Genomic DNA, 121,144 nt, shown 5'->3' on the forward strand with positions numbered 1-121,144 from the left:
AAAAATGTGAGAGAAACAACCCTGCTGACACCAAGGTCAGACAAGGAGGAAGGGGAAGACTGGGGTATAAGAGTTTTGCTACAATGTACAGGCGGCTCTTTTCTCTTAATCAAATGTCTTGTCTTCCCAATCATGCCGAAGTTTGCCTCCATCCACCCATCACACTGGTGATGACATAGTATGCAATGGGTTTGTGACAAAACGGGAAAAAGGACTTCACTGAGAGGTTCAAATTAACAATTTATTTGGACTTCACTCACAGGTCCAATACGTCACTATTGCAAGTTCTATATGTACAATGGCGATTACACTATTGCAATTTAAAAGAAATTTGTGGAATACACTATTGCAACCTACAAGTGATCCAGAAAAGTAACAACACAAACCACAAGCGCGCTAGATATTAATACCTTAAAAGAGTGCACAAATCACGATCTTAATAGCATGCCTTATACCATACGTATGTTTCTTTATCACTTACCCTCTCTCAGGTAAGGTCGCTCAATCCCTGGGAAGTTACCCTGTACAGTGTCCTGGACAAGGGGGGGATGAATCTCCTACAGGCCAGCTGTATCGTCGGAAGATTACCCCCATTTTCCTCCTCAAACCTTGCGGTTTATATTTCCTGATTCTGTGGGGATGCAGGATTATGCCTGAGTGAATTACACTGTCTGGGATATTTACCTCTGGTGGTGTGATGGCCAAGTCTCTGTTGCCAATTTTGTGATGTCTAGCACTCAAAGTCATGGGACTAGTGGTGGGATGGGACTCGGGGCATTTTATTCATTAAGAGAGTTAAGGCTCCATTTGGTTTCGGTTCTTATTGTGAAGCAATCTTGAGACAACCCTGGGCTGAACCGTTTTTGCAGCTCCCTCTCAAGTTATCTCTGCATAGACAAGGCAAGGTGGAGATGAAGCTGAGTCAGATGACAACTCCCTGCATCTCACCTATTGTGCTCTGAAACCGGTTTGGCTGGGTGCTCCTGTACAGATTAAAACCACTCTGCATTTGATAAACTCCTTTCAATGTTTAAATCTGTTCTTGGACCAACCTTATGCCTGATGCACCAGAAGGGAACACATCCATTGGACACCAGCATCCCATCGGGCAGGCTTCTTGCTGCCCCACTCCAGAGGATGAACACATTGGAAAATAAGGATGCATTGGGCTGGAGATTTCAACTGGACATATACTTACACTGAATAAAGCCTAAGTTGAGGGCACCTAAAGTGAACCAACTCTGTACCAGCCTACTTTCTGAACAGTTCCCCTCCATGTATGTAACAGCCACTTTTGATCTTCTGAAAAGTTCTTAACTGTTCTGCTCTGTCACTCTTCCTACTCACACATCTCTCCTGTTCCAGCACGGGTCCTCTCCATGGTTATAGTCTTTCAGGATAACCCTGCTCCACTATGGGCTCTCCATGGACCTCAGCTCCTTCAGGGAATATCCACCTGTTCCAGAGTTGGGTTTTCCATGGGACGCAGTGTGATGTCTCCAGAGACTGCAGGAAAATACCTGCTCCATCACGGATTCTTCCAAACTTTCCATGGGCTGCAGAGGAGTCTCTGCTCTGGAGCCGACAACCCTCTTCTCACAGAGGCCACCCCTGCAGCCTCCCCGCCTCCAGCTACCAAAACTTTGCCATGTAAACCCAGTATCATTTCTAACTGGGATTTGACCATTTTGACATAACAGCTCTGAATGCTTTTCAGAACAAACACTTCAGAGACTGAAAAAAAGTTTTATTCTCCCCTCAGCCTGCCAAAGTTTAACCAACAGGTGTGAAAACAGGAAATAAAATGAAAAGAAAGTGCAGATTATTCGGAGATATCTTTACATACAATTTATTATAAAGGTTTTGTGTATCACAGCATTGTAGGGGTTAGACGGGACCTTTGGAGATCATCTAGTCCAACCTCCCTGCAAAAGCAGGTGCACCCAGAGCAGGCTAGACAGGGATGGCTCCAGGTAGGTTTTGAATATCTCCAGAGAAGGAGACTCCACCACCTCTCTGGGCAGCCTGTTCCACGGCTCTGGCACCCTCAAAGTAAAGAAGTTTTTCCTCATGTTTAGATTGGAACGTCCTATGTTCCATTTTGTGCCTGTTACCTCTTGTCCTGTCACTGGGCAGACTCTTAAAAGAGTCTGGCCCCATCCTCTGGACACCCACCCTTAAGATATTTATAAGCATTGATAAGATCCCCTCTCAGTCTTCTCTTCTCCAGGCTGAACAGCCCCAGGGCTCTCAGCCTTTCCTCATCAGACAGATGCTCCACATCCCTTGGTCATCTTCATAGACCTGTGCCCTTGTGGAGAGGAGCCCATGCTGGAGCATGTCTTCTGGCAGGATCTGTGGCCTCATGGAAAGGACACACACTGGAACAGTTCATGAATAACTGTAGACCATAGGAAGGACTCACATTGAAGAAGTCCAGGAAGGACTCACATTGAAGAAGTCCTTGAAGGACTGTTTCCAATGGGAGGGAGCCCATGGTGGAGCCAGGAGGAATGCAAGAAGGAAGGTGCAGCAGAGACAATGCATTAAGAATTGACCACAAATCCCATTCCTTGTCCCACTGCTCAGGGGGAGGAGGTGGAAGAGTCAGGGGTGAAGTTGAGCCCAGGAAGAAGGGAAGGGTAGGGGGAAGGTGTTCTCTAATTCTAATCTGAATTGATTGGCAATAAATTGAATTAATTTCCCTAATTTGAGTCTTTTTTGCCTATGACAGTAATTGCTAAGTGATCTTCCTGTCCTTATCTCAACCCACAAGCCTATTGTCAAACTTTCCCCTTCTATCCTGTTGAGGAGGGAGATGATAGAACAGCCTGTTGGGCACCAGGTGGCCAGCCAAGGTCAACTCACCACCCTGCCTACACATGAGCATGAGTTTTTTTCTCCAGTTCCAAGTAGTAGAGAACAGGATGTCATTCACTTGCCTGAAGACAGACATCTATTGCCAATTGAGATGCCATGTCACATCTTCCCTCATCTTCAGCTGCTGCTTTAGGAGGGTCTGAGAATAATCCCAGAAATCCCATGCTCTGATAGCCCTGTGGGAGCTCAAACTGCATTAGGCTTCCACATTTGGGCAGCTGAATCTAACTCTTGACTCCCATTCCTTAAGTTAAACTAACTCAACCATCTGCTTACATATAAGGAATTGTTCCTGAGTTTTATGTGATCAGTGGAGCTCACCCTTCTCTCTTAACATCTCTAATAGCAGATCTCCAAAAAGGCTACTTGCATTTCATAGTTCACAATGTGATTGCTATTAATAGTTTTCTGACTTCGTATAAAAATTGAAATTTGTGTTTGTACTCTTCCTGTTAAATCATTCTGATGGGTTTATTATTTAAAAAATGAATACAAAACAAGTGCAACAAAACCTGAAATAAATCCATGTTTGTTTAGTCCAGGTAGAATGGATTAAAATTGCAACATTTAACAGATCTGGGTTAAATTAGTTCCTTAGTACAAGATGAATCTCTAAGAAGTACTTCAGAGACTATTTTCTTCTTGAACATGGTTTTAAAAGCTGATATTAGGTTTTTTCCTTCCTCTCTTTCACATCCTCTGCAATTCACTACATTATTAATTTATTAATCTCCTCCTCGCCCTGGGGAAGGATGTCACAGAGAGGGTAATCTGTTTTAAGTGTATACAGGGCGTACTCCCAACCATTTGCCATCAGAGCCTGGACTGAAGAACGGGTACAGATTCCCAGAAAGCTCCAAAGGGAGAGACTTAAGAAGGCACTTTTCTTCAACATCAAAAAATGAAAGCATGCCAAATTCAAAATCCAGGAAAACACCTACCACACTGCAGGGCTTGCAATTTCTTACATCGATCCCACCAGTTAAGGTGTATTCTCCCTGAGAAAACCGCAGACTGAGTAAATTCCCCTTTGGGAAAGTATTCCTTGTGCTACTACTCAGTGTATTTCTAATTTCCTCACACACCACACCCAGCTCCCACTCTGATTTGTCTCCCACCTCCACTTCCCAGTAATGTTTCTTTTCTGAAAACCCTTCCATAGCTACCACCATTCCTTTGGGGAGGATCTCTTTCTGGGTGGAGGACATCACTCTGTTTTTATCCTTAATGATGAGGCTGGGATGTTTGCACTTCTCATCCAGAGTGATATTAACTTGAGAAAGGAAGGAAAAAAAAAAAAAAAAAGAGTACAAAGCACCAAATTATTTCTGATTTTCAGGAGAACAAACAGTAATCTCAAAGGAAGTGAATAAAGGAGAGAAATGGTAAAATAACAAAAAAAAAAAAATTACACCAAAAAATCAACCCAACAACTAAATACCCCAGGAATATACAGTGTGCTTTTGTCAGACAAAAACTCAATAGCAGAAATAATATCCAGCAGGACACGCCTCTTCTCTGGCTTCACTGTGCCTTTACTAATTGATCTTTGCTCTGACTGAGGGGATCCAAGCTCTCTGGTCAGACCAATCTGGCAGAGGGATTTTTTGAAATAAAACACAAAGCTGAATGTCTCAAAGACAGATAGCACGTAAAAAGGTCCTAATTGGTACAGAAACAATTCACCCCAACTTGTGACACTAAGAAGTGTGTAGACAGAAGATGCATAAGAAAACCTACTTCCCTCTTGCAAGCAATGGGCTTCAAAATCTCCCCAAATCCTGACAGCCTGTGAGTTTTTCATGACACAAGGAATAGACTCTGGAATGTGCATGAAAGAATATGAGGTTAATGGAAGGTGAGACTTGACTTACCTGCATTGCTTTGAGCTCTTCTGAAATCTGCAAGAAAAGATATGATTAATTAAAATTAGTGCAGGATGTTAATATACCGTATTTTACTACAATATAGGGTCAGCAGGGTGCAGATTTGATAAAAAGTTTTCAGCTTTCAACTCACCTAGTTCATTCTGGACATTTTCTGAAAAGGACATAAAGTTATGTTATCCTCATGCATGGCAAGGCTCTTCAAGAGGGTGTCTGTGAGTATTTCTGACACTACTTTACTTAAGTAGTAAGTACTTAAGGCCTATCTGGCCTAGGATTTGGGAAACGATGCTAGCTTAGCCTTGAAGGGCTAGAGGTTACCTAAACCCAAGCTACTCAGCTGGGCTCTGTGTAGAGTCAGGAGAAAGAATGGAACAACAGAAACTGTTTCTTTGCTGTTTCAACCATCATCTGAAACCACTCTTTGATGCCTTCATCTCTCTCTGAGGGAGCCAAGAATACTGCATTAGCCTTGATACCCAAAATGTAGGTAACTAGTTAGGCGAGCTGAATCACCTGCAGGTACATAGAACCACAGAATATTAGGGGTTGGAAGGGACCTTTGGAGATCATCTAGTCCGACCTCCCTGCAAAAGCAGGTGCACCCAGAGCAGGCTAGACAGGGATGGCTCCAGGTAGGTTTTGAATATCTCCAGAGAAGGAAACTCCACCACCTCTCTGGGCAGCCTGTTCCACGGCTCTGGCACCCTCAAAGTAAAGAAGTTTTTCCTCATGTTTAGATTGGAACGTCCTATGTTCCATTTTGTGCCTGTTACCTCTTGTCCTGTCACTGGGCAGACTCTTAAAAGAGTCTGGCCCCATCCTCTGGACACCCACCCTTAAGATATTTATAAGCATTGATAAGATCCCCTCTCAGTCTTCTCTTCTCCAGGCTGAACAGCCCCAGGGCTCTCAGCCTTTCCTCATCAGACAGATGCTCCACATCCCTTGGTCATCTTCATAGCCCTCTACTGCATTCTCTCCAGTCCCTGTCTTTCGTGACCTGGGGAGCCCAGAACTGGACACAGCGCTCCCAACATGGCCTCACCAGGGCAGAGGAGAAGGACAGGATGACCTCCCTTGACCTGCTAGCCACAATCTTTTCAATGCACCCCAGGAGACCATCAGCCTTCTTGGCCACAAGGGTACATTACTGCTTCCTGGTCAACTGGTTGTTGACCAGGACTCCCATGTCTCTCTGGGCAGAGCTGCTTTCCAGCAGGTGAACCCCTATCCTGTACTGGTGCAGGGCGTTATTCCTCCCTAGTGGCAGGGTTGAATACATACAGGACCCATGGCCATGCTTCCAGACCCTGTCAGATGACAAGCAGGAGTTTGATATGGCCAACATGACAAAATGTATATAAATTTTTTTTTTTTTTTACTTCCTTTCAAAAATAGGAATAGGAAAATCTGTTTTCTACTCAACTACAGCAAAAATTAAACCCTTAAAGGTCTGAAAAGATGTTCCCTTGTTATGGAAACAGGTGTTTTGGAGTCCCCAATTGTGTCAGATAAACACTGGATTTTAGTGGCAACTAAGTCTGAGTGTGGAAGAGAACTAAGTGCTGCAATAGCCCTCAAACAGTGGCACAGTTCAGTTCCAAAATGGTATTTCTGATCTCAAATAATTTAAATAATTTTTAAGGACTAAAATTAACTTAATATCCTTACCAATTCTGGCCAACATATCTTGATTTTCTACAAAGAAACAAAATTAAAAGTTAGGATGATTAAATCAGGGAAATTATGGTACACTCAATATGCATTTTGGAATCCTAATATATAGGTTATGCACATATATAGGATTACTCTCCTTATATGTCTGTTTTTATATATATTAATATATATAGGATTAATCTGTTTATCTTTGCAGAAGAATAGGCATGACATATAAGTTTTTCTATGGTATTAAATAATGTATCGCACAAATATTTCAATATTCCTGCACACAAGGTATGACAGAATAAACAAAGGAAAATATTAGATGCAATTGGGGAGTGATTCAGAACAAATAGTTCCCAAGGCTATTTACAGTTCATAGAGGACCATACGAATAGGAGAGTGAAACCTCTCTCAATACCACAAAGGTTGAGAATACATTTGTTTCTTGTACACAAATAAAACCCAATGTCACCATTTTATTGTTCTTAGCTTCACCTGTGGACAGAGCTCTTCACAGTTGCTTTTTGAGAACTCTCTTATTCTCAGTGTTCAACAGGAATTGCACTGGGATTTTTCCCATTATATTCTTTTTAATGCTGAGATCAGATGCTTTAGTCATTACTTTGTGCTGAGACACAATCAATAAAATGTTCCACTTAGCTATTTTTATATATATAAAATTTTTTTCCACTGCTAGAAAATATTTATATATACTCTCCATTTATAGATACATAGATAAACACCTATAGATAAAAAGGGAGAGACTGTGTGTACACATACACAGCTTTTCAATGATCTTTTTGCGATAGGGGAGTTAATCTTCGCAAATGTGAAGTTCTGAGAGCATTTTCCAGCTCTAGTACTCAAAATTGTATAAGACACCACTGTTTTCTTAGAACAGTCACCTGCAAAGCATCTTTCAGGGTATGGTTAAAAGAATAGTGTATGGGACTAAATGCAAAGTAGAAAAAAAAATGTTATTTTACCCTTCTGAAATCTGTCCTCCTCCTCATCTGAAAAACAAAGCAACAAACACAGAAACAGCAGAGAATGTTACATTTTTCAAGAGAAAAAAAACACAAAATGTGAGTGAGAATTTCAGTGTTAAAGAATGTTTTCATTTAGGAAACTAAGGCTTGGCATTAAATGAAAAATATAAATTCAAAATAGGTGGGGGATGAATTGTCCTCTGAAGATTCTCATCCCATAGAAGGAAACCTAGATTATCAGGTATAGATATAAATATATATATATGTGTGTGTATATATATATATATATATATAGATATATATATATATATCTATATCATATATATATGATATAGATATCATATTAGCTTAGACTAGGTATGTAAATTTCATTGGCTAAAATCAGGTGACATTGAAGATAGTAATACCAGACATTATTAATTTAATTGAAAACCCCAGCTTTAGAATAGAATGACATTTCCAGTATGGGTCCTCTTTCATGATATTATGTTTTTAAATATAGAGGATTATTCTAACCAAAGGACACTCAAAACTGACATAAAGTCAAAACACGTTCTTACCCAGTTCCTCTTTGAGATCATCTATCTCTGCAAAAGATTATGTTTAAATATTAAAACACCTTTTCCTTTCTGTTTTTAAAAAACAAAAAAAATACAAAAAACAAACAAACAAACAAACAAACAAAACCCACCCACACAAAAAAAAATCCCAAACACAAATACGTTGAATTTTCTATATGTTCCACTGCGTTCTGTATAGCAAGAGAAAATGAAACCGAGCTTCATAAAGATGACCGGATGCTCCCCAGCTATAAGGCAGCCAGAGTTATTGTCTTCAATACGCTGGTACCTTCCCTTAAGGTGGGAACAAAAGAACAGGTGAAGAAATTCCCCTTCAGTAGAATGAAGTACTTCACGTGACTGAACTAAGGGGAAAAACCCAAACTGATATTTTAATGAGGGTGTGATTGAAGGGCCTTAGCACACCCACGTGCGGACGGCTCTTAGTACTTACCTTGAAACAACCGAACCATGTCCAGATAATATTAAACATGGCTTTATAAAAGCTGTAATGGCTGTTTCTCCATGGTACCATAAAGACTACTGCAAGTTTCAAAATAGTTTACTGGATACTGTAAACTGTATGCTCTGGCATACCCAGCTCACTTGCTCCTCACAGTAAAAGCAATCTTCTTGTTCTACTTTTGTACAATGCAGTCCTAACCAGCCTTTATAAAAAGATCAGAAAACTATTTTTTATTTTATTTTTCAGACACTAGAGCTTAATTCTTTCATTACAGACTGAAATTCAGCATGAACCACGATCCCAAAGTAAGAACACATTAACTCATCCAAATTAACTAACAGAACAATTTGCAAGCTCAAATACTGAGCAGAAAAATATCAGCCCATAGACCAAACTTCTCCATGGAATTAGTTCTCTTCTTCGAAGTAGGTATCGATTATCTTTAAATGTTCAATATAAAAGCAATGATTTTTTTTTTCATTTTATTTTATAAAAGCAAAACATTCATTAATATTTCCTGAGATTTTATGTGGTTCTGAAGGATCAGAGAGATTCATAGATAGAAATCACTGACAAAAATAGATAGAAATCACTTACCTTTTTGTAATTCCTCTTGTGCATTTTCTGTGAACAGAGAAATATTTTAATGTCCTAAACATAACTCCTCAAGCACTTAACATTCAGTTTTAAAGACTACACAGAAGTGATGAAGCCACAATTTGTATAGACTCATAGAATCATTTAGTTTGGAAAAGACCATTAAGATCGAGTCCAACTGTTAACATTGCCAAGGCCACGTCCCTAAACCATGTCCCTCAGCACTATGTGTACAAATCTTTTAAACACCTCCAGGGATGGTCACTCCACCACTTCACTGGGCAGTCTGTTCCAATGCTTAATAACCCTTTCTGTGAAGAAATTTTTCCTAATACCCAATTTAAACCTCCCCTGGCACAACTTGAGGCCGTTTCCTCTTGTCCTATTGCCTGATCCTTGGGAGAAGAGACTAACACCCCCCACCACCACCACCACTCCACCCTCCTTTCAGGGAGTTGTAGAGAGCGAGGTCTCCCCTCAGCCTCCTTTTCTCCAGGCTGAACACCCCCAGATCCCTCAGCCTCTCCTCACAAGACTTGTGCTCCAGACCCCTCACCAGCTCCGTTGATATTCTCTGGACACACTCCAGTGCCTCAACGTTTTCTTGCAGTGAGGGGCCCAAAACTGGACGCGGCATTCAAGGCGCACTGTCACCAGGGCCAAGTACAGGGGGATGATCACTGCTCTGGTCTTTCTGGCCACACTATTTCTCATAAAAGCCAGGATGCTATTTGCCTATATATATATATATAAATATATGTATACACATATATATATATAGTTGTATGTATGCACTTGAATGTATAACAAGGTTGTGTGTGGTTACCACCTTGGACATGTGAATGAAGAATTTGAGCTTGTCGGAGATGTTATAGCCAAGCTGATTAACCTGTACAGTCAAGGCAAAATCAAGCCCAAAACAGACTCTGTATGGCCCTTTGATCAGGTGGCAGATGCCATGAGGCAGATGCAAGAGAAGAAGAATGTTGGAAAAGTCATCCTGGTTCCTGAAGTACCCAAGGAAGAATCCAAAATAGAAGAAAACTAAGGAGATGTGTGCAGATTGTGAATTCATCATTTGATTCCCATTTAATACACATAAATTATTGGTTTTATTTGAATACTAGGTAAAAACTAGACTTCAAAAGTAAACTATTTTTTGTAGACTTAGTTTAAACAAGTGTGGTATAGGCATTGACCAAAACAAAAATAAACCCCTTTTCTCTCAAGTTAAGCCATTTTGTTGCAACATTAGAAACAAACATACTAGAGATTAAGCACAAAACACCCTGTGACATCCAGCCTTGTTTTCTCTGCTGTTACAAACTCTCAGCCATTTAGGGACCATCAACTAAGATCACATTTTACAGAGTCACAGAAGAGTTGAGGTTGGAAGGGGGCTTCTTGAGATCCATCTAGTCCACCCACCCTCCTCAAGCAGGGTTGGCCCAGGGCTGTGTCCAGTTGGGTTTTGAATGTCTCCAAGGATGGAGGCTTCGCAACCTCTCCAGGGAAGCCTGTGCCGGTATTCAAACATCTTCACAGCAAAAAGCCTTTTTTCTGTTCTCTGATAATTTAGTACATACTCAGTTTTACTTCAAAAGTCATACTGATATCATCTGACGGGTGGCAAGGTCTGAGAACTGGATGAGAAGTGTTTCAGGGATGCCTGGATGCAAATTTTAATAAAAGTATCCATAGGTGTGTTCGCACATACACTGTGGGTTTTTTTGTTTGTTGGTTTTTTTTTTTTAATTCTAAAATATATTTTTTTATATGCAATTTTCTGAGTTCAGTTTCTGGGCAGCAGTGCACTCTCTCAATTATGGCAAAGGGACTTTTCTTTACTTTAAAGTTACCATGAGTATAAAACAGCCACTAGATATGTTTTTCTTATACAAGTTAGAATTCCTTAAAAAAAAAAAAAAAGCTTCATCTCGAATATAAAACTGTTCAGAAATTCATGTAAATATTCAGACAAACAATCATGTTTTCATTTTTAAAAATGAAAATAACTTCCTAGTCTGTGGTATTTTTCAAGCAGAATATGTTGGATTCTCCAGAAGTTTACAAAGGCTACCTTTAGCTCAGGAAACTTCTTTTTTTTTTTAAATTGTTTCTATAGTCATCAGAGATCAAAAAACCTCCTTGCACAGTTGAGAGGAATAAGCTGAGTTCCTCCTCTGAACTGCATCCTGATTTTCTTCATTGCTGGTGAGACATGAAAGATGCAAGCTATCTAAAAGAAGCTATATAGCTTTGTTTTACATAGGACTTTTTTTTTTTTTTAAATACAACAAAAAATTCTAGAAAAAAAGTGTTTTATAAGTACCTCCAATTTTCACATGAAACAAAATTTTGTATTGAATATTTTGCATTGAAACTTTTGCCTCTACTGAAAGGTGGAGTGGGTCTTGGCAGGAAAAAAACTGTTCTGTGGACACGCTGAACAGGCTGCCACTTCTACGCCCTGCTCAATCACATCTCTGTGGCATCTTTAACTGAAATCCAACATGGTATTTGGGATGTTCTAAGACTCTTTCTATCACGCTTTCACATAAGGGCACTAGAAATTCTTGTACTGCTATAAGGAGACTGGACATGACACCTTGGGGACTGTCAAAAACTCATTTTTCTGGAAATAAAAAAGTTTTAGATAGACAGGTTAGGGGCAAGAAAAGGTGAAGGTTTTTGCACAAAAGGTGACCCATACCAAAAGCTTATTACCATTTTTTTTTTTTTTTCCAACATCTGCAGGCAGAAAAGCCAAGGTTAAATGGGATGCAAGAATTCCTTCATTTCTCATCAGGAGCAGGAGTCAGCATTAGGACAGTCTTTCTGTGTTGGCTGAACATAAGGTGACTTTCTCCCAAAGACACCCTCGCTGGAGCCTACAGGTAGATAAGGTCAAAGTCCCAATCTCTTGAAGTCTGTCATAAAACCACCTTAGGAATACAACTATTTATGCCCATGGTTTCTGTCACTGGTCAACATTTCTAGTGTTGCACATGTCTTTCAAGACGTTCATGATGAAATACAGTATTAATATGACTTTTAAATACAGTAATAATATGACTTACTTTCACGAGTAGTCATCTTGCTGTTCTCTGAGAAAGAGAGAGGAGAGGCAGAGAGAAGGAAAATGTTACAATACTTCTTGCTTGTCGGTTTTCAAATGAAACTTCATATTTCATATTTTATTTTTAAAATATGTTGATTTGCATTGACTTGTATCTTTCATTAAAATACTGAGAAATCATACAGAACTTAATGAATAAAACTAGTAATACTGAAAGCAGAAAAAAATGCAGACTTGACATGCTGTCTTGGCAACAGATTTGTGTTGTAGACCCATCTTAGTTAGAAAATAGCTTATAAATCAATAAAATGACTTACAAATAAATTAAGCCAGTGGGTATATTTGGGTACATGAACATACTTCAGTTACTTGCAAGAATTGCTTATTTCAATAAGGAGGTTAACTTGCAACAATAATTTCGCTACAGCAGTATGTCAGTTCATTTTGGCAAATGTGATTGTACAGGTTTATGCCCCAAAATATTGGAGTAATTAAGAGATGCTTAAAAATGAATATATAAAGAAAGCAAAAATACAGTAAAAATCCATGGTTGGAGAAACACAAAGATGATTGTTCATTATCCTGTACCCTTCTCCCCAGACAATTCTGGACATGGCGATGTTGCCTTTCAACTTGATTGTATGAAGCATTCGTCACTTCAGCATTGAGTGGAACTTACTTCTGAGTTTATAAATTGCAGCAATAACCAGGAATACGCCCAAGAGCAGGATCACGATAAAAGCCGCCAGCCAAGGGGAGGTGGCAGGAAAGAAGGCATCTGCAAATTATTTCAGATGATCGGTTATAAACTTCCATGAATAATAAACTTTATACTTTGATTACATGGCTAAAGTGAAATAAAACTAACTTGGACCTAAATTTCATGCCTAAACACCTGCCAGAGCAGGTGACTTTTACATCCCTCGACTATTTCACAAAGTGCCAGTGATTTGTGTAAACCGCCGTGTTAGAACAGAATAGAATATTAGATGTTATAGTAGTAGAAATAGAAAGTGGAAGAAAATGAGAGAAAGAGAGAGAAATGGAACAATGCAATCTCCTTGCAATTGAGAACAAGCACCATTGATAACAAGATTTCATTTCCCCCAGATGGTATTACCCCCATGGAAGTGAATTTTTACTATTTATATTTTGTCAACATTTGGGAGTTGCCCCTGGAAACTAGTGGTGGTTCAGTGTAAAGATCAAGATATATCACAGAAGAAAACTTCTGTGAAAACTGATTATTCTGTTCCCCAAGAAATTTGTGTTCCTGAGGCAATCTGCCCTGTATGCAGCAGCTCACTGTTTCTCCCATGACACAAGGACACAAGCTCATACTCACTCGCAATGACAACTGAAGATTCTGTTGACGTTTTCAGCAGTTTATCAATTATTTTGCAGGACATGGAGTTTCCAGATCCTGGTTTCAGAATGATGGAGCTGCTGGCATTAGCAGTGGTGATGTCGGTGGTGAGAGGAGTCCCAGTGAGATTATCTCCTCTACCATCTGTCCACAACACCTGAACTTCAGAAAACAACCTCACAGAGAAACATTTGAGTCTAATACCATCATCCTCATAACCATCCAAGACAAGCAATGGATCATGGCCATCACCTACAGAAGAGAGAGACAAACAGGTGAACTGTGGTCAGCAATCACAGTGGTGGAAGGGGGAAAAATCTGTGAGAAGTTCTGCATGTATGATGCTCTGTAAGTGCTTTCCTCACTGAAATTGCAGCCCTTGTCCCACGGCATTTGCACGTCCTCCCACAGCTGTGATCAGTAGCAGCAGCTGCAAATTTGAGGATGAAGAAAAGGAAGAAAAGCACATAGATGCATTTGAAACACAAGTCATTAAAAGCCTTCCCTATTTCAAATGATCGGCATCCAACACATCATACAAGTCAAAATTACTACCAATTCCCTTTGTAATGTTGACAACATTAGGTTATCTAGATATGTTCATCTCACCAGACTTTAACCACCTACAAGATAAGTATCTCATTGGGCCAATCATCTTGTAGAGAAATTGTGGAGCAACTGCATTCCCTACAGAGCGGTTCATTCTCTGGGAAGATGGGAATCTGGGATACATCAGTTATGTTATGCTTTGGGAGGGCCTGTCTTCTCCTACTGACTTCACAGATACCTTAGATAGATAGCTCTCAGGTAGGTGCTCAGTTTTAATGCCTGAAGTTGAGCACACTAAATCCCAGAACATGCATCTGTGTTCACATGAAATCCAAAGAAATCATCTAAATCTGGACTTCCTTCAGTGGAGAAGAAAGTCATAAGGGCCATCAGTTCAGAACTATTCATGGTCTCTAAAATGGATTAAGTACAGAGTGAAATTAATCCTTTACAGAACAAAGTTACCTGCAGTGAGATGGTGTGTAGATACCAATACGAAGATGAAGATGACTGCTGCCAGCTTTCCCATATCTACATGAAGACAAAAGTCTATGTTTGAATGCAAAATAAATGACATGGGGTCCTGCACAGTTGAGTTACATCATACCCAGGTTCACTCTAGCATCTCATTGCCTGCTTATGTGCGCTACCCACGTTCCTAGTGCTCCCCAGATGAACTTGGGGAGTGATCCAGCAGCCAGAGAAGTCCTATGACTGTTCTTATGGTCTGTAAAGAGAACCTCCAACACTAGTTACTGGTATGAAGCTCAAATCCTCAACTGGGCACACGTGTCTCATTAGTAGCACCAGTTGCAGACTTGAGATGGCTCCTTGGAATTAAAAGGCAAAGACAACACAAGGTAGAAAAGCCCAGAACATAAATTCTGCCTTAAAAAAAACCAAACCAAACCAAAAAACCACCAACCAAAAAACCCATCACCAACACAAACCCAACGAAAAAAAAGGACACATTGGTATTTTGGAAATAACCATTTTTTTTCCTCAAATATTTGCAATGAAAATAGAAAGAAAATTTTCTAAATTAGCCAGGATTTTAAAGCAGAAGTTTCCAAGATTTATGTAACTAAAACCACCCTTTCTCTCTCTTTATATATGTAGATATAAAATGATATATAAATATAATTCAAATACAAATGTTTCACTTTGGCAATAGTAAAAATTAATTTTTTAAAAACCACAATTAAAAAAAAGGAAAAGAATTTCCTTTGACCTAGCAAACACAATAAGCTCTGCACCACGTGTCCAGGTAGGTCGTGGATTTGCTTCTCTCCTCCCCACCACACACACTCCTCTTTTTTTGCAATACAAAATGGAACCTCTCATTAGTTAGGGCCCATCCAAACTTCCTGAAGGATTTACTGAGTTTTCACTGGTCATAATAACTAAGACGACTAAAAATTCTCAACACATACTTTCACGGGAGGAGAAAATGTATCATGATCCAGAGGTGGCTGTTTTAACTCACTTCTGATAAAGGGAGACCAGGAAACGAAATTATGTTAGAAGCCTAACACTTAGCTAGCTAATGATGCATAGTATGAGCCCTACTTCTTTTCTCTTTTTGAGACACAATATAGTCCATTCCTATAGCCATTAAAAATGTGAGATTTCAACATATTATTTGTTCTCATAATTTCCTCTTTTTTGAGCCTTCACACACCATCTTCAGGTCTTCCTCTGCTGCCGGGATAACTAGAGAAATTGTTCCACTTTGATTTTGTATCACAGCTGAGTCATAGAGCTCCAAGAACTGAGATGCTTGGGATTCAAGGAAATAGGAAAGGAAAAATAGAATAGAATAAGCACAACATACCGTGAAACACATAGGAAAGAAACCATGAAAACAAGAGGAAAACAAGAAGAAACTTCTTTACGGTGAGGGTGACAGAGCACTGGAACAGGCTGCCCAGGGAGGGTGTGGAATCCCCTTCTTCGGAGATTTTCAAGACCCACCTGGATGCACTCCTGAGTAACATGCTCTGACATGCTCTGGGCAATCCTGCTTCGGCAGGGGAGTTGGACTAGATGATCTTTATGGTCCCTTCCAACTCTAAAAATTCAGTGAAATTCAGTGAAACAGCAAGGCTTAAAGCGCCTGCCAGGTGCTCTGTTAGGACTGCAATGCCAACACTGTAGTAAATGCAAAGACTGCAACAAACCCCCTGAATGGGAAAAAAAAACGCTGCACACTGAGCACAGCAGCTACAAGCAGGGGCAAAGAAAAGGATGAACAGCAAAAATGAAAGTAATACATTATACCATAGGAAAAAAAAAAAAAATAAATGGAGAGGTGGAGATAGAGATCTGTGGCCATTACATGATACCGATGCTCGTTTGGGGCTTTCCAAAGGGTCTGTACATCCACATCTCACTGTCAGAGCATGGATTTCTCTCCACTAAATCCAACCCTCCTCAGCCCCAAAGCCAAATCTAACACTATCCGTGGCTTCAGGGTAGACAGATATAAAGGCATCTGTGGGTTTTTTCTCTCTGTCTCAAGCAGCACTTCACCATGCAAAAATACACACACAGCAGAGCTCAGCAAAGATAATTCCCAGATCTTTCAGGACAACACCCAAACCAACACAACATAAAGCCTTCCAGCAAACAGAGGGCTAAGAAAACATTCAGAGCTCTTCCCTACGGAAGCAGCCAAATAAAGCACTGCTTTGACAGAGAGAAACACAAACCTGGATTTCCAGAAACGCAGATGCTCCTTGAAGAAGTCCACATGCAGGCGCTTACATCTGTTGGCGATGCTCAGAAGGCTGCTGGTACCTTTGGACCCTCTCAGCCACTGCAATCCTGACTGTAAAACTATCCCTTTTATTTCCAAAGGTTAGCTATTAACCTTTGCAATGTAGTACAGTGAGAGTGAAAGAAAATAAAAGTGGGTGGGGCTGGGGATTTATACTATCTGTGGTGAATTATTCTATGATAATTTAAAAGAAGTGTAAAGAGACCTTAGAAAATATCAGACTGTGGAAGCTTTCTATAATGCTGTGGAAAATGGACCCCAAGATATTGGTAGGGCTGACCAATAAATTAGAGTTAATCTAAAAGCAGAATAATTACTAGAAAAAAGAATGACTGCTATTGACTGTGCTGTAAAAAACACGTTGTTTTACCGTTGCAGTAGTTACCTGATGTTTTGCCATGCCCCAAAGTGCTTGTGCAGGAACAGGTTTAAAAGACCTGGAGGTAAAGCAGTGGGGTGGACTGTCTCCCATCTCGAACTACTTTTAATACAAGGACAAAACATGGTGAGGAACGAGGAGAAAAGGGGGCAGGGGAATATTAGGTTTTGCTAGGTGACAAGGGTTGCTTCACATTGGATGTTGTTGTGGTTTGGGCCGCATTGGACAATGACAAGACAACGGATGCTCTACCCCACCTTCCACTCTGAGGAGAGGAAGAAGAGAGATGAAGAGATTTATGAGTTTAGAAAAAACTAAACTAATGAAATATTTGTAATAAAATAGAAAGAAAAAAAATAATTAAATAGACACAATTTATACAAATATACACAAAACAGTATCAGGCTCCCAGGGAGATGTCACTGGCAGGCACTGGGGAAGTTCCAGACTGGACTCTGTGACGGATGGGAACTGGATTCCGGATCTTGACTCAGAAACACACAGGTCAGGATCAAAGGCAGGCGAGCAGACAGGATCCTCCTCAGATGTCAGTCATTGAAGAAAAAGAGCCAACCTGACTCCACTGTCCCCTCTCCCGCTCAGCTTTTACACTGAGCATGGCAGATGGGATGGAATCACCTATTGGTCAGTTTAGGACACCTGACCTGTCCACCCCTTCCCACAGGTGACACCCCTCCATAGGGTAAACAACCAACTCCGCTGACCCTGGCTGCCACAGCAACAAGGATAAGCAAGAGCTTCTCTCACTGAGCAGAAAGTTGGTTCTGCTCCACCTCAAACGAGGACAGATGTGCTGGAGGAGGTCTCTTGCTAGGGAGAATAAAGGCCTTCCTACTTGCATTCTGGTATCTATGGGCTCACTTGTCTTGATATTAGAAGATAAAATACATGCCCTCCCCAAACTGAGAGCATTGTTTGTGCATAAATCAATGTTAAATATTTTGCATAAAACCTCCCCCTCCGGAAATCTTGCATTCTTCTGAAGCTATTTCTATGAACAAAAAAAAAAAAAAAAAAAAAAAATTTAAAAAATCTCTCAATGAAAACATGCACACACTGCAGTGGGGGAGTTTTACCAAGTGAAAGGGCAGGGGGAACGGATGTCAAACAAAAACTCGTGCTGATGTGTCTGACGAAATACTCCATGAAAAGACAGCATCATCCCACCAGAGGGAGTTGCGACTTCAGCCGAGCTACATCGTTTGGTGTGAGCCAAAAAGCAAGCCCTACTTCTGCCAATGCTTTTGATTTTAATGGATCTGGAAACCAAGAAGAGCCTCCTTTTCCTTCTACAGGTCATGGGAAGCTTTTGGATGTCTCTGGCAAATGACATGTTTTCCCTAGAGATGTGCAGTTCCCTTTATGAACTGTTCAATTCCATCCCCCAGTCACTACAACTGCACGTCCCCAATGACAATAACAGTAAATATTATTTTCTATAAAGCATGAACTTTGTATAGTGTCTATTGTTCCATGATCAAATGTGCTTTTGGAATTCTGTTACCTGCTCCAATAAAGCCCTTAGTACCAAAGATTATGACAATAATTTTTGTGTCTCACCATTATTATTATTATTATTTTTAATGCTACAAAACACATACACATGTAAATATGCTGACAAGGGAAGTTGGAAAAATGAGCTGTATCTGGGCATGGACCTGTTGGAGCAGGTCCAGAGGAGGACCATGAAGATACTCAGAGGGCTGGAGCACCTCTCCTATGAAGGCAGATAAGAGACAGTTGGGGTTGTTCAGCCTGGAGAAGAGAAGGTTGTGGGGAGACCTCATAGCAGCCTTCCAGTATGTAAAGGGGGCTGCAGAAGAGATGGGGAGGGACTTTATACAAGGGCATGTAGTGATAGGACAAGGGGTAATGGCTTCAAACTGGAAGAGATTTAGATTACATATCCTGAAGAAATTTTTCACTAATAGTGTGGTGGGACACTGGAACAGGTTGCCCAGAGAAGCTGTGCCTGCCCCATCCATGGGAGTGTTCAAGACCAGGCTGGATGGGGCTTTGAGCAACCTGGTCTAGTGGGAGGTGTCCCTGCCCAGGGCAGGAGGTCTGGAACTAGGTGATCTTTAAGGTCCCTTCTGACCTAAACCTTTCTATGATTCTACGATCTGAGGAGCTTCTTGCTCTTCAGCTGGAAAAAATACTTAGGCTTCTTTCCAGCGTGCAAAACCTTATTGTGAAGGACTGCATTCATTTTGCATGCAATACAGCCTAATAGAAGATTCCCATTAACATAGAAAAGCATCAGTCAAGACACAGGGACCTCCTAGAAAGTCTCTGCAGCCTTGGGAAAGCTCATCTCATCCATGACCAGGCTACATATGCCTGCCAAAAAGCTTGCCTTTGGGTGATGCATCAGCCAAGAGCTGGAGCACTCCATTTCCACTACCGTACAACATAACCACTTGTGTGCCTGCTGTGACCCCCTCCCATGACTGTTTTTGGATGTCACTCAGAGAAGAGAGGGATTACAAGTTGATGTAGAAAAAGAGGCAGAGACCTACTAATGGAGTCTGGGAATTAATGAGTTGGTGGACAACAAAAGCACACTGTTGAAGTGATGGATGGTCTAGACACATCCCAGCCAAACATTATCCCTCACTATTTGTCCAGGGCCTTTCTTCAGTGCTGGCTAAATGTTTTACCACACCCCAGTACCCATGTACCTTCCGGGTATCATCTTCATCATAGATTGAGAATGGGCTGTTGTTTGCAGAGAGATATTTCTAAAGGTTTGGCAAGAGCTTAACAGATGTCTCCTCCCCCCTCCCTTTTCCATCTTGCAGATCTCACAGGTGAGTTCTCACTGTCTCCGTCAGAGGAGACATGTGACATGTCATCCATGAGACATTACATGATGTAACAGCTACAATACAGAGCTTCTCGTTGCTGGACTAGTGCCGGACAATAGAGATGGGAGTGACACCATGCTGGTCAGGATGGCCCTGCAGGTGCTCAGAGGAAAAAAAAATCAGATTTCATAGGTACAGTTATGTCCTTGAACTGTTCCTTACTGGCAACTTTCTGCTTCTTTAGGTTTGGCCCCTATTTGCTATCACCCAAACACAACCCCAGGAAGAAGCTGACTATGACTCCACAGTAGCTATTCCTTTGAGGATTAAACTTCTCTGAGCAAAAGGGGAGAGGAGTTTTGCTGTCACTGCTGGAGGTCTATGCAACAGAAGCCCCAGAGCCTCACCCAAAGCAAGGTGCTCTTGGAAAAAGATGTGGCACTGTTGATTTCTTCCAAGATACGCTTCACAAATGAGAAACCCACCTTGTTTCTGTAGAGCTGGTCTGTACTTGACAAAGATTTGCTTTGCTTTAGTCCTTAGTTGGAAGGTTTCCAGGAGCTGTAATGAATAACGACAGGTCTATCTTCCAACAGAGAAAGCCTGAGGCACCTCACCAGACTGATGCTGGGAGAACAGGGAGGAATTCACACGCCGTTCACCTTGGCACAAAAACATGTCTTTCTTTGAGCACCTGAAATGATACTCTCTACTGCAGTTCTACTCTCGAGAACTTAAGGCAGCAGGAAGACACCTCAAGCATATCAAGAGGAGGAAATGCTGTCTCATCTGAGAAAATGATGAGCTTCTGGGTAAATGTGTGAATATTTCTTTAAAGAGAACGTGGGTGTGGTAGAGACATTTGAAGCAAATTCAGCAGCGGGACTAGTGGGAAAATGAGTTTCAAGTAAAAGAAGAAACTAAGAGGTGTTAATGCTTCAAGAACTGGCAGTAACAGTTGAAGAGATTAAAAGTTATGTATTTGAAGTGAGAACTAAAGTTATTAATTGAAATAACTTACACTAGAGACCTTTTTCAAAAAGATGAGCAATTTATTCAGTAAGTAACTTCCTCAAGTGGAAGAAAAGATCAAATATTAAGATAATAGTATTTGCCTGCATAGTAATCTATTGCATTATTTTGTATGTAAGAAGATGACTGCACTTGAACTTAGAAGAAAGATGTCAGTCAACAAAACCTGGCCACAAATATCACTGAACAAATGTTTACAACTGAAAAAGCAAATGAACTTTACAGCCCTAAAAAAAACCCCACCCATAATTATTGATACCAAACTTAAACAACTCGCAAGAGTTGGGCCATTGTTAGCCATTGGCAAAGTTGTACTGTTGTCTTATCTCAGGCAGCAATTAAACTGCCTCATCAAAATCTAGTCATTAGCAAACAGCACATACCTCTAACAGTTGTAGATTTGGTGATCAGTTCCTGTGCCTTTCATCACCCTTACAAACTGATGTTTATAGAGAAAATCCTTTCCTACTTTGCCTGAGGGATATAAGAAGTCTTCAATGACTGATGCCAAACAAAAACGTGTGTGCATTAGAACATGGTGGTTCTGTATGAAGGATCAAGCATTTTGCACTAATCAAACTTCTCTCTGGGCAAAGAACAGATTTGTAAACAAATTAATGTCTACTTAAAGCTATTTTTGCAATTACATGGTAGAACTTAACTCTTTCATGTGCTATTTAATGCCTCAAACTGCCAAAGTTGCAGAACAAGTAAAAGTCTTAACTATTACACAGCGTGCCCAATTTAAGGTAGCTAAAGCCTTCAATGAAATAAATTTACAGGTATTTGTCCCTAATGAAAATGTTTTCTAGAATTTTTTGGGATTTGGTTTTTTTTAAACTGTCGCAGAAGCTGCCATGATTTTTCCATGCAAGGCTTCAGTTTGATGCGGGTCAAATATCGCCAATGCTAACACCTTGCTACTACATACAAGAGAAAAATATTGCCCTTGGTAGACAGCAGGATTTTGGTGCACCGCAGCGGTGTGACTGGCTCTCTTGCATGCGAGCATCGCTGAGCTGCCTGGCAGCTCATAAGCAAAAGCCAAGCAAGAGAAGAAGAGGTTGGAAGAGACCCTTAAGATCATTGAGTCCAATTATTAACCTAACACTGCCAAGTTACCACTACACCACGTCCCTCAACACCATGTCTACACACATCTTTTAAATACCTCCAGTGATGGTGACTCAAGAAATTCCCTGGGCAGCCTGTTCCAATGCTTGATAATCTGTGTTAGCTATCAGAAGTAGTCAACATGGATTTACCAAGCGGAAATCACGTCTGACTAATCTGAAAGCCTTCTACAATGGCATGACTGGATGGATAGATGAGGGGAGGGCGGTGGAAGTTGTCTACCTTGACTCAGCAAGGGTTTCGACACCATCTCCCACAGCATCCTCATAGGTAAGCTTAGGATGATTGACATGGACAGTGAGGTGGATTGAAAGCTGACTGAAAGACAGGGCTCAGAGGGTGGTGATTAGTGGCACAGAGTCCAGTTGGATGTCCCTAACACGTGGTGTTCTGCAGGGGTCAGTACTGGGTCCAGTCCTCTTTATTTTTTTTATCAATGACCTGGCTGAAGGGATGGAGTGTACCCTCAGCAAATTTGCTGGTGACACAAAACTGGGAGGGGTGGCTGACACACCGGAAGGCTGTGCTGCCATACAGTGAGACCTGGACAGGCTGGAGAGTTGGGTAGAGAGGAACCTGATAAAATTCAACAAGGGCAAATGTAGGGTGCTGCACCTGGGGAGAAATAACCCCCTGCACCAGTACTGGTTGGGGGCTGACCTGCTAGTGAGCAGCTCTGCGGAATAAGACCTGGGAGTCCTGGTGGACAACACGATGACCATGAGCCAACAATGTACCCTTGAGGCCAAGAAGGCCAATGGCATCCTGGGGTGCATCAGGAAGAGTGTGGCCAGCAGGTCAATGGAGGTCATCTTTCTCCTCTACTCTGCCCTGGTGAGGCCAAATCTGGAGCACTGTGTCCAGTTCTGGGCTCCCCAGTTCAAGAAGGACAGGGAACTGCTGGAGAGGGTACAGCAGAGGGCTACAGAGATGATGAGGGGACTAGAACATCTCTCTTATGAGGAAAGGCTGAGAGAATTGGGTGGTTTTAGTCTGGAGAAGAGAAGGCTGAGGGGAGGTCTGATCAATGCTTATAAATGTTTAAAGGGTGGGTGTCAGGAGGTCTTTTTTCAGTGGTGCCCAGGGATAGGACAAGAGGTAACGGGCACAAACTTGAACATAGGAAGTTCCATCTAAACATGAGGAGGAACTTCTTTCCTGTGAAGGTGGCAGAGCCTTGGAACAGGCTGCCCAGAGAGGTGATGGAGTCTCTGTCTCTGGAGACATTCAGTACTCACCTGGACACGGCCCTGTGCAACCTGCTCTGGGTGGACCTGCTCTGGCAGGGGCTTTGGATTAGATGATCTCCAGAGTTCCCTTCCAGCCCCATATCATTCTGTGATTCTGTGATAACCCTTTCTGTGAAGAAATTTTTCCTAATATCCAATCTAAACCTCCCCTGGCACAACTCGAGGCTGTTTCCTCTTGTCCTATTGCCTGATCCTTGGGAGAAGAGGCTGACCCCCTCCCCCCCGGCCCCCACTCCACCCTCCTTTCAGGGAGTTGTAGAGAGCGAGGTCTCCCCTCAGCCTCCTTTTCTCCAGGCTGAACACCCCCAGATCCCTCAGCCTCTCCTCATAAGACTTGTTCTTCAGACCCCTCACCAGCTCCATTGCCCTTCTCTGGACACGCTCCAGAATCTCAGTGTCTTTCTTGTAGGTAGGGACCTAAAACAGGACACAGTACTTGCGGTGGGGCCTCACCAGTGCTGACTACAGAGGGGTGGTCACTGCCCCAGTCCTTCTGGCCACACTATTCCTGGTACAGGCCAGGATACTGTTGGCTTTCTTGGCCACCTGGGCACACTGCTGGCTCATATTCAACCAGCTGTCAACTAACACCCCTAAGTCCTTTTCTGCTGAGCACCTTTCCAGCCACTCTTCTCCAAGCCTGTAGTATTCATGGGGTGTTCTGATCCAAGGGCAGGACCCAGCTATTGGCCTTGTTGAACCTCAAACCATTGGCCTTGGCCCAGCCATCCAGCCTGTCCAGATCCCTCTGTAGAGCCTTCCTACCCTCAAGCAAGTCGACACTCCTTCCCCACTTGGTGATTTCTGCAAACTGACTGAGGGTGCACTCAATCCACTCATCCATGTCATTGATAAATCTATTAAAATATATTATTAATTATATTTTAAAATGTTATTATAAAGATATGTTTCCAGTCTCCATGCGGCAGATGCTGAGCTCCTTACAAAGCCTTCACACGTGGGTGAACCAGTGAGGGCAGGCAGGCTGAGCCCTGGCTACCACAGTGTCCAAATGACAAACGTCCCTGTCAGCCTGTGACCATAAAGCTATGCATTAAATCAGCAAAATCCACAAGGAGACTGAATTTATACAAACAAATAAGTATTTCAGTGAAAGGTCAGGATGACCTCAGCAAGAGAATAGTAGACTAAGCCAAGCCTCAGCAGCCACCTCAAATTTGGCTGAAAAGTTGGGAAACAAAAGGCAGAAGAAGCAACCCAACACAGAAAAGCTGAGGAAAAGTAACACCTGCCCTGAAAGTTTCAGATTCCAAAGGAGCCAGCAGGGACAGTTGAAAAGGGTGGGCAGAGGTTTCTGAATGCTGAAAAGGTGGGCAGAGGTTTCTGAATGCTCCAGTCACCCTGAGCTGTGCCACAAATAGCTGTGCATGGAGGGACACTCCAGGAGCTTGCCTGGCTGGAGGGGTTTAGAATAGAGGCAGACGAGATCTCAGGCAGCCTTGACAGCACTCCCAGGTTGGAGCAAGGGAGCCCAGACCACCAGAACAAGCAGAAGAGATCATGGACCTGTAGGAACAGCAGTCGTCAGAGAAGCTCCTTACAGATTCCACGAAAGAAGACAACAGCAGATAGGATAGCTCAGACAATAAAAATCAATGGTGCAAAACCTCCCTAAGGTTAAGTGCCTAGGTGTCTTTAGTTTTTATAAAAATAAAAAAGAGGTGTTCTCTCCTTTGATACTAGAATATCCTCTCCACTTCCCGAGGCAAGAATGGGAACTCTTCAAATGCACAGGACCTATCCAAGACCGACATGCATGGTCAGCTCCAGGGCCAGGGGTGCTGTACAAGCATTTAGGAAAGGGTATGCAGCGTCCCATTGCGCCTTTCTTGATGCAGCCTGATAGAGCTGAAACCAGGTGATGGGTTTCAATGAAGCAAGGCCATTTGTGCAAGACACGGTGGGATTTAGAAGCACAGCCTTGTCCTAGTGTTGAGGTGTAGTGCAGGATGGCATCTCCCAGGTGACCGCTGCCAAAAGCATTACAGGTAATCAGACTTCTACCAGATTTAGATGATTATCCCCACAGAGTGGCTTTGAGGAATTAAGAAGGTAAAGGACCTTTGTGGACTTTGGCCAAGAGATGGCTCTGTGGTTTGTGTACCCCTGAGCCTCCCACAGAGCCCGCAGGGAAGCCCAACTCCTTGCAGTGATGCAGGTGCCAAAGTACTGCTTGTAATTAATGACAGCTTTATTTCCTGATAGAGACAGCCAGAGACACCAGAGGAGGCTCCAGGTTTGGAAAGGCGTTGTCCAGAAAAGGAAAGTTGTCCTGGGGCAGGCAGCAATGCCTTCCCTCCTTGTCAGTGAGGCTGTCGCATCCGTGTTGAAGTTTTGAACAATGTCACAGCCAGAAGATGACCTGACTTAAAGAAAGCCTTCTAGCCTTATTGGCAGTGAAGTCCAGGCACCTTTATTGCGCATCGACTCACGGCCAACACATTCTGCCCAACAACCACCAGGTCAGGAGCTAAGACATAATGAGAGAGATATAAAATTGCAAGGTAAAACCACTAAAATCAGAACAATTTTTTTTTTCTTTTATTGTCAGGATGCTGAATACCTTAATAGGCCTTAATTACCGTGAGCCTGGAGCCTACACGTGCACCCACATCCTCTGACCAGGGGCTCCATTTAAGCTCAGGGTTGGAAATTCGATCCTTACTTGATCTTTGTTGTAATTGTGCCTGTTCCCAGCCTTGTTGCTGAGTTTTTGCTTGGAGTTCCTGGTCTGACCTTGGTACTGGCTCATTATCTTTTCTTCACCTGATGATTGTTGTACTGTTGGTAGGTCCCATTGCTATCGTTATCCTGCTCTGCTCTTCTGGTGCTGTGGGACTGTTCCCTGTGTGTGAGGTCATTGGTTTGCCTGTGTGGAGGCTGCCCTCAGCTCCGGTCTTTTCTTTCTATAGAGAGCAGCTCTGTTCTTACATACTATAGTCAAATGCCTTCACTCATGTGCTGTGCTCCAAATGTCCGTGTGCTCTATTCAAACACTTCCATTCAAGCTGCATGTGGCTCATCCTACACCCAGCACAGTTTTGCTTTTCTTTCCACTCTGTTAATGGGGCAGATTTACGTCAATGCTGCACCATGGCTTTGCTTGAACAAATTGTATTACATGCTCCTAAGAGGAAGGAAAGAACAATACAGCAGACTCCCCTCCTCCAAATACAAGGAGGGGAAATAAGCCAGGCAGGATGCTTTCAAAAGCAAAGGGAGATGCAGAAACAGAAGAATGCAGAGCTGCTCCACTACTTGGCCAAAGACCTATTGTTTCCAGTAAGTGGGGACAAAGAAGATATATAGGGTTATATTAAAGGTCAATAGGAATAGGATTGAAGGGTAAACAAGGAACTACAAAGCCAATTGAAGGTGAAGTAAATTGTAAATAGCAGGCTCAGACTGCAAGCTGAAGAAACAACGCCTGCTTGAGAAAGACATATCTTGATTGAAAATGTGAAATACTAAGGCACAGCAGGGAGACTAATTGGCACCTCTGACAAAGATCTGGGAACAGAGGACTCAGTGGAAGGTGTTGCTGACATTTTACCCACAGAAGTTAAGGTTTGTTCATTGCTACTCTGATATTTCATGGGATCCCTCCTCTTGGCTTATGGTCTCTGTCCCTTTTACAGCCTACTCTGTTCCAAGCCTTTCTTTCCAGTTACCAGCTCATCTGTTCAATTTTCTTCACGGCATGTGATTCAGTAAGATCTACTTCTTGCTACTTTTCCTGTGCAAATATGACTCAAAATGTGCTTCCTCTTCTATCTAGGAATATTCCATACCCCCATAGTGCAGAGAGGGGAGAAAAAATAGGAAAGACCAAATAAATTGAACCACTTGAATATCTGCTATTATCCAAAGAGTTTCTGCATTCAGTCTTGGTCTGTGCCATGGTTTGGCTCAAAGGTAGGAACTACCAAGATGGCCAGGGACCTAGAGCACATGACCAATAAGGAGAAGTCAAGCAAATTGGATTTATTTCCTCTGAAGAAGGGAAAGCAAAATATGATGAAATAGCAGCTTAGGAACACTTGAAGTTCCTGAAATGTTCACCTGAAGTCCCCTGGAAGTGTTCAAGACCAGGATGGATGGAGCTTTGAGCAATCTGGTAGTTGGGTGGTCTAGTGGGAGGTGTCGCTGCCCATGGCAGGGCGGGTTGGAACTTGATGATCTTTAAGGTCCCTTCCGACTCTAACCATTCTATGATTCTACGATTCTAAGATGAAGAGTAAAGATGGCATATTAATAAAGCTTCTTGACAGGGACAGGATAGATAACAAGAAAATCAGACAGGTCCTGGACCTTATATTGCTCTTCATGCTTTCAAATGTCCATCTTGGACATCTTCTAGAGTCAAGGCCAATCATACCATCACAGATGCCCAAAAATTCATCCATAATATCTGTTAATGAAAACAACTGGTCCGAGGCATCAAAAGCATCTTCACCAGGCTGAATCTGAACTGGTGACTGTGAGCTTGGCCCTGTAGGTCTCAGAAAGTTTGCTTTTCCTCAGGAGTGCACCAGTGAAAAACACTTCCCTAAGGAAAAACTTAGTCCTGAAAATAAACGAACTGCAGGCTAACTTAAAGTTTTTCTGAAAGCAAATATTATTTTAATCATCAGTATTAAATACCAAGAACGTAGGTTTACTAGTGTTATTTATCCAAGCTGATATTAAGCAGACTCCCTGCAAGCTGTATCTCTCCAGAGGCCGTGTCACTGTCCTGGGACAACGTCTCACATTGTACTCTTTGATCCTGGAGTTCTCAATATTGCAAGTGGTTTACAGCGACTTCATGAGTGTGGCCCCAGCCAGTTCCTAAGAGACCCTTCCCCACCACCACTCAATGGAAACTGCGTTTCACTGTCCCCCAGTTCAGGCAGGAGTTAATCCAAAGAGTTGCTGAGGTGGGAAGGGATCTCTTCTTCCTCATCTATTCCAACCCCTACTCAAGCAGGGTCAGCTAGAGCAAGTTGTCAAGGACAATATCAAGTCAGGCTTTGGATATCTCCAAGGATGGAGACTCTACAACCTCTATGGGCAGCCTGTTCCTGTGTTTGACCACCCCCACAGTAAAAAAAAAAAAAAAAAAAAAAAAAGTATTTTTTTGTTTTCCATATGCTGTTCCTAGACAGCATTTAAGAGTCAGAGGAACGGGCAGACACAGAGATCATTCCTGCCTTCTCCAACAAGTCTTCCTAGGGCACTGCCTGTTCACGAGCTAGTCCTGCCAGGAGAATGGCAGTTTTAGAAGTGCTAGAAACAGTTTGCCTTTTTCCAAAACAACAGAGGAGAAAAGATTCTGTGCTTTCTAGCAGGGGTTATTTTCCCTTAGTATGTTGATGAACAGAAGAGCATGGGAGGAGGGAAGTAGCATAGGGAGATGTAGGGAACTGGATGGCGCTGGCACTGAGGGGTGTAGGGGGAGAGGCCAATTAAGGGGAGGAGTCAGGGCAAGGAATATTTGGCATCTACTTCCTTTCTTGGTCCTTAGTGGCTTCTCTCCTGACTCCCCAGCCAGCCACTGACTCTGTCTCGCCTACAAGGACAATCTTCCTGCACTACCCTGCCAACCAGGCCTTCAGGAACTGGATTGTGTAAGATCTCTGCTGCTACCATGGGACCACCAGGAAATCCTCTCCCACCCAGGGATAACCGCAGTGGGAGCCTGACTGCCTTTGCTGGAACCAGGATGGAAACTGTGGTCTTCCTTTTGGCCTGTCTTTGGGGTAAGTTTTCTCCTTTACTCCTGGAGAATGGGGCTCTAGATACAGCCTGATAATAGGACTCATGGTGGATTGACCCCTCTCATATCTCCAGCCTTGGCAAGGAAATGGGTTTTGTGTCTGGAATAAAGGACTGAAGATCTGGGAAGCTTGGGTTTTAACTCCTGGCACTGGAAAAGGGCTTGACGTTTCTGAGATAAGAGAAGACAGTAGTAGAGATGATCAGTTGGCTTCTGAAGGTCACCTAGAGATTTAGAGGCATTAACAATGCAAACATACAGAGACAAAGCCTGGGAACAAACAAATGCAAGCATAAAGAGAGAGCTTCCTTTGACTGATCTGTGTAATCCGGAACATAGTCCTGTTTTTTTCTCCCACCCTACGAGTCACAGTCTGTGTTGGAGCCAGGACCCGTGTTGGAGAATAAGCATAGCAGACCTTCGTTGCCTCCCTGTCAGAGTCAGTGCTTAGTGCAGCTGCATTTATATCCTGCAAATCAGCATAATCCAATAATTTAAACCAAAAAGTAATAAAATACTTGGATAAGGATTATCCTGAGATGGTGATGTTGGATTTTAACAAAACGTGGTACTAGTTGAGCCTGTTTCAGGGGATATGATGAAGTAAAGGCTGTGCCAGATCTGCAAATGATCAAGGGGGATTATCTGGAAATTTAAAGTTTGTTAGAAAAATATCTGTGCTTTCCAACAGCATAGAATAGTGGACCTGGCAAGCCGTAGGTGGCAACCCTTGCTGTAAAGCCTCTGATAGAAGTGTAAAAAGGCCATGGGGAGCAGCGCTCAGGACCAAAGATGTAAACACAGGTTAAGCATCTGACAGGGCCTTTCTGAATAAGGAGAGATCTTAGGCATCTTCTGCCAGGTTTTGATCCCAACAGTAGGCTAGAGAAAGAGGCCCTTCTCTACCTCAAGTCTTCCTCCCTTATGGATGGATGTTGACTGGAAATACCTTCTTTTCTGCATTGTGTGGGAGTCCAGTTTAGCATGGACAATGCTGTAACTGTCAGCAGCTGGGAGGTGAATCCTACCCTCTGGACTCCAGGCAGTTGCCCTAAGATAGGTGCCTAGAGCCATTTGACTTGCCCTAGTTTCTCAATCCTGGACTCCATCTACTGCTTTGGAGGATGCAGGTCTACAAACGGCACTAGAAACCTTCGTTTAGGTGAACAAACTCTGCTGTACACGGCACCAAGTGAGCGAGATCCAGTTGGCATAGTTCTGACAAGCATTTTGGATAAGCATGTGTATATCCTGGTTTGTACCCAGGGAAGTGACCTGAAAACTTCCTTCTATAACTTGCACAACACAGGGAGAGTGACAGACCTCAGAAGGAACATTCACAATCTCGCGCATGGAGCAGGGAGCTGCACAACAAGGGTGGGGAGGGATGATCTGAGACCCATGGTGCTACAGCAGCTCAGGTTGGGCAGTTACTCTGGGAAGTCCATCTTCCTAAAACCATAATCTAAGGTTTTCATTTTGTCTTCCTGACTGTGTTCAGGGTACAGTCCAGGGTTTCTGTGTTGTGGAGTTGTCACATACCATGTTGGAGGGTGTGCTGGGACTGTTCCATGGCTGGAAATTATTGGTTCTCATCCAACGTTTTGAATATCTGACGTGTCTGGGTGGGACATGTTAGTAGGAATCCCATTATCAGAACTGCCCTAGATGACTAAGATCTTGCAGCTGCTTATAGAGATGCAGAGATGTGTTAGAGGTCCTAACACTGTCTCTGCAAGAATGTACACCACTAATTAGCCAGCAAGCTTTTCTTATAATGTTCCTGCTGGGAAAAAAAGTGGTGAGCATTTTGGAAATTCTTTCCCAGACAGAACAAAATGCAATTTCTGCAAGAGCAAGATGTTAACATTCTCCACTATCAGCCAGAACCTGGCTCATGCCCATTTTCCACCTTGGCTTGTTTTGGGATTCAGGTATTGCCAACTCGGCTCCCATCAGACTTGTGAGCGGCCCCAGCCGCTGCGTGGGGCGGCTCGAGGTGCTTTGGAAACAGCAGTGGGGAACCGTGTGTGATGATAGCTGGGATCTATCCGATGCCATGGTCGTATGCAGGCAGCTGGACTGTGGGGAAGCACTGTCAGCCCCTGGCTCAGCTCACTTTGGTCAAGGAACTGGTCATATCTGGCTGGATGACATGAACTGCACCGGTACAGAAGCTGACCTTTCTGCCTGCAGGACCAGACCCTGGGGAGAACATAACTGCAATCATGAAGAAGATGCAGGCGTTGTGTGCTCAGGTAACTCACTTTACACCCCTCCCTGTGTGACCCCAGGAGGCTGTGCCGTGTAGAAGGAGGTTTTTAAGCCTGTTTGCAAAATTTTATTTCTCCATCAGTGCTACCCTTAGGGCTCAGAATGGGGATGGCTGCTTCAAGCACTGGGGTCAGTCTCTTCTCCCAGGTAACCGGCAAGAGGACAAGAGGAAATGGCCACAAATTGAACTAGGGGAGGTTTACATTGAATATTAGGAAAAGTTTCTTCACTTAAAGGTTTATCAAACACTGGAACATGCTGTCCAGGGAAGTGGTGGAGTTACCATCCCTGGAGGTATTTAAAAGATGGGCAGATGTGCAGCTGACGGACATGGTATAGTGATGGGTTGATGATTGGACTTGATGATCTTAAAGGTCCCTTCCAACCTAGACAATTCTATGGTTCTATGCCAGTGACAATGTTACCCAGCTCAGTTCTACCAGTTAAACCATGTGTGGGGTGTTGTTTGTGCTCGCTTTATTAGTGGGGCAGAACAAAGATCACAGGGGTTTTTTTTCCCTGTTCCACACTATTCTTGCTTCTTATGCCACCACCATGAAGTGAATGGGCAGGGAGAATGGAGGATCCCCCCCTGGATGCACATGCTTTCCATGCACATATTTCATGGGTGAAATACGCCAGGGAAGTTGAGCATTTACATGGCTTCTTTCCTTTTGTATTTTGTGACATTACTCTCTCCTGGTGGATGTGTTTATTCTCCACACTGAGACTGGTATGAAAAATTCAATTGTGGGTCACATGTGTGGGAGCCAGTCCTAATGTGGGTGTCGCAGCATGATGCTAATGAATTCTGAGCTCCAGGAACTGGGTGGGGAAGGCTTGAAGGTGTATCCTACCCCTCTACATCATGGTTAAGTGGGGAGTAAAACTTAATCAAGCAGGCCACGGACCCCAAGTTGTGGAAAGGGGATTGGGAGGCTGACAGGCCTTCAGGTCAGTATTTCCCAAACGCTGGTCCACTCAGCACTGAATAACAAACCAGATTTCCAAACTTACTTTCCCATAGTTTGATCTGGAAGGGGATTTGGGGCCATATTAAGACACAGACATATATATGTCTAAATGCAGGTGTTACCACTAGGACTGGATGTCTCCTGTTGCAAGCAATGGAAATCTAGGGTGGAGTCAGTTCCTTACACAGAGTTGCCAAGTGCAATTAGAGATGCCAGCAGGTCCAGGGAGATGATTCTGTCCCTCTACTCTGCTCTGGTGAGACCCCATCTGGAGTACTGCATCCAGCTTTGGAGTCCTCAGCACAGGAATGACATTGACCTGTTGGAACGGGTCCAGCAGAGGGCCACAAAGATGATCAGAGGACTGGAGCAGCTCTCCTCTGAGGATAGGCTGAGAGAGTTGGGGTTGTTCAGCCTGGAAAATAGAAGGCTCTTGGGAGACCTTATAACAGCCCTAAAAGGGGCTTCAGGAAAGCTGGGGAGGGACTCTTGATCAGGGAATGTAGTGATAGGACGAGGGGTAATGGTTTTAAATTGAAAGAGGGGAGATTTAAATTAGATACCAGGAAGAAATTCTTCACTGTGATGGTGGTGAGACACTGGAACAGATTGCCTAGAGAAGCTGTGGATGCCCCATCCCTGGAAGTGTTCAAGGCCAGGTTGGATGGGACTTTGAGAAACCTGGTGTGGTGGGAGGTGTCCCTGCCAACCCAGGGGCGTTGGAACTCAATGATCTTTAAGGTCCATTCCAACCCAAACCATTCTAGTATTCTATGATTCTATGCCCTGGGGTGATATACCTGGCAGGTGAGATACCAGCCCTAAGGGACACCCTAAGAGGGAATACCTATGGCATTGAAAATGCTGATGAATGCTGAGTTGGGCAACTGAATCCAATGCCAATATTTGGTCAGCTGAGCAGCTCCACAGATGTCATTGACTAACTAGGATTTCAACATCCATCTCACATGAAGACACCAACAGGTCTATAAGTCTTGATGTGTAGCAAGTCCCCACCCCTGGAGTAACATCACAGTGGGAATTGCAGAGTCCTCTTTCATAAGGGATTCCCAATCTATGCTATTTCTATCTCTAATTTTGAGCTCTGAAACCACAGAGGAAGATACAGAACTTGATCCTCATCAGCCTTCACCTTGTCAAGTCCTGGGCAGTGCCAGCAGAGATATTTCCTTGCCTTTGATCTCTAGGTGGTCTTTGCATGTGCAATACCTGATCCTGGTTTTATTGTTGCTTTTTTTTTGCTTTTTTTTTAATGCAGAAATTAAAAAACCAATTAAGCTGCAGTTAGTAAATGGTTCAAGTCGCTGTGCTGGGAGAGTGGAGGTGCTTTATGGCCACCAATGGGGAACTGTCTGTGATGACCATTGGGATATAGTCAATGCTGAAGTTGTATGCCGTCAGCTGGGCTGCGGGACCGCTTTGTCTGCTCCTTCCTCAGCTTACTTTGGGAGAGGGCCTGACCCCATTTGGCTCGATGATGTGACCTGCAAAGGAACCGAAGCTGCCCTTTCTGAATGCAGTGCAAAACCTTGGGGAAGCCATAACTGTGTGCACGGAGAAGATGTTGGTGTTGTATGCTCAGGTAAATCTCATTCTGTGTGACACGACTGGGTTTTGTGGGGTGTGGAGAGATTCTGGAGGTGCTGTAGGAGGCCCTGTTCCATTTGGAGCAGCACTGACCCCAACATCCAAGAGAACTGTAAGATAAAAAGTGATTCATACTGTTAAGCCATAGAGTTGTCTTGCCTCTTCTCCTAAATTAAAATCCACCATCATGTGAGCCACCGGTAAAAGACAGTGGTGCTGCAGGACTTATTTGTAGGGCTCCTCATGCTCATGGTCTTGGTAGAGCATCCTTTCTCACTGCAGGGAGCAGTGGCTCTGGCAGCCCCTCGACCTCATCCTCATGCCAGTAGACATAGTTCCTTCTGGAGTTCCCCAAAAGCTCTTGCGTTGAGTGAGGTTCTTCCCATTGTCAGCATTGTCCCTCCCAGTGTATTAGTATCAGGTCCTCCCATGTAACTGCAGCCCCAAGGCTAAACCAGGGATTTGCTGCTGGGCTAGTTATTATGAATATGCTGATTGCTTGGACAACACTGGAAGGAGAAGAGTTGGTTTCTGCCTGCGTTTCCTGTGACAAGGTGTTAATTAGTGCTTTTCCTCTGTAATCGTGTACAGAGTTTTGCCAAGTTTTTAGGGTCTTAATATATTGAGAAATCCACATTTTGTTCATTGACTTGTGGGCAAAAACAGCATTAACATGAGGTTGAGAGGTGGATAGAAATAGATAGTATGACAGTGATTCTGGCACCTCTAGGTATCTAGACCTTCTGGTGCATGTTAAGGGACATGGGACATCTATAAAGGCCTGGCAGCAAGACACAGAGCTGACCTGAAACCTCTTGCAATGGCAGACAGAGGACCGAGCATCTTAAAAGCGCAAGACATCCATATTGAAACAAGACTGGGGCTTGTTCTCTGTCATCCCAAGTATATGTTACTTTGTAAAATACATTGCTGAGCAGTTCATGCTGTGGTCATGGAGGAAGTGCTTGTGTTGCCTCTTTATGCAATGTTTTCCCATGCAAAACTGTGAGAGATGCTACGTTCCTTTCCAGGTGGAGGACGGATACACAAGACTCTCTACCAGATACTTTCCTGATTTTTTTTTTTCATTTTTTTTTCCTTCTAGGCTTTGCAGAACCTGCCCCACTTCGATTAGTGGATGGATTGACCCACTGCTCTGGGAGAGTTGAGGTGTTTTATGGCCAGCACTGGGGAACTGTGTGTGATGACAACTGGGACTTGGTCGAGGCAGAAGTGGTGTGCAGGCAGCTGGGCTGTGGGGAGGCCTTGTTGGCTCCCCATGGGGCTTACTTTGGGCAAGGATCTGGCCCCATTTGGCTTGACAATATCAGGTGCACAGGGACAGAAGCTGCTCTCTCCCAATGCAGAGCGACTCCTTGGGGAAGCCATAACTGCGGGCACGGAGAAGATGCTGGCGTGGTTTGTACAGGTACCCATTATTCATGGCATGTCATGGGGGAAGCTGTTTGTGGGTGACCCTTTCAGACAGATCCTGCAGGACCTCTCCTTCAGCACAAACAGGTCTTCCAAAGAAAGTGATACAGAATGCTTCAAAAGTGGGTTGACTTCACATCTGTGAAGGAAATAGGAAGCTTCAGTCAGATTTGTCCGGCCTGTCTCACAGTCCCCAGCACCAGATACCTGATGTTTACCAACACCAGAGCTAGAAAACTTCGACATCATATTAGCAGTCATCAGTCAACTCTTTCTGCTTTACCAAAATTCTGATCCCAGATACTAAGACTCCTTGACACAGGAATTGCCATAAGGCCACCTGGTGCTCCCGGACCAGTATTAGTCCACAGGTCCCTGTCCCTTCCCAGCTCAGCTGGCCAGTGCAGTGCGACGCCCCCTAGTCTGCTCCACCACAATAACAGGCTGCAGGCGTAGCTGTCGTGTTCTGATGAGATAAAGGTTCAAACAAAGCTGGCTGATTTCAGTAGGGACTAGTCAACAGGAGAAGTCAGCTGGAGACCATCACTCTAAGAAACTGAAATTACTGCAAGGGTCTGCTGAGCTGGTAGGAAAAAAGGAGCAAAGCCTATGCCAGACTGATGCAATCCAGGAGCGAGGAGCACAGTGCTCTACCCTGTCAGCATAGAACAAAATACAATAGAAATTGAGATCTTCATTATTTCTCAAAACAGGATTTGCTGAGCTGCTTCCAGTCCGGCTGGTGAACGGTTTCAGCAACTGCTCTGGGAGAGTTGAGGTGTTTCATGAGCAGCAGTGGGGAACCGTCTGCGATGACAGCTGGGATTTAACAGATGCTCAAGTGGTGTGCAGGCAGCTGGGCTGTGGGACAGCTATATCAGCCCCTGGCTCTGCTCAGTTTGGACAAGGAACCAGACAAATTTGGCTAGATGATGTGAACTGTGCAGGGCCTGAAACCACCCTCATGGAGTGCCGGGCCAGGCCTTGGGGAGATCACAACTGTAACCATGAAGAAGACGCTGGTGTGGAGTGCTCAGGTACTACCAATGCATGTCATGAAATGTGGGGTACTAGGGACTGCCTGTATTTGTAGGAAGGTTGCAAGTGGCCCTGGACCTCTCGTGGGGACTAGGGTGTTGGCAACTTTGTTGGCCAGTCCTGATGGCCATGCTTGTAGAGGCTTGTGAGTGGGGACTCAGCACTCTCAAATGCACTGTTCCCTCCTCCCCATTTCAGTGCTCTGCTGTTCGGGAAGTAACCTGGGTGCTCATCTATGACCACTCTGCAGGTGACTTATTGCAAAAGCTCCAGCCAAGGATGCAAGATCAAGCTGTGAGGCCATAGGCATCTACTGCCACTTGGCACATCATGGACTCAAGCCCTGTTGGCTTCCAGACCTCTCCAAGGAGGGTTTTTTTGCCTTCTCTGCTCAGAGGCATGCAAAGCTCCTCAAACACTTTGTAACTGTGTTTTGATCCAGGTATTGTGGAACCAGCTCCCGTCCGGCTCGTGAATGGTCCAAATCGTTGCGCTGGGAGAGTCGAGGTGTTCCATGACCAGCAGTGGGGAACCATTTGTGATGATGGCTGGGATACAGCTGAAGCCAGCGTGGTGTGCAGGCAGCTGGGCTGCGGGGCAGCACTGTCAGCCCCTGGTTCAGCTCATTTTGGTCATGGGCCTGACCCCATCTGGCTGGATGATGTGAATTGCTCAGGGAATGAGGCTGCTCTCTCTGAGTGTAGGGCCCAGTCTTGGGGGTCCCATAACTGCAAGCATGGAGAAGATGCTGGTGTGGTGTGCTCAGGTAACTCCTCTGTGTCCGTCTATATGATGGGGAAGATTTTCTATCCATGTGGGGTATTCATGCACCATGTCAGCAGCAGGATCTGTCTTGAAGTGTCCTGAATCTGGATTGTGAGCTCTCTTTCATCATAGTGGAGACCTGTCAAAAATTCCTCCCTTTTTTTTTTTTTTTTAGCCTGCGTGTAGCTGTTTCTGTAAACAGAAGCTGTGTGCTATCCTTGGCTTGGATTTCTGACATATTTTGCAGAACACAGTACGCTGTCTGTTGTTCACTTATCTCTGAATGCAAGAACTGGGGAAGATATCCCAACATTAATGCAACTCAATAAATGCATCCTGGATGTCATTAGGCTCACATACATTTTATTTCATTTTTAATCAAATGGCAGCTTAATGTATATCTCTGCCTTTTTTTCCTTCAGATATACCAAGAGTAGCTCCACTGCGGTTAGTGAATGGACCACATCGTTGCAGTGGGAGAGTTGAAGTTTTTTATGGCCAGCAGTGGGGAACAGTATGTGACGACAGCTGGGATATAAGTGATGCTGACATTGTTTGCCGACAGCTGGGCTGTGGGAGAGCACTGTCCACTCCAGTCTCTGCTTATTTTGGAGAAGGATCTGGCCCTATCTGGTTGGATGATGTGAACTGCACAGGGACTGAAACTGCCCTCTCCAAATGTGAAACCTCTCTATGGGGAGTCCATAACTGTAGCCATGGGGAAGATGCTGGTGTTGTGTGCTTGGGTAAGTCTCGTGTGTCACCAGCTTTAGGGTATGTGGAGGGATGTTTGAAATGCCATAGGGTACCCTTTTCTCATCTTATGATGCTAAAACTGTACAGACAAAATGCTTGAAACAGGGATGTGGGTAAATCATCTGTGTTCCTCTATCCTTCCCATTCAAAAGCTAATCATGACACAGTGGTGCTACAGTCCAGCCTGCTGCTGGCTCTGCAGAGAATTTCAATTTGGGACTTTTTCGCATGTGAGTTACCAGTAAACCCCGTGGGATTGCAGAACTGGTGTGATTCCCCCTGCTACAGAGGGTGTAGAGCCATTTGGACTCTTTTACTGCTGCGAGTGACAACCCAAATGAATTTTTCACACTTGAAAAATCAAGATACACTGCTCATTTTTCTATCTCTTGCCACTTCCAGACAAGATTATGAAAAACTCTTTCAGAACTGCACTTAATCTCTCCTCCCTCACTTGCTAGAGCCACCTTATGAGACGATTTTTCACCACTGTTTTTCCAGTGTCTGAAACCTCCACAGGTGGAACAAATTTCCTCGAAGTGTTGCAGCATTGCACTTTGTTGCCACTAGAAGGAAGCCCTGAGCTCCCTATCATTACCTGAAATTTATTCTACTATTTATTAGTAGAATAAATTAGTATTTATTAGAAATTTATTCTATTCTCTTGTCTCTTTGCAGTGTGCATTACTACTACTTATTCTTTGCATCTACCTTTTGTTAAGAACGTTACATCCCTTTTCCATTACCTCAATCTCTTCCCATTTCCCTCTTTAGACACATTTTAAAGCTTCTTCTCATTTTATTATTCTTCTCTGGTTTCTCCTTAATGTTGGGTATATTTCTGTTAGTCTATTATGCCAGCTGAGGCTTTGCCAGTGAAGAGTAGCTCTGAAAGCTTGGTTTGCACGACTTGTAGTCATCACTCCCATTTATACATGTCCATGTCTTTCTCAGAACAGCCTGACAATGTAGATTGTCACCCTCAATCTTTTATATCCCACAAATCCCTTTGAGAAGACTTGTTGCTTGATTCATTCTTCTTCATCCTCTATGTGATCATTTTACCAATTCACCAAAGTGGTGAATTTTTGCCTTGCCCTTGCAGGAGGTAAAGTGCTTTCCTCTGGTTGCTTGCCCACATCTTGAAAACACTCCGGGGATTCACTGGCTAAACACAGATGCCTGTCTTTGGATTAAACACCCTGTTGCCCCTTTGCAGGCAGCAAGGAGTGAGTCAGTGCAGTCAATGGCAGAATTTGTCCCATCCTGATGCAGTTTCCCAAAGCAGATTAAAGAAGTTGCAACTCAGCAGTGCTCATTTCCCTCCATTGACTACAAAGGGTACTGAGGGTCCACAGCAGAGTTGTAAAAGTGAGGTTCAGCTGCCTAAACATAGGTGTCTAGTGTCATCTGAGATGTCCCACTACATCCCACCCAGTCTTTAATTGCAGATCCAGAAGGGCACCAATCTCCTTTGACTCCTGCATCAAGTCTGCTAACTCCATTGGGTTGTTCGGGCTTCCCTGGGCATCTCAGGTGGCATCAGGTACCAATGCTCAGGAAAGCCCATCATCTCATGGAAGTTTATGCTTAAGGGCTCCAAGTCTAGCGGAGATGAATCGTATGCCAGTTTTCTCACTGTTCTCCTAAAGAAGCCTTTCTTGCTGAAGTCCTTTCCCTTGGTCAGTAAAGTTACCTGCACTTGCTGTCTGACCACAGGTATCTTTCCAGTAAAGGAAAGAGAGGGAAAGAGGTCCTAGATTTTGTACAACAACTTTCCTTGAGTCTGGGGGCAACAGGAGGGAAAACAACTGCATTGAACTTTCTTTCTCCATGCTGCTTGTTCCTGTAGATCGTGCTAAGCCAACGGGTGCACACTGTGTTTGGTCATGTGGCTAACAGGAACCTGTTTGCCAGAATAAAACTTACTTGGTCTTGCTTTTTTGGTTCAGGTGTTCCAGAACCAGTCCCGATCCGCCTAGTGAATGGTTTGAATTTCTGTTCTGGGAGAGTTGAGGTGTTTCATGAGCAGCAGTGGGGAACCGTCTGCGATGACAGCTGGGATTTAACAGATGCTCAAGTGGTGTGCAGGCAGCTGGGCTGTGGGACAGCTATATCAGCCCCTGGCTCTGCTCAGTTTGGACAAGGAACCGGACAAATTTGGCTGGATGATGTGAACTGTGCAGGGCCTGAAACTGCCCTCTCTGATTGCCGGGCACGGTCTTGGGGAGACCACAACTGTAACCACAGAGAAGATGCTGGTGTGGTCTGCTCAGGTACCATTATGCAATGCAAGGGGGGCCATGTTTCATGAAGAGTTCTCTGTGGCCACAGGGGACACATTTTACTAGGGTGTTGCTTTTAGATGAGATATAGGAGTGAATCCAGTGCTATTTTAGATTTTTATAGGGGTTCCAAGACATTTACACGGTGCTGGCAAATACGAAAAAGGATTCGGTGCTCCTCTGGAGCAGCAGCTGGAAACAAGGCAAAATAAATGGGCTCCCAAAAAGAGCATGTGTATTTAGGTAGCTAAAATCCCATCTGCAGTATGGGCCAAGCGAGGAGAAGGCAGGCCTAGGTGCTGTGGGGTGTCATCAGTGGGTGATGTGTGGGAGGGCTGTGCTGAGTAATGAGGTAAAAGGCACTTTCCACTCTCATTCAAAATGGCCCACTGTGCCACAGTGGCTGGGCAATATTCCTGGGAAGGTGATCTGGGGAGGAAAAACAAGCGGGACAGGCTGCCCTGGCCCGCCTTGACCTGGCTACACAGAACTCCCATTTTCTGGCCACATCTGCAGCTTACCCTGGGGCCCTAAGCCAAGAGTTCAGCTTCTGGAAGTTCTTTCCAGTAGTAACCTTCTGCAGGTACAAATTTGCTCATCTAGGTAGCAAAGCTCACATGTTCAGGTGATCAGCATCCACGTCCGCAACTTGTTTTGGCACAAGAACCCTGCAAGAAGGGGCTTTTTGCCCTATCCACAGAGCTCAGTTGCATGCAAAGCTCCTCAAACACTTTGTAACTGTGTTTTGTTCCAGGTGTTGTGGAACCAGCTCCCGTCCGGCTCGTGAACGGTCCAAATCATTGCGCTGGGAGAGTCGAGGTGTTCCATGACCAGCAGTGGGGAACCATTTGTGATGATGGCTGGGATACAGCTGAAGCCAGCGTGGTGTGCAGGCAGCTGGGCTGCGGGGCAGCACTGTCAGCCCCTGGTTCAGCTCATTTTGGTCATGGGCCTGACCCCATCTGGCTGGATGATGTGAATTGCTCAGGGAATGAGGCTGCTCTCTCTGAGTGTAGGGCCCAGTCTTGGGGGTCCCATAACTGCAAGCATGGAGAAGATGCTGGTGTGGTGTGCTCAGGTAACTCCTCTCTGTGTCTCAGTCTCAATGGTGTTAGGAAGGGAAACATGGAGGAAACACAAATCACAACTTTTCACCATTCTTTTCTACATTTCTGGGATGTCAGAGTGAGAAGCTAGCAGAGCTTTCCTGGAGTCCCTCCTTCTTTCCATGAAGAACTTTGGGAAACTTCAGGAGAACTCAATGCTCCTTCTGGAGGAGTCATCTCCCCTGCCATAAACATAGCAAAGTACACGCCTGCAGCTGAGCTGGTTGAACTGCTGTCACCCAGTGGTAGGTTCTCAGCTATGACAGGACAGACTCTGTTAAAAACCTAATTTTTACCTCCCCTTTTGACTAATTTTATTTGTCATACTGCTTCAGTGGAGTCGGCTGATGCTTTTTCAGACAATTTATTGTCCAGTTCAGCTGGTTCTACCAGCCATGAGAGTTTTCAAGGAAGATTAAGTGATTAAGTGTCTATTAATATATATATTACCATAATCTGCTTTCTCCTAGCAAATTATCCAGAGCACATATAGCAAATATTGCAGTAACTGCAGTAAAATAAAAGGCCAAATGAAAGTTTTAAGAATATGGGCATTGGCCAGAGTGTTCACTGGTGGACATTACAAAGTTCACGTATGTGACCCAGTTTATTTGAGCGTGCGCCATGTTCCTGGACACAGGTACCTAATGCTATATAAGCCACCTAACAGTACGCAGACGCCTGTGTGGGGCTGGCTGATGTGACCCTGGAGATACGAGACCCACGCCCTTCCAGCATGACAACTGGAGGATGGCAAGGATGTCCCAACACATCTCAGATGGGAAACGACACCTAATGGGAGGCTCCTGAATTGCTCCCTTTCTACAGGTTTTGTCCGTAGCTAACATTAGATTTTTATTTCAGAGCTCAGCCCAGCAGACTGCTATTTATACAGAGCAAGCACAGGGTCCCATGTCACCGGAGTCAGCAGTGATTCAAATATACCATCTGAAACATGCCTGCTTGGAAGGGGTGAATTAGCATGTCTTGCTGGTAGCCTGAAATCTCACTCCCAGTCCTTACTGGGGCATTTCTGCCAGTCTGTGGGCAGTGCAGAGCCATACAGATTTTGGGGCAACCCTGAACGGACATGCAAAATATCCTCTTTAGCCATCTGTCAATGGGACAGCCTGGGATGGTGCTCATCCCCTACAATGTGTCAGCAGGGTTCAGACTCAGTGTATTTGTGTGCATTTAGCCTTTTTGGTTACTTTTTGTGCAGGTACTCCAGAAGTGCCTCCGCTCCGGCTGGTGAATGGCCCCACTCGTTGTGCTGGGAGAGTTGAGGTGTTTCACAGCCAGCAGTGGGGGACGATCTGCCATGACAGCTGGGATCTGAGCGATGCTGCAGTGGTGTGCCAGCAGCTGGGCTGTGGGACAGCCATGTCTGCCCCAGGTTCAGCTTATTTTGGGCAAGGTTTTGGCCGTATCTGGTTGGATGATGTGAAATGCTCCGGAAGAGAAGCAGCCCTCTCTGAGTGTGCGGCAAGGCCTTGGGGAGTCCACAACTGTAATCACGGAGAAGATGCGGGCATCGTATGCTCAGGTAACCTTCATCCATGTCCCATCCTATTAGGAATTAGACTAAGCTTCTAGGCTGGATGTTGAGGCTGGTGGCTCTTTGTCCTTTCCCAGGCTAACCTTCTTGACTTAGACAAGTAGGATGGGGTGATGTCGGAGACGTGGAGTTGGATTTGGTGTTTTGAGGGATGATTCCCATCTCTCCATGTGGCAGCACATTTTTCCTATTTGCATTTTTTACATATCACTAAATATTATATGCACACTAGTAGCTTTCAGTTGCTTGTCAGGCTAAAACAAGCTGCTTTTACAGGTCTGGATTGCATACATTTCCTTCCAGGTGGGATCTAAACCTCACAGATGTTCCAGAGTGGAGCAGAGAGATGATATTGCCAGCCAACACAAGCATGACATTCATTTAATCCAAACAAAAGTGATTTCTGAAGTCCAAAGAGTACAGAATAACTGAGACTCAGACCTGTCACGCTCAAATGCAAACACCCAACTGACGTACCCAAATCAGGGGCATCTTTGCCCCGGAAGCCAATTCAGTTAATGAAATGAGAGAGGCACTTGCATGGGCCAAGACAACTCAGCTACCCTCTGAATCACCTCAGATGACTCCCTCTCCCCTGGCTGTAGAAGGAGCTTTGGGTGATGTTGTCTCTAATCTATGGGGGTTGGAACTCAATAATCTTTAAGGTCCCTTCCAGCTCTAACCATTCTATGATTCTATAATTTGGGTACCTCTGTAGATGCCTGCACATGGTCCCACTGGCCACAATTCCTGCCCCAAGACAAGTTTCCAGGGATCTTCTCTTGGGGGTGGAGGAAATAGTTGGAGAAGACTGTTGGGCACCCGAAGTCAACTTGAATCCTTGAAACATCTCACATTCTCATGCCTTCTCTTCCCAACAAGTCATATAGTTCCCATGCCAGTTCATCCTCTCCTGCTGATATTGCCTCTAATCCATAAAAGTTGTCTTGTGCTGATTGTAGTGATACAATATATAAACATTTGTCTCTTGCTGTATGGGCTTGGACAGACTTGGGTAGCCAGCACCCTTCCCCCAGAAGTTCTCAGTTACTGCAATGAAGTCCTCACCTAGCTTGCCCTCCCAAAAGTAAGACAGACTGAACCTCGTGGCTTTCTGAGACATTCCCTCCAAGCCTTAAACCATTTCTGTGCCTCTTCTCACCTTCTGTTTTAAATGAATATAAATGTAGACATGTACCTGAACTTCCTGTTCCGTGAGTCTGTGTGATGCTTTGTGTTCTGGTCAGATCACCACTAACTTCCCCTCATTTCTGCCCTCCTGAGAGCTACACTGAACTAAGGCACCTCCCAAAAGCATGATGATATGAGCTGCTTTAGACCTGCTTTGGAATGCAGTGGACTGGTCTGGGGGAAGGTTACCAAGAGGACCCAGTCATCTGTCCTTCCCATAAAACTAGCTTCAGGTGGCCAACTAACTTGGAGACACCCGATGTCAATACTGAACTAAAGATCTTTGGTCTTTGCTTCATTGAGATTAAAGCATTTTTGTTGTGCTGACAGGCACAAAGCACATTGCTTTTTAGAAAATTCTGTGTTGGAGGGTCAGTCTTGAATGGACATCCCTGAAACGGGAAATTATCCACTTGTAAAGTGCCGGCTTTGGTCTGTGGGAAAAGTGAAGGAGAAAAAGGGGTGAACTGTTGCCTCTGTGGGGGGCAGTTGCCCAGCTGAGGGACAGACAAACCTTCAGGGATAAGCTTGTGTTGTGTGATGTTCAATACCCTTCCCAAGGCTCCTATGGCTGCCCTTGTTACTGGGCTGAACGTTAGCAGAGGCAAATGTTTCTCTGCAGACCTGAGAGATGGTATGGTGTCACACCATTGGTATAAATATTCATCATACTCATTCAGCACATAAATATTCACCATGTTGGACCAACAGCTCCCTGCCAAATATGTGCTCAGGCAGCAGAGGTCTACAGGCAATTTATGAGACAGCCAGATGTTCTGTTTTAGGGGAACTTTATTGATATTTGGCGATGTTTGCTTTTCAGTGGGAATAATGTGTCGAGCTGGGTTTTCTATCACTGCAGTCATAACCAAGTTTGTAGATCCTTCAAAGGGTGAGAGAGGATGGTTTTGCCAGACTCTGGATCCCATTATGGCACACTGATGGTTCGGCAACATCCCTGCCCTTCGCCTTCTCAGCTGAATCTTGATGGTCCATCTTCCTGCGGCAAGATGAGCATGGTCCAGTGGGGCTAGCACTCACGGTGCTTCTGGTTCCTCCAGGTTCTTGTTAACTGCAGAGAAAGGCAACAAGGTTAAGTAAAATCTTGCTCCCAGGAACTCTCTGACACCAGAACTACCTGCTAGAGGTGACAAGGACTCTGCTCCTGAAGGTCTGCAGGTTGGGTCTGCAGCTCCATACATTTGCAGCTGTTGGGAGCCCAACACCTAAGCTTTGGACAGGGCCCTGTGGAAGCCAGGACAGGATTGCATGAAGTGCAGACTCTGACCCTGATGCAGAATGCATTGTTTGATCCAGAAGCCTGCAACACATGGTCCTGACAGCATGACCCTACGCAGCACTCAGGTGAAATCCAAGCCCCTACAGCCCTCCTCCTCCATAATGAAACCAGCCAAAGACCCCCAAGGATTTGTCACTTCACCTATGCAGGGCCTGTCCAAGCTTCTCTCCCAAGAAATAGGGCATGAGGAGTCAGGAACTCAACTCCCAAGAGCTTCAGGAAGTCCAACTCAGCCAGTAACTGAGTACTGATGATGTACATCTTGCCCCAGACACTGTTGCCCCCACAGATGCTCGTCGTTACCTCCTGCCCCAGAAACTACCCTACCTTCTCTCTCTCTGACCTTTATAAGCCTTGTCCTATACAAACCCCTTCTGTCAGCGTCTCCCCAGCAGGATCCATCCCATAGTCAGACTGTCACCACTGTGTTTGCCTCTGCTCTGCTTATACCCCTCTCCCACCAGTTGGTTCCACCATATCCACCCTAACCAGATACTCTATATTCCTTACGGCTCCCTGCTGTATCCATTTCCCTGACTCCACAAGCATTATCCTGAGTGGGGGGGAACCATTCTGCCCTGGTATTCCCCTTCTGTCCCCTGCAGTTCAGCCTTCCGGCTCTGCTAGAAGTGTCCCCACATCACTTCAGATGCCATGGTGAGGGGTAGTTACCTGCACAAACAACATCAGCGTCCTCTCCATGATAGCAGTTATGTTCACCCCATGGCCTGGCCGTACAGTCAAAGATGCTCTCCTCTGTCCCTTTGCATTCAACATCGTCCAGCCAGATGATGTCCGATCCTCGCCCATAGCGGGCACTTCCCAGAGCTGACAGTGGTGACCCACAGCCCACCTGCTTGCACACCACCTTGGCGTCCTTCATGTCCCAGTGGTCGTCACACACACTGCCCCACCGGTTCTCATGGAGCACCTCAACTCTCCCAGCACACTTGTTTGGGCCATCCACGAGCCGGATCGGCCCCTCCTCAGGAATGTCCACCTCTGCACCAATGCCCAGAAAATAAATGTTAAGGGAGTGTCCTCCACACCTCACCATCTGTGGAAAGCTTGCCTTACTCAGGTATCTCAGCACACTGGAGATATGGCAAGGGCTGGACTTCTCTGGGGTGGGAATGAAGACAGAAAACCCAGGGAGAGGGGCTGTGGGAGAAGGGCAGGAAGAAGTTTTCCTGGTCTTCATGGATGACTGCAGGCTATACTGTGTCTGGTTCAAGGAGTCTGCTGATGCTAATCACCCTGCAACCCAGAGGTGAGAAAAGGGACCTGAGCGGTCTCGGGTAGGAGAGGATTTAATGCTGCCCCTGGGTCAGCTACATTCACATGTCCTCCCTGGGTCACCAGGCAAGCACTGCCCCCAGTTATGGGATGAGTTGATCAGCTGTGTCCCTCTCTTGTTCCCACCAGCAGACACAGAATCATAGAACCATTTAGGTTGGTAAAGACCTTTAAGATCATTGAGTCTGATCGTTAACTTAGCACTTCCAAGTCCACCACTAACCCATGTCCCTTAGTACCACGTCTACCCATTTTTTAAATACCTCCAGGGATAGTGACTCAACCACTTCCCTGGGCAGCCTGTTCCAGTGCTTGACAACCCTTTTGGTGAAGGAATTTTTCCTAATATTCATCCTAAACCTCCCCTGGTGCAACTTGAGGCCATTTCCTCTTGTCCTATCACTTGTTACTTGCGTGAAGAAACTACTATCCACGTCACTACAATATCCACAGAGCCGCACTGGGGTGCAGGACCAGCCCTGACTCAGGTAGGGGGCATGTGTGTGGTGGGATCTGCCTATCCTACTGCCCAGCACATGCAAGATAGGGGATGGAGGGGAATTTACCTGAGCACTCCACGCTGGCATCTTCTACATGGTTGCAGATGTTGTCTCCCCATGGCTTTGTCTCACATTCGGTGAGGGACGCTTCTGTCCCTGTGCAGTTCACATCACTCAGCCAGATCTGGCCTTCCCCTTCCCCATATTTTGACTCTGGAATGGCTGATAGTGCTGTCCCACAGCCCAGCTGCCTGCACACGACCTTTGCCTCCCGTAAATCCCACTGGTCATCACAGACGGTCCCCCAGACACCATTGTGAAGCACCTCGACTCTCCCAGAGCAGCGGTTAGGGCCACCCACCAGGCGGACTGAAGTGGAGACGGTGATCCCCGACTCTGCAGACACATCCAGAGAGGCCATTGGTGTGTGTCCCCCCTCTCCCTGAGTATTCCTGCCCTTCCTTGCATACAGCAGCCTCTCCTCCATAGCTTTCTCCACATATGACATGCAACTGTCCAAGCAAGGAGCATAACGGCAGTCTTAACCTGAAGAAAAATGGCCACAGAGCACCCCAGCAAGCAGGGAAGAGAGAACTTCCCAGACAAAAGCCCTCTTTCATGGTGTAAGGACCCCAGGCCACGAGCAGGACTATCAGGATTGAGTACCAACTCAGTAGGAGAGGAGTGGTCCAGAGAAAGCCCTTGTTCCTGTCCAAAGTTTTGCTCATGTTGACTGTGAGGACACCCTAATGCATGACTGGCAAAAGCAGGAGAGTGGAAGGATTACCTGAACAAATTGCACTGGCATCTTCCCCGTGGTAACAATTGTGTTCCCCCCACGGCCTCGCCGGGCACTCAGAGAGAGCAGCTTCTGTCCCTGTGCAGTTCACATCATCCAGCCAGATGGTGTCAAATCCTCGTCCAAACTTGGCTCCAATGGGGGCCAGCACCGCATCCCCACAGCCCAGTTGCTTGCACACGACTTGGGCATCATTTAGATCCCAGTCATCATGGCAGATGCTGCCCCACTGTTCTTCATGAAGCACCTCAACCCTCCCAGCACATCGGTTCGGGCCTCCCACCAGCCGGATTGGGCCTGGCTCGGGTATTTCTGTTCCTGCCGAAAACAAACAAGGGAGAAGTTTTGGGACAAGTCTCTATGACCCAGATCACCTGGAGAAAGCAGAATCACCCATGATGCACCAAAACTACCTCTGCTCATCCCAAAGGGCTGTCAAAGACTCACTCCTAGTTTCTAGTTTGAGAAGAAAAGTTGAAGGGAAAAAACTATCAGGATGGAGACTGTCAGGGGAGGGAGGGGACTATCTGTGTCCACTCCCAGCTCTTCAGGTTGTTCCAGGTCCTGTCTGGGTCAAATGGAGTAGGAAGCTGGAGCTCAACAGAGTAATTCTGCATCCCTGACCTCCTAACTGGATGGGTCAGAAATTGCACCCTGGCTTATTTGAAGTAGAAAGGCCAACATGGTACAAAGTAGAAAAGACCTGAGGGTTACCTGAGCACTCCACGCTGGCATCTTCCACGTGGTTGCAGATGTTGTCTCCCCATGGCTTTGTCTCACATTCGGTGAGGGACGCTTCTGTCCCTTTGCAGTTCACATCACTCAGCCAGATTTGGCCTTTCCCTTCCCCGTATTTAGATTCCCGAGGGGCTGATAGTGCTGTCCCACAGCCCAGCTGCCTGCACACGACCTTTGCCTCCCGTAAATCCCACTGGTCATCACAGACGGTCCCCCAGACACCATTGTGAAGCACCTCAACTCTCCCAGAGCACTGATTGGCACCATCCACCAGGCGGATGTCAAGTTTGGTTGCGTCTACATCTTCTGGAGAGAGCAGATACCTTATGGTGATGGCAGGGAATGACAAAGAGGGCTCTTTCTCCCCAGACAGGCTGTCTTTATTGCCAAGCCAGGAGGAAGAAAAGCCCAGGGCATTTTAGCATCCAAAATCTTTGGTGGTTGGGAATTGGGTATTGAGCTGGAAAGGGCCAAAAGCCACAGGTTTTTGGGGGTCCATAAGTCTCTTTTGAGATACAAATCACAGGGTTTATTTTCAGCTGTAAAGGGAGAGGTGTAGTTTCCCCCAAACCTACCCCAGCATTTAGGTTCTGGGTAAGTTTCCCCATAGCTAAATGCTATGCTATCGCCACTAAATGCTGCTACAAGGAGTGGAAGCAGGGAGAAAAGAACTCGGCTATTTCTACCCATTCCCCAAGGGAAGGATTGGGTTTGCTCAGCTATTGACAGTGAGTGCTGGGTGCTGTTGTGGGCCTCCAGACAGCCAGCACTCGGGAGTGGAAAGGACCTACTCAGGCTTGCTCCTGCTGTTGAACCCACTAGGACACACAGTCCCTCTCAAAACCTGGCTCCAGTTCCCAAACCTCTGATCACAACACTGTTTTCCACCCTAATACCAAGAACCAAATCTCTCTGGATGTTGTTGTCCTTTTGCATGGATCTGGGGTGCTGTGGTAAGAGAAATTCAGGGTCTGAAACCCTGAAGCACCTCCACAGTGGCTCATGGAGCCAAGGGGACACCAGACATTCCTTCTTCTCATGGTGATGAGACCCCAGCAATGAGGATATACCAACTTCTGGTTTAACTTTGCTAAAATGAGCAGCTGTTTTGTCAGTGTTTTGGATCAGTACTGCTCTTTTCATTCAGACATCTGCAGTAGGTACAGATGCATACAGGAGGTAGAGTCAGATCTTCTCCATTGGGTAATTAGGAGAATGTGGTTTAGAGAGAGAAGATCATAGGCCACATGAAACGGGTTTCAGACCAAAGTCTCTTGGTCCCGAGCAACATATTTAAATCTCCAGATCAGACACAGCCTCATTCTGCATGACATTTTGTAGCTGTGTGTGCTGACTCATGCTCCACGCTCTACTACAAATACTGACCTGCCAGCAGGACTCCGGCAAGGGAAGCTGAAACAGAAGAAATACAGGATGTTAGTCGGAGCTCTGCAGAGCACGGAGATTCAGGACAGCAAAACATGAGGCCAGAGACAAGAGCGCAAGCTCTGTTAGAGCCCGTTATTGCTCACTGTCTCCCAAGGCCAGCTGTCAATGGGCTTTGCCTAGTGCATGTCCGTGGGTCTTTCTTGATAAAGAGGTGAGATAAGGAGAGAAAACTTAAAAAACAAAGTCTACTGGAAAAAATGTGAAAATACCAGAACAGAGCAGTTGGGAGTTCTCTCATCTGGATTTAGTCACCTGAAAGTCAGTGTCCAGACAGATTAGATTAGATAGTTAGATTAGATTCAGTTCAGTTCAGTTCAATTCAATGAGATTATCTAGATTCCTGTGACATCCAGTGGAAAGAGTTAAGTCATGGTGGATGGATACCTGTCTCATTTTAGGGCTTATGCCCAGAACAGAGCATCAAATTGGATCTAGAGGTGCTTGTCTCTCCCTAGAGACTCTGAATGTGACACCCAGCTCTTATCAACAGCGAGGCAAGAGGTACAACGCGGAATGAAACTGCTGGAAATGGGATGGGTTGCAAGCAGCACAGCATTTTATTTTTTCCTTTTGGTCAGGGCCTGACCATGAAGAAGCATTGCTATCTCTGAACTTCAGGCAGACACCAGACAAAACTAACCCCAGGACTGCTGTCGGTCCTGTGGACATTAATGGCAGCAATGAAATGCCACAGGAAGAGGTAAGGGCCTGCTGATAGGGTTATGAAAAGAAGCGTCTTCAAGGTGGAATGCGTCTGGAGACTTGTGCAAAGAGGCTGTTCCCAATCAGAAGATTTCCCTGAGGATTAACTAGAGGTGGAGGCAAACCCTGGGAGGGAAAGCCTGAGGAAAAACTTGCCAGGATCTGTTTTTCCTGGAAACTCAGGAGGAGGGGACTTTGTACCTACTGTAAAAGGTCAACAGCAAAGAAGAGCTCAACACAAACAACAATTTCTGCTCCTAAATGCAGCAGTCTGGCAAGACTCCAAGCATTGACCAACAGCTTTAGGCAAGGGCAGAGCTGCTGACACCAGGACAAGCATTAGAGTTATTACTCAGATAATTCATTTTTCTACCTGCCTTTTCTTTTTTAAGCTACTTTTAAGTTTTATGGGATGAGATGCCTAATTTTTCATTGGGGGGGGGGGGGTTGGACTAGATGACCTTTAAAGGTTCCTTCCAACCCAAGCCATTCTATGATTCTGCGAACCCACACAGCAGAGAAACAGGGGCAGGGAACTCCACCTTTTGTGGTGCAGTCTTTGCTCATGAGGGCTGGGATTCAGTTCCCAAATTAGACACTTCTCAAGGTGTCTAGGTGTTGGTCCCAAGGTGGGGCAGCATCCAAATGTCCACCTGTGGCCCTATGGTGACATCTGAGGGGATCTGAGTGTCCACACTCAGTTATCAGATACGGATCACCTATCAGATACGGATCAGATAACACCAATTGCATTTCAGTTCTTCGCAGTGTCCCATTTACTTTCTGCTGTGAGCTGTAGGAGAAGCAATAGTGGGAGAGATGTACCATTGGCAGAGATGACAAGCCAAAAGCAAAGAGGAAAAAAAAATAAATCATGCCTTACTTACCCCAGAGGCATGCCAGGAAGACAAGCCTCATGTTGGTAGCAAAGATACTGTGCGCTTGTAGTCTCCACGGGAGAGCAGGGCAGGGAGGAGGCAGGACGTGCACCCAAGGGACTGGTTATTTGAGATATCCCCCTTCTCACAGCTCCTCCCCTCCACCCCAAAAACATTCTTCTGTGCCCCGTGGCAGGTGCTCAACAACTATGAAAAGCCAAGCCTCTGCCAGGAAGCAGCTCTTGTGCCATGAACTTCACGTAAACTGAGGGATTGTGAAATTTGGCTGTTTTGAGAAGCTGCCGAGCAAACAAGTCCTCTCAGGACAGCTGGTTCTGGACTATCAGTGACAGGGATGGTGGGAGACAGGGTTTTGCAAGTTGCATTCCAGAATTGGCTTCAGCCAACTGCAGGAATAGGGCATCAGTGCCCAGGCTTAGCTGGGAAGTTGGGTAGAAATCCACTGCCACTGATGCAGCATGAGAAGATGTAAGAAACCTTTTTCTACTGCTGAAAACAGCATCCTCCAAAAGTGGAAGTTTCTTCCAGTTTTTCTCCTGAGTTTGTCCCAAGAGATGGGAAGTCTTCACGAAATTTGATTGCAAGGTTTGTGTGTGCTCACAATCCAGTTAATTTTTAGGTTGGTGCGAGATCTTCTCCCGGTCTTGACAAAGCCAGATGTGAAAGCAGCAGGATGCTCTGTCCCCAGATGGGACAGCCAGGCTCCTAGGTTCCCTGTGAGGCTGAATCACCCAGATAGTCACAAAGCTGAGCAGGGATATGATGCTATCATGGGTGGGATCCACCTCGTGCCAACTCCTTTATCTGGAAAATGCATTTAGATACCCTGCATGCCCAGCAGAGCTCATCAAGCACTCCAAAGAGGCAGTTGCAGTCAGGTATCACACTATGACACCCGTACTGGAGATGTCTAAGGGGGAAAATGTCTCAGGGCTGGATGAGGAGGCAGATATCCTGAAGGGAAGGTGATGTGATGCTAGGAGAATTGCTCCACACCCTCTACCACCCAGCAAAACCCTCAACACCCTCCTTGCATTTGTGAGGTTGGCCCACAGGACCATTGCTCAGCATCGTCTCTACAAATAGAGGTGGGTGCCAAAAAGCTCAGTTGAACACACAGAAAATACGCCTTACTGCTGGAGACACACAGGAATATATTTCATCCTAGGGACTGTGCATTGGACAGACGAGTTTGTGCAACTCTGAGGTACTCCTCTGCTTAGACTGTACAAATGAGGGACTACTTGTAACACCTCCTCTGTCTTCCTCATGCCAAGGAAGAGTGTGAAGATACCCTCTGGAGATGACAGACAAGGAGAGAACATCCCTGGCAGAAACGGAGGGTAGGAGGGTAGGAGTATCAAATCTTTGCAACAGCCAGTCCAGCAGACGAAAATAAAGAGGCCTGAATTAATACAGGTCTCAGGCAACTGAGGACCGTGGCCTTCTCAAAGACATTTGAGATCAGCACAAGTTTAAGTCAGGTCTATATTAAATTCAGTATCAAAGCTGTGTGTGGTGGTGGAGAGCATTGCATCTAACTGAGAGCAGATCAATCATAGAACAGTTTGGGCTGGAAAGGACCTTTAGAGGTCACCTAGTCCAACCTCGCTGCAATGAGCAGGGACATCACAGATTATCACAGAATCTTCTTGGTTGGAAGGGACCTTTGAGATCATCGAGTCCAACCAACAAAAAACAAAAACAAAAAACAAAACAAAAAACAAACAAACAAACAAAAACAAACAAACAAAAAACAAAACCAAAAAAACCCCACAACACCAAACACCAAAACCAAACCAAAACAAACACCCACAAGCACACCCCACACCCACCCACAAACAGACACAACCCAACAGTCTCAGGCACTAGAGCATGCCCTGAAGTGCCATGTCTACACATTTCTGAAATACCTCCAGGGATGGCGACTCCACCACCTCCCTGGGCAGGCTGTTCCAGTGCCTGACCACCCTCTCAGTAAAGTAGTGCTTCCTAATATCTAATCTAAACCTCCCCTGCCCCAACTTTAGACCATTTCCTCTGCTCCTGTCATTATTCCCTTGGGAGAAGAGGCCAACACCCATCTCTCTACACCCTCCTTTCAGGGAGTTGTAGAGGGCAATGAGGTCTCCCCTCAGCCTCCTCTTCTCCAAACTAAACATGCCCAGTTCCCTCAGCCTCTCCTCCTATGACTTGTTCTCTAGACCCCTCACCAGCTTGGTGGCTCTCCTCTGGACACGCTCCAGCAGCTCAATGTCCTTCCTGGAGTGAGGGACCCAGAACTGAACACAGCCCTCGAGGTGAGGCCTCACCAGTGCCCAGTACAGAGGCACCATCACTGCCCTACTCCTGCTGGCCACACTGTTCCTCATACAGACCAGGATGCCGTTGGCCTTCTTGGCCACCTGGGCACACTGCTGGCTCATGTTAAGCCGGCTGTCCACCAACACGCTCAGGTCCTTTTCTGCTGGGCAGCTTTCCAGCCACTCTTCCCCCAGCCTGTAGCGTTGCCTGGGGTTGTTGTGACCGAAATGCAGGACCCGGCATGTGGCCTTATTAAACCTCATCCCATTGGCCTTGGCCCATCGATCCAGCCTGTCCAGGTCCCTCTGTAGAGCTTTCTGACCGTCAAGCCGGTCAACACTCCCACCTAGCTTGGTGTCATCTGCGAACTTACTGAGGGTGCACTCATCCCCTCATCCAGATCATCGATAAAGATATTAAACAAGACTGGCCCCAAAACTGAGTCCTGAGGGACACCACTGGTGACGGGCCACCAACTGGATTTCACCCCATTAATTACAACTCTCTGGGCACGGCCATCCAGCCAGTTTTTTACCCAGTGAACACTTGTCTATGCCATGATTCACCAGCTTCTCCAGGAGAACGCTGTGGGGGACGATGTCAAAGGCCTTACTAAAGTCCAGGTAGACAACATCCACATCCTTCCCTGCATCGAGAAGGTGGCTCACATGGTCATAGAAAGAGATCAAGTTGGTTAAGCAGGACCTCCCTTTCATAAACCCATGCTGACTGGCCCTGATCCCTTGGCTGCCCTGCACTTGCCGTGAGAGCTCACTCAAGATGATCCTCTCCATGATCTTTCCTGGTACCGAGGTCAGACTGACAGGCTTATAGTTTCCTGGATCCTCCTTTCAGCCCTTCTTGTCGATGGGCATCACATTGACATCTTCAACTGGATCTGGTTGCTCAGAGCCATGTCCAACCTAACCTTGAATATTTCCAGGGATGGTGCATCTACCACCTCTGTGTTCCAGTGTTTCAAGATCCTCATTGTAAAAAACTTCTTCCTTATATCTAGTCTAAATCTACCCTCTTTTAGTTTAAAACCACTACTCCTTCTCCTATCACAACAGGCCCTGCTAAAACGTTTGTCCCCATCTTTCTTATAAGCTCCCTTTAAGTACTGGAAGGCCGCAGGAAGGTCTCCCTGGAGCCTTTTCTTCTCCATGCTGAACAACCCAACTCTCTCAGCCTACAGATGAGCTCCCTGTTACCATTCTCATCTATTTGCTTAATTTGCAGTTTTGCCCACTGAGGACATTTTCAATCTCTCCAACTCTGTCCTGTTTTTTATCCTCAGATAGCTGCTAGTGCCTCCTTTCTGGCCAGTCTCCAGCAGGCCAACAGTTGGCCAACTCCCTTCTTGCAAGCTGATGCACACACCCAGCCCCTGATGTGGAGCAAAGACCTCAGCACTCCTGGAAAAAGAAGATGGTCACAGGGACATTTCATAAGTGGGGGGACAACCTGTTCCAGAAGTCTCAGGTGAGCTTTGCTTTTTTCACAATACCCTTAGGGTGTTGAGCCACAGCCTGTTGTGCTTTGTGATCCTGAGGTTCTTCCCGCTTGTGGGGAGTCTGGCCAGTAATTCCTGGTTTGTGTTTGTACAGTCAATTACACACTTGATAGTTAATCCCAACAAACCTGTGTTCGTTGACAACACTTTGCATGTTATCTCCTAGGTTGCTACAAATAGAAGTATTGGTTTTGTGCTCAATGTTTTTCCAGGAACTGAATTTAGACTGAATCTTCTAAAATTCAGAGTTCTTTGCTTCCCCATCCCTTCTTCCCTCTTCCTTCCTTCCTTCCTTCCTTCCTTCCTTCCTTCCTTCCTTCCTTCCTTCCTTCCTTCCTTCCTTCCTTTCTTCCTTCCTTCCTTCCTTCCTTTCCTTCCTTCCTTCCTTCCTTCCTTCCTTCCTTCCTTCCTTCCTTCCTTCCTTCCTTCCTTCCTTCCTTCCTTCCCTCCTTTATTCTTCTCTTCCTCTCTTTCTTTCTCTCTCCCTCTTTCATTCAGTTATCCGTTCATTCATTAAGATGCAAGTGGGTCAAAGTGTAATTTTGACCACATAAGGAGGCTTGGAGCAACTGATTGTGCATGAGGGTTCTTGCATGGACTGCTGTCCCTTATACTATATGACAGTTCTTGACATCCACTGTGGCATTTTAGACAAATGTGCCCTTTCCTGGGTGTCCGAAGTGTCAGTGCCTACATCTGATTAGAAGACATTCAGGGTTCTTTTTGTAATTACTGATGATTTAATAAATACACATGGTTCACAGCAGTATTTTCGCCTCTGCTTGACATTGAACATGGCCCAGCTCTTCGTCAAAAAGTCCTTTGCCAGAGTATTTTGGGACCTGAGAGCTTTCCATGTCCATTCCCATATCCCCCTCTCCTTTAACCTTGGCTTTTTCACCTCCCCGTACTTTGGGGTTGGGGAGGAGAGGGGAGGCTGTTGCACCAACATGGACATGCCAACCATGGCACTTCTCACTGTCTCTGGGACAACTTTCCTTCTGTGGACGTCTTGCAAAGCCTGGAGGCATCCCCTGGTGTCTCTGGCTGTCTCTATCAGGAAGTAAAGCTGTCATTAATTACAAGCAGTACTTTGGCACCTGCATCACTGCAAGGAGTTGGGCTTCCCTGCGGGCTCTGTGGAGGCTCAGGGGTACACAAACCACAGAGCCATCTCTTGGCCAAAGTCCACAAAGGTCCTTCACCTTCTTAATTCCTCAAAGCCACTCTGTGGGGATAATCATCTAAATCTGGTAGAAGTCTGATTACCTGTAATGCTTTTGGCAGCGGTCACCTGGGAGATGCCATCCTGTACTACACCTCAACACTAGGACAAGGCTGTGCTTCTAAATCCCACCGTGTCTTGCACAAATGGCCTTGCTTCATTGAAACCCATCACCTGGTTTCAGCTCTATCAGGCTGGATCAAGAGAGGCGCAATGGGACACTGTCTTGTCTGCACACCCTTTCCTAAATACTTGTACAGCACCCCTGGCCCTGGAGCTGACCATGCATGTCGGTCTTGGATAGGTCCTGTGCATTTGAAGAGTTCCCATTCTTGACTCGAAAGTGGAGGGAATATTTTGCCATTCCACTGTTAAACGCATCCCGTGCAAGAGATGGACTGGGCTTCCATGTCCCCAGGGTCTGGTAGCCAGCCAGTCCTGCTTTTGCTTACACTTTTTATTGTTGTTATTATTATTGTTTATTATTATTATTATCATCATCATCATCATCTCATCATTTGTGCTGATGTGTGCTGCTGATGTGCAGCACTGGCAGCACACCTGAAGCACCACTGCCTTCCAGTGGTCCTTCCTGTTTTCCCTGCTGCTCTCCTGCTTGATGAGCAGCCCCAAGAGAACATTTTGGCCGGTTGCAGCTCCCAAACAAGGTGCCCTGGCCAGTGGATGTGACAGGCAGGAAATACAGTGTTTCCTCTGTGTGCTTTCAGGTGTGTGTTCCTCTCCTTTGCCCACAGAACAGGGATGTGTTGGAGGGCAGGGAGGTGGGTTCTGCACTGGGAGACCCTGGAGAATGCCTCAGGGGAAAAAGGGTCAAGGGATGGGACAGAGAAGAGAGGCACAACCCAGGAGAAAAAACTCTCCCAAGGAGAAAGAGTGTAAGAGCGCAGCATAAAGTGCTGGAGTGTGTCCAGACAAGGGCAACGAAGCTGGTGAAGGGTCTGGAGCACAAGTCTTATGACAAGCATGAGGGAAGTGGGAATGGCTGAGGGGAGATCTTATTGCTATCTACAACTACCTGAAAGGAGGGTGTAGCGAGGGGGAGGTCAGTTTCTTCTCCCAAGGAACAAGTGATAGGACAAGAGGAAATGGCCTCAAGCTGTGCCAGGGGAGGTTTAGGATGGATATTGGGAAAAATTTATTCACTGAAAGGTTATCAAGCACTGGAATGGGCTGCCCGGGGAAGTGGTTGAGTGACCATCCCTGGAGGTGTTTAAAAGATGTGTAGATGTGGCACTTCGGGACATGGTGTAGTGGTAACTTGGCAGTGTTAGGCTGATGGTTGGACTCGATGACCTTAATGGTCTTTTCCAATCTAAATGATTCTATGATGCTATGATTTGATGAAATTAATTGCTTGCACACTGCAATTAATTGCTTGCACCATTTTCAGCCCTGGGTATAACCCTCTCTGTCCAACAGCAGCCAGTTACCCCAGTTGTCGGTGGCTGGTTTATACCCAGTTCTCAGCTGGCTTCAGATAAGGATGAATCCTAATGCCTGTCCCAAGGAAATTTCATGTTCAGCCCCTGCATCCTCTCCTGGTAGATCCTGTCGAAGGTTTCGCTCTGTGCCACTGTGAAATGGTTCTCCCAGTCTCCACAGATGCCTGAGGAAGAAACATTTTGGTGTCAGAGCCCACCCCACCACACAGCCCCCCTCTCTGCTCTGTAGGCACAAGGGGAGAGGCTCAGCTCTTGGGTCCAACTACCACCCCAAGGGGGTTGTCCAGAATGAGAGACCACCCCCATTCTTGGAAACATTCAAGGTCAGGTTGGACAGGGTTCTGAGCAGTCTGATCCAATTGTAGATGTTCCTGCTCACTGCAGAGGGGTTGGACTAGATGGCCTTTAATAGTCCCTTCCAACCCAAACCATTCTATGATTCTATCCTACGATTCTATGGACCCCGTTCTTCAGACCCAAAAGCACTGTGATGCAGCTCTCCAAGACACCCTTGCTCTGGCCATCTTCATGGGGGAGGACACCTGATGGGAGGTCTCCCCAGAGGGTTGTGATGGGATCCCTATTGCTCACCCTTCCTCAGGAACTGGCCCTTTGTCTGGTCCATGATGTCTGCAGGGAGCAGGATGGAGCTGCACATTGGGTTCTCCCGCATGGCTGTGAAGTAGGCATTTTGCACCACTGAGGAGATGGCCTCATCATCCAAATCCTGCCCCAGGAACCGGCAGAGACGTCTCACACTGCCACACAGGTCCTGGAGGGACACACAGAGCCTGTTACCACCAAGTACCACCAAGTGGCTTCTGACATTTGGAGCTGGAAGGTTTGCCTAGGTGTCTACCTGCTTCAGCTCTTCATAGGTGATGAAGAAGAAATTCTCCATGTCCTTCATCTCCATCCAGCCTCGGACATGTTCGAACCAGGAGCCATGGGGCACTGATGGGAGGCAAAAGGCAGTAGGGCAGGGCAGGGCAGGGAATGTTCACACAAGGAGGGTTCATACAAGGTTGTGTGGGGAGAGCAGCCACAATGCAGGACATGGCAGGACGTGCAGAACAATGGTGTCCAGGGAGCAGGTGGGACTGAGAGGCTGAACTGCAATTCCAGCTGAGCAATGGGCTCTTCTCCAGCCATTTCCATGGTGGGAAGAGGTTGAGGCTAAAGGTGTGTAAGGCCCTTGGCAGAGCTTTATAGGGTTTCTTGGCCAACACTTCCTGAAGATGTCTGAACTCCGCAGGAGAAGGCACGAAATCTACTTTCCATCTCCTTCAAAGCACAGCAGGGCTTTGTGTGCCTGTATGTCTCTCCAGAATTCCTTTGCTTTCCTCTTGAGCCATTCACCCCTTCTCCTGGGGGAAGCTTGGCTTCACAGCCATCATTTGTGGGCAGCAGCAAAAGACCCTTGAGCCAGAAGTGATGGGAGATACCACCCACCCACCCACCCACCCCCATGCCCTGAGTAAGCCCCAAACCACACTCACACTCTCCACTCAGAAAGTCCCCCAAGAACTGCTCAAAAGATGTGGGATCCTCATAGCTGCTGCACATCTTGGAGAAGTAGTAGTAGGAGACAACAACATCTCGAGGATCCCGTAGGGTGTAAATAACCTGGAGTAGAGTGTGTACATGAGTGATATGCTCCCGATAAGGGAAGGGGAGTTGCAGGCCCTGGCACCAGGGTAGATCTGAAAATGGAGGGGTCTGCCACACAAGGACAAACTCTGTGCTGCTCATGCAGACCTTGGGCAAGGTTCTCTGTGAACACACAAGTCCCCTACAGCCATTGGAGACTCTCCAAAATATCCAAGAGGGGCAGGAATGTAAGACGGGACTCGGAGTATTTCGATCTTGAGGGCATGAAGGACACTTGTCACCCTCCTAGGCCAACACCAAGGTCCTCACCCAACACCCCTCTATCCAAGGTTCCTCAGATCCTGAGCAATTCCCAGCCCCCCTTCCCTCCCACCTCCTTTCCTCCTCCCATCTTCCCCCTGTTCCCCTTGAAGCTCTGCATGGATGCCTATCTCACCTTGGCACTGGAGTGGGAGAAGGACTTGGGGAAGATGTGCCTGGGGAGATGGCAGGTCAGCAGGCGAGGTGAGGGGTAGTTGAGGGCTGACTCCAGACCCAGACGGGTTGAGAACCAGGGCATGCGGTCAGAATTGAGGACACCTCGGCTCCAGCTGGGGCAGCCACGGCTGTGAATGAGGCTCAGGATCTCAGTCATCCACACGGTGCCTGCCAGGGAAAGCAGAGATGCAGGGCAGGGGACCTGGCCTAGGGGGTCGGGACGGGAGGACCTCACTGTGCCATGATTCCATAATCAGCAGCGTCCTCAGCACTGAGTCTGTGCCCCAAGAGATGGTGCTGCCCTGCCCGTGCACAACCACTGTGGTAAATCCCACCCAAAACATTCCTGTTCTCCACCACAAGAGAAGATTCACCCTCTGAAGAAGACCTGGAGATGTCTCCAAAACCTTCACCCCTCTCCTGCCCCTCTCCACCCTTGGCCAGCCCTGCTGTCCACCCCTCATACCAGACTTGGGGTAGGTGACATTGAAGATGTCATCATCCCGCACCAGGAATTCATTGTGGGCAAAACTCAAGCTCTGCTCGGAGTTGTAGGCGGGGGGGAACTTAATGCCTTCGTATGTCACGTACTGGACCGGCATCGTGACGGGGTGGGGATGGGGTGCTGCAGCTCTGCGCCACTGCGATGGGGAGGGAGAAAGACAGGGTCAGGGTGCTGACTCCAAACCAAGAAACTTCTTCCCCCCTCAGCAGGTCCTAAAGAGGAGTCCAGCCATCCCATATTCCCAGAATCAGGAGATGCTGGGGGTATGGGATGTGCATTATGGGACAACCCATCTGGATACTCTCCGGTCCTTCCTCATGGGGACCCTGCCTGAACAGCATTGTGCAAATGGGGGATTCCTGGTTTGCAGGGCATTGAAGGAGTTTTAGGGCTAAGTTTACATTTACAAGGACATGTAGCGATAGGACGAGGGGGAATGGCTTCAAAATGGAAGAGGGGAGATTTAGTTTAAATATCAGGAAGAAAAATTTCTCTATGAGGGTGAAGAGACACTGGAACATGTTGCCTAGAGAAGATGTGAATGCCCCATCCCTGGAGGGGTTCAAGGCCGGGTTGGCCGGGGCTTGGAGCAACCTGGTCTGGTGGGAGGTTCCCTGCCCAGGGCAGGGGGGTTACAACTCGATGATCTTTAAAGTCCCTCCAACCCAGACCATTCTATGATTCTGTGATTCTAAGTTCCTCCCGATGGACCAACCTCCCATCTCTTCCTCCTGTGTTTACCTGCCCTCAGAGCTTGGAGGGGTGGCAAGCAGCCATCATTGCAGGATCTCTGGCCAGTCAGGGGGACAGGAGGTAGAACTTCCCTGTCTGGTAGCCAAAACCCAGCCTTGCTCTGCTCCAGGAGCTACAGGTCTGCAGAGGTTCCAGGAACTGGAGAGAGAATAAAAAGGGGAAGGAAAAGTTTTCTACCCTTGTTGCAACCATTCTGGAGCAATGATTAACAAGACCCAAAGTCCAGAGGATCCAGAGGACACCCCTCCCCCGGGAATGGGGTGGGGACTGGTGCTACTGGGGTGTAGCACACCAATGAAGGTCCTTTTGGTGGGGTGGAAAGCTGGTGTCTGGTGTCCTCTGCCCTGAACCCCAAGAACGTCACTTTTTTCCCATGCCCCTTTGAATTCCCACCTAACTTTCCCCCTTTTCCTCCAAATACACTCTTAAACGATTTCCCTGAGCTGAAGTAAATTTCCCTTTCCCAGTAAATTTCCCAGTAAATCCCAGTAAATTTCACAAATCCATTCAAAATGGATTATTAAAATGACTCAATAGAAATAAATTAAAAAAAAAAAGCCTTTCCAGGCAAGGCAGAGATGCTGCTCCAGCAATAAGGGATGGGGCAGATCTTTTTCAGGAAAAATCTTCATGATTGCGCTACAGGGAGAGGAAGAGGAGTTCTTCCTCCTCTGCAGCACTCTGGGCTGCTGTAGATCCAAGGACAGAGACCTTTAATGCCATTAATTAGAAGCAACAAATGCCTCTTGTAAATAAGGGCAGCCATGCAGCCGTCTGCAAAATTCCAAGTATTTTCTACACGTTCCCCTAGGAATGCAGCAAGTATTCTGCTTTCTTGCCAAAGGACTGCTATGTTGGAAATTTTATGTAATATGCTGATAAAAGGATGGAAAAACAGAAAAATAAGCCCATGGGATGTGCACAGTGTTTGAGACAGCAAATATTGGCTTTGAGTGCGCAGGACAGTTGGTGGGTTTTTTTTAAAACAACCAATTAAAGCAGCAATTTCCCTTTGATCCTGCTTTGTTTTCCAAGCAAACAGGAGAGAAAAGGGGATTAAGAAATGTTTAAGCACTTCAAAGAGGAATGTTAACCCACCCCCGGGCAGCAAGTCAACAGTGGAAGTGGAAAATTAAATTAACCCATCACCTTCCCTGCTTCCAGTTAAGAAATCAGTTAAGCAAAACTAAAAACTATAGGGAAATTGTTACCCAAATTATTACCAAATTAATTTTTTTCTTTGCAACCTGAGCAGCTAGCTATAATTTTCAGATCGAACCTAAAAGAAATCTATCTGGTGTTTTATAATCAACACTTAGTAGATAACTGTAGGCTTGCCTGCCTCCAAAAAGTAAGCATACTGGCTTAAATAACTATTAAAAATTAGATAACAAATATGTTTGTAAAGAACTTGACATGGATGAATTGTTAGTTAAAAATGGCATAATCTGTATTTTAGAAATTCATATTTTATCATATTAAAAGGCATTAAAACATTATAAGCATGTTTGGTTAGTTAAGATCTAGAGAAAACCAGAAAAAAGTATATTGGTTTAGATATTTTAATTTTTTTTTATTTAAAATAATATCCATGCTACTAGGGAAAAAAATTTTAAAAAAGGCAATAAAAAAAGATTTTAAACTGCAGGCAGGGCATTCAACCTAAACTTTATGGGAAAGCCTGTAATCATAATGATTGTCAAGCATTAAAAATATTAACATGCAACAATTCCAAATCAAACTGGTCATGTCAGAATTAATAGCAATTAATCAATATTTAAAAGCTAAGAAGGAATGAACGCATGCTAACCTGTTAAAACACAGTGATGAGGTATGAACAGAGTAAATTCATTTCTTCAGCACTAAGGTTTTAAAAAGAAATCCCAAACTTACCCAAACCCGAACCACAGCAATTTAGAATGAATTAAAATTGTTAATTAATTAGTTACCACTTTTAAATTAATTAAAGCAGTAATAGAGGAGTGAATTCTAATTAAAGACAATCCATTTGTGCTAAAGTGGAGCAGAAATCAAACAGCTCACACTCTCCGGGAGCCCGGGCAGTTCCCCTGCTGCTTCAGCTCCAACGGGACATTGTCCCTGCTTGGGAAAATTGGAAATAAATAAATAAAGCAGCAAAAATATCAATATCTGTCTTGAAACAGTGCTTTTTCAGACCTTGCCTGGATGGGACGCGCGGGTTAGATGTTGCAGGCAGGCATAGAATGCTTAATCGAAGACAGAGATGGCAAAAGGTGGTTGGTTTGAGGATCAATCAAGCTCTGAATCTTCTCGACCACTGGAGTTCCTCAGGGGTCGGTACTGGGACCAGTGCTGTTCAACGTCTTTGTTATTGACATGGATACTGGGATCGAGGGCACCCTCAGCAAGTTTGCCAGTGACACCAAGCTGTGTGGCGCAGTGACATACTGGAGGAAAGGGATGCCATCCAGAGGGACCTGGACAGGCTGGAGAGGTGTGCCTGTGAGAACCTCAAGAAGTTCAACCAGGCCAAATGCAAGGTCCTGCACCTGGGCCGGGGCAATCCCAGGCACAAATCCAGGCTTGGGGGGGAATGGCTGGAGAGCAGCCCTGAGGAGAAGGACTTGCGGGTGCTGGTGGATGAGAAGGTCCACATGAGCCGGCAACATGTGCTCACAGCCCAGAAAGCCAACCGCATCCTGGGCTGCATCCCCAGCAGCGTGGCCAGCAGGGTGAGGGGGGGATTCTGCCCCTCTGCTCCGCTCTGGGGAGATCCCCCCCCCACATTGCTACCTTCAGCTCTGGGGCCACCAACATCAGGAGGACACGGAGCTGTTGGAGCGGGGCCAGAGGAGGCCATGGAGATGCTGGGAGGGCTGGAGCCCCTCTGCTGTGAGGACAGGCTGAGAGAGTTGGGGGGGTTCAGCCTGGAGAAGAGAAGGCTCCGGGGAGACCTTGGAGCCCCTTCCAGTCCCTAAAGGGGGCCTACAAGAAGGCTGGGGAGGGACTTTATACAAGTGTGATAGGACAAGGGGTAATGGCTTCAAACTCAAAAAAGGGAGATGGAGATGAGATCTGGGGAAGAAATTCTTTGCTGTGAGGGTGGTGAGAGCCTGGCCCAGGTTGCCCAGAGAAGCTGTGGCTGCCCCATCCCTGGAGGGGTTCAAGGCCAGGTTGGACGGGGCTTGGAGCAGCCTGGTGTGGTGGGAGGTGTCCCTGCCCAGGGCAAGGACTTGGAACCAAATGATCTTTAAGGTCCCTTCCAACCCAAACTATTGTATTTGAACTCTTTGAAAATGCTCATCTAATGGCTGATGGTGATTGTGTGTGTTACTGGTTTACGTGGAGTCCTCTTGCATTGCCCCTTTGGGAGGTGGAAGGAGGATTGGGTGGTAGAAACATCTCAGATCTTCCCCGTGGTGGACCCCAAAGGACCGGTTTGGTTGGCAGGGGGTGACCCAGCAGCAGGAACCCCTCGGGGACGGGGCTGGATGAGCAGGGTCCTGAACCTCCTGAGGATGGTGAGACCCGGGCCCAGGCTGCGCAGCGAGGTGGGAGATCCCCCATCCCTGGGAACATTCCTGCATTGGCCCTGCATTGCACACGTGTGTCCCCATGTGCACATGTGTGTCCCCTACACACACATGTCGCCATACATACAGGCATGTCTCTGCACTGCACATGTCCCCACACTCACACATGTGCTCCAGGCATGTTCCTCCATTGCACATGCATCCCTGCATGCACACATGTGTACACATGCCTGCATACGTGCTCCTGGCACGTCCCTGCATTCCATATGTGTGGCCTCACATGCACACGTGCGTCCCCACTCCCACACACGTTTCAGGTACATCCCTGCATTGCACACACGTGTCTGCACATGCACATGCATGTCCCTATGCACATACAAGTGCTCCAGTCATGTCTCTTCATTGCACACGTGTCCCCACACCCACATGCCTGTTTCTGTGCCCGCACACATGCTCCAGGCACATCCCTGCATCGCACATGCGTGTCTCCACATGAACACACCCACTCTAGGCATGTCCCTGCATTGCACAAGCGTGTCCGCACATGCACATGCATGTCCCTATGCACACACAAGTGCTCCAGTCACGTCTCTTCATTGCACACGTGTGTCCCCACACCCACATGCCTGTTTCTGTGCCCGCACACATGCTCCAGGCACATCCCTGCACCTCACATGCGTGTCTCCACATGAACACACCTACTCTAGGCATGTCCCTGCATTGCACAAGCGTGTCCGCACATGCACATGCATGTCCCTATGCACACACAAGCACTCCAGTCACGTCTCTTCATTGCACACGTGTGTCCCCACACCCACATGCCTGTTTCTGTGCCCGCACACATGCTCCAGGCACATCCCTGCACCCCACATGCGTGTCTCCACATGAACACACCCACTCTAGGCATGTCCCTGCATTGCACAAGCGTGTCCGCACATGCACATGCATGTGCCCATGCCCATACACTTGCTCCAGGCATGTCCGTGCACCGCGCACACGTGTCCCCCCCCTGCACACGCCTGTCCCCCCCGCGCATGCGCACACCCCTCCCTTCGCCGTGCGCCCCCCCCTCCCCGCGCACGCGCCCCCGCCCCCGCCGTCCCTCGGCTTCGCGCCGTGCGCATGCGCCCTCCTCCCCCTCCCCGCCCCCGGAAGTTGTGTTACGGCGCAGCGCGCGAGCGCGGCCGGACGCGGTGCCGGGGGGGGGGGGGGGGCGCGTTGGGCCTGCGGCACCGGCCGGGGCGAGCGGCGGCGGGGCCCGACCCCACCGGGCCTGGTGAGCCGGGGGGAGGCCGAGCCGGGGCGGCACCGCCGGGGGAAAGGGGGAACCGGTGGTGGCATCCCCCGCCGAGAGCGGGCGGGCCGGGAGGATCCTCCGCCATACTGGGCCGGGGGCCTGGGAGCGGGGGGGGCTTGGCTGGTACTGAGGGGGACTGGGGCGTGATGGGAGGGAGCTGGTTATAATGGGGTGGGGGAGAAGATGAGAAGGGAGAGCCCATGTTGATACTGGGAGGGCGTCGGGGCATACTGGGGGCGCCTGCATGTAGTGGCGGGGGGGGAGAGTAGTGAGATGGGAGGCTCTGGTTAATACGGGGAGGCATTGGGGCATACTGGTGGTTTCTGGTTGTGATGGGGCAGAGGAGAGAGGATGAGATCAGAGAGTTTGGTTGAAACTGCGGTGCACTGGGGCACACCGGGGACGTCTGGTTGTAATAGAAGGGGGAGGGTAGTGAGATGAGAGGGTCTGGTTGATAGTGGGGGGAATTGGGGTGTACTGGGGTGGTCTGATTGGAATGGGGGAAGCGGAGGTCGCCGAGATGGGAGAGTCTGGTTGATACTGGGAAGGCTGGGAGGTGCTGAAGGGGTGGCTTGTAATGAGGATGAGGGAGAGCGTTGAGATGAGAAGGTCTGGGTGATACTGGGGGGACTGGAACATACTGGGAGCGTGGGCTTGTAATGGAGGTGGTGGAGCACAGAGAGACAAGGGGATCTGGTTGATACTGGGAGGGACTGGGGTGTGCTGGGGGGGTCTGGTTGTAATGGGAGTGGGGGATGAGATGGGAGGGTGGTTGATACTGGGAGGACTGGGGCATGCTAGGAAGGGGCTGGTGGGGATGGGGGAGGGCAGTGAGATGAGGGGATCTGGTTGATACTGGGGGGACTGGGGTCTCTTGGGAGAGTGTGGTTTTAATGGTGGTGTTGGATCACAGAGACAATGTGTGGGGTACAATGGGAGTGGCTGGGTGATACCAGGGGAGACTGGGACATGCTGGGAGGGCATATCAGGATATGCATGGAGGATCCTTGCTGATACTGGGGGAAAACTGGGCCATGCTGGGAGTATCTGGGGTGTTATGGGGGATGGAAAAGGGATGAGGGACAAGGCTGGGGGTGGTCCTGGTCATCCCACAGGCACTGGGGATGTTGGGGCATCACTGACACTGCTGGGGATGACAGAAATCGTGTGTGTTTGGCCCAGCAGCTGCAGCCTTTTTCGCTGCTGCAAATTCCTCCATTGCTGCTTCTTCGCTCCCACCCCAGCCCTCTGCTGAAATTAATCTTTTCTTCCCGACATATTTTCTTGCTTTTATTTAGAGCCTGTGGGCAGCAGTTCCTTGGTGGCTACATTCGATACCCCCAGCTCTTGCTCCACGGGTGGGACCAGGCACCCCATGACTCTCTCCGAAATGGCAACTCACCGTCACCCTGTCTTCACCAAAGCCCTTTTCATCAGGGTTTGGCTCTGCTGCGGTGCTGCCCGCCCAGGGAACACCTCTCCTGCGGCATTTTAGAAGCACGTGAGCTTTTTTGCTACACTTATTTTTTGCTACACTCCTAGTTGCCTGTCTTGGGCTGATCCCCCCCAGATCTTCTCTGCTTTGGCACAGAAAAGCTCTGCTCTGGCAGATGCTTGCTGTTTTTTCCCCCAAATCCACCACCTTGGCACCCTTGTGCCATTGCTTTTCTTGCTTTGCCCCTTTCTCTGCCTCTGGCTCACGGGGTCTGCGGGCACTGCCTCTTCACTTTATTCCCTTCCCTAAGAGCAGACCCCTCTGAAACCCCTTTGTGTAAACCAACCAGCAGTGGTGGATCCCTCCTGGCCCTCAGTAAGTCCAACATCTGGCTCCACTTCTCTCGTGTTTAACATCGTCCTGCCCTTGAGGGGCTTCCACGTAGCCATGCCCAGTGCTGCGACAGGTAGGGAAACCCTGAAAACCCCTGGTGACTTCACTGTGGCCATCGCACAGCGCCAGAAAACACTGAATCCTGTGTGAATTCACGATGGTGAGTGAGCCGGGATGTGTTGGATGTCTGGATGGCAGCAAAGGCTGCCCTGATACTTTGTTTTTTTTCAGAGCCGGAGAATCGTGTTTCCAATGAAAGGCCCAGCACAGGGCTCTTCACCACCTGCCTGTGCGAGTATCCTCCTTCATGTCCCCCGAGCTGTCCCCCAATGTGTCAGTGTCCTGCTCGCAACCCACTCTGTCCCCTCTGCTTTGGGGGGCTTTCTTATCCCCCTGCCCAGCGTCACTCTGATATCTCAACCCAACGGGAAGGGCTCTGCAGCCTCTGGGTGAGAGTCCTGGCCAAGAAATAGTCCAAATCCATCCCAGAAAGGGGAGTGTGCCCTGGAGAGGATAATCCTGAGCCCTCTTCTCTGCTTCCAGTGTTCCTCGTGCAGTAAAGACTCGGGGCTGAGCCATTTAAACAACGTTGGGAGCATCCTGTCAGTACCCGTCTCAGCAAGTGGCAAAAACATTCATCTCAGTTTGGCTCAATAATGATTTCTGCTGGTTCGGGTTTTTTTAAATTGGTTTTGTTACTTCTAACCCTCTCATTTACTCAATTTCCTGTCTGCTTCACCCTTTTCTGTTCATCGTATATTTGATGGTTGCCGTCATCTCCTCCCTTTTCAGTGTGGGATTCCTCGGCTTCGCTTTTTCGGTGTATCCCATCCCCAGGCTCCTGCAACCCTTTGGGTTGACGATACTCGCTCTGTGATGGTGAGACAAAATCATGCCTGGAAACCTTCTCGCTTCGGCTGTGAATTCCCTTCTCCGTGCCCCGAGAACCGGCTGGGAGCGGGAGGCGCAGGCGAGGAGCAGCATTTGGTGGAGCACCTTTTACTTGTTAAGCTTTAATGGGATCAAAGTAGTTATTAATAGTGTTAAGCTCGTTCACTCCTAGCTCACCTCTTTGCCTTCCCCTGCAGTTGCCTGTTGAAGCTCCGTCCCCAGCTCTGGTGGGTTCTCACTGGTATCGGGGTGCTGGAGGGGTTTGGAAAATCCCTTGGAAAGACCCCGCCATGTCACTGTCTGTCTGTAATCCCACAAACTTGTGTCTGTTTGTAGCAGCCACCAACCATTGCCAGATTCCAGCTCCTGTTGCAGATGCCAGCATGGGCCAGTGGCCTTGAGCAGACTTGGTGGTATTTTTGTGCTCAGAGTTTATCAGTTCTTTTGGGTCCAACCGCTGGTCTCCAGCACTTATCAGTTCTTGGGATCGTTCCTCATGTCTGCTTTTTGTTTTCTGGCAGCCCTTTCCTTGCTCACGCCTGTGGGAGTCTCGTCTCAGGCACCTTTAGGGCAGTTTTATGTCTGGTTTTGTGGCAGCTCTCTCACTGTGTCAGGTCCGTGGTCTTGCTTTCCTCTGTGCAACGTGGTGCTTGGAGGCTCTTAAAGCATCTGCTGCTCCTGACGTCCCCTCCACCCCCATGCCTCTCACTGGGGTGTCTCTGGACATGGGAGGCTGGACCAAACCACCTGAATTCAGCTGTTTGCAACGAAGAGCTCCTTGTTCTAGCTGGTCGCTCTTGGCTATGCATCAGGCCCTTGCGGGAAGTGATTTCATGTGGGGTTTCTGAGACAGATCATGCTTTAACCTTCTTCCCCTCCTTGGCTAAACCGATCCATGTGCAATATCCTGAGTGGGAACAGCAAATCCAGCCCAGGGGATCTCCCGGGTGGATATCAGAGCCTGACGTCTCTTGTTGAGCTGTGCCAGCACAGAACAGGCTCTGGAGGTATCAGCGGGCTTGGATGGAGCCTGGAAAAACACTGGCCTGTGAGAGGAGCATTTATTGAGAAGGAGATCTGAAAAACCACCCTGATGCACTTGAGAGCCGAATCATGCTGTCGAATCCCCAGGGGCTGGGGCTGAACCCCTTTGTGCGTCCACTCTGTGCCCGAGGCACGTCTGACACCTTGCTGCAGTCAAGGGGTCACGTAGGCACCCAGGGAGGCCGCGCACCCTCCAAGGAGCTTTTCAAAGCCCTGCCTAGAAGCTGCCGGCCAGCTGGTGTGGCCCTTGATGGCTAGGGGCATGGTTGAGGCCAGTCCCTCAGCTATTGCTCCAACCAGGTAACTATGAGCAGGTCCTGCAAGGAAGGAAGTCACTCCCTGCTATGAACAGCAGCTGCTTTTGGGTGCTAGGCTTACGGGTGAAAAGGCTTTTAAGTGCCCATCTGGGCTGCTTCTGTGGTGCTAGGTCTGCCCGTTGCCTCCATCCCCCGTAGGGAAAAGGGATTGGTGATGCCAGGTTTTACGAACTGTAGTATCTGTGTCCCTGCCTTCTTCCCCCACCTCCTTCACAATCCCTCCCTCCCTGTGTATCTCTGTCCTTCTCTGACCTCCCTCTGTGCTGCTGCCACCCATGTCTTCATCTTCATGCCCCCTCCCTCATGGTCCTGCCTTCGGCCTGTCCTCCCTCTCACACTCTCCTTTCTTGTTTTTGCAGGGGCTGCCATGGAAGGGCAGCTGGGTCCTGCAGCCTGCGAGCCCCACTTTTCACAGAGGCTCTCCCCCCTTTCTGAAGGAGATGGGCCTGAAGGTGAAGAAGAGCAGGAGGAGGACACAGCCAGGGTAGAACCAAGAGAAGAGCTGGGACGAGCTTCTCCGCGCCACTTGGGACGGTGCTGCCATGGGCAGGGCTCTCTCGCTCCTCGAGGTGCAGGCAGGCCTTGCCAGAAGACTGGTGAGGAGAAAGGGGTTTCCCCATGCCACCAGGCACCGGAGGAGCTGTGGCCGTGCCGGCAGAAGCACCGGCTGTGCCTGAAGCCTGAGACAAGCCGGGTCCCTGTGTCCCTGGGGCAGGGGGAGAGTGCCGAAGAGCCGGGACCCTCCCGGGGGAAGAGGCTGCGGTTGATCTGGGGCCGGGCAGGTGACTTCAGACAGAGGGAGATGGAGAATGGGCTGGAGGAAGTGGAGGAAGAGAGGCGGTCTCGGTCCTGCTCCCCTGAGCTGCCCCTTTCTGACGATGCCCACCCCAAGCCGGACTTTGTGCAGCTGATTGATGAGCGTGGTATCTACTCCACAGCCAAGCTGGTGCTGGGGAGCGCAGTGGGGGAGCTGGAGGAGGCAGCAGTGGGGCTGCCAGCCCACCCAAAACGGGGAGCAAGTGGTGTCAGCGAGCTGGAGATCCGCGAGGTGATTGTGGATGAGAAGCCCTTCCAGTGTGGTGTCTGTGAGAAGGCCTTCAAGCGGGCCTGGGAGCTCTTCAGCCATGAGGTGGTACACAACGAGGAGCGTCCCTTCCGCTGCGACCTCTGCCAGGCCTCCTTCAAGCGCCACTCGGACTTCAAAAGCCACCGGCTGGTCCACACGGAGGAACGACCCTTCCGCTGCGAGCTCTGTGGCAAGCGCTTTAAGCGCTCCTCCAACCTCCAGGAGCACCGGCGCATCCACAGCGGTGAGCGTCCCTTCCGCTGCCCCCGCTGCGCCAAGAGCTTCAAGACCCCCTACGAGCTGCAGCGCCACGCACTCACCCACTGCGCTGAGAAGCCCTTCAAGTGCGCTGACTGCGGGAAGGACTTCCCCACCTCCAATGCCCTCCTCCTCCACCAGCGCCAGCACTGTGATGACAAGCCCCACGTCTGCGGGGTCTGCGGGAAGAAGTTCACCTACGGGCACAGCCTCAAGGTGCACGAGCGGGTGCACACAGGCGACCGCCCCTTCGTCTGTCCGCTCTGCGGCAAAGGCTTCAAGCAGTCCAACGCCCTCTCCTCCCACGAGCGGGTCCACACTGGTGAGCGCCCCTTCGTCTGCAAAACCTGCGGGAAGGCCTTCAAGCAGTCGTCCTACCTGGTGATCCACGAGCGGGCGCACACAGGGGAGCGCCCCTACAAGTGTGAGGTGTGTGGGAAAGCCTTTGCCCGGCCCTCCCTGCTGCTCCAGCACCACCGCGTGCACAGCCAGGAGCGGCCCTACAAGTGTAGCTTCTGCCACAAGTTCTTCAAGGACCTGGCCTACCTGGCCGTGCACGAGAAGGTGCACACAGGGGAGACCCCCTACAAGTGCAGCGTCTGTGACAAGGGCTTCGCTCACCCCTCCAACCTGCTGCAGCACCAGCGCGTGCACCGCGACGGCTGAGCCCCGGCACGGCTGGCACACGGTGTTGCCAAGCCGCAGTGGCCGTCAGCGAGCTGCCGCCAGGCCACTGCTGACAGCAGAAGAGCCCCAGGCTGGGAGACCCTGTAGGTGTGCCTGAGGACTGGTGTGGACCCTGAAAAGCTGCGGCGCTTCTCCTGAGCCCCTGGACCTGCAGGACCAGCAGGACCCTCCCCAAGCCGTGGAGCTCCCAGCAGGCATGCCGTGGCTCGTGGCGTGTTGTGGCTCGTGGCACACTGCCGGTGGGCAGGCAGGAGCCCTCTTTGCCCTCGTGCGGGGAGGAGGGTTGAGACCCCCTAAGTCATCCCAAGACCCTCTCCCCAGTCATCCCAGTGAGCGTGGCTCTACATGGGCCGGGGGCTCCCAGGGAGTCAGGGGATGCTGTTGCCTGCAGGAGGGGACAGACCTGCCTGGTTTTGGGGAGAGAGATGCAACAACAGTACAGGCAGTGGAAAGGATCGTGGGGAAGAGGGAGCACCTCCCTTTCCCCCTGAAGCTTTTTGGGGTTCAGATGTCCCATCCATATCTCATGCTGCTGCTAATGACCTGGTTAATCACCCCCTTTCTTTCTGCCCCAGGGCGCTAGCGGGGCTGGTAGGGAGCAGAAGAGAGGGGGGGACATACTGTTGCCGTCCACTTTGGGAGCCTCAGCAAGCGACACCCGGCGCTGGAAGTCCTCCAGCTGCTCCTGGGACTTTCCAGGCAGGAACCTGGATGGGGTACTGACAGGCAAGACACAACCAGTCCTCTGCTGCCTCCTCCTCCTCTCTTGCTTCCCAGAGCTACCCCCGTGCTGATGGCTGCTGAGCAGAGGGTGGCATGTGGACCTTTGCTGGCAAGGGCGAGATGGGAGCCTTGTCCTTGCCAGTGCTGGTGCCCTTGTGCTGTCCCTCGCACTCCTGGAGATCCTGGGTCCCACCTCATCCCCGTTTTTCGTATGGTCCCTGTAGTGCTGGGAACAGTGGGGGGTGGGATGTGCGCGCTCCTTGGCGCACTGCACACTAATTACAGGATGGTTATTTAATGATGGCTCTGTCTCATTGCCTTGTCCAGCCCCTGGCTGGGTCTTGACATGGGCTTTTGCTGCCTCCTTCCCACCCAGTACCTTCTCCCAGCGTCCTTCAACATGGGTGGGAGGTCGTCTTCTCCATGTTGCTAGCAGACATGGTAAGGAGAGACCCACCAAATCCTCAGTGTGAGGTGGATCTCACACAGCACCACTGATCCTGTACCCTTCAGAAGTCGGTTGCAAGATGGGCCAGCAAGATGCATTTGGGATTTGGGCTGGTGGATCTCCCTGCAAAGATGGTTGTGGACCTCCTGGTCGTGTTGGTCTTTTCCCCTGCCCCGCGGCTTCTCACCTTCATCCCATTTCAGCCCTTGAGACAGCACTGGGGCAGCTCTGGCATCTTCCAAATGCTGTTCCCAGCTGTGGATCATGAGGTTGTGATTTGATTTCAGGATGGAACCTGTCCCTGAACATCCTCTGTAGCCCAGCTGGTGGTGGACACATCTAACCTGGTTCCCGTCCTGGGATCTGCTGTGTCCATGTGTCTCCAGAGAAGGGGAATTGCACCTGCAGCCCTGGGAACAGACTGCCAGAGGTCATAATGGTCCTTCACCCTTTAAGGCTTGATGAGACTCCCAAGATGTCATTTTGGCCATGAAGCACCTATGTGTACATGTTGTAGCAGTGGGGGCTCTTCACACCAACCCCAGAGCAGAGGCAGCTCCCCTTGGGCCATATCCTCCCCAAACTCACCCTCTCCTTTCACTCATGGTCCTGAGCAGAAGGGGGATTCTCATAAAAAGGGACAAACTTGGGGGCTTGGGTGAGTGAAATATATCGGTGGAGCCATACCCTGAGGCAAAGGCAGTGGGTAGAGGCTCTACAAGAAGTGGATGATCCCTTCCCCTCCTGTCACTAGGCAGAAGGAGGGGATTTAAGGGACAGGGAGGAATGGAGACAGGTCCCTCCTCAGAGAGGGAAGCAAAACCCTTCTGGCCCCCCTCACCTTCCCAATTGCCCTTGCACAATAGGTATGGGGCTTTGGAAATTGGGGGCCAGGTGAATGAGGATGCAGAGGAAGATTGAATCGCCCAGGGCTAGTCACTCACCCCCATGCCTTAGGACTTCCTCAACTAAGGAAGAAAGAAAGGTAATTGTAGTAGACGACTCCCTTCTGAGGGGAACGGAGGGCCCCGTTTGTTGACCAGGCCCATCCCACAGGGATGTCAGCTGCCTCCCTGGGGCCTGGATGAAGGATATATGGAGAAATAACACAGCAGAGAGGCAACAGTCCTGGAGATTCTTGGAGTGCGTGGAAGACAACTTCCTAACGCAGCTGGTGAGGGAACCGACTAGGGAAAGTGCCCTACTGGACCTGCTGATAGTTAGCTCAGAAGGTCTTGTGGGGGATGTAAACGTTGGAGGTCGTCTTGGACAGAGTGATCATGAAATGATACAATTTTCAATTCTTGCTGAAGCAAGGCGGGGGGCCAGCAAAACTGCCACCTTGGACTTCCGAAGGGCAGACTTTGGCCTCTTCAGGAGCATGGTTGAAAGTGTCCCTTGGGAGACAGTCCTGAAGGGCAAAGGTGCCCAGGAAGGCTGGTCGTACTTCAAGGAAGCACTCTTAAAAGCGCAGGAAAGAGCCATACCCAAGTCCCAAAAAACAAGCAGGAAGGGAAGAAGACCAGCCTGGCTAAATAGAGAGCTTTGGCTGGAGCTCAGGAACAAAAAGAAGGTTTATGATCCTTGGAAAAGGGGCCTGGCAGGCAAGGAGAAACACCAGGAAGCGGTGAAGATATGCAGGGGGGAAATTAGAAGGGCCAAGGCTCAAGCTGAGCTCATCTTGGCCGCTACAGTTAAGAATAACAAAAAGGGTTTTTTTCAGTGTGTAAACAGAAAAAGGAAGATTAGGGACAATGTGGGCCCACTGAGGAATGAGATGGGCACCCTAGTGGTGGAAGACACAGAGAAAGCGGAGTTGCTGAATGCCTTCTTTTCTTCAGTCTTCGCTGCTAAGGCTGTCCCTCATGAATCTCTGGCCTTGGAGGCAAGGGGGAGGGTATGGAGAGAAGTTTTTCCTCCAGTAGAGGAGGACCAGGTTCGGGACCACTTGGCCAAACTGGACATTCATAAGTCCATGGGCCCTGATGGGATGCACCCATGAGTGCTGAGAGAGCTGGCAGATGTTATCGCTGGGCCACTCTCTTACCATCTTTGAAAGGTCATGGAGAACAGAAGAGGTGCCTGAAGACTGGAGGAAGGTCAACATCACTCCAGTCTTCAAAAAGGACAAGAAGGAGGACCCAGGGAACTACAGACCAGTTAGTCTCACCTCCGTCCCTGGGAAGGTAATGGAGAGACTCATTCTAGATGTCATCTCCAAACAAGTTGAAGAGTGGGGGGTTATTGGAAGTGGGCAACATGGGTTTACCAAGGGTAAATCACGTTTGACCAATCTGATAGCTTTCTATGATGCCATAACTGGTTGGCTGGATGAGGGGAGGGCAGCAGATGTCATCTACCTTGATTTCAGCAAGGCTTTTGACACTGTCTCCCATAACATCCTCATTGGGAAACTAAGGAAGCGTGGGCTGGATGAGGGGACAGTGAGGTGGATTGAGAACTGGCTGTGTGACAGGACCCAAAGGGTAATGGTTAATGGAGCAGGTTCAAGTTGGAGGCCTGTAACCAGTGGTGTCCTCCAGGGGTCAATACTTGGTCCAGTCTTGTTCAACATATTCATCAGCAACCTGGACGAGGGGACCGAGTGTATCCTCAGCAAGTTTGCTGATGTTACCAAGTTGGGTGGGGTGGCTGACACCCCGGAGGGCCGTGCTGCCATCCAGAGAGACCTGGACAGGCTGGAGAGCTGGGCAAGGAAGAACCTCATGAGGTTCAACAGGGAAAAGTGTAGAGTCCTGCACCTGGGGAAGAGGAATGTCAGGCACCAATACAGGTTAGGGGTGGACCTGCTGGAGACAAGTTCCGAAGAGAAAGATCTGGGGGTCCTGGTAGACAGCAAAATGACAATGAGCAAGCCGTGTGCTCTCTTGGCCAGGAAGGCCAACGGAATCCTGGGCTGCATAGGGAAGAGCATGACCAGTAGGTGGAGGGAAGTCATTCTCCCCCTCTACTCTGCACTGGTGAGGCCACAACTGGAATACTGCGTCCAGTTCTGGGCTCCCCAATTCAAGAGAGACAGGGAACTACTGGAAAGAGTCCAGCGAAGGGCAACGAGGATGATTCAAGGATTGGAGCATCTCCCTTATGAAGAAAGGCTGAGAGAGCTGGGACTCTTTAGCCAGGAGAAGAGAAGGCTGAGGGGAGACCTTATTAATGCTTCTAAGTATCTAAAGGGTGATTTGAGGGAGGATGGAGCCGGACTCTTTTCAGTGGGTCCCAGTGACAGGACGAGGGGCAACGGGCACAAGCTGGAACAGGGGAAGTTCCATTCAAATTCGAGGAAAAACTTTCCGGTGAGGGTGCCAGAGCCCTGGAACAGGCTGCCCAGGGAGGATGTGGAGTCCCCTTGTCTGGAGATCTTCAAGACCCGCCTGGATGCAGTCCTGAGTGATGTGCTATAGGCAATCCTGCTTTGGCAGGGGAGTTGGACTAGATGATCTTTAGAGGTCCCTTCCAACTCTGACAATTCTGTGATTCTGTGACATGGGATTTGGAGGACACCTGATGGTGCTGGTTGCAGGAGGTGGCTGCCTACCTGGTGTCATTTAGGTCACTCCAGGTCTCTTTCACATTGTATTTTTGCCTCTGTGTGTGTCTCATGCACCTGAAGGCACCTCCAAAGATGCATGTCACCTATATAGGAGCAGCCCAATGAAGCTCTCCAAATGGCTGATGGAGATCTGGGGTTGCATTCAACAGCTGAGGCCATCAGAGATGATCTGGGGTGCCCAGTTGGCCTTCAGCTTCTCTTCCAGGAGAGCTTGCATCTCTCATAGTCCCTATGCCCTATATGCCAGCCCCCCTGGGATTATCTGGGGTGGTTGAGGGCATCTCAGGTGGCACTAGGTGGGTGGTAGCTAGACTGTGCTCTCATTGTTGGACAAGCCCAACCTTTGATGGGCGTCCTGCCCTGTGGGATCTTCAGCCTTTGGCGTCCTGGAGGCCAAAGGTTTACCTTCGTCATCTGCTGCATTTCAGAGCAGGTGAGAGGACCGTCTCTGGTGGCTCAGTCCCCAGGGTGGCTGCTCCCATAGATGCCCGTCTCAGAATTAAGGCTTTTCTCATGTACTGGGATCATGCATTGTGTCATCACCAAGCGATGGATAAGGTCACCAAGTGATGACCTTGTGGCCAACACCAGCTTGGTAGTTGGCAAGGAGAGGGATGGCCTTGCTGCTGGAGGAAATTATTTCAGGTTTTTGTGCTGCTTAGATGTCCTGCGGTCCTCCTGGCCCCTTGGTCGTGGGGGCTGATCTCATGCTGGCGCTACCCAGCTTTTCCAATCCACCTTCAGATGTTTGCTCCAGCATGTGGTGACCTCCTAGAGTTTCTCAGGCAGGATCTAGGGAACAGCTTCACCTGGGGTGAGGAGCAAGGGGGGTTCGTGTGGAAGGCTTCCACTTTATTTCTGGACGTGGTGGACCCCAAGCAGCTCTGCCTCTGATTTTACTCCTGATTTGGGGACAGTGCTCTCCAGCCCCTCTGAAGCATCACAAGAAGGAGAAATGGGGAAAAGCTTCCGGTTCTGTGCCTTTCCCAGTTTTGGAATGTTGTTCATCCCCGGGGAAGCTGTAGAGAGGACTGGGCACAATATATCCACGTTTCCTTCAGTCTTTGTGAGGGAAGGCCTCAGTTCCCTTGGCAAAGGTTATCTCCTGCTGTTGGGACCTCTGCTTGCTAACCCCCCAGGACCCCCCTCCCATCATCTCAGGTGCTTTGGGGACTCAGCCCTCAGTTTGTGAGCCTGATGGACCCTGAGGCGAGCCTGAGAGCGGGGTCCCTCTGCACCAGGATGCCCTTGGGCATGGAGTTGCAGTGGAGAACTGCAAGCTCCCAGGAAAGAGCATGTCTTGTGCCCCATGAGCCTCAGCAGGGAGGTTCCCCACGGTTGGGTCCCCGAGGGATGGTTGCAGGTTGGGGGCGTGGGGCAAGGAAAATGGGGCTCTGTGGCCGCCTCAAAATGCATCCAGGTGGGACAGGTGAATATTGGGAGTTGTGGGGCAAAGCTCTTTGCTCTGGCACCTGGGGTGGTCAAGAACTGGGGGTCTTGATTCCATCCAAGGTCTGGGGAAAGCCGTGGCAGAGAAGCACAAAAGCAGCTTGCATCATGTCCCCCCCAGCACTCACACCTGTCATGCCTGGAGGGTTGGGGATCCCTTTTTAATTTTTTTGCACCCCTCCTTCTGGTTCTCTGCTCCTTTAGCTCAGCTTTGTGCCTCGTGCCAGGTCCATCGGGCTCCTCCTGAGCAGTGGGGACTGCACAGGTGGTATCAAGGCCAGTTAAATAAATGTCACCAGACCGGGAGACCCCTCTTGGCCAGCTGTTTTGGTGCTCCTCATGTAAGTCACTGATACCAGCTGGTTTTGAAGTGTCCTGCCCGTCAGCTGCTGCTTTGGAGTCTTTGGGAAAGTGGACTGAGGAAAAGGGGGGGCAGCGGGAGGCCAGTGCGACCCCTGGGGCACGAGCTGGCATCATGGGGCATCTTCCTTCATGAGCTGCGTTGTCTCGGTGTCAGCATCCTCGGGGGCTTCTGCCTTGGTGGGGAGGTAGATGGCCCCCATGGGCTGGAAGGACGTCGCTGAAGGGCTCTGGACCCCGGGGTGCTGACGGGCTGTGAGATGGAGGGGACACTAGGCTGTCACCACTGGCAGCCACTGAGCTGATTATTGTCTCCGCGTCCCCCCGCGCTTTGGGGGTGGCCGGAGCAGGGACTGGAAGTTGGAGGTGGGGGGGAGGAGGGAGGGGGGAACAGGACACAACACACAGAGGGATGTGACTGTCACCTCCAGCATGGGCTGCAGCCATGCACCTCCTCTTCAGGTTGAGCCACAGCAGGACCCCGCTCAGCAGCATCACCAGGGCCAGCAGCACAATCAGCACCGCACAGGAGGGCGAAGCACCTGGTTTGGGGGGAGACCGGACTTGGGGTCCCATTTCCAGCCAAGACCAGTAACACTGCATGAGAAAACCTAACATCTAACACAGCCTGCCCCCCAGCAAAGCAGCTCAGCTGGTGCTGGAGGTGGGCTTTCCTTAATTTAGCTTCACATGGACGATGGGGTGGAGGGGTTGGAGTGACCTTCCATGTTCCTGCTGCTCTTAGAGCCTCCACCAGCTCCCTGATGCGTTCTCCCGCTTCGGATTTGGGGTGCTGCTCCTCACACAAGCCTATTTCTGACCCTCCCCCATCCTTCAAAGTTGTCCCAGCTCTACCACAAGCCATCAGAGAAACGAGGGCTGGTCCTGGAGGGAGCCCAGAGGGTTTGGGGGAGAGAGGGAGTAAGGGGTGTGTGGAAGGAAATTTGGGCTTCAAGAAGAAATGGGAGGGATGAGTGTGTTTTGAGCAGGGAAAGCATCTCTGGTGCTCCCGAGGGTGACAGAGGTGTGTCCCCCAGAAAAGGCCCTCAAGAACTGGCTGGGATGAACGTGCCACTTTTCCACTTTCTTCTCGCCTTGGGACCTTCCCCTGCTTCCCCACCTGGTGTGGACACGGTGGAGGATCGTGGCTCTCACCCTTTGGCTCTGTGCACACCACGCTGGCCGCCGAGCCCTGCTGGCACAGCCCCAGACCTGACCCTCTCTGCTGGCACTCCAGGAGCAGCGACTCGCTCCCCCGGCAGCTCAGCCCCTCCAGCAAGGCACGGCTGGCCTCCCGGCTGAACTGGGCTCCGACGGGCACCGACTGGGCTGGCCCACAGCCCAGCTGCCTGCAGACCACCCCAGCTTCCAGCAAGCTCCAGCCGCTGCTGCACACCCCGTGCCACGTAGCGTTGTAGAGCACCTCCACGCGCCCTGCGCAGGGACCGGGGCCGTCCTGCACCCGCACCTGCAAGGGGTTTGTGCCTGCAAGAGGGAGCAAAGGGGGTGAGATGTCCCCTAAGACCCAGCAGGTAGATGGAGAGGGGCACGCATGCCATTTGCCACCTGTACCTGCTGCACCATTCGCCTTCCTTCCCCTCCTTCCCCCCCCCACCCCCCCCCAGCTCTCTTGCAGGGTCATTCATAGGATCATAGAATGGTTTGAGTTGGAAGGGACCTTATAGATCATCTCATTCCAACCCCCTGCCCTGAGCAGGGACACCTCCCACTAGACCAGGTTGCTTAAAGCCCCTTCCAGCCTGGTCTTGAAACCTCTGATTCCCATCTCTGATGTCCCACCAGCTTCCCAGTCCTGGATAAAACCCTTTTTTGAGGCATCTGAGCGTTCTCCCTGGGGACCACCTGAGCACACAACTGCCGCATCTTCCTCGTGGTTGCAGTTGTGGACTCCCCAGCTGCTAAGGCTGCACTGGGCGAAGGTGGTCTCCATGCCAGTGCACTCTGCGTCATCCAGCCAGATGGGGTCCAAGCCTTGTCCAAAGTGAGCTGAGCCCGGGGCCGACACGGCCGTCCCGCAGCCCAGCTGCCGGCAGATCACCTTGGCATCATTTAGATCCCAGCTGTCGTCGCAGATGGTCCCCCACCGCCCTTGGTGAAACACCTCCACTCTCCCAGCACAGTGGTTCGGGCCGGCAGCCAAGCGGACCTGCACCTCCTCCTCCGTGATGTTGGCATCTGCCAGGAGAAAGCCAGTTAGGAAAGGAGAACAGGACACCCATCACCTCCCCCCCCCCAAAAAAAAGTAATCCCCAAACAGAAGCCAGAGTGCAAATACAGAGTTGTTATGGTCCCCTCCCAGCAAGGGATGCAACCCCCCCAGTCATTCCAGAGGAGCATGGCTGTAGGGATGGACTTCAGTTGCACTTTCATACCCTACAATCGTGGTGTCTCCTCCATGCAAGTGTGTGGACCAGGCAATGGAGGCCAGGCTGGGGATTTGGGGTTGGGTGGTCCCCTCGAGACAGGGCTTGGCTTGCTTAGTGCCACGGGGGGGGGGGGGTGTGTGAAGGTTTCGATGAGGTGTTGCTTGTGAATGGGGTACGAACCTGTTGCTGGGTTGGGGACAAGCCTGGCCAAGAGACCATGATCCTTTGCCAGCCCCCTTCCCCAAAAATCATGCCTTTCTGGAGCCAGCATCACCCCAGAGGCAGCCAGATAGACCCTCCTGTGCCCATCCCCAATGCACTGTATCGCAGGATGGGATGTACCTGAACACACCACGCCAGCATCTTCTCCATGGTTGCAGTTGCTCTCTCCCCAGGGACGAGCTCGGCACTGGGCAAGGTTGTCCTCGGTCCCAGTGCAGCTCATGTCATCCAGCCAGATGCGCTTCGTCCCCTGCCCAAAGCGAGCCCGACCAGGGGCTGCAGTGGCCCTGCCGCAGCCCAGCTGCCGGCACACCACCCTCGCCTCGTTCAGATCCCAGCCGTCGTCGCAGACCGTCCCCCACTGCCCATCATGGAACACCTCCACCCTTCCGGCACAGCGGTTTGGTCCTTCTGCCAGGCGGATCTCTGCCCTGGCCAGGTCTGCAGGCAGAGAAGCAGAAGATGTAGGGATGAGGACAAGATGACCACATGCCCAAGGGGGGCTTTCTGGTGGCAGTGGCCAGGTTGCAAACCTAGGGCAGATGCCCAGCCACGGTGGGTCGGGAGGAGAGATCCTGGCCCGAGCCCTGCCTGCAGAGACATGCAGGCAGGCATGGTCCTTGGGCTTCATAAGCACCACAAGGCACCTACATCAGGCCTCCAGACTCAGTCCCTGACAGAGAAGGGGAGAAGTAAGTCCCCCTTCTTAAGTCTCGCTGGGACCCAGCAGAGTCTTGGTGCAGCCCACATCCCAAACTGGGTGTCAGTGTTCTCTTTGCCCCTTTTTCTGTTCAGCTGCACAAAGGGCAGATGGATCAGGCAGCTACTGGGGTGTGCGAATGGGGGACTAATGCCATCTGCCAAGGGGATGAGGCCTGCAAATCTCCTTTCTGCAGCCAATGCTCCTGAGGTGAGGCTGGAGAGGAGAAAGCTTGTTTTGGGGGTGGGGAAAGCTCTAAATTCTGCTTCTAGGAGCCTGCAGGAATGAGCATCACCTGAGCAGACCACACTGGCATCCTCTTCATGGCTGCAGCTGTTGATTCCCCAGGGCCTGGTCCGACACTCTGTGAGCACATTCTCCCCCCCGATGCAGGCGACCCTGTCCAGCCAGATTGGATCTAGCCCTCTCCCAAAGGAAGCCCCTGCCGGGGCCGCGATGGCCTCACCACAGCCCAGCTGCCGGCACACCACCGCTGCATCCCTCAGGTCCCAGCCATCATCGCAGACCGTCCCCCATTGCTGGTTGTGAAAGACCTCCACCCTCCCAGCGCAGTGATGTGGGCCATCCACAAGCCGGACAGTCGATGTGTTGGTTGCACCGGTGTCTGGAAGCATCGCAGAAACATCATGATGGGTTGGGGACACACGTGGTGCTGGCGACAATGCCCAGTGCTGGGACAAAAGGACCCCGAACCCCTGAAAGGGCTTGACCATCATCTTGAAGGTAGCAAGATGCAGGATGGACCCCCCCCAAGCCCTCCTGGGACACCTTGTCTTGCAGGAGTGGTACATACCTGAGCATATGACGCTGGCATCTTCTCCATGGTTGCAGTTACTCTGTCCCCAGGGACGAGCTCGGCACTGGGCAAGGGTGTCCTCGCTCCCGGAACAGCCCACGTCATCCAGCCAGATGTGCCCTGTCCCCTGCCCAAAGCGAGCCCGGCCAGGGGCTGCCGAGGCCCTGCCACAGCCTAACTGCCGGCACACCACCGCTGCATCGTTCAGGTCCCAGCCGTCATCGCAGACCGTCCCCCACTGCTCATCATGGAACACCTCCACCCTCCCAGCACAGCGGTCTGGCCCGTTCACCAGCCGCAGGTTGGCTGAGCTGGAGTTGCCTGCTATTGTGGAGAGGGAAATAGGTGGTTGCAGGGCACCCACACATCCCTGGACCACCCCCCTCACCTGCATCCCTGGACCAATGCCCCACTGCAGCATCCCACAGGACTCCAGGGAGGAGCCAGGCAGGGTCAGCATTGGGGCATTGATACCATTGAATACAAAAGGCACTGACATGGCCAGGTGCTGCTGTTTCACCAAGGAAGACAAAACCCTGGCCATGTTGCGTGGCTGGGTTGGAAGGGACCTTTAAAGACCATCCAGTCCAATTCCATGGGCAGGGACATCTTCTACTAGACCAGGTTGCTCAAAGCCCCGTTCAACCTGACCTTGAACACCTCCAGGGATGGGGCAGCCACAGCTTCTCTGGGCAACCTGGGCCAGGCTCTCACCACCCTCACAGCAAAGAATTTCTTCTTTATGTTCAATCTAAATTTACACTCAGTTTAAGACCTTCTGCCCTTGTCCTGTCACTACAGGCCACGGTAAAAAGTCTGTCCCCATCTTTCTTCTAAGCCCCCTTTAGATATTGAAAGGCTGCTATAAGGTCTCCCTGGAGCCTTCTGCAGGCTGAACAACCCCAACTGTCTCAGCCTTTCTCCATAGCAGAGCGGCTCCAGCCCTCTGACCATTCCATGGCCTCCTCTGGACCAGCTCCAAGAAGTCTGTGTCTTTCTTGCACTGAGGACCCCCAAGCTGGACCGAGTAGGCCAGGGGTGGTTTCACAAGAGCAGAGCAGAGGGACAGAATCCCCTCCCTCGCCCTGCTGGCCATGCGGCTTTTGATGCAGCCCGGGATGCGGTTGGCTTTCTGGGCTGTGAGCACACATTGCTGCCTCATTTACAGCTTTTCATCCACAAGCACCACAAGTCCTTCTCCTCAGGGTTGCTCTGCATCCCTTCATCCCCCAGTCTGTACTGATAGTGGGGGTTGCCTTGACCCAGGTGCAGGACCTTGCTCTTGGCTTGAGATGAAGGTCCCGGAGATACACACGGGTGAGAGCTGCAAGAAGTCACTACACCAGCCCAGCGCGCAGTATCTCCTCCAAAAGGGGCCACCTGCCTGCCCCTGGGTACCGGCAGGAGCTCTGCCTCTCACCAGCATCAGCCCAGCTCTCACCTGCGCACACCACACCAGCATCCTCCCCGTGGTGGCAGTTGTGGATGCCCCATGTCTTGGCTTGGCACTCGAAGAAATCGGTTTCCTCCCCTGTGCAGCTCACATCATCCAGCCAGATGGGGCCGGCTCCCCACCCAAACCGGGCTGAGCCGGGGGCTGAGAGGGCCACCCCACAGCCCAGCTGCCGGCAGACCACCGCTGCGTCCTTCGGGTCCCACCCGTCATCACAGACTGTCCCCCACTCGTTGTTATAAAACACCTCGACTCTGCCGGCGCACTCGCTCAAACCACCCACCAGGCGAAGCCTGGGGCTACTGGCAATCCCTGAGCCTGAAAAATACCCAAAAATAGGCATTATTAGGGAAACGTTTGTGCATCTTAACACCTGCTGGGTTGGAGAAGACAGGACATCCCTGTGGCGGTTCTGGATGGTGTTGCTGCAGTGAGCTTGCACATCCCTTGCTCTTTAGCAGGGACTTGCAGCAAAGTGATCAGAGGGGTTTTTGCAGGGTGGAAGGAGCTGCAGAAGGTCCCTTCTACCAGCTGCACCCTGAGGGTGGTTGCACCCTGGTTCAGAGCCCAGGACAGGAGAAAGTGCATGTGTCTCCATCTAAGGGACTCTGCTGGGAAGAAGGTATCACAAGGGTCCTGCCCAGTTGTTCTCCTCTCTTTCCTTCCCCCTTGTTTGGAAGCTGCATCACACAGGTTCACTTGGCACCAACTCACTTCGCAGAATCACAGGATCTTGACGGTTGGAAGGGACCTTTGAGATCATTGAGTCCAACCACAAAAAAAACCCCACCAAAAACCAAACCAAACAAACAAAAAAAACCAAAACAAACAAACAAACAAACCCCACAAACAGACAAAACCCACCAGTCTCAGGCACTAGAGCATGCCCTGAAGTGCCACGTCTACACATTTCTTAAATACCTCCAGGGATGGTGACTCCACCACCTCCCTGGGCAGACTGTTCCAGTGCCTGACCACCCTCTCAGTAAAGTAATTCTTCCTAATATCTAACCTAAACCTCCCCAGCCCCAACTTCAGACCATTTCCTCTGGTCCTGTCATTATTCCCTTGGGAGAAGAGGGCAACACCCACCTCTCTACACCCTCCTTTCAGGGAGTTGTAGAGGGCAATGAGGTCCCCCCTCAGCCTCCTCTTCTCCAAACTAAACATGCCCAGTTCCCTCAGCCTCTCCTCATATGACTTGTTCTCCAGACCCCTCACCAGCTTGGTGGCTCTCCTCTGGACGTGCTCCAGCAGCTCAATGTCCTTCCTGGAGTGAGGGACCCAGAACTGAACACAGCCCTCGAGGTGAGGCCTCACCAGTGCCCAGTACAGAGGCACCATCACTGCCCTACTCCTGCTGGCCACACTGTTCCTCATACAGACCAGGATGCCGTTGGCCTTCTTGGCCACTTGGGCACACTGCTGGCTCATGTGAAGCCGGCTGTCCACCAACACCCCCAGGTCCTTTTCTGCTGGGCAGTTTTCCAGCCACTCTTCCCGCAACCTGTAGCGTTGCCTGGGGTTGTTGTGACCGAAATGCAGGACCCGGCATGTGGCCTTATTAAACCTCATCCCATTGGCCTTGGCCCATTGATCCAACCTTTCCAGGTCCCTCTGTAGAGCCTTCCGACCCACAAGCAGATCACCACTCCCACCTAGCTTGGTGTCATCTGCAAACTTACTGAGGGTGCACTCAATCCCCTTATCCAGGTCATCAATAAAGATAACTTCTCACCCTAGAGGAAATGGAAAAGGATCTATTCCTGACTGTTCCTGTCCTGACTGCTTCTAACTGCCATGTTGACCTGTCTGTGGAGGTTGACCTTCTAAGGACACAGTTAGACTGGCAGCAGATAGCTCAGAAATGGTGTGTCACATAGAGCAGCAGGTTCCTGTGCATCTTTCTGCATTTATCTCCACATTATGGCATTTCATAGAGATGCTCTACCTGCTCTTGAGCTGGGGCAGGGAGCAGTCACATCGGCTGCCACTCGAGCAGCTCCCATGCACCCTCCAGCTACTGCTCCCCAAGGGTGCAGGTGCTTCACCCCATGAAAACCTCTTAATGCCTCCAGTAGTATCAGACACTGAGGCATGTCTTAAGCCATGTTGCTTTTTTCCCAGCTTATCATATTTCTCCTTGTCTCTGAACACCGTATTTCAATGAGGTTTCTACCAATCTGGGCAACTTCTGGTCAGCTTGTTCCAAAACTGTTCGCAGCCTGCAGAAGGATGGGGCTTGGTCTCTCTTACAGTGAAAACAAGTGGTGATGATTACCTGAGCACACAACGCTGGCGTCTTCTATGTGGTTACATGCATGGTGTCCCCAAGGCTTGAACGAGCATTCAGCAAGTGTCGCTTCTGTCCCAAGGCAACTCACCCCATCTAGCCAGATGGGGCCAGATCCTTGCCCAAAACCAGATGAACCTGGGGCTGACATGGCCGTCCCACAGCCCAGCTGCCGGCACACCACGGCTGCGTCCTTCAGGTCCCAGCCATCATCACAGATGGTCCCCCACTGCTGGTTGTGAAAGACCTCCACTCTCCCGGCACAGCGGTGTGGGCTGTTCACCAGCCGCAGGACTTCTGAGCTCCCTAGGTCCAGGTCTAAAAACAGAATGGGAGGACAATAAATCCTGGCCAGAAATGCCTGCCTGTCCAGTGGCTGGCAACGTGGTGGACCTCCCCTTGCAAAAGGTCTTGCAAGGTGTCCACCAACATGTAGCACCTCTGCTACTGCTGCACCCTGGGTGTGCATGCATGAACACCTTTTGGGACAAGCCTGCTAGGACCATGCCTGTAGGTTGTCAACCTGGCCAAGTTACTGAGGTGATCCCATGATGTGAGTATCCTCATGGGAACAAGCAGGCAGGGAGGCACCAAGTGCCTCGTGCACCTGAGCTTGGTGAGGAGAAGGGCCTACCCAAGGATTAGAAGCTGTGCAGTAGCACGGATCAAAAAAACTCACAGGGGCAGCTTCAGCCCTGTTGGTGTGCCAGGGCTCTTTGGGTGTGAGGGAAAGACTACACTTTGCAGGCTTGGGATTTGTGGGAATTCCCTTGGGATTTGTGGGAATTCCAAGTACTTTGCTTCAGGGAAGCCACGGACCGGTAGACCTTGAAATGGAAAATACCTTGTGCTCCCTGGTGGGACTGCAGAAACAAGGGGTGGTTGAGCCAGGACAAGGAGGAGGTGGGTGGGCGAATTTAGTCAGACTGCACGGCCTCCCCCAAGGGAGGACTGATCCCTGACTCACCGCCACTGACCTGTGGCCACAGAGCACGAGACACCTGCATGCCCCTTCGACTTGCAGCTCTTGGCACCCCAGAACTTGACCTTGCATTCGAAGAGGGCCCCCTCCGTCCCGGTGCACTCCACAGCATCCACCCAGATCAGGCCATCTCCTGTCCCAAACTGGGTAGACCCCGCCGCTGAGTGTGCCGCCCCACAGCCCAGCTGCCGACACACCACTTGAGCTTCAGCCAGGTCCCAGCCATCAGTGCAGATGCCCCCCCAGCGCTGATCATGAAACACTTCAACTCTGCCGGAGCACGAGTCTGAGCCGTTCACCAGGCGGAGGCTACCAAGGTCAGAAATGCCCGATCCTACAACACCAGAGAGTATACACACGTTAAGGAGATATCTTCTGCCCCAACAACGGGTTTACACCAGAGGCTGAGCAACCTTTGGGGTTCAAGGATGCTCTTGCGACGACAGAGATGAGCTTTGAGGTGTGATGTGAACTGGCTAAAGTGGTGCTCAAGGCTTGATTAGCATGGGCTTGATCAGACTGTAGTCAACGGACCTTATATAGTTTGCCCTCCTAAAGCGGGGCAGGGTCCAGTTGCCAAGATGTGGGCATCTTTGTGCCATTTGGGACTCCTGGGATACCTCGTCTGCCCTCCAGCTGCTGCTCCTGAAGGGCACAGGTTTTCCTGTAGGATCTCTTAGTCCATCTAGGGTGAGATGCTACCTTCCCACGCTGGGATGACTGAATTCAATGCTGGCTATCTTGGTCACTGACAAACGGATATTAAGCAAAGTCCATTCTGATTTCAAGCAACCCAGTGGCCCCAGCTTCTTAACAGCCACTAAAACGGGGTTTGGGGCTCCTCTGGCAGAAAGTCAGAGCTGGAGAGGAGATAGAGGGATGGAAGATGGGCTTTCATGGGCCCATGAAGCTCTGAGCATCATAGGGTACATCTACCATGGATCAACCAAAGGTGTCGGATGGTCCTCCATGACTATAATAGGAGAAGACCCATTCATACAGGAGTCTGCACCTCCGTGAAGAAGTAGGTGGCCATGTCGTAGTTTGCCTGATGGGAATGGTCTCTGGCTCATGCTAACTGCTAGGATTTGTGATAAACAACATCAGTCAAAGGCCAGAGACCATATTTTTAGTGACAGCAGTGCAAATGGGCAGGGCATTTGTATTTCTCAGACTTTAACATCTGTGTACAGGTGTTGCCCTCTTCCACCAGGATGGACCATGAGGGGCTGATTTCAAAGCAAAGGCTCTCCAGGCTGGCTGCAAACTGTTCCTTCATTGCAAGCCTTTGCAGAGTCAAGGACCGTGGGAAGATTTGCCCCAGTGCTCCCAGTGCCACAACAGGTGGTGGTTACCTGAGCATACCACGCTGGCATCTTCTCCGTGCTCACATCCATGGACACCCCAGCTCTTGGCTCTGCATTCAGAGAGGGCAGCCTCCGTCCCCATGCAGCGCACATCATCTAGCCAGATGGGTCCCTGTCCCTCACCGAAGTAAGCCCGCCGTGGAGCCGATATCACCACCCCGCAGTCCAGTTGCCGGCACACCACTTTAGCATCCGCAAAGTCCCAGCTGTCATCGCACACCGTCCCCCATTTCTCCTTGTGAAACACCTCAACCCTCCCAGCGCAGTGACCTGGGCCATCCACCAGCCGGATAGGGGCAAAGCTGGAAACAGCTGAGCCTGCAAACAGGCAGAGAGATGCTCAAAGCCCCTCTACAGGAAGAGGAAGGACCCCGCGTTTCGGCACGTCACCAGGGCTGCATGGTCCCATGGCCTCTGAACGCACAGCATCTCATCCCCACTCTGTGGAGACACTTCTCAAAGGGCTTCGGGGTACTTGACCCAGCAGCAAGAGGGGTGAAGCTGGTACCTTCCTCCCAAGATGGATGGGGAAAATTACTGGTACCTCCTGACCCACTGCTGGGGCTGGAGTGAAACCCACCTGAGCATACCACACTGGCGTGTTTTCCATGGCTGCAGCTGCTCTCTCCCCATGGGCTCGCCTGGCATTTTGTAAGGGTCAACTCTGTCCCCTGGCAGTTCACATTGTCCAGCAAGACACGCAGGGGTCCGGTGCCAAAGTCCACCCCCTCCGATGCTGGCAGCGCCGTCCCACAGCCCAGCTGCTGGCACACGACCTCAGCGTCCTTCTTATCCCAGCCATGGTTGCAGACGGCTCCCCACTCCTCCTGGTGAAACACCTCAACTCTGCCAGCACAGCGATGTGAGCCATTTGCCAGCCGGAGCTGAGCTGGCTCAGGGATGACTGAGTCTGCAAACATCCGAGAGATTCATTAATGCCTTCAGATGGTGGCCAGTTTCTCTCTGTCCTTATGATATTGCAGTTAAACTCCTGGCCCCTCTTCAAGTTGTCAAAAAGCAGAGGAGGGAAAAACAGGAGGACTCCCCATCACCACCCAAAACTTCAACCCAGGAGCACCATCATCTGATGGAACCATCAGGTGCAGGGAGGGTGCAGGAAATCCCCACTGGCTGCCAATGCTGACCCCTAGTCATACCCGGGGGTGCAGACCTGCCATCATGACACACCCTCCCCCTCCCACCACCTTGTGTGGAGCGATGCCAAAGGAGCCTTGGTAACCTGAGCAAACCACACCAGCGTCTTCCCCATGGTAGCAATTATTGATGCCCCACGGCCGGGCCCGGCAGGCAGACAGTGTGCTCTCCATCCCCGTGCAGTTCGTCTCATCCATCCAGATGATGCCGACCCCACGCCCGAACTGAGCCCCACCAGGGGCTGACAGCGCTCGCCCACAGTCCAGCTGCCGGCAGACAACCTCGGCGTCCAGCAGGTCCCAGTTGTCATCGCACACAGTTCCCCACTGCTTGTTATGGAAGACCTCCACTCTGCCAGCACAGCGGCTGCCATAGTTCACCAGCCGGACCTGGTCGCCCTCCGAGTTACCTAAAACAGGGCAATAAGGGGAAGCGCCAGCATGCTGCAACCCCTGGGTAAGGAAAACTGCCCTGGAACCTTCTCAGGTCACTGAGTGTTGCACCAAGCGCTGCAGGCTCGTCTAATCACCTCATAAAGGAGCTGGCTGATCCCCAGTGTCTGCTGGCTAAAGGGCGAGAGGCTGCAAGCTGCACCATGGCAGCATCCCACCCATTGGCATCAGCACTGTCCCTTCCAGGAGGATGCCCAAAATTTCTCCAACCCCCTAGACATCCTGTGATGAAAACACCCATCAAGAGGGCTCATTGTCTGGGGCTGCTTGTAGAGGTGAAAAATCAATGTGATGGGCCAAGACCTACCACTTCTTGTGCCATGTCACTCCCAAGGGGGTTACCTGCACACACCACGCCAGCTTCTCTCCCACGGTGACAAGTGGTGTTGCCCTGGGGCTTCGCCTTGCATGCAGAGAAGGCAGTCTCTGTGCCCACGCAGCTCACACTGTTGGGCCATGTTTGTTTGGGTCCTTGCCCAAAACGCGACCCGACGGGTGCTGACAGCGCTCTCCCGCAGCCCAGCTGCCTGCACACCACTCGAGCCTCGGCCAGACCCCATCCCTCATCACACAGGGCTGCCCAGGTGCCATTGTGGGTGACCTCCACCCTGCCTTCGCAGTGCGTCGAACCATTGGCCAGGCGGAGTTCAGAAGCCACGGACATCCCCGAAGCTGCCAACAACATGCAAGGGTAAGTGCACCGGGAGAACTACGGCTGCCTCTGATGTGTCCTCCATGCATGGTAAGCGCCAAACTGGAGACTGAGTGCTCACAATGCACTCAGTCCTCATCCTCCTAAAAGTGAATTTCTAGGGGTGTCTTTGCAAAGTGGCTTTATTGCAAAGGTGCGTTATTGCAAAGTGACGTTAATGCAAAGGCACTTCCTTGCTCCCTGCTGCACTGCCCAAATAAAAGAGCTGAGTTACATATGCATCAAAACCTTCATCAAAAGCCCTGAAGTACAGGTGATGGACAAAACAGACCTGACCTGCTTGGGCGGGCAGGAACTGGGGAGGGTGAGTTATACCTGCAGAAAGCTTTGCCCTCAAAGCAAACCAGGCTTTGAGGTAGGTTCTCTGTAATTCATGCACACGACTGCAAACAAAAAAACCTGCTGTTCCTGCAGCTTATAATCACAGAATCACAGAATAGTTGAGGTTGGAAGGGACCTCCAGACATCATCCAGTCCAAACCCACTGCCAGAGCAAGATCACCCAGAGCATGTTGTACAGGTTGTCGTCCAGGTGCATTTTGAATATCTCCAGAGAAGGAGACTCCACAAACTCTCTGGGCAGCCTGTGGATCCAGCACTGGATACACAGCAGTGGGAGATGGGTGAAGGCTTTGCAGGTTGACTTGCGCGCCATGGGCAAGCACCCTTGGGGGGAAAGCAGGACCTATCCCGTGATCCCTTAGGAAACCCAGAAAGTCTGACATTGACCCCTCTTGCATCTTGAGGTGAGTTACCTGAACATATGACTCCAGCATCCTCCCCGTGGAAGCAGTTGTTGTCGCCCCACTTGCTGGCCCGACAGTGAAAGAGGCTGTCCTCTGTGCCAGTGCAGTTCACCTCGTCCAACCAGATGGGATCGTGGCCCCTCCCGAAGCGAGCCCCACTGGTGGCCGACAGAGCTGTGCCACAGCCCAGCTGCCGACACACGACCTCCGCGTCCACCAGGTCCCAGCCATCATCGCAGACCGTCCCCCACCTGTGGTTGTGGAGCACCTCCACCCTCCCAGCGCAGCGGTTGGGGCCGTTGAACAGCTGGAGGGTGCCCAGGGCAGTTATGCTGGAGTCTGTGGGTGCCCCAAAGGGAACAGTCAGAGAACGGTTGTGCATCACCACCAGTACAGCGTGAAGGGATGGAGGGGTGGAGGTGGTGCACAGCTGGAGGGCTGCTGTCCCGGGCTACCTGAGCACTCCACACTGGCATCCTCCACGTGGTGACAGTTGTGTTCCCCCCATGATCTGGCTCGGCATTCGGAGAGGTTCCTTTCCTCCCCAGTGCAGTTGACCTCGTCTAACCAGATCTGTCCCGTTCCTTCTCCGTACCGAACTCCTGGTGCCACCGAGAGCACTGTCCCGCAGCCCAGCTGCCTGCACACAACCTGGCCCTCAGGGAAACCCCAGCCATCGTCACACACTGTCCCCCATGTCCCGTTGTGGAGCACCTCCACCCGCCCAGCGCAGCGGTCAGGGCCACCCACCAGGCGAAGAAGCTCCCCTGGGCTCTCAGCGGCTGTGCCTGCCAAACCAAGAGGGGAAAGAGAAGAGGTGAAACCCTGGGGGTGGATGGGGCTTGGCTACTCACGCATTTGAGATAGCTCTTGCCCCCCAAAAAGGATTTCAGAGGTGATGTTGACAATCCCACACCGTCTCTGGACATCTCAGATGTCCCTGGGCATCCGTTTGTAGGCAACTGAGCCCCATCTCTGCATCTAAATGCCTGAATTAACCACAGTGTGGATCCCACACCCCAGGAGCCCCTTTCTTGTTCACGTAATAGGCAGAAAAAAATGGGCATTTGAGCTTATGTGTGCTTTTGTACCAGCAGCAAAGACAGAACTTCGCCATCAAGAGTGGGTAATGCCTTGGGGTCCAGCTGCATGGCAAGCTTGTGAGGACGAGAGGAAAAGTGCTTGAACTAAGGCAATATGAAGACCCATGGCATGAGATTGCCACAGGTCCCATAGGCAAGAGCACTAACCAAAGGGAGACCGTGTAGAAAGGAGCTGTAACTGGACATTAGTCACATGGAGAGCACAACTGGGTCAGCAGGAAAAAAAAAAAAAGTTCAAGAAGGATATGATTGCATTGTGTAAATAAGCTTTTTGACCACAGATAATGATTTCTGAAGCGCTCAGGCACTGATCTGTGTGTGGATCCGACTACCAGCAAGCAAGAGGCCAGACGCAGGACTTGGGAAGTCACAGGGGCCAGAAAGAGTAAGAAACAGGTTAAAAATCAAATCCCTGGGTCATTCAAATACGAACGGCATCTGGGCAGCTGTGGCATGCTGGGTACAGGAGTGTGTAGCTCAGCTCTTTCATTCGGGCTGCACAGCGGGGAGCAGGAAAGCGTCTTTCAATAAAAAGTCTTTGCAATAAAGTGTCTTTGCCAAGCCACCCCTGAAAATTCACTTTTACAAGGAGGCTGAACCAGATGCATTCCAGGCACTGGGTCTCCAGGCAAAGAGCACAGTCCTGATGATGGCTGGCTCTTCTGTTTCATCCTTTCCGTGCTTTCCCCATGCGCTTTTTGCTCTGCTTCCTTATTTTTACTAGGAGCCATGAGGCTACCCTGTCTTAGCAGTAAATCAGCCCAGCATCTGAGACTTAGCAGAGCTGATATACTCCTCAGCATGTTTCTTGCAAGCACTGCCTGATCGTGAGTGCATTGACCATTGACAAGTCCCAGCCCAGATGTCTCCAGCCAGCCAGGAGATACTGAGTGTTGCAGAGACAAAGACTGTACTGAAATTTCCAGGAGCAGGATTTCCCCAAAAAAGTGGGAAGATTATACTGTTCATGAATAGATCACCAAAGAAAGAGAAAACCCAAGCAAGTTAAAGCAAAATTTTAGTTCCAAGAGGCAGCAGTACAAACTGCCCTTAGCAACTAATCAGCCTGGAAATTAAAACAATATCCCTACCCGCAGGGAAAGCATGTTCCTAATTTTGTTCACTCCAATCCTGATCAGAATGTTTCTGCTTGTGCCTTTTGTAAATGTGAAACAGCACTAAGAAGGTTGTCCAGCTCAAATAACCAGCTTATGCTCTGAGCTGGGGCAGCTTGGACAAAGCCCAAAGCCCTCCCTTAACCATTTCCAAAGCGAAGCTGCCATTAACCATCAGCATGATACTGCTTTTGGAGCAGAGCCCTTCCCCATCCTTGCACCAATGTCTGAGAGCAAACCATGGCTGTGGATGAGGGACTTGTAGGGTCTACAGCTTTCTTACAGCTCTGCCTGAGCACAAGGGTCATATCTCTTGCCAGCATCTTGCCCGTCTGCCCCCTTAGCCCCACAAATATCAGTTCCTTGTGCTGCACAGCCATGAGCCACCCAGCCTTGTCCTGGCAACGTGGGTCCCTCCTTGCTCACCTCTCCATTGTGCGGAGAGCCTCCCTTGTAAATGCAGAATGCTGTTGGGTTTGACCAAGCCCCCTCCATGCTGCAATGCCATGAGTTTGCCACGTACGTTCTGGGATAAGCCAAGATTAAAGCAGGGGAGGAGGCTGTGACCAGCTGTGAGACAGCTTCAGCATCGGGCGAGCTTCCCTCCACTCTCGTAATGCTCTCAAGCCTTTAATTATGGGGCACAAGCCTTTGATTATGGGATAAAACCATCTGTGCAGAAGTAGACCTGCAGTGCATGGCTCTTGGAGTGCAGGAGAGATAGATGAGCTCCTGACAGCATAAAAAACCCTTTCACCCAACTCCAAAGCCATCATAAACCATTGCCCATTGCCCAAGATCCCGGAGTGAACCCCAGGACCCCAACCAGCCTCTGCTGTTCCCCACAAAGTGTTAGTTGAACTGGCTGAAGGAGCCAGCGTGGCAGATGGGCTCCCTGCAGTCAGCAGTGAAGGCAAACACCACTCACCCCAAAGGCACGCCATCAGGAGAAGGGTCCCTGCACTCTTGGCCCCTCCACAGGTGGGTTTTCTGCCCCAAGGGTGGCTGGACGAGGGATGGAGATCGCTCGGCATCCCCATGTTCACAGCCTGGCCACAGGCTGGAGGCTGGAGTGGATTGTCCTTGTGAGAGAGGCCAGCTGAGCCCAGTGTCCCACTGGAAAACTGGGAGGGCGAAATGGGACTTCTGCAGAGAGCACTCCTCCTCTGTCCTGCTCCCCCCTGGGAGCTTCACCTCCTGTGAAGCTCTGCCAGGAGGTGACGCGCTGCCCCATGCAGCAGCCAGTCTTGTCATCAGCTTGCGAAACAGAGAGCTGTTCCAGGAAAACATGGAGCAAACAAAACCCGCTTGACGCTCAGGTCCTGTCTCATACGTGCCAATCCCTGTGGGCATCTTGGCTGCCCTGGTACAAGATATCTACTTTCGACAAGCTGAATCAAGCCTTTATGCACAAACCTAGGGAAATATAGCTACGTTAGCTTCATTAGAAAGTGGCTGGTTGGGTTTTGAGGTGAGGGAACATCCACTGCAAGAAAATAGGTTACCACAGGCTGAAAATGGCTTTATTGCAGAAGGCTGGAGCCAGCACCTGCACTGTAGCTGTTTGCCATCAGGTGAGCCTGGAAAACATCTGTGATGAGAAAGGGTCTCACCCACCTTGCCGTGCTTTGGACAGCTCAGTCAGGTTTGGAAAACAAGGGGAACTGCCATTGTCATATCCTCCTGTGTCTGCACCTGCAAGAACCCAAGGGTCCCTTTTGGATTCGCAGTTTGCTTCCCAATTGCTGTTATGCTGATGATGCTCCACACATGTCCCTTGCAAATCGCTGCCCCAAGCATATGCTGAGAGGATGGAAGAGTTTGCTGTCCTCCCATCCCTTCAGTGCGTGGTGGCACGCTGACATTGTGCAAGGAAGGGGCCCGAAGGCAGAGCATTGTGCTGCTGGAAAGAATGTGTTTTGCAAAAGGGTAATCAAATTAACATCACTCATTACTGCAAATGGGAGCGTTCAGATGGAGGTGGGTGTTGTGCTGGTGGTGCCTTGAAGATGGGGCTTGCATTGGGCAAGGATGTGACCCCTGCCAGAAACAGGGTGGATGGTTCTGCCCATGTCTGTGCAAAAATAAGAAGCAAAACTGGAGCATGTACTGGGAAGAGGACAGCATGGCCAGGAAGGTCTCAGGCTGAGTTTAACCTCTTCAGCCTGGCAAAACCTGAAAGGGGTAGTGGAGTGGAGAGTAGATTGCTGCCTGCAGGAAGATCAAATAGGAGAAACCCAAACCCTAGAGGCATGCAGAGCTAGGGCTGGAGAACAAAAGGAAAAAAGAGGTGTACTACACAAAGACACAAGAATAAGCCGGTGAAAGTTAGGCTGGAAATGAGTCAAAACTAATCTCATAAAAAGTAGAGCAGTCAGGAAAGGTGGCTGTATTCATTTGTACTGAGGCTCAGTGAGCCCAAGGACTTTGTTCCCCTCCTTTGCAAACAAACAAGCCAGCAGCAAAGAGACTCCCGGCACAGAAATGCTGTGAACTGTCATAGCCTGACATGGCTGATGCAGTTCTGGGCCAGGGAGCTTCTGCTGGGGCTGTTTTCAGTTTGGACAAACAGCCGCTCTGGAAGTGAGTTGTGTCCTCTGTCCCTTCTGCTCATTTTGAACTTGGGTGTAGTGTCCCCCTGGGAAGTCTGAAACCCCTTCTTGAGATACTTCAGTCTATGCAGAGCAACTCTGCAGAGTAACTCGTGGCCCGATCTGGGATCTAGCAGGTGCTGATCCTGCATGTCAGGGCCCTGAAGAGCATGAACTCATTCCAGCTTTATTACAAAAACCTTCTCCAAATGGTGAACATATTTTATTCCACAAGGCTGGGTCCAAAGTCCTGTTTTCTCCTATTCTCAGGACACTTTATGCAGAGCTAGGTGAAGCCCTGGGCCTTTGATGTAAGCTTTGGGACAAGCAAGGCGGGATGACCAGGTCTGCTGGGGCAGCCAGCAGGAAGATAAGGCTCAAGTACCAGCAGGAGGATGAGAAACCTTGAAGTCTCAGGCGTGGTGGATGTCCGTGGAGCAACAGAAGCTGACCTTGCGGCCACATGTTGACAGGACCATCCCCAGCCAGGGGAGGTCTATGGCTAAAGCTTAGGACAAGTAGCAAGATGCAAACAGGTCACAGCTGCAAGCCGCTGGCTGGGAGGGAAGGAGATGTGGGAGGTAGATCTGAAGGGCATTGAAATATATAGAATCATTGAGTGGTTTAGATTGGAAGGGACCTTAAAGATCATTGAGTTCCAATGCCCCTGCCCTGGGCAGAGACGCCTCCCACTAGACCAGGTTGCTCAAAGTCCCATCCAGCCTGGTCTTGAACCCCTCCAGGGATGGGGCAGCCACAGCTTCTCTGGGCAACCTGGGCCAGGCTCTCACCACCCTCACAGCAAAGAATTTCTTCCTGAGATCTCATCTAAATCTCTTCCAGTTTAAAATCATTACCCCTTGTCCTATCACTAAATGCCCTTGTATAAAGTCCCTCTCCAGCTTTCTTGTAGGCTCTCTTTAAGTACTGGAAGGAGCTATAAGCTATCCCTGGAGCTTCTTCTCCAGGCTAAACAACCCCAACTCTCTCAGCCTGTTCTCACAGCAGAGGTGCTCCAGCCCTCTGATCATCTTTGTGGCCCTCCTCTGGACTTGCTCTAACAAGTCCATGTCCTTCTTGTGCTGAGGACTCCAAAGCTGGATGCAGTACTCCAGGTGGGGTCTCAGCAGAGCAGAGCAGAAGAGGAGAATCACCTCCTCGCCCTGCTGGTCATGCTTCTTTTGATGCAGCCCAGGATACAGTTGGCCTTCTGGGCTGTCAGCACATGTTGCCAGCTCATGTTGAGCTTCTCATCCACCAACACCCCCAAGTCCTTCTTCTTAGTGCTGTTCTCAGCCCTCAGGGCTGTCACATGCTGTGACTCTTTCATTACATGCATCTTTTCCTTTCCATGTCCTTGTGCAGAGATCAGCTTGGCTTGCAAGGCACACCTTCACTACAACCCGGCCAAGCTTGTGGTCCCTTCATTCCCTCCCATGGCACTGGGACATTCCTCAGACCATGGACTCTCCTGGCTTCCCCAAAGTGGTGGATGTTTTGGGGCTCAGACCTGGGTTGCTCCATTAGGAACCTTAATGACCCTTCCTTGTTGGTGGCCAGGACAATATCTCACCCAACGTTAGGAATCTTGAGTCTCCTGTATCTGACCTGGTCATCTGCAATCCCTCTATAACCAAGGGGCCTTTTCTTCCACCACTTCCACCTCACCAAGTCATTCCATATCCCTGAATCTCTATAATGCTGCATTCTCGATCTTTCAGGTTTAAGGGTTTTACTGGTATTTGGAAGTGGGTTGAATAAAAACAGTGGGTGAGGGACTTTTCACCCCATTCTGGAAGGGTGTTTATGCGCACTCCTCATTTTGCAAAGGCTGTTTTTGTACAGTGCAGGAGAGCACCCTGCTCCCTTGCTCCTGGATCAGTCAGTAGTCCGCACTTCCATGGGAGATTAGGAGAAAAGGTATGATTCCCCTGGGAATGCAGTGAGGGTGATGGCACTGGGTGCCACTGCAGGGGGTTATAGGAATTATAGGGGGCTATAGGGCTGGGAATAAGAGGAGTCTGGAGTTAGGATTCTGGAGCCTACCCAGAGGACCAGATATGGGTTATTCTGAGAAGGCCTTGCTTGGAGACTAAGGGACTTCAGCTCTGCATGGAGGAACTGGGATCCACAGAGGCTCAGCGCGGTGAGCTGGGGGCTATGGGGCACAGAGACCAGAGGTCTCCATTCTGCCAGAGGGGGTTCTCTCTGCTGACCATTGCAGCAATGGCTCTGCTCTTCTGGCTCCAATGAAGTCTTCTGGGGTCCTGAGGGAGCCTTGCCTTGGACACCAGGAGCATGACCACTTAAGCCTCAGATGACATCCTGCTGTCCTCTGTCTTCATTATAAGTGGTTTGTCTGCAAAATGAAGGAGCAGGGTGATGCATGGAGAGTGCAATCCCCAGACCCAGGCTGGTGTGTGTCCATGCCAGCCAGAAGCGCGGCCACGAGGAGGTGAGGTGCACCACATGCTGTGGTCCTGCTCTTACTTGGGGAGTGTTGAGCCGGTCTTCCACACCTCGTCCACAGGTACAGAACCAACAGGGTCCCGCAGAGCATTGCCCCCACGCCAAGCAGGCCTGCCAGCACCGAGCAGGACTGTATAAGTTCTGCAGGAAGAGTGAAGCTCGGAAGGAGTTGTTTGGATGGCTGGACTCTCTCTGCCCCTCTCACCCTTCCCTTCTGCTGCATGTTTTTGGGGGTTTGCAACATCCTCCCTCACTGCCCTCCTGGGTGCTGGGCTGATCGTCAGCAGGACTGACAGCTCACTCTCTGCTTCGGGAGGGTGGGTGTATGGACAACCCCCGCATTGGGCTAATGCAAATAGAGCACATCCACTAAGGATGCTTGGATCTCCACGCCCACTGAGATGCCCTCACCCAGTTGGTCCCACTCCACTGCCTTACAGCTGTTGCCTTCAGGTGCCTCTCCCCTGTCCATCTAGTGTCTTCCAGCAAAAAGGCTTATGGCAACACTTCTGCCTGACTGGGAGGAGGCCAAGATGAGAGGGAGACAGGAGCCTTTACCCCATCGTGTGTCTGCACTGGGTTGTCCCCAATGCTGACAGAGTGGATGACAGGGGATCCCAGCACTCACCTCTCTGCTCTGTGCACACCACGCCAGCTGCTGAGCCCTGCTGGCACGACCCCGGCCCCATCTCTCTCTGCTGGCACTCCAGGAGCAGTGACTCGCTCCCCCGGCAGCTCAGCCCCTCCAGCAAGGCACGGCCACTTCCCCAGCTGAACTGGGCTCCGACAGGTGCCGACTGGGCTGGCCCACAGCCCAGCTGCCTGCAGACCACCCCAGCTTCCAGCAAGCTCCAGCTGCTGCTGCACACCCCATGCCACGTAGCGTTGTAGAGCACCTCCACCCGCCCTGCGCAGGGACCGGGGCCGTCCTGCACCCGCACCTGCAAGGGATTTGTGCCTGCAAGGAAGAGCACAAGGGGGTAAGGTAGTGCCTCTGACCACAAAGGGCAATGACAGCTTCTGACTTGCTCCTGGGCATCTTTTTTCTGGTGCTCTGCTGAAGGCAAGCCACCAGCACCCGCGATCAGCTACACAGCATGGATTGCCTTACTCCACCTCCGGGTATGAGATGCCTTAGTAAGCAACATCACTGCAGGGCTGGTACCTTTGAGATGGGGCTCATGGGAGACCCACATCCACCTCCCTGGTGGCACTGGACTCCTGTGTCTACAAATGATGTGCCTAGATTATTTTTTTAAGCAAGGCTTTGCCCATCCCAGGATGCTGTCATTGATAAGCCTGAGAGACATAGTCCAAATTAAATCAATTTTAGGAGTTAGGTGCATAACTCCTTTCTGAGGCAGGGTGGTATTTTTTCTCAACTCCAAGCCAAGTGGCTGAGTGAAAGCTGACTTCTGCTTTGGAGCTGGGGATGGAGAAGAGTGAGCAGAGAGGAGAGAGCCTGGCACAGCCCTGGGGTAGAACAGTAGCTCCAGCACCCATCAAGCCCTCCCTTGGATGGACACCAACCATCCTGGCTCCCCTGCCCTGGTCCCTGAAGACTGGTGTTACCTGAGCACACCACGCCAGCATCCTCGCCATGGCCGCAGTTATGCTCTCCCCAGTTGCTCAGTACACACTCGGTGAAAGTGGACTCGGTCCCCCTGCAGTGAACGTCATCCAGCCAGATGGGATCTGAGCCTTGTCCGAAATGAGCCGAGCCCGGTGCTGACAGCGCTGTCCCACAGCCCAGCTGCCTGCACACAACAGTGGCGTCCTGGAGGTCCCAGGAGTCGTCACACACGGTCCCCCACTTCTGGTCATGAAAGACCTCGACCCTCCCCAGGCAGCTGTTTGAGCCATTCACCAGCCGCAGCAGGCGCTGCCCCGAAGTGTCCACGTCTGTGAAGGGAGAAAGGGGCACGTTAATGCCTCACCATCAGCCACTGCTCCAGTCGGGCTTTGCAACATGCTAAGCCACAGGAAAATCAGAGCATCCTTCTGCGTGTTAAGCCTCTGGCTGCCTGGGAAAGGTCCTGCACTGACAGGGCTGCCTTGGGATTTGCTTCTCATTGACGGGGATAAAGAGGGGTTGCAGTTCCAGAGCTTGGGGCTTGGAGCCTCAGAAAGGGTCCTGGGGTCAACAGGGACTATGGGGGATCTTAAGGTCAACAGCAACTGTGGAAGGGTCCTGTGCTCAACAGTGACTATGGGAGGGTCCTGGGACCAGTAGTGACTATGGGAGGGTCTGGGTGTCAACAGTGACTATGGGAGGGTCCTGGGACCAGTAGTGACTATGGGAGGGTCTGGGTGTCAACAGTGACTATGGGAGGGTCCTGGGACCAGTAGTGACTATGGGAGGGTCTGGGTGTCAACAGTGACTATGGGAGGGTCCTGGGGTCAACAGCGACTATGGGAGGGTCCTGGCGTCAACAGCGACTATGAGAGGGTCCTGGGGTCAGTAGTGACCATAGAGTCCCTGGCTGCCTGAGACATGATTGAGCTGATCCTGAACCCCAGCCCGCACAGTATTTATCCCAACTAACGTGGATCTCCTGAGCACACCACGCCAGCATCTTCTCGGTGGTCACAGCTGTTGGATCCCCACAACCTTGCTTGGCATTCGGAAAGGGTAGCTTCTGTCCCCGTGCAGTTCACATTATCCAACCAGATGCGGCCAGAAGCTTGCCCGAAGTGAGCCGAGCCAGGGGCCGAGATGGCCGTCCCGCAGCCCAGCTGCCGGCAGACCACCGCTGCCTCGGCCAGGCTCCAACCACTGTCACACACCGTCCCCCACTGATGGTTGTAGAACACCTCCACACGCCCCGCGCAGTGGCCAGGGCCATTCTCCAGGCGCAGACGAGCTGGTGTGTTGGTGGTGGCTGTGCCTGCTCGTGACACAAGACACAAGGGAAACATCAGACCAGGTCTCCCCCAGGTTGCCCCTTCTTGCCACCATTGTGAGACCTGTGCTGGAGGATGCTCCCCTGTGTTTTGCCCAGGGAGGTTTCTGTGTCCACACAGAGCCATTGAAGAATATCTAACGTTTGGGGTAAGCAGCTCAGGTACGAGCAAAACCATCTGTGTAACCTCAGAGCCTGTGCATGTTCAACATGAGCCCAAGCAAACTGTTAATGGTTGCAATCTTTTTTTTCAGTCCTCCTGCGTGGCTGTCCATGAACCCTTCACGTGTCCCCAGCAGCCCCCAAAGGCAGAGACTTTCTGCAGACTCCCATTGCTGGTGCTCCTTCTCCAAAAAGACTTCAGGCCCCCTGCACCCCATCTTTGCACAGCCTGTTGGCTACTGGTTCCCATAGTGTGATGGGTTGGGACCTTGCCTGGAGCATCTAGCACCCCATCCAGTGCTTTCCCTCTCTCCTTGGTGACCACGTGAGCATCATTTTTGGTTCTACCCTTCCTGTTATCCCTGCTGCTCCTCACTGTATGCCAGCATGGTATGTAGGAGATGGGACAAGGTCACCCACCCAGGTGTTTGCTGCCCAGTCCTTGGCTGCAGTTGTGAAATCAGTACAAATCCCTGGAGCAGCCTCCACTGAACTTCTCCTCCTGGTCCAAAAGCATGATGTTACCTGTGCACACAGCGCTGGCGTCTTCTCCATGGTCGCAGTTGTTGACACCCCAAGGTCTGGCCTGGCATTCAGACAGGGTGGCTTCGGTCCCACTGCACTGAACGTTGTCCAGCCAAATGGGGCCCGATCCCCGGCCAAAGTGAGCTGCGCCGTAGGCTGAGACGGCCGCCCCACAGCCCAGCTGCCGGCACACCACACTGGCGTCTGAGAAGCTCCAGTCATCATCGCACACAGTTCCCCACTGGTGGTCATGCATCACCTCTACTCTTCCAGAGCAGTGGTTCGGGCCGCCCACCAGGCGGAGCTCTGCAGGACCAGCTGGGGTGTCCATAGCAGGGCTGGATGAGTCTACAGAGGGAACAAGAGGTGGACCATGAAAACCTCTTTGCCCTTCATTTCTGCAGAATTGTTCTGCACTCCACCATGATTGCTGGCTGCCCCCAGTCACTACCAATGTGCAGCCACCTCAGGACTGGGGTGATGTCATATCCCAGCAACCCACAGTCTTTCAAGATGTGGCTGAAGATCCTGAGGATGGATCTTAACAAGATGGATCCTGACAGGAGGAGGAAAATTTTTTTCTTGGTGTTCATGGAGCACTACCTCCTCTTTGCAGGTGGAGGTGACAAGTGAGGGGGATCAGCAAGCCCGGGTGCTGATGTCTGTTGGGACAATTCTAGAAGAGGTGGGTCCAGCATCTACCAATTGACATGAGAGCCTGCAGCTCAATCAGCCACCAAAGCTCCAAGTTTTTGGAGTCTCAGTTTTTGACCATAAAAAGTATTCTCCAGCTGACTGAGGCTCGCCAGAGACAATGGAAACCATCCTATCTCTTGTGTTGGTGGTGAGAAGGAGGAATCTGGGTGTCTCCTCCTGGCCATCCTCTCCTCTGCCTACAACTGTGTCTCACAACACCTGCCTGCAAAGCACAATGAGGCTCTAGCCTTGCCTGTGTCCCTAAAACACACAGCCAAAGCAAGGCATGCAAGGTCCTGCTCGCCATGAAGGCATGTGATGCACAAGGGTTCCCTACACATCCCCCAGAAGTGGTTCGGCATTTCAGGAAGGTGGAGTTAGCACAGATAATGTTTTCAAGCCTGCTTCCCAAATTGCTCCCCAGCCCGCACTCACTTGTACAGGACAAACCAGAAAACCATCCCTTGCTGGGCCACAGGTGCTCTGTGCCACAGGGAGCTTTTAGAAAAGGGGGGGACAACACTCCTTGTGAAGGACTTGCTTTGCTGACCATGTGTCATCATCACCCCCCCCACCCTGTAATTTCCCCATGGTGTTACCTGAGCACACCACGCCGGCATCTTCACCGTGGTGGCAGTTATTGTTTCCCCAGCCCTTTGACCTGCAGTAAGACAGGGCAACCTCCGTCCCCATGCAGTTGACATCGTCCAGCCAGATGGGACCCGACCCTGCCCTGAAATGCCCGGCCACAGGGGCTGACAGTGCTGTGCCGCAGCCCAGCTGTCGGCACACCACACCGGCATTCTCTAGGTCCCAGTGGTCGTCGCACACCGTTCCCCACTGGTTCTCATAGAAGACCTCAACCCTGCCGGCGCAGCGGTGTGGGCCATCTGACAAGCGGAGGGGAGCCCGCTGGGAAGCAACTGGGTCTGCAAGAGGGATATAGAGAGGGTCCGGTGTGGAAGAGCAGCACTGGGAAAGGCTGCACAAGCAGCACAAGCTTCATGGAGCCACTGCCAACGGTGGTGGCTTATGTGCACTATGGATGTGCCATATCCTTTGGCTCAAAGACAAACAAAAAAAAATTAAAAAAAAAAAAACAAGACAAGGAGAGAAAATACTCTGCAAACCCTCTTTTTCAAAGACAATTATCCTTAAAGGGGCTTCAAGTATTTTTTTGCTTAGTATTCCCAGTCAATGGAAAGGAAAACACTGCTGCCTGGATGGAAAACTGAGGGCAGCTGTAAGTAGGGAGTAGCTGCCCAGGCATCTGACGGAAAGGCAGGTACTGTCTGTGAGCAACCTTATGCTTTAATTAGTGATTTGCATGATGCGACAGAGAGCCTGCACAGCAAATTGGCCCATGAGCCTAGCCAAGTGGAGGTGCATCTTAGAGGGCATTACATGGGCTGAAACTACAGCAAGACAGATAAATATGAGGTGTTTAATCACCATGGAACCATTGTGGAATGCCTGGGTTAGGGTATGGGCAGAGGCTGCAGCATCTCCTCGATGCAAAATGAGGCAGGCAGGGGCAGAAAAAAATAAGAAAAGCCCCTTGGCATCCCACTTGCAGCATAGCAGCCACCTCCTGGAAAGCCTTCATGTCTGCAGGGCGCAGAGCAGACTAAATGTTCTTGTTTGCCTTGGGGGGAAGAGGACTTTGTGCCCTTTGTAAACGAACTGGCTGGCCCTGAAGAGGTGGCCAACACAAATAAGCAATTTCTGGTCTTGACTGTCATCGGCTGGGAAGGCTCCAAGTGTTTCCCAACTGTTCTGTGCAAGGGCAGCAGCGCAGAGGCCAGGATAATTACCTGGCTAATGAGGTCTCCTTCCTTATCCACCACTTTCTCTTCCTTTTAAAGGCTGGTGGGTCAAAGGAGGCTTTGCCCATCCATCTGCAAGCCCCATCCTCCCTATTCCTGCAGATTTCCAACCCTATCTTTCTCCTAGGATGCTCCTTCCCCCGTGCGAGAGCCACTCACCACAGAAGCATGCCAGGTAGATGAGGAGTCCTGCTCCAGTGAAGCCAGCCAGGTTGCTGTGGAGGGACAGGAGGTAACGTCCCAACAACCCCATGCCCATCACATATGCCTTAGGACAGGTGACCGTCCCAGGGCGAGCTGCAAGCCGAGCTGGGTGCTGTGGGTGGCGAGAACAGATTTGTCCCCTCCTCTGCAGAGACGTGCCCCGTGTTTGCCTGGCATTCATCCCTCCTCCTGCACTGACCCCTCCTCCCTGTTGTCACTGGGATTTTGCCCTCTGGTTTTAAGTGGTCCCTTACCACCACAACCACCTCTGCTCGGAGGCTCCTTACCTTTTCCAGCTGCATCTGCCTCATTTCATCCCCACCTCCCCAGTCCCCAGCCAGCCACAGGCTGCAGATCCGGCAGCAGGAAGGTTTGTAATGCTCACTTCTGGAGGTTTGCACCCTTGGGAAAAGCCAAGCCTCATCTTGTGCGTATCTGCATGTGGACCCCCATCACCCAGAGATACCCCCAGGGTGCTTGTGGAGGGCAAGAAACCTCCTTTCCCCTGCCAAAATAATGAGTTTTGAGGGGTTGTGTACATTGAATATCATGGTCTGGTTGGAGTCTGTCCTGAAGTCACATCACTGAAGCCATTGCCCGTATAAAATGCAGAGCCTGTACTCTGGGAGTATCACATAATATAAATAGTAAGTGGGGGGTGGGGTGGGGGGGAGGGTTTGGCCCAGAAACTGTGCTGTAGCCACTGAGATTAAGCTGCAAACACACTCAGGTTTTGGGCACCCTTGATGTGTTGATTCTCAATCCTGAGTTTAAGGGAATTCAGGGAATTTACAGACCGATCTCTGAGGCAGGTGATGGTTTGGCACAAACCCATGCTCGTACTGTAATTCAGGGTTTCAGTGAATAGTCTTCTCACCTGCAGGCAGTGGGATGGGGTGTGATGGGACCCCCTGGGATGACCTGTGGGCTTTTGCATCCCAGGGCTGTGGCTCTAGGTATGGCTATGGGGCAAGGAACCTGCCCAGTCCCTTGGGCTGGTGCAAGAGCATCACCCAGCCCTGGGACCAGGACACTGGACCAGGTGGGCTGCTGGCCGTGCCATCATCAGAGATGATGGAGCTGGGGACATTCATGCCTGGCAGAGGGAGCCAGTCTCCCTGGAAGCTTCTCTTCTCCAGGCTGAGCACCCCCAACTCTCTCAGCCTGACATGGTGCACCATGAATTTCATTATATTGCATTTCACAGATGTGTAGCCAGATGGCAGAAGAACCACCTTATTATTCAAGGATAAGCAGTTGGAAATACTACCCTGTGGCTTGTTTTTCTCTGCTGACAGCTCCCTGTGACTGTAATGGCACCCCAGCAGAGATAGCTGCACTTCAGCACTTGGTGTCTTTGCAAATGACTGAGATCTGCATGTGCCAGCATCTCCATAGTCTGGCCCACCATGGCTGACACAATGAGGACTCATCTTGTGCCACCTCTCAGCCTTTGCATCTCAGCATCTTCTGCTGATCTAAAGCATTTGAAACCTCTCATTCAACAATGAATTAATCTGTTGCAAACTTGGTCTAGATAAAGGTAAAGAAGAGAACCCAGGGGACAACTTTAGCTGGGGAAAAATCCATCAGCCATAAGAGGAGGAAGCTCACAGCTTGAAAATTCTTAGTATAAATGGCCCAATGCTGGCAATTCGATGATTTTCTCCAACACACCCGAGGCCCCTCTCCCCACAGCCAGGCTGTGGGACTCCTCAGCACTATCCCATACCCCGTTTGGGCTGCCACGTGCCCTGGGAGCCCTTCTGGATCCACCCCAGAGCCCCTAAGGATCCTTGTGGTTCTGGATCTGGCACAGGCAGCCAAGCAGCCCCAGCTGCTCTCCCAGACCCTCCAGGAGCCGAGTCCAGCCCCACCAGGGGTGGGAGGTAGGTGGAGATGGTACTGGGGAGGGACCTCAGTGTCATGGTCATGACTAGAGAGTAGAGGAGGAGGGTACAAATAAATCGCTGCCTTCCCAGACCCTGACCCTCCCCACCCCTTCATCTGCCCATCCTTTGGCGTCCTCCACACTGAACCTCCCCCAAGGACCTCCCAAAGGAGCTTCCTCCCGGGGGATCATCATTGCAGTGATACTCAGGAGGCACAAAAATGGATATCCCATGGAGAAGTATCTCTGTTACCAAGGGCCACTGACTTATTCATCACCCCACGGAGAAGGCAGTGTGACTAATGGGTCAGAAGTGTCAGTGTCCTGGGGTAGCAGGGCATGGACCCAGAGTTATCCCCAGAGCCCCTTTGCAGAGGGCCCTGAAAAGAACTGTGGGGACAGGCTGGAAAATGTGTGAAGGCTCAGCACACCCCAACCTTGGATGTTTGAGACACCTGTACCTGAGTGTCAATTCCTTTTTGCAAGGTGCCCTTATGTCCTTCAGTGCCGTCGGACACATGCACTCAGGTACCCAGATCCCATTTCTACTCTTAAAAAGTGTTTTACCCTACTCCTAACCCTTTTGTGCCACCTCCATGGGCTTTAAACACAACCTGAAGGATGTGTGAAGGTTGTAGAACCAAAATTAGTGCCCAAGAAGGTGGTGGGTGGACTGCCTGTCCCACCACATTGGTGGCTGGATCTCCTGTCTTACCTCCCAGCCCTCTGCCGAGATTCAGCTGAACATTCCCTGGTCAAATATCCAGGTTGCATCGAACTGGAGCAACTCAGGGATTTGTCCAGAATGGCTCATCCACTCAGGAGCTGAATCATAGAATGGTTTGGGTTGGAAGGGACCTTAAAGACCATCCAGTCCCACTCCTACCCTGGGCAGGGACACCTCCCACGAGACCAGGAACTTAAAGACCCATCCAGCCTGGCCTTGAACCCCTCCAGGGATGGGGCAGGAACAGCTTTTGTGGGCAACCCAGGCCAGTGTTTCACCACCCTCAGAGTGAAAAATTTCTTCCTAATATCTCATCTAAATCTCCCTTCTTTCAGTTTAAAACCATTCCCCCTCATTCCATCATTCCAATCCCTGATCAAGACTCCATCCCCAGCTTTCCTGTAGCCCCTTTAGTTATTGGAAGGGGCTCTAAGGTCTCTCTGGGGTCTTGTCTTCTCCAAGCTCAACAAGGAGCGGAAGGCTCTGCAGCAACCTGAGGTGACCACTCAGCCATGCAAGGGAGGACCCAGGAGTTGAACTCCTCTAAACTGTGCTGGGAAAAGGCTGAAAAGCTAACTGTGTTTCCTAGGGGTGGAGGTAGGTAGAGTGTAACCCTGAGCCACAGCTTTAGGAACAAGAAGAAAGAAAAGCTAACTTTGCAAAGTCTGCTGCATGCCTCTCCATTACCCTCGTTAGGGTCATTAGGGGAATGACCGTTACCCTGCTCGTTATCAGAGAGCAGGACCAAGGCAGTCGGCAGTCAGCAGTCAGCACAGAGTGCCCTTGTGGCCTAAGGCAGAACTGTTCATTCTGATGTATGTTTTCATCTCAAAGTGCCTGAAATAAGGTGTGTTTCAGCTGACTAAGGGATGTTTTTGCAGCATGAAAGGGACCGTGTGTTGCATTCCCCAGGACTTGGGTGCCCGGTGGGACAAGACCTGCTGAGATAGCTTTGGGAGACTGGCTAAGGGGTGAAGGAACCAGCCCTGCTGTAGTCTCTACCACCCTCCAGAAGCAGGCCATGGAGTGCAACACATGTAGGGGTGTCCTGGGCCTCTCAAACCCAGGGAGAAATATACACCTGGTGTTATGGCAGAAGCCTTGAGAAGTAGAAACACACAGGTCAGTGTAGAGGATAGGCATGGGATGATACGAGATGGGGCACACTGGAAAGACCAAATCAGCAGCTCACCCATTTCCAACTTGCAGGCCTGGATCTGGACAAAAACAGTTTTAGGGGTAAAAAAGAAAAAGCATCCAACACAGTCAGAAAGCCCTATATATAATCAGTTTGAGTGCAATATGGATTTGCAGGTGGATAAGGGAAGAACAAAGGGTGGAAGGTATGTCAGAAAACATGCAAATCCAAAAATGGAAGAAGGTAAGGATGAAGAAGAAACCCCCATCAACATCACACTCTTCCCTGGAAAAAGCTTGGGCCCCTGATAACCTACTGCCAAGCCTCCTTGCATGAAGAAGACTTGTGCCATCCATTGACCTTCAGACTGAGGGAACAGCAGAAAAGTGAGCACAGGACCTGGAGAAGTGGCAGGAACTAGTGAGTGTGTGCCCTGGTCAACTCCTTTTAGTGCAATAGAGCCCAGGACCAATTCACATCCATGCAGGTATTAACTGAAAATTCCCAACTCTACCACCAACTGGACTATGAAATGTTCACACAAGGCTCACTGTAAGTTTAGCACAGAGTTACTACTCAGAGAAGTGCTTCCACAAGCCTTAAACACTCCTCTATACATACCGCAGCCATAGACTTGGCTGTAGTCTCGCCTGATCCTCCTTTGCGAGCGTCCTGCATGCTGTAGGATCAACTTTTACTCATTAGTTCTCCAAGCTTTTGGCCTGTTTGGGCTCTTCATGCACTCCTCGTTTCCCTTGGCAGATAATTCCCACACATCGTGCAAGCCCCCTTCTGTTTTCCAGCTTGGTCAATCCTCTCGGGACACTCCAAGTCTTCATCCTCCAAGCCCCTGTGACCCAGTGTTGCATCCTGTTTCCCCTCTTCCCCCACCTTGCAGATGTTCATGCTTTTACACCACCAGAGCCACCGGACTGATCACATCACTAATCCTCCTTCCCTATGGTTGGCTACCTATCTATTTCCCTAGTTCTTAGTGAGGAGGACTGTCCTGCCAACACACAGCAGGGTGCTTGCATGGGGTCCTGCTTGGCTGCTCATAGTCCCTCACCACTTGGGTTGGCATGAGCCATGGTGGTGCCCAGTGCTTATTTCTATGACCAGAGCTTCTTAGACCTCCTGCAAGCATCCCTCTGCATGGCTGACTTGTATCTCCATGCCCTCCAAGCCCTTCTCAAGAAGCCCCTGTCCTCTGAGGGGATCCAGGAGACTGATGTTCAAGGCCACAAGGCACAGGAGTGTTTGGGAATACAGCAGATGGAACAGGACAGCGAGATCCAGTTCCTCCCACGCATCTAGTGAGCTGCAGGTCCTTTGTCATGTTTTCCAGTCCCATATCAATGTCTGAGAACTGGAGCATCTCAGATGGCTCTAAATATCTGCATGAGGCCTAAACTGAGCTTTCATGTGGAGTTCGCAAAATGGTTCAACTTAAGGGCTGTAGGGAAACAAGCCCCTGGCTTATACTTCAGGGTAAACTATGCAGCCTCCACTAACTGGCTATAAAAAAAATAAAAAAAAAAGAAGAAAAACTTCCAAGAGTAAAACACTGCTTGAGTCTTAGAGAATGTTTTTATTTTCACAAATGCAAAAAAAAAAAAATTGAAAGAGAAATTTGAGAAAAAGAAATTTAAAATTTCTACACATCAAATATCTTCTGCGTGCAGACTGTCGGTGCAGTCACTGCAGTCACCAGTCATGGTGTCTATCACTCAGGGTAACTGAACGAGGTGGGCATGGAGACAGGCTGTGGATCTAGTGACCTAGCGCTGCAGAGACGAGGTGGTCCAGGGCCCTTAGAGAAAGAGCTCTGTGCTGCAGCAGAGCTGCATCACTGGAGTTTTATGTCTGTGCTGGTCACGGGCTGCGCTGAGCTCTTTTCTTGAGAAGAAGCTCTCTTCCCAGCAGGAGCCACCTTGACTGCTGCTTGCTGTTCTCCAGGTGTTGAGATGTATGTGTCAGATGCAACAAGCTCCTCCATGTGCACAAAATCTGTGGAGAACAATGGTTTGCAGAGTCAATGGTTTGCTTCACACAACCTGAATTTTCCCCTTTTTAACAAGACCAACTGAGGATGTTCACTCCATTGGAGACAGCCCAAATCACTTCAGCTTGACCAACAGTGGCAGCACAGGGTGTACCGCCATCACCCCTGCCAGCACATGAACATGAAGCCTGCTTTGCAGAAACTACCCTTGATCCAGCATTTGGTCCACATACAGCAACTTTCATCAACATGATGGACATTCAACAAGACAACATGGAGATGTTCAACACAGGCAACCCCAACCACTCAACCCCACTTTCCAAGAGTCTCCACCACAGCCTTAAAAATTCAGGAACAGGCACAATTCCTGGTCCTTTCTCACCCCTCATGCTAAAGGTGGAACATCCCTTGCCAATGGGGAGATAGGGCATAGAGCCATCCTCTGCTCAGAGCTCCTGCATGATGTGCAGGCAGCGCGGGCAGCAGAGGGTAGCGCAGGCAGTGTTTGAGGAGGTTTCAAGGCCTGCCCCACCTCCCAGCTTGTCGGTAACCCAGAGGGGAAGACGGTGTCAAAGTGAAAGGGGAAGAAGTGAAAAGAAAGAGAAAGGTGAAAGGGACAGGGAGAGAAAAGGTCAAACCAGAAAAGGAAGTTCCTTTCAACATGAGCCACAGGGAAAAACCCTTCTGCCCCAACTCTGCTGACATCAGTGTTTTGAACAAAACTCATTTCCAACCACACATTTCTTCTGCAACCTCCATTGCCCTCTTCACCCGCAGAGGAGCTTACCAGGGGGAAAATTAAAAGCCCTGTGCTGCATTTGCCACCTCCTGAGGTACAGAAGAGCCCCACAGAGCAGCATGGAGACCGGAGGGATGACTGAGACCAGCAAAGGGAGCAGTAGCGAAGGCTGCTGAGCTCTCATGGTAACAGAGTCTGTGGGGAGAAAGCAAATGTCTCTTCATCCAGAGCTAATTTAGGAGATCAACAGGCATCACAAGGACACAAGCAGATGGGCACAGTGTGCACTGTGGGAAATTCCCACTAGGTAGCTGAAAATACTGGTTTTCCCCCATGAGGATGGTTACATATTATAACAGAGATGAGAAAGGCATTTGGATCTCTGTCCTTGGGGACTTTCTTATCTTCACTGGTCAAGGCCATGAACAACATGGTCTAGTTGGTCTAACAGTGGAACTTTAGAGTGGTTAGTGGAACATTAGGGTGAGGAGTCTGGAGCACAAGGCTTATGAGGAGCAACCAAGGAAACTGGGGTTGTTCATCCTGTAGAAAAGGAAGTTGAGGGGAAACCTTATCACTCTCTACAATTCCCTGAAAGGAGGGCGTAGCCAGGGGGGCTCCGTCTCTTCTCCAAGAAACAAGAATAGGACAAGAGAAAACGGCCACAAATTGCACCAGGGGAGGTTTAGATCAGATATTAGGAAAAATTTCTTCATGCAAAGAGTTATAAAACACTGGAACAGGCTGCCCAGGGAAAGGGTGGATTCGTCATCCCTGGAGGTATTTAAAAGCCGGGCAGATGTGGTGCTGAGGGACATGGTTTAGTGGTGGTTCTGTCAGTGTTGGGTTGATGGTTGGACTCGATGATCTTAAAAGTCCCTTCAAACCTACACAATTCTATGATTCTATGACCTTTAACGGTCCCTTCCAACCCAAATCATTCTCTGCTGCTGCGGTGTCCTTGTTCATAGAATCATTTAGGTTGGAAAAGACCCTAGAATAATCTAGAATAAGTAAAGTGTTGAAATACAGAAAATTCAGACATGCTTCCTGGAAAAGGAGGTAAGCAGTGGAATTTGTAAAACTCCTCACTTCCTCACCATTAGTACAATGGGACCCTTCCTCTTACACAGATCTCTATCCAGAAGCATTCGGGTGGTTTTCTGGATTGCAACAAAATCTACATCTCACCCTGCGGGTCCCTAAGTAGAGCCTCTCTCTTCCTGTACACTGGAAGGTTTGGTCAGGCAGCTCATTGCTTTGCTCAGATTCCTCTGTTCCCCATTTCTCAGGGTACTCAGGTCGTCCACCCACATGGTGTTTAACCAGTCACCAAAAAAGGCAGAAAGACCACCACAGAAGAGTGAAAAGAGCTCCTCCGTGGGGTTTGATTTCAAGGCAACAGGAGACCTTGCCACGATCAGTCACCCACCACCTTTCCAGGGACAGAGCTCCTTGGAACTCTTCCATCAAGTCACCCAGGTTTTGTCTTCTGGTAAGACACGCAAGTGTGGATGGGCCCTCAAACGGTGGCCCCCTGCAAGGTGAGGCGGAGAGCGTCACCAGCACAAAGACAGGCACCTGGTCCCATTTGAGGTGCCATCAGGCATCCAAGAAACCCAGGAGGAGGGGGCAGCTGTGACACAGGGCTGAATGGGAGACCCACCCCTATCTGCAGCGCTGGCAGGAGGCCAGCGCATCGCAAGCAGCACTAGATGCTGGTGTCCCGGCCGACCACCCAGACAAGACGGACCCAAGGCAGAGGGGAGGGAGGTTCAGTGGACTTCAGGGTATGGTGACGACGCGCGTCGCGTCGCGTCACGTCAGCACCGCGCACATATGAAAAAGGACTCTTCTGCTCGCAGCAGAAGAGTCAAGGGACCGGTTCAGGGGCTACGGGGGAGAGCAAGGGGGTGGCTGGGCACGGACACTTGTTCTCCTGGGATAAAGTCCTCACGGTGGCCAAGGGGAGCTGCTGCTCTCAGCCAACCTGAAATCGGTTCCTAGACAGATCCAAAACGTGAGCAGAGCGGGTGTTTCTCTACCGAGTTATCCTTGGGGCAGCGTTGCTCCTTCCAGAGCTGCACCGCGGTGGGGTCTGGAGCGGCTTACCCAGGCACACCACGCTGGCATCTTCTCGGTGGTCGCAGTTATTGTCTCCCCACGGCCTGGCCCTGCACTCGGAGAGGGCAGCCTCGGCGCCGGTGCAGTTCACATCGTCCAGCCAGATGGGCTCATACCCCATCCCAAACTGAGCTCCGGGCGGAGCGGCGACGGCCGTCCCGCAGCCCAGCTGCCGGCACACCACTTGCGCGTCATCCAGGTCCCAGCCGTCGTCGCACACGCTGCCCCATCGCTGGTTGTGCAGCACCTCCACTCTCCCAGAGCAGCGACTGGAGCCGTTCACCAGCCGCACCTCAGTAGGGTCTGCAATGGAAAGGTAGAGAGGTGTCGCCTTGTGGGGGTGGACCTAGCGGGGGAGAAAGCAAGCGTTGGATACGAGACGGAGGACGGATCCCCGCACGTTCAGCCTTTGTCTTCCCTCAGAGATTTGAGGACTCCCACGGGGAAAGAACATCGTCAGAGATAAGCAAGGAAAAGTGGCCGCAGAGCTCCTGCAATGTTGGCACCCAGGAGCTCGTCAGCAGAGGAACAACAGCTACCTGAGCACACCACACCAGCATCTTCTCCGTGGTAGCACTTGTGGACTCCTTTCGGCTTGGACCCACATTCGGAGAGGGCCAACTCGGTCCCCGTGCAGTTCACCTCATCCAGCCAGATGGGGTCACAGCCCCGGCCAAAGTGAGCCGAGCCCGGGGCTGCCACTGCCGCCCCGCAGCCCAGCTGCCGGCAGACCACCTCGGCATCGCTCAGGTCCCAGCCGTCGTCACACACCGTCCCCCACTGCTGCTGATGGAGCACCTCAACCCTCCCGGCACAGCGGCGCGGGCCATCCACCAACCGAAGCGCCATGGTGTCTGCAACAAAGGAGGACACCAACAAGCCCTCAGGAAGGGCTGCTGGAGAAGGTCCCGGGCGTAGGGCCTCATGCAGGACTGTACCCCCCTCTACTCTCAGCTCCCTGCCACGACACCTTCACAAAACAGGGATTCCGGTGGGACACGGCACGGTCCTTGACACCGTGGAAATGCCCAGGGGTTGTCCACTTGGGCTGAAAATGAGCCAGGGCATAGGGGAGAAAGAGCAGTGACGGGATCCCCCCCTGCATCCCTTGCCCTTATTACCACTACTAGCACTAGTAGCAAGGGAATCGTCATTCCCTTGCCCTCTGGAGGAAAGGCAGAGGGTCCTTCCACGCTGCTCCTCTGTTTGCTCTATTCTACTGCAGCTCCTGGGAACTCTTCCGTCGAGTCACCCAGGTTTTGTCTTGGGCTGGCAACCCATTGCAAGCTGGAGGGGTGGGGGGGGGGCGGGTTGTCTTCCCATCTTGGACCACCTCTAGAGATCCAGAAGCAGCTTGGGACATAGAGACGGAGAAGCCTGCAGCCATGCAGGGCAAGCACCGATGGCCAGATGCTTCCTCTGACCGCACGCACTCCAACACCCGGAGCAGGCGTGCATGACGGACGTGGCAAGCCACTTGAGAACCGACACTTTAAGCTGCCAGATAGAGGGTTACCACCAACAGGCAGGAGCGCATCCAGACAGGACGCCTACAGAAGCAGAGCTACCTCACCTCCCCAGCGTTTCTGACTGCTGCTTGCAATGGCGTTGTACCCAAAGGAAAGCAACGCCTGCAGAGAGGCGAGCAAACTGAAAGTAGGCGCAAGAGCACCCACAGAGAAACTTCTCCCTGAAGCCGTAACCTGGACCAGGCTTACCCGAGCACACGACACCCGCATCTTCACCATGGATGCAGTTATGGGCTCCCCAGCGCCTGAAGCTGCATTCAGCGATGGCACCTTCCGTCCCCGTGCAGTTCACGTCATCCAGCCAGATGGGGTCACGGCCCCGGCCAAAGTGAGCCGAGCCCGGGGCTGCCACTGCCGCCCCGCAGCCCAGCTGCCGGCAGACCACCTCGGCATCGCTCAGGTCCCAGCCGTCGTCACACACCGTCCCCCACTGCTGCTGATGGAGCACCTCAACCCTCCCGGAGCAGCGGCTGGAGCCGTTCACCAGCCGGAGCTGAGCTGCTCCTGGAATTACAAAAGACACCTGGAAGTCAAACACCCAAGTGTGGATGGGCCCTCAAACGGTGGCCCCCTGCAAGGTGAGGCGGAGAGCGTCACCAGCACAAACACAGGCACCTGGTCCCATTTGAGGTGCCATCGGGCATCCAAGAAACCCAGGAGGAGGGGGCAGCTGTGACACAGGGCTGAATGGGAGACCCACCCCTATCTGCAGCGCTGGCAGGAGGCCAGCGCATCGCAAGCAGCACTAGATGCTGGTGTCCCGGCCGACCAACCAGACAAGACGGACCCAAGGCAGAGGGGAGGGAGGTTCAGTGGACTTCAGGGTATGGTGACGACGCGCGTCGCGTCGCGTCACGTCAGCACCGCGCACACATGAAAAAGGACTCTTCTGCTCGCAGCAGAAGAGTCAAGGGACCGGTTCAGGGGCTACGGGGGAGAGCAAGGGGGTGGCTGGGCACGGACACTTGTTCTCCTGGGATAAAGTCCTCACGGTGGCCAAGGGGAGCTGCTGCTCTCAGCCAACCTGAAATCGGTTCCTAGACAGATCCAAAACGTGAGCAGAGCGGGTGTTTCTCTACCGAGTTATCCTTGGGGCAGCGTTGCTCCTTCCAGAGCTGCACCGCGGTGGGGTCTGGAGCGGCTTACCCAGGCACACCACGCTGGCATCTTCTCGGTGGTCGCAGTTATTGTCTCCCCACGGCCTGGCCCTGCACTCGGAGAGGGCAGCCTCGGCGCCGGTGCAGTTCACATCGTCCAGCCAGATGGGCTCATACCCCATCCCAAACTGAGCTCCGGGCGGAGCGGCGACGGCCGTCCCGCAGCCCAGCTGCCGGCACACCACTTGCGCGTCATCCAGGTCCCAGCCGTCGTCGCACACGCTGCCCCATCGCTGGTTGTGCAGCACCTCCACTCTCCCAGAGCAGCGACTGGAGCCGTTCACCAGCCGCACCTCAGTAGGGTCTGCAATGGAAAGGTAGAGAGGTGTCGCCTTGTGGGGGTGGACCTAGCGGGGGAGAAAGCAAGCGTTGGATACGAGACGGAGGACGGATCCCCGCACGTTCAGCCTTTGTCTTCCCTCAGAGATTTGAGGACTCCCACGGGGAAAGAACATCGTCAGAGATAAGCAAGGAAAAGTGGCCGCAGAGCTCCTGCAATGTTGGCACCCAGGAGCTCGTCAGCAGAGGAACAACAGCTACCTGAGCACACCACACCAGCATCTTCTCCGTGGTAGCACTTGTGGACTCCTTTCGGCTTGGACCCACATTCGGAGAGGGCCAACTCGGTCCCCGTGCAGTTCACCTCATCCAGCCAGATGGGGTCACAGCCCCGGCCAAAGTGAGCCGAGCCCGGGGCTGCCACTGCCGCCCCGCAGCCCAGCTGCCGGCAGACCACCTCGGCATCGCTCAGGTCCCAGCCGTCGTCACACACCGTCCCCCACTGCTGCTGATGGAGCACCTCAACCCTCCCGGCACAGCGGCGCGGGCCATCCACCAACCGAAGCGCCATGGTGTCTGCAACAAAGGAGGACACCAACAAGCCCTCAGGAAGGGCTGCTGGAGAAGGTCCCGGGCGTAGGGCCTCATGCAGGACTGTACCCCCCTCTACTCTCAGCTCCCTGCCACGACACCTTCACAAAACAGGGATTCCGGTGGGACACGGCACGGTCCTTGACACCGTGGAAATGCCCAGGGGTTGTCCACTTGGGCTGAAAATGAGCCAGGGCATAGGGGAGAAAGAGCAGTGACGGGATCCCCCCCTGCATCCCTTGCCCTTATTACCACTACTAGCACTAGTAGCAAGGGAATCGTCATTCCCTTGCCCTCTGGAGGAAAGGCAGAGGGTCCTTCCACGCTGCTCCTCTGTTTGCTCTATTCTACTGCAGCTCCTGGGAACTCTTCCGTCGAGTCACCCAGGTTTTGTCTTGGGCTGGCAACCCATTGCAAGCTGGAGGGGTGGGGGGGGGGCGGGTTGTCTTCCCATCTTGGACCACCTCTAGAGATCCAGAAGCAGCTTGGGACATAGAGACGGAGAAGCCTGCAGCCATGCAGGGCAAGCACCGATGGCCAGATGCTTCCTCTGACCGCACGCACTCCAACACCCGGAGCAGGCGTGCATGACGGACGTGGCAAGCCACTTGAGAACCGACACTTTAAGCTGCCAGATAGAGGGTTACCACCAACAGGCAGGAGCGCATCCAGACAGGACGCCTACAGAAGCAGAGCTACCTCACCTCCCCAGCGTTTCTGACTGCTGCTTGCAATGGCGTTGTACCCAAAGGAAAGCAACGCCTGCAGAGAGGCGAGCAAACTGAAAGTAGGCGCAAGAGCACCCACAGAGAAACTTCTCCCTGAAGCCGTAACCTGGACCAGGCTTACCCGAGCACACGACACCCGCATCTTCACCATGGATGCAGTTATGGGCTCCCCAGCGCCTGAAGCTGCATTCAGCGATGGCACCTTCCGTCCCCGTGCAGTTCACGTCATCCAGCCAGATGGGGTCACGGCCCCGGCCAAAGTGAGCCGAGCCCGGGGCTGCCACTGCCGCCCCGCAGCCCAGCTGCCGGCAGACCACCTCGGCATCGCTCAGGTCCCAGCCGTCGTCACACACCGTCCCCCACTGCTGCTGATGGAGCACCTCAACCCTCCCGGAGCAGCGGCTGGAGCCGTTCACCAGCCGGAGCTGAGCTGCTCCTGGAATTACAAAAGACACCTGGAAGTCAAACACCCAAGTGTGGATGGGCCCTCAAACGGTGGCCCCCTGCAAGGTGAGGCGGAGAGCGTCACCAGCACAAAGACAGGCACCTGGTCCCATTTGAGGTGCCATCAGGCATCCAAGAAACCCAGGAGGAGGGGGCAGCTGTGACACAGGGCTGAATGGGAGACCCACCCCTATCTGCAGCGCTGGCAGGAGGCCAGCGCATCGCAAGCAGCACTAGATGCTGGTGTCCCGGCCGACCAACCAGACAAGACGGACCCAAGGCAGAGGGGAGGGAGGTTCAGTGGACTTCAGGGTATGGTGACGACGCGCGTCGCGTCGCGTCACGTCAGCACCGCGCACATATGAAAAAGGACTCTTCTGCTCGCAGCAGAAGAGTCAAGGGACCGGTTCAGGGGCTACGGGGGAGAGCAAGGGGGTGGCTGGGCACGGACACTTGTTCTCCTGGGATAAAGTCCTCACGGTGGCCAAGGGGAGCTGCTGCTCTCAGCCAACCTGAAATCGGTTCCTAGACAGATCCAAAACGTGAGCAGAGCGGGTGTTTCTCTACCGAGTTATCCTTGGGGCAGCGTTGCTCCTTCCAGAGCTGCACCGCGGTGGGGTCTGGAGCGGCTTACCCAGGCACACCACGCTGGCATCTTCTCGGTGGTCGCAGTTATTGTCTCCCCACGGCCTGGCCCTGCACTCGGAGAGGGCAGCCTCGGCGCCGGTGCAGTTCACATCGTCCAGCCAGATGGGCTCATACCCCATCCCAAACTGAGCTCCGGGCGGAGCGGCGACGGCCGTCCCGCAGCCCAGCTGCCGGCACACCACTTGCGCGTCATCCAGGTCCCAGCCGTCGTCGCACACGCTGCCCCATCGCTGGTTGTGCAGCACCTCCACTCTCCCAGAGCAGCGACTGGAGCCGTTCACCAGCCGCACCTCAGTAGGGTCTGCAATGGAAAGGTAGAGAGGTGTCGCCTTGTGGGGGTGGACCTAGCGGGGGAGAAAGCAAGCGTTGGATACGAGACGGAGGACGGATCCCCGCACGTTCAGCCTTTGTCTTCCCTCAGAGATTTGAGGACTCCCACGGGGAAAGAACATCGTCAGAGATAAGCAAGGAAAAGTGGCCGCAGAGCTCCTGCAATGTTGGCACCCAGGAGCTCGTCAGCAGAGGAACAACAGCTACCTGAGCACACCACACCAGCATCTTCTCCGTGGTAGCACTTGTGGACTCCTTTCGGCTTGGACCCACATTCGGAGAGGGCCAACTCGGTCCCCGTGCAGTTCACCTCATCCAGCCAGATGGGGTCACGGCCCCGGCCAAAGTGAGCCGAGCCCGGGGCTGCCACTGCCGCCCCGCAGCCCAGCTGCCGGCAGACCACCTCGGCATCGCTCAGGTCCCAGCCGTCGTCACACACCGTCCCCCACTGCTGCTGATGGAGCACCTCAACCCTCCCGGCACAGCGGCGCGGGCCATCCACCAACCGAAGCGCCATGGTGTCTGCAACAAAGGAGGACACCAACAAGCCCTCAGGAAGGGCTGCTGGAGAAGGTCCCGGGCGTAGGGCCTCATGCAGGACCGTACCCCCCTCTACTCTCAGCTCCCTGCCATGACACCTTCACAAAACAGGGATTCCGGTGGGACACGGCACGGTCCTTGACACCGTGGAAATGCCCAGGGGTTGTCCACTTGGGCTGAAAATGAGCCAGGGCAT

General features: G+C 50.3%; 5 protein-coding genes across 5 annotated transcripts; 2 read left to right on the forward strand and 3 right to left on the reverse strand.

Moving 5' to 3' along the window:
* Window positions 1-3,656: 3,656 nt before the first annotated feature.
* Window positions 3,657-14,566, reverse strand: LOC141476427 (butyrophilin subfamily 2 member A1-like). The gene is made up of 11 exons (XM_074165105.1): window positions 14,503-14,566; window positions 13,468-13,740; window positions 12,802-12,900; window positions 12,124-12,150; window positions 9,044-9,070; window positions 7,981-8,007; window positions 7,418-7,444; window positions 6,428-6,467; window positions 5,103-5,113; window positions 4,755-4,781; window positions 3,657-4,153 (listed from the first exon to the last, which is right to left on the reverse strand). Exons 1-11 carry the CDS (start codon window positions 14,564-14,566, stop codon window positions 3,657-3,659), a joined length of 1,119 nt encoding a protein of 372 aa, XP_074021206.1.
* Window positions 14,567-29,143: 14,577 nt separating this feature from the next.
* Window positions 29,144-43,098, forward strand: LOC141476428 (scavenger receptor cysteine-rich domain-containing protein DMBT1-like). The gene is given in 11 exon segments (XM_074165106.1): window positions 29,144-29,201; window positions 31,153-31,500; window positions 33,746-34,069; window positions 35,180-35,503; window positions 36,222-36,545; window positions 36,989-37,312; window positions 37,734-38,057; window positions 40,020-40,343; window positions 41,107-41,430; window positions 42,681-43,004; window positions 43,094-43,098. Coding segments are annotated over 11 exon segments (2,982 nt in total). The 5' UTR covers window positions 29,144-29,164.
* Window positions 43,099-44,990: 1,892 nt separating this feature from the next.
* On the reverse strand, window positions 44,991-119,158 carry LOC141476429 (scavenger receptor cysteine-rich domain-containing protein DMBT1-like). The gene is made up of 30 exons (XM_074165107.1): window positions 119,108-119,158; window positions 117,929-118,243; window positions 117,378-117,692; window positions 116,412-116,735; window positions 115,233-115,556; window positions 114,691-115,005; window positions 104,624-104,971; window positions 103,353-103,670; window positions 102,309-102,650; window positions 101,908-101,912; window positions 101,335-101,644; window positions 92,922-93,272; window positions 92,479-92,799; window positions 91,369-91,671; window positions 90,660-90,983; window positions 90,000-90,323; window positions 89,408-89,731; window positions 88,048-88,386; window positions 87,059-87,388; window positions 84,766-85,089; window positions 83,322-83,645; window positions 82,803-83,132; window positions 81,914-82,248; window positions 81,059-81,371; window positions 80,354-80,683; window positions 48,817-49,137; window positions 48,091-48,420; window positions 47,370-47,699; window positions 46,180-46,509; window positions 44,991-45,279 (listed from the first exon to the last, which is right to left on the reverse strand). The coding sequence occupies exons 2-30, from the start codon at window positions 118,236-118,238 to the stop codon at window positions 45,245-45,247; spliced, it is 8,829 nt and encodes a 2,942-aa protein (XP_074021208.1). The 5' UTR covers window positions 118,239-118,243; window positions 119,108-119,158; the 3' UTR covers window positions 44,991-45,244.
* Window positions 58,447-61,310, reverse strand: LOC141476415 (sulfotransferase 2B1-like). Its single transcript, XM_074165093.1, has 7 exons — window positions 61,293-61,310; window positions 60,953-61,127; window positions 60,446-60,654; window positions 59,898-60,024; window positions 59,258-59,352; window positions 58,990-59,170; window positions 58,447-58,562 (listed from the first exon to the last, which is right to left on the reverse strand). Exons 1-7 carry the CDS (start codon window positions 61,308-61,310, stop codon window positions 58,447-58,449), a joined length of 921 nt encoding a protein of 306 aa, XP_074021194.1.
* LOC141476442 (uncharacterized) lies at window positions 71,004-72,626 on the forward strand. Its single transcript, XM_074165118.1, has one exon. The coding sequence runs from the start codon at window positions 71,004-71,006 to the stop codon at window positions 72,624-72,626; it is 1,623 nt and encodes a 540-aa protein (XP_074021219.1).
* Window positions 119,159-121,144: the final 1,986 nt, after the last annotated feature.

The sequence above is a fragment of the Numenius arquata genome, chromosome 32, assembly GCF_964106895.1.
Source record: "Numenius arquata chromosome 32, bNumArq3.hap1.1, whole genome shotgun sequence".
Lineage (NCBI taxonomy): Eukaryota > Metazoa > Chordata > Aves > Charadriiformes > Scolopacidae > Numenius > Numenius arquata.

What these genes read in the sequence shown, in the direction of transcription:
- LOC141476427 (XM_074165105.1), bottom strand. Translation starts at nt 14,566, where the DNA reads ATGGGAAAGCTGGCAGCAGTCATCTTCATCTTCGTATTGGTATCTACA. An exon ending in CAAGATGACTACTCGTGAAA is followed by an intron (nt 9,071 to 12,123) that starts GTAAGTCATATT and finishes CTCTGTTCACAG; the next exon opens with AAAATGCACAAGAGGAATTA. An exon ending in TGATCTCAAAGAGGAACTGG is followed by an intron (nt 7,445 to 7,980) that starts GTAAGAACGTGT and finishes TTTGTTTTTCAG; the next exon opens with ATGAGGAGGAGGACAGATTT.
- LOC141476442 (XM_074165118.1), top strand. Translation starts at nt 71,004, where the DNA reads ATGGAAGGGCAGCTGGGTCCTGCAGCCTGCGAGCCCCACTTTTCACAG.
- LOC141476415 (XM_074165093.1), bottom strand. An exon ending in GGACTTTCTGAGTGGAGAGT is followed by an intron (nt 59,353 to 59,897) that starts GTGAGTGTGGTT and finishes GCCTCCCATCAG; the next exon opens with TGCCCCATGGCTCCTGGTTC. An exon ending in GGGCCAGTTCCTGAGGAAGG is followed by an intron (nt 58,563 to 58,989) that starts GTGAGCAATAGG and finishes TTTCTTCCTCAG; the next exon opens with GCATCTGTGGAGACTGGGAG.
- LOC141476429 (XM_074165107.1), bottom strand. Translation starts at nt 118,238, where the DNA reads ATGGCGCTTCGGTTGGTGGATGGCCCGCGCCGCTGTGCCGGGAGGGTT. An exon ending in CACCATGGGGAAATTACAGG is followed by an intron (nt 103,671 to 104,623) that starts GTGGGGGGGGTG and finishes TGGACACCCCAG; the next exon opens with CTGGTCCTGCAGAGCTCCGC. An exon ending in TGCCAGCGTGGAGTGCTCAG is followed by an intron (nt 46,510 to 47,369) that starts GTAAATTCCCCT and finishes GCATTGGTGCAG; the next exon opens with AGGTGGACATTCCTGAGGAG.